The 122,599-nt window shown below is 39.7% G+C and overlaps 4 protein-coding genes across 12 annotated transcripts; 2 read left to right on the top strand and 2 right to left on the bottom strand.

Moving 5' to 3' along the window:
* Positions 1 to 7,969: 7,969 nt before the first annotated feature.
* Positions 7,970 to 10,151, top strand: LOC129722760 (splicing factor YJU2). The gene is made up of 3 exons (XM_055676473.1): positions 7,970 to 8,104; positions 8,166 to 8,734; positions 9,429 to 10,151. Exons 1-3 carry the CDS (start codon positions 8,081 to 8,083, stop codon positions 9,928 to 9,930), a joined length of 1,095 nt encoding a protein of 364 aa, XP_055532448.1. The 5' UTR covers positions 7,970 to 8,080; the 3' UTR covers positions 9,931 to 10,151.
* Positions 10,152 to 38,832: 28,681 nt separating this feature from the next.
* LOC129721563 (spondin-1) lies at positions 38,833 to 100,263 on the bottom strand. 9 transcript variants are annotated; one of them, XM_055674279.1, is made up of 9 exons: positions 100,130 to 100,263; positions 89,907 to 90,250; positions 58,710 to 59,070; positions 41,376 to 41,998; positions 40,447 to 41,316; positions 40,059 to 40,383; positions 39,831 to 39,995; positions 39,618 to 39,769; positions 38,833 to 39,563 (listed from the first exon to the last, which is right to left on the bottom strand). In XM_055674279.1, the coding sequence occupies exons 3-9, from the start codon at positions 58,939 to 58,941 to the stop codon at positions 39,255 to 39,257; spliced, it is 2,676 nt and encodes an 891-aa protein (XP_055530254.1). In that variant the 5' UTR covers positions 58,942 to 59,070; positions 89,907 to 90,250; positions 100,130 to 100,263; the 3' UTR covers positions 38,833 to 39,254. The 9 variants fall into 9 exon arrangements, with proteins under 9 accessions (XP_055530254.1, XP_055530253.1, XP_055530256.1 ...); XM_055674278.1 differs by having other exon boundaries at positions 100,127 to 100,227; XM_055674281.1 differs by having other exon boundaries at positions 89,907 to 90,260; positions 100,127 to 100,225.
* An 812-nt stretch (positions 100,264 to 101,075) lies between these two features.
* On the bottom strand, positions 101,076 to 103,898 carry LOC129720451 (uncharacterized). Its single transcript, XM_055671936.1, has one exon. It carries the CDS (start codon positions 103,896 to 103,898, stop codon positions 101,076 to 101,078), a length of 2,823 nt encoding a protein of 940 aa, XP_055527911.1.
* A 4,211-nt stretch (positions 103,899 to 108,109) lies between these two features.
* On the top strand, positions 108,110 to 109,865 carry LOC129720450 (uncharacterized). The gene is made up of 2 exons (XM_055671935.1): positions 108,110 to 109,792; positions 109,854 to 109,865. The coding sequence occupies exons 1-2, from the start codon at positions 108,110 to 108,112 to the stop codon at positions 109,863 to 109,865; spliced, it is 1,695 nt and encodes a 564-aa protein (XP_055527910.1).
* Positions 109,866 to 122,599: the final 12,734 nt, after the last annotated feature.

The raw sequence follows: 122,599 nt of genomic DNA, 5'->3' as shown, positions 1-122,599 counted from the left end.
CAAAACAACTCCCACATGCAACTGACAAGCAACATATATATACACACTCGGCTTTACCTATACAAATTTGGCTTAATTGTAACCTCGAGGGTTTCAAACAAAACGTGATTTAAAAAATTATTCATATTTTTGTCCTCGGGGTTTTAAATCACGAACTAAAACTGCTCAAAATCTGCTTGCCCAAAATGATCGGCTGTGAGCCACGACATTGGCCAGTATTCCCCCGTCCCGCATAATCATCTCACGGTTCCAGAGTGCCGCATCGGTGATGGTTTGTAGCGTGATTTTTATCGAGAAAAACGTGAAAATCAACTCCTCGTACTACAAGACCGAGGTTCTGGAGAAGGTTGTGCCCCAATACTTCGGGACCTTTACGGGAAAGATCATTACGTCTTTCAACAGGACGGTGCACCGGCCCACACACTTAATTTATCTCGGCAAACTTCCCAACAGCTGAGCGAGCTCGGCGAAGTTTTTAACAAATGACAGCAATATATTTCGACGAACATTCAGCAAATATATCGATCTACCGTGAGCCAGCAAGTATTGACATCTCGTTTGCCGAAGTTCTTGAAAATTCTGCCGGAAACTTGTAGAATATTTTGCTGAATTTATCAGCTGTTGAGTTCTCGGCAACAAAATCTAAGTGTGCACACGACGAATTTCACATATTTTTTCGATAAGACTTTTTGGCCTTCCAGCTCGTCTAACCTTAAGCCCTTGCGCTTTCATGTATGATCGTACATGCTGGCGAACATAAAGATAGGAATATGGGCCAGTTTGAGAAGCTCATTTCCACACACTTACACACTTAATTTATCTCGGCAAACTTCTGAATAGCTGATCGAGCTTGGCGAAGTTTTTAACAAAGGTCAGCAATATATTTCAACGAACATTCAGCAAATATATCGATTTACTGTAAACCAGCGAATTTCGTTTGCCGAAGCTCTTGAAAACTCTGCCGAAAACAGAACATTTCACTGAATTTATCAGCTGTTGGATTCTCGGCAATAAAATATAAATGTGTAAAACTGGATCTCAAGCTCGGCTAAAAAAACTCCGAGTTCACTCGGCAACTTGGGATTCAGACGATATTTTAGCATAAAAACGCCAGTTGCCGTCGAATTGTTTTGTCGGGACTTCGCCAAATGTTTATTTGGCTTGACGAATCTCGTCTCTATTTTTTGCCGAATTTATCGTTAGACACAGATGATGCCGAGGTCAGCAAAAACATTACTGGGATCTCGGCACGAATTTTGTGCAAATTTGTGCGTGTTACGGGCCTATAATTGATCTTTTTAAAGAAAACTACCGAATTCTAAGCGAAATTATTCTCTGCGATTGGACTCCACTGAAAAAACGGCTCTTTACTGTGCCGAGCATTCAGCTTATATAACTGAAAGGTCGTTAGACTGGTTTGCCGCCTCTTGGCTGGATTTGCCGAGAGCACAGTCAAATGCGTACCGTGATTCTCGGCATAAAATGACATCTGTCAAATATTGGATTCCCGAGATTCTCGGCAAAAGAGATTCAGCCGAGATGGTTGCCAAGCACTCGGCTGTCCGAATCTCGGCACAAACAGAGAAATTTTCTAAGTGTGCAAGACCTGGGACGAGATGCCGATGGACCAAATGTGTGCCGCGTGCGATTCTTAAGGCCCAAACACACTGGAAACGTTTACGTTGCATTGACGTTAATTTGACAGAAAATGTATGAAATAACTGTCAAATTGCCGCAAACGCAGCCGCATCGTATCCATTGTGTTTGGGCATTTACGACAGACTTCTCAAACTTGTCATACAGGGCAAAAGATGGGTGCTCCCAGCTAATATGCCGTGAAAGTTCTCGATAAATATTGCCCCAATTAAAATTGACTCAGAAAAGAATATGTTGTACAGTCGAACTTCGCCAATTGGGCTTCGAATACATGGACCGCTCTCTAGTAGGGACTACGCTGGTTGGGTCATTACTCAATTGAAAATCAACAAACCGTCACAGGGTCGCTCGTCTCCACTTTTCTTCCTCTGCCAGCTCGCCGTTGAGTCGACTTCTCAACTGTTTCTCGGGGGACTGTGGGACTGGCCTGGATTTTTGTCAGCCACGCCCATAATTTTCTGTCGGAAACTTCTTATCGGAAGCCATATCGATAACCACTTGACACATTGTGACTAAATTTGGTTCATGTAAACATTACACTCTAAACGAGATTTCAAAAGTTATACGCAAATGATAGTGTTACCTCTCTTCCATAACAATTTTTGTAGGTTTTGATCCATATTTCTATAATTTCTAAATGAAATCTTCGAACACTCTCAATATAATACACAAAGTACGTTTTGACCTCCTGTACTCACTTGGATTTTATTGCCGAGAGCTAAACAGCCAGAAAAAAACGGCTTCCAGCGAAATGTATGGGGATGACGTTCGTGACAGGGATGTGGTCAACTCGCTCTTCATATTTATGGTCACTCTAATCAATGACGTCCCGAAAAAAATAACATTAAAAAAACCTTAAAAGTTGCTGTTATTGTACATAGTTATATCATGATTTAACTATGTTTTTCATTGTAAATACATCAGTTTTACATTAAATATCATTGTCCAGAACAATAAAAAACATCGTTTTTGCCATTTTTACCATGAAAAAGGGGGGTCGTTATGTATCTTAACAGCATTTTATCAGGCATTTTTCCCATACATTTAGAAGTCACTGACAATGTTTTTCATGGTAAAATTATTGTCGGTGGTAGTTCAACAACAAAAAACGTTGATGAAACATGGTAATGACAACAATCGTTTGCAAGCTTACAGTAAAAATACCGTGTTTCACCTTTGTTATACTAAACAAAGGTTATAAAATCGGTCGAAAAACGCAAAATAGATCCAAGGCCCGGAGGGCCGAACCGTATATACCATTCGACTCAGCTCGACGAACTGAGCAATGTCTGTTCGTGTGTATGTGTGTGTGTATGTGTGTGTGTGTGTGTGTGTGTGTGTATGTATGTTGTCTGTATGTATGTGCCGCAAAATACTAACGCACCTTTCTTACAGAACGCAATATCCGATTTTAATGATCTTATACGCAAACGAAAGCCTCTGTGCTCCCCCAGAATGCTACCGAGTGGATTTTTGATTAGTGGCTTAGATTTTAAAATATTGATCAAAGAGTATTTTTTATATAAGAAATTCAACTTTTAAGGCAAAATTAATGGCACGGAGAGCCATGTGTTGTATACTAATTTACTCAGATCGACGAATTGAACAATTTATGTATGTTTGTGTATGTGTGCCTGTACGTATGTATGTGTAAATATGTTGTTTAGATGTGTAGTATATCAAAATCGACCCAAAAAAGAAAATTAACAAAAAAAACTCTCTTTACAGAACGCTCATTCTGATTTTGATGTTCGCATGCTCAAATGAAAGCCCCAGAGATCTTTGAAAATCATACTGAGTGCGATCTTTTGTTGGTTGCTTGAACTGTAGAGTTTTGACTAAAGCATATTTTAGACATGGGATATTTTACTTTCTGGATAATTTTTCTCTCTCACTGCTCTTTCCTCTTCTCTATCTTTCTTTTTTCGTATCGCTATTTATTTCTCAAAGGAAATCAACAATCATGGACAACTTTTCATAATCTTTACACTCTTCGTAGTGCGTCTTAACTACTGTAAATAAATTACCCTCAAGCTTTTTCTTGGAAATCTGAGCCCGTTTTTAGAAGAAACTGCAATGCTTACTTAGCTCCTTTTCTTCCGGAGCTCCCGTCCTCACTTCTTATGAAATATATACTAAATTGTACGTTGAACCTAGATTTGCGAAGAGAAACATTTACAGCTTTCGGGAGCCAAGCATTGTAGCAAAATCTGATCCCACAGTGTGCACATGTAACACAATTAGCGATGCAGATATTTTGAAAAGCTTTACCAAATAGACCTATTTACGTAAAATAGACCTATTTACGTACGAATGTGTTAGTGCCACCCGTTGAGAAAAACACAAATAAATCGCTGTTTTTTTTTTTTTTATTTTTTTTTTAAACTCTAATATTTTTTTAGGCCCAACCGCGAAGCATAACGGGGCCGAATATCTTTTGGAGTAGGGAAAAGCCAGCTTGAGTTGAGCCTGTATCCCGACTGCTCCTCCTCAAACAGGCATAAAAACCCTCTCATCTTTTCTCTTTCAAAAATACAATTTAAAAATACATGTCATTTAAGCCTACGACTAACATTAACATCAAAGTTTTTCTCTTTATAACTAAATACTAATCCTTACTACTATTCGTTGAGGGTGATGGTTCCTTATCTCTTTGAAATCAAAACTTATATCTAAGTTCGGTGGATCATGTCTCTCAAAAAGAAGCGATGATTCATGTTTCTATAAAAAAGATGAACGAAAGAAAGAAGAAAAAAAAAACAGAATTAGTGTGAAACTTTTTAAGATTGTTGTGTTGGGAGAAATTAGGAGAGAAAGCATAGAGATAATCAAATTCGATACTTGATATCTCTTAAAAAGTCGTAAATGGGTATTACAAGCGCGGAGTTGCGGCTAGCAAGCACATCCCGTACTTGCATTGTAAACGTCACTTTCTGTTTCCGGAGAGAATCTATAAGCTTGGCCCTTGCTCTGTGGTACTTAGGGCATACGAAGACTATGTGGTCAATATCTTCGTACCCTCCACATTCGCACAGATTACTATCGACTAAGTTTATTCGATAGAGGTGTGCGTTTGCAACATAGTGATTGGACATTAGGCGCGAAATAACTCGAATGAAATCACGAGTTAAATCTAACCCTTTGAACCAAGCTTTTGTAGACACTTTGGGCGAGATCGAGTGCATCCATCGCCCAAGGTCGTCTTTATCCCACTTTTCCTGCCAGTTTTCCAGAGCCAGTTGTCGGGGCAGATGAAAATACTCGGTATAGGTGATCGGTCTATCAAATATATCTCCTTCTATGGCACCCCTTTTTGCTAATAAATCAGCTTCTTCATTGCCTGGGATTGAGCAATGAGAGGGGACCCACACAAAGCAGATAATGAAAGACCGATCAACCAGCACTTCTAATACCCGTCTAATTTCCGGAAGGAAATAGGACGGGTGCTTGACCGGTTTAATCGATCGGAGAGCTTCGATAGAACTGAGGCTGTCCGAGAAGATGAAGTAATTGTCTGGTGTCTTGAGCTCGATAATTCGCAGCGAATTGTGTATGGCAGCTAATTCAGCTACGTATATGGAGCAGGGCTGTGCCAGTTTGCGAGATATGCGATGATCTGTGTTGAAAACGCCATATCCGGATTGTCCATCCATCACAGATCCGTCCGTGAAAAAGGAATTCTGTTTTGGGAGGTGGCCAAATTTTGCCGAAAATATTGATGGCACAACTGTTGGTTTGAGGTGATCGGGAATTCCATGGATTTCTTGTTTCATCGTCAAATCAAATACAACAGAAAAATTGTTGAGCGATGTTGAAATCTCATGGGATGGAGCAACAACCGAAGGGTTTATCTCCATGGACATGAACCGCTGGTATACTGACATACAGGGTTTCTGAACAACTTCCAAACATTTCTCATAGTTCGCAATAAGCATTGGATTTGCTACTTCCGATCTAATGAGGAAACGAAAAGCCAACTCAAACAGCCTCTCTTTGAGTGGTAGTATTCCAGCTATGACCTCTAGGGACATGGTATGTGTCGACTGCATGCAGCCTAGAGCGATACGCAAACAACGGTATTGTATCCTCTCGAGTTTCAGCATGTGTGAAGCTGCGACACCTCTGAAGCATATGCTGCCGTATTCTATTACGGGCAGAATCGTGGTTTGATATAGTCGTATCAAATCCTCTGGATGGGCTCCCCATGATGTTCCTGTTACCATTCGAAGGAAATTGATCCTTGGTTGGCATCTTTGCTTCAGGTAATTGACATGTTTTTCCCATGTGCACTTAGAGTCATACCATACTCCGAGATATTTGAAGCTAGGTGACTGAGTGATGGGTCTTCCGGACAGAACTAGCTCAAAACGAGGTGGTGGTCGCTTTTTTGAAAAGACTACCATCTCCGTTTTTTCAAGCGAGAACTCGATTCCAAGACAACTGGCCCAAACGGTCAGATTGTCGAGCGTGTTTTGCAGGCTGTTCTTCATGTCTGCGGCTAGAGACGCCGTGACTGAAACTACACAGTCGTCAGCTAACTGGCGCATCGTGCAGCCGTCCGTCAAGCATGTGTCGATGTCACTGATGTAGAAGTTGTACAACAGCGGACTCAGACAAGAGCCTTGGGGAGACCCATGTAGCTTGTTCGTGTTATTGTTGAAGAACCGTGGTTGAAAAGTAAATGCTTTTCAGACAGCAGGTTGATCAAAAAATTTATCAATATAGGGGAGAATCCTCTTTGATGCAGTTTCTCGGAGAGAATTTCGATTGAAACTGAATCAAATGCGCCTGTGATATCCAGGAAAACCGAGGTCATTTGTTGTTTGCTACCAAGAGCCATTTCCGCTTCTGTGGCTAGCAATGCCAGGCAATCGTTAGGGCCCTTGCCCCTACGAAAGCCGAACTGGGTCTCTGATAGTTGGTTAGTTGACTCTGCCCAGTTGTCAAGTCTACGAAGGATCATTTTTTCAAGCAATTTGCGTATGCATGAGAGCATCGCAATCGGCCTATACGAGCGGTGATCTGCGGCAGGTTTATCTGGCTTTATGATTGCGATAATCTTAACCTGTCTCCAAGCTTTCGGGATCATATTGTTCCTGATAAGCTTATTAAACAGTTTAAGAAATCGTATCTTGGCCTAAATCGCTGTTTTGTTTGCAATGCTACGTTTTGAACAGCTGGAAAATTTTTCAGTTGAATACTTATTTTATTTTATGTATTAAATTTGTGACCAGGAATCTAAAGTAGCTGATGAATGTAATCGGCAAAATTAGAAAAAAGTGTTGAAGCAACTCTACACGGCTATACACGTTTACTAGTGTGCGCAGGTGAAAAGTCACTGATCTCTATGAATGATACAATATGCTCATGTAAGATATAAATATTACTTTCTAATTTAAGACTAAGTGCAAACAGAGTATCCATGTTGTTCCACTTCCCGTTATCGCAGCAAGATTTAAAAAGTCTTTATTTCGGATTTTTTCATACAGCCTAGGCCTTCAAAAACAATAATGTTCTCGCCTACACTCTGAAAATCCAAAATTCTCAAAGATCGTGAAGAACCTTCATTTTAAGATAACGCATTGGAGATAGAATTAAATTGACAACTTTCATAAATAGCTATATTTTTTTCCTATATAATTCTAAACTATATTTCGAGAGCAGGTTTGTAGAAGTTCGCTTCAATTCGTAAAAAAAACTTGATGCTGATTCATAAATCCAGGTCCTGCGATTTCTGAAAATAAAGCGAATAAGTAGAATTGTATTAAACTAACATACATGTTTGCTATTCTAGTGTGAAATCAGCATCATTGTTATCTATTACTGTTTCCCCACTTTCGATTATCTCAACAAAAAAAAATCAATTACTTCTAGCCAGCATTTGAAAATTGGTTTGTGATCGAAAAAATAAGACTCATGTGCTCCAGTGATAACATTCATATAATTATTAAAATTGGACTTATGATGGTATACGATTTTTAAGTGACTGGCCAAATATGTATAAGTAATAGTTAGTATAACAAAGGTTTCTGCACCACTAGGTGGATTAATTTAGGTTTTTACGGTTACAATAAAAAACATTGTCCGTTTACTGTTCTCACCGCAAAACACATCGTAATTTTTTTTTCGGGGTTCCGAACAAATGCAAGCAAACTTTTGAGCAACAAATGACCTGTATCGTATTTACTTTGAGACGTGGAGTGAAAACTGACAGCATCAGCAAATGCAGCTGCTGTCAAATAAAGATTTGGACGCAGCCAAATTGTTTGTGTGAACATTTCGTTTAAACTAGTACTTCTTTGAGAAAGTCAAATAAACCAGCTCGTCAAAATAAACATTCGATAGCGGATTTCTGTATATGATTTCAAATTAAAACACGATAACGCAAGTATAAACGTTATTTTTGCGTTTATTTCAATTAATAATGTCGGAACGAAAAGTACTCAACGTAAGTATATAATTGGCCATCAAATAAGCTTGAACAAAACTATTAAATATTCTTATTCCAGAAATACTATCCACCGGATTTCGATCCGTCGAAAATCCCTCGCGTTAAGCTTCCCAAGAATCGACAGTATACGGTTCGGCTGATGGCACCGTTCAACATGCGTTGCGTTACTTGTGGGGAATATATATACAAGGGCAAAAAGTTTAACGCCCGCAAGGAGGATGTAGAGAACGAAGATTATCTAGGCATTCGGATCTATCGCTTCTACATAAAGTGCACCCGCTGTTTGCAGGAAATTTCGTTCAAAACCGACCCTCGGAATACTGACTACGAAATCGAAGCTGGTGCAACGAGAAATTTCATGGCTCTTAAGCTAGCCGAAGAGCAAGCCCGTCGTGAAGAAGAGGAAGCCCGTGAAGAAGAAGCTACAAACCCAATGAAGCTGCTGGAGAACCGAACGCAACAATCGAGAAACGAAATCGAACTACTGGAATCGCTCGAAGAGCTGAGAGACCTGAATCGGCGCCAACAGGAGGTCGACTACGACCAGATGCTGCAGCAGTACGATCCTACGGAATCGATACGAGAACGCGAAGAACGGCTCGAGCGACAGGATGAGGAATATATCAAGTAAGTTATGATTTATTTATGATGATTGGTCAAATATTTTACCAAAAGTAATTATTGTTACAAGTTGCATTACTCCTTTTATTTCATACCAGTTATAGCAATGTTTTGCAACAAGTCCTGATAAAATTGGTCTGTCGGTATAGTAGAGTGTATGCAGAATATTTCTACTAACTGCTCGATTTTACTTTTTACTTTAATGTGAATAGCCTCTAAATTGAATCGGATTGGCAAGGTTTAACAAATTAAAGCATTTAAAAATTCGGAAAGTTACAGAAAATTTCAATCTAATGCTTTATTATTATTATTTTTTTTTTTCATTTCTATAGGATACAAAAATAATAAATGAAGAAGCATTCTTCCAAAAAATTATACAATAATTGACCAGATATATATTTGAAATTTTTCGTGATTGGCATAATACATTCGGTTTAATATTTGTTTAGCCCAACATAATGCTTTTATATTACTTAACTGGTTATATAAAGTAATGAACTAAAGTACCAGATAAATTAAAAGTCGTGCTCGGTAGAGCATTTATACAACCAGTCCTCATATAAAATTATATCATCATCACTCAGCACGTTGAAAAAACATTGCACCTCCAGCATTAACCCGGTCAATATTATCTACATGTTACTTATGGCTTGCATTTTCGCAATAACAAACCATTCCTCTCTCACCCTTCCATTTCTAGATCGATTAAATTCCGTTCTCACACCGCCACAGGCAGTGGCCTTAAGCGTGTTGCTACCGAGGAAATAATCGAAGATATTAAACAAGAGCCATCAGGAGCGGAGACGAACAAGAGTCTGCTAACGGAGTCGGGACCTGTAACCAGTTTTTCTACGCCAACGTTTGCTATTCCTGCCAAAGCGAAAAAACTGGACAACACCAGCATAAGCATTGGTGTGAGAAAAAGTTCGCTGAGTAACTTGGTGGTGAAGAAGAAATCGACAGCAACACCAGTTGTGTCTTCCGCCAACACTTCAATCAGTGCCACGGTGGGTGGAGCTGTTGGGCAAACGTTGCCAGAGACGAGCACCACATGCGGTGATACGAACACAGCAACGAGTGAAGCTTCAACAGTGGTATCCGCAACGACATCGATGACAGACGGTGTCCCGGCAGTCAGCGGTTTAGGCCTCCTGGGAACCTATTCCGACAGTGACAATTCATCGGATGGTAGTAACGAGTGAACAGCTTTGCGTTGTGGCGTAACGGATGATGAAAGAGATAGATTATCTTCGTTTTAATTTGTAATAAACTTTACACTTGATATATCCGATGTTATTTCTCGAAAGCAATGAGCAAAGCAGAATGTAACTTTCTGATGACTCATGCATGTGGAGATGCCAACAAATTACAGAGTCATACGTCCCCTTTATTCTCCACCCAGCCAAGAATAAACCAAAATTAATTACCAAGAGAAAGATAAATAATCATCTAATTAGCTGCCACTAATCAGATCAGTATCGCATGATCCTAGAGCGAATGCAATGGGAAATGGAAACAGTTTATTGCGTACATGATTTAGTATAGTGTATAGATAAGGGATTATTTGGAGCTCATCGTGATGATAGAGCGTGCTTTCCTTCCGGTTCGAGCACAGATACCGACAGGAGGTCTGCATGACTAGCTAAATATTATTTAGCTCTATTTGTTCGTCGACGATGGCTTAGCATGTAGCGGGATTGGGAGCACGGAAAGTTGATTATCTTTGGGTAATTTATTGTAGCGTACGGTAATGCCAGTTATAAAACAATCGGCGATACATTCGGTGCGCTTCGACACGAATAAACCACAGCAAGCCAATAGGATTAGCACTATTAGCTTTTTATCTTGCGAACTAACCACAGTTGGCAGAGCGATTAGAAATTATACGGTAGGGTAATTAAATGTTTTTCGCTGAAAGTTTTGTATTAGACTGTTAAATTTAATTTTTGGGATTTTTGCGGCAAACGATTTTTTTTCTCCTAAACTTGTCCTTTAACTGGGACTTAACTTTAAAATAGGATCGACCAGCCATATAAAAGCCAGAAATAGTTAGATTCAATGAGCAAAACAAACAACCTGGAAGCTTTTCCTTACTTTTTTTATCGTCGCCGTCCCATGTTTTACTGTACAGGAAGATTTACTGCAGTCCTAGCAATCGACAAACATAACGAAACCACTGCGAAATGAAAGTTTCTGCTATGCATTACGATGTTAATAATTGATGCTTCAATCCAGGCCCGGATTTAAGGGGGGGGGGGGGGCAAATGCCCCGGGCCTCCCGATTCTAGGGGCCCCCCTAGTTCTGGGGCGACCTTTTTTTTTGCTCGTCACTTTCCAGAACGTTACCTCTAAATGTTTCAAGAAAAGAGGGCCTCACAAAAAAATTTGCCCCGGGCCCCCACCGTCTAAATCCGGCCCTGCTTCAATCAGCGAAAAAATATGACTTTATTTCGCGACTCAAAAACACAGTTCTGAGAGAAACTCGTGTAAGTTTGCAAGTGCAATTGTTTATTTCACGCTGCTTTTTCATGTGCTGATGCTGCTTCACTTGTGAGTATTTATTTTGTATAATTCAGATACAATCTTTGTGCCTTCATTTTTCCACTGTGCCATGTTGAAAGCTGTTCGACCGCAATAAAAGCAAGTTTTTGCGATTGTAAAATATGGCTCCATCTTTTCACTCCAGAGCCTAAAAAACATCAATCATCAGGAAAGATATGGCATCTGTATTTCGGGATGTACACGGAATATTCTGAGATTATTCATTATGTCGGTCCAATTACAGGTTCGTCAAGAGAATGTCACATTTCAATGAAAGTAACACAAAAATTGCATGGATTAAGATTCAAAAATTCTAGTCGCTAACTAGTGACAGCAATTTGGTGGTAACTACAATGGTTATAAACAAATTAGTCCTACCTCATTCCGATTCAACAACGCTATAATATGTTACCTACGAGATCAAATGGAACCATTTCTCCCTAGCAACATGCCAATTGTTGAGTTTGTACCAAAAACTGCAGCAAACCACGAACCACACCTCGCTCACGAACATTAAAAATGCAATTTTCAGGCAGCGCTGGGCGACTCTAAAAAGCAGCTTGGCCGGCAGATTATAAATGTTGTATATTGTACAATTTATTTCCCAGCCCTTTACAAAGAGTAGGGGTAGAGCAACAGGCAGCTGTGTGCAGCCACCGCATGTACAGTACGTACCAGAACAAGAGCCTCTGTTCCGGTAAGCCGCGAATATTTTTTCGTCAATTAATAATTTTATTTTTCGGCATTGTTTTGGATGGGAACGATTTAGTTTGCTGGAAAATTATAGCCAACGTACGCGATCCTTTGCGTGGTCGTAGGTGCAAAATAGTACAAGCGCGAAATAAATTATTTAATGAAAGCAATGCAGGTAGGAACCTTTCGATTCCATCGGTTGATGAAATGGCATTGTAGCTTCCAACGAATCAACACAGCACACAAGTTTGCTTCATAAAATTCAAATCAATAGTTTAAATCATCTGGGAGATTGTGAGCAGGTTTTGAAATTTCACTAAATACTAACAGACATAGTACAATGCAAATTATGCAATTATTTAGCGCTGGTGCGCGCTCATCTGAGGTTTCAAAGATACACAATTGTTCCTGGCAGCATCTATAATGCAACCACAGACAAACAGACATAACACTTTGAACAAATTTTCAATTAAATCATCATTAAATCAGGTTCCTGTGTTACGTCTGTTAGTCTGTGATGCAACTATGGAGTGTGAAAATAAGCCAATAGAAGCTTTGGCGGATACTGCAGGTTTCTGAATAATATTTGCATTAAAAAAAAATGGGCTTTTTCCGGATGATGATAAAAAAAAACTAAGACAGATAAATGAGTTTGACAAATTTCCCATGAAAGGTCATTACTTTAACTTACTTGCAAAAAAATTCTACGCCCTGGAGAGCGGCCTGTGGCAGTTAGCCGGAAAATCCGCCATTGCGGACGAAAATATGAGTGTAGACATGTTTTTGAGTTCTTTATTCGTTTTATTTATCAATTCCTCCCCAATTTTCGCGACAAAATAGTTGGAACAGATTTCATTAGCCCAGAAATTCTCGATGGGATGCAACTCGCCGACTTGGGTACCACATCGATATTCAGCCGCTCCATCTCCTCCAACGATCGCTTCGAGTAGTGTGCCGACGCCAGATCCGGCCAGAACACTACGTCTTTGCCCTTATGATATTTCTTGATGAACGACGCAACTTCCGGCAGACACTTCATACTATAAATTTCCCCGTTCAAGGCCAGTCCAGAGCGAAAGACATCCCTTTTTCGCTTGTCAGCCACCAGCACCTTCTTGGGGAACTTGGTGGGTAAAATAAACTTTACCTCAGAGCTTACTTCCTTTCTTTAGATGCTTTGATTGTTGTCCAACAGTACCAAGATGTAGATGCCGGAACGAACGTATCCGGCGTCCACAAAGTGCCGCACGATGTCCGTCTTTGAACGCGTACACTTTTAACTACTCCGTTCAAAACTTTACTCTTTTCGTCATCACATTTAGAGTTCGACCGATAGAGCTACCATTTTTTTTTCTGCTGACTCATGGGTTACTATGATCGATGCTGCATGGATAGTTCGCCAGCCGTGAAGGTGAACCCATGGAAAATCGGCAATTTTCGTCCATTCTTGTATTGCAAACGTTAATCCTTTGAACAAGAACATCAATCGGCAGAGTGCCCTAAAAAACTTCAAGCCAAATTTAAAAAAAAGTAGAAGGTTATATCTGACACACAACCGCATTATTGACGTAGGACAACGAGGAGCTGTTATTCATTAACCCACAACACAGTGAGCAAGAGGGTAGAAAACTAATATTACCACGACCTTGACTGTTACTTTCCAAACTCATTGGTTTCAATTTCATCGCCACTTTATTAAAGATTGTATTCGAAAAAAAAGAGACACACAAAAATGATCACCGAAAATCCAGTTTAAATCGAATATTGCTCAAATTTTCAGGAAATTAAAAAATAAATATGACATAATTTATTTATTCAATGTCCTCCTCCAAGCTGAATGCTCGTACTTTCTCTTGACACTGCTCATAAGATCTGGGGCGAGGTTTTCCCATCTTCCTTACACAATTTCTCCCAGTTTTTCTTCAAAGCTTCATCGGTTTTGAATGTTTTCCGCTTTTCTTTAGTTTCTTCTTCATTATCGCCCAAAACTTTTCGATCGGACAAAGTTTTGGTGAATTTGGCGTGAATTTCGCCTCCTTCGGGACCACATTAACCCCCTTTGTTTCGTACCAATCCATTACATGCTTAGCGTAACGGCACGATGCGAGATCCGGCCAGAATAGCGTGGGACCACGGTGAGAGCGGAGAAAGGACAGCAAGCAAGCATTCCTCTCTGTGAATCTGCCCGTTTATGGTACAGCGTAAAAGTCAGGCCAAGCTTGTAAAACCGGAAGAGCTGCACTTATGGTACTTACGAAAATATATCAAGTCAGACTATGGAAATATAGCGATTTCAACATTACAATGTTCAGACAAATTGTAGAGATAGAGTGTCTCTACAAGTGCTTCATATATGACTTGTTCGAATTCTACCTCCTTGACAAAATATAGCCTAATGTGTAATTCAAAGAGCAAAATAGCGAAACCAAGCATGCTTTCGTGCACGCCATTTAGCCACCGTGTATTGCTTGTCAGTTCGGTTTGATGCCTTTCTGACCTTAAAAACACGTTGCCCGCCTTATTGTCTTCTGGACGAACCACTTCAACGAATTGACCTTTTCGGCCATGTCTCGTGTGAAGAGGTTTGAGTTCATTATAAAGTACTGCCTTATCTTCCGCGTCTTTTCTGGGTATTCCGTTTTCGGTTTTCGGCCGCTTCCAGTGCGCCACTCGATGGTCTCGGTCTCCCGGAACATCTTCAAAACGCGGGACACGGTGGAATGGTGGATTCCAAGCCTTTTGTCGATCCATCTATGCGACTGACCAGCATTATCGGTCACCGCGCCCAAGATTTGCTGGCGTAGCTCTTCTTGTTTCTAATGCATCTCGAAAACTACTTAACAGATCGCGATAAAATTTTGCACACTAAACATAACACTCTAAACTAGTATTACCGAAAATTTCTTTAATTTTTGCCCACGCGATAAAAAATTACACCCAAAACAAAGTGTCGCTTACTTTCCGAGTCCAATCTTTATCTTATTCTCATTGTAATAACATATTCAGGACATAGTTTTCCCCTACCCCCTCATGGTGAACGAAAATGTTGGCATCGTTCATGTCTCGTTATGTCATAAATTAAATTTTTATCTAACAGAGTAGAGGACAGACAGTGTGCCAGTGCTACGAGCTATTACCACCACAAAAGAATATTTTTTCAAGCTCGTGGCAATTGTCACTCTGTGTATAACCAAAAGCGAAAATTTACTAACATTTCAATTGTAGATTTGTTTGCCATGAGAAGGACAGTGTTTGTATTGGAACATATGTCCCCAATTATTAAACAAGAAGTAAATCTTGTTTCGGTTAGTAGTCATGAGCTCTTTCGCTGCTGCTTTCACAGCAGCCAGTATCAACTTTGTCTATTCTACAGTCCATCTCCACAGAGCCATAGCTACTCCGTTTTGCGTGGTGGGGCACAGAAATTTCACTGGCGTTTTTGTGTTAAAAAAGTAATTTGAAAGTACTACATTTAGCTTAAATATACAAAAGCTAATCTAGAATATGTGAATAGGTAAAGTGTTCGCTTTATTTATACGAATTAGAAAAATTTCGCTAGGGGCAATGCAAACCATGAGAGGGCTAAGCCCTCCCTAGCCCATATGGTAGCCTGCATTCCCATCTCCATCTCGAATGGATGCCCGTTGAAGACAAAAATACACTTGACGGGAGACTTATATAACCAATCCGAACAGTCCGATGCCCACCGAACTAAAAAGAAAATTCAATTCAACTCTTCGTCATCCAGTTTGCTACTAGGTGAAGTTACTTCTTTCGTATCAGATTGATGAACGACGAGAATGCACTTGGCAGAATGAAGCAAAGCTGGTCGTTTTCATTTCGTTATACAAAAAAAACTGCTAGCTTCGTAAACCTAGATGCATAAATGACGGAACTTGAAAAAGTTGTATGTGCTCAACATGCATCATCTCTCGGACAATATTTAAGAACTACTGCTGATGCTTCTGTTTCAAAAACCAGACTGGAAAATTGTGAACAGTGAATACCTTTTTAATTATATGAATAATATAAATGAGATATTCTAAATCTCAAAAAGGACTTTTGTTTTTTTTTTTAACCTAATATATTTTGCAATATCATTCAATATTGTAACGTATCGAACGTCTTCGGTAGAGTGGTTTTCTTCGGCAGGCTTTTGCAAAAGAATGCTGCAGAAAACCTGGCGAACAGAACCACTGCGTATAGTCCTATTGGAAATTCATCATTCCAGTGATTGTTCCCACCATAGCTTGAAAGTAAAGTATAATCATCCACAAAATTAAACAAGCAGACGTTTTCCAACAAGAAAAAAATAGGAGGGTGGTATCAAAAACTTGACCGCATGACGTAGGACTACGGTATTTTTCTATATTTTTTATCTAAAAGTGTATTTGTATTTGCTAAGACATTAGAGCGCTTTGAACAATAATTAATATAAATAAAATATATTAATGAAACCTTATTTATATTGGTATCTCCACTTCGCAGATATTCGAACTATAAAAACATTTGTTCGTAGCTTGTAATGACAAGACAAACATTTGAATTAGCAAATTCGGTAGATTCTCCCTTTCTCAGTAAACAGCAAATGCGAACCTATTCGGTGTTTGAGACCAAAACGACTCACTGCACGGGCTACTGTCGAAAAATGAACACCAAGAATAATATGCTTATTTGCAAGTCTTTACCCGCTCTCAGCGACGTTTTGTGAAAGAGAAAAATCAACTAGTCACTTCAATTACAACACTTCGAGGCACCAAAAGATGCCAGTGGCCGATGATTCTTGTTCTCTGGTTATTCCGGCCAGAATTCCAGCCATTTTAATACTTTGCAGTAGCCATGTACTACTAACAGCCGCCAGCATTACGGATGAAACCGACACGAGATGACCGGTACTATTTTGTCTTTCCTCCTTTCAACGACTAGCACCTAGCGTTCGTACGTCACTGGTACGGTTTTAGAATGAAAATGATGGGGTGAAATGTTCGAATGTATCTTTATATCAAGGTTTCGTCAGGAGGAGTTAAGAAGAGAAGCGGATGGCAAGGGAAGTGAAAAAGCATTGGAAACAGAAAGTGACAACAACAACAAAAAATCGTTTACAAAGTCAGAATGGTTGTATCCGTTAGTGTCGGCTGTACTTGGGAAGAGAGGTATGATTTAGACAATCGATGATATTTACCAATTTTTCAATAGTGTATCTCAAACAATAGGTTGTTTTTGTTACTTAAGTTTAACCGTAAAAGAATTTCTGATCGATTGATGCCAGAACCTCGATAACCTGATTATAAATATAATGAAATATAAGCGCTCAAAACCTGACCACTTTTCCCTGGTTTTCCCTGGTTGAATTACTAGATTTTCAAATTCAGGTACATAACTTCCAGATAGACGTAGTCCTACGTCAAAACTGCTCACCATTTGATTCGGAAATTCGGTGCAATGGTATCAATAACACGACGCTTCAATTTATGGAACCTGATATCAAAGTTTGACAAGCAAACATAAAAATGTCTCGTAAAGTTGTCGAAAATGTTTTGTACCGAAACGGGAGCTCTACCCTGCAGCCAAAATGCAAAAGTTTTCTGAAAAACTTTAATAGAAATTTATATCTCACGGAGTTCCGGATAGGACCAGTGTGGCCGATTGGTTTGCTCGCGGCGTCTATTGTACTGTGCTAGCATGTGCTAGCTGGCTGTTGTCGATAGTTATTGTACGGAGCTATTTTCTCGAATTGCGTTCAATTCCGCGACAAATTGCTACTCCTTACTCTGTGATGTTACATTTTAGGTCGTTTTGTGTGCATATATTTTTCCTGACACCACCTTCAAGGTGGCCAAGAAGTAGCGAGCGAAAAACAAACGAAAGCTGCTCCGTATCGCAGTTTGTTATCCTGCATCGTATATATCATACTGACATTTGCCTTGAGCTTTGTTTTTAGTTTATAGACATTAGAAACAGGTAAGTGCTTGCTTTTGACTAAAATGCTTTCAAAGTGGGATTTTATTTTATCTAAAACAACAGTTCAATTTGTACCCAACAATCAAAACAGCCTGGTTTGTTACTGGGATACACTGTTTAAAAAACAGAACAAATAATAACGAAATTCTTTTTAATGAATATTGAAAATAATGTTCTGAGCGAACTTGCAATTTATAAGCGATCGGTTTACACTTTACCCAGCTTGCTCTTTGGGGTGCTTTCTCAGGGCTGTGACTCATGCAATCCGCCGACTCACCGTTAACAATGCGGAACTATCAGACGTTTAGGAAAGCGTTACTGGCTGTTGATGAAAAGATAGAAAACACATGCAATTAACTATCTATTACTGGATCATCGATACAACGCTGGACGGCGAACATTGTAGCTCACTGACGGACGATGCACAGAAGCAGAGAAGTGGGACATACCTTGATGAGTATCCCAGCTTAAACAGAACATCTACCGCAGCGTGGAAAATTGTTTCAGAGCCAGGCCCAGGGGCCCAGGGGTTCGACCAGCTTCACGGATGTAAGCGCGGGCAAGTTGCTTCCGGCCAATCAGGGCCTAGTATCGAATTTTACGGGGAAGGGAATGAATTTTCCGTTGGACGCTTTCCAATGATCGTCAATTCTCGTTTCTTCCGACCCCGGGGGATGCGACGTGCCACCTGTCGCACAACCACCAACTTGGGCTCACAAGACTTGGTTCTCGACCTGCCCTTGCTATCATTTTCCCGTTTTTAATTGCTTGGTTGCAAAATTTGTGGGTCAGTACTTGTAAGCATTGTTAACAAAAATACAATTATAACTCAGACGCGAATGCCATGGTAAAGCGTTTTAAATAAATAATAATAATAAAATAACAATAATAATTCATTTGTCAAACAAAAATAAACAAAAAAAGTCAAATATTAATCAAGAAAATTACATTACTTAATCTAACTTACAAACTAGAATTGTACATCCAGCATTTAGAATTTACAAAATGTTCGGTAGCAAATTTCAAGTAAAAACTTCTACTTTTTCCTGTCCAGTGTTGATTTTTCGTCCTCAAAACAGAACACGACAGACAAGCATAGCGCAGTTGCTTTGCTTTTTTACTAGTAGGTATGTGAGTTACAGAAGAATGTTGATTATTTTGAAATATTTGAACTTCTCTGCAATGCTGGCTTCAAAGGTTCCGAGAAGTCAGAGTTAATCAACATCAGTAGCTGATGGTATAACCCAGACCCCACTAGCGAAAGTAAAGTAGAATATGAAATTTTCCACTACATGGAACTTCTGCATTCCAAGTGTTCTGCAATGGTTAACAAATATCATATGACACAAAACTCATGAACCGAGTTGCAACTTGGCATAGAAAATAATTAAAACTAAAAATAAAGAATGTTTCATTCGCCATCCTTTTGAGCATGATTTCAGTAGACGTGTTTTGCGTGAGCACGTCTCTGTTGAATAACTGGCATCTAATGAAAAAGGCACGTGTTTATGCTCCTGTGCTTCTTTTCATGATAATCAACAAGAAGTGATTAGACGTAATAATCTTGTTATGCACACTATACTATGGAATAATAAAAGTAAAATGATCTTCTAGTGAATTATTTTTATAGTGGAGATGCAGTTGTTCTGAAATAGGTGTGAATTTAAGGTATTGAAAGACCAATATTTTGATTTTTACACTAAACAAAGTAAAAAAGATTTTCCCCCAAATTTTTTTTTAAATCCAAGTCTGTTTTATTCTGCTCAAGTAAGGAAGGAAACTCAAACACATTCTTTTGATGAATTGGTAGCAGAAAAGCGTTGCTTTACAGTTGCTTGCCCGCTAAACGAGACACTTTTCGGAAAACTTCAACATCTTTTGTTTATTTTCAAGTCTTCCGGAACATTTTTCCGGACGAACATAAACAGACATAAAATTCTTGTCCAGGAACTTGCCCGAAAACAGCCTCTCACGCAATCACATGTTGTCAGTCAATTCTCGTAAAACTTTCTTGAGAATTTCTTTCGCTCTTGACATTGCTTAGCGTTACGGTCTGATGCAACTTGTGCCTTGAAACTTCTTAAAACAACTTTCTTTCTCCTGCCATTTTCACTGTGTGCGATTCGCGACGCATTCTTTCTATTCATAACTCAATCATTGACTTAGGCAATTTTTCCCCACCAAATACTACACCTACAATTCGTTGATGGCTATGGCGCTATTTTTCAAAATTTATTTACACCGATGAATGTGAAAATTCACAATCTGTTTTCCATAGAAAAAAAATTCATTTGAACAGTTTTTAATGGTACACGCAAAAGTTGGAGTGTGCGTAACCAGATCATTTATGAGCGAAATTAGCGCATTTACTGATTAAAATTGGAACCAATACAACGCATGTGCGTTGGGCATAACGCATTTGATGCTCTAGCGTATTTTGAATGTAATGCGCAGCTCCAAACCACTACACTTATAAAGCATCAGCCGATGTTCAGAAGGTTGGCATCGTTAAAACAGTGCAACCAGCAATCAATACTGATAAGTTGGGTACTGACTCCATTAAAGAAGTTATTGTCTGATCGATTCACTTTCATGAATCAGGTCATTTGAAAACATCATTCAATCATTAACAATAAACAAAAACATGAGATTAGTCTAAAACATTTTGCATTTAATTATGACTCTGGTTTCATTCACATGCATTCGGTTCTGCGTTACTGGCACCAGCGTCCATAACTTCCGCGGCAACAAGGCATTGGCTGTTTCGGTTGCTGACGATTTTTAGGGATGCACGAGCCGTTGATACGCACCGGCTCGCGAAAGTAATGAACGGTTTTTTGAGCGCCTCGAAACTGATCGTTCGCCCGATGCCAAAGTTTACCGAGACAGTACGTTTTGTGTGTATATGATACATATTCTGATTCTGATCTCTGTGAGCAAATTCTGTGCGAATTGAAAGGACACATTGGATGATTTAAGCTTGAACTGTTGCATGTATTAGAACAAAATTTTCTACGACAGGATGCAGCAAATTAACAGATAATTCGAGAATAGTTCAGCTAAAAACTACTAAAAATAATGTTTTTAGCGCCTGTTTCGATTTGGTCACTCTTACACTAAATATGAAAGACGATCCGTTAAAGTATAATGAACATTTCTCAATACTGAGCAAACAAGCAGCACATCTTTACGGCGTCGCCCCTTTTCCCTTGGGATGAAAACCTACTATAAATTGGATATAACCCAACCAAATCAGTACATTGATTTTACTGCCAAAGGATGTGTAACAGTGTGCCGAATTTTCTCTTAACGCCAATCTTTAACGGAGTGGAAAATTGAATTTCACTCACCTCGCTTCAGAGAAAGAGATTGTGACGAAAACCAGTGTCATAATTTTGTCGCGAATTAAAGTTTGAAAAATCATAAATAAAAAAAGTGAATGATTAAGATTGAATTGAGAAATTCGAACATTGATAGTTGTGGATACAAGATATTCCATAAATTAATAACTTCTTGAAAAACAAATTTTTACATGGTTAAACATATATACACACTTCCGATCTCAAGGGATTGAAAATTTGCATCCCGTCGTTTCATTCTAAGTCTACAGGGAATTTTACTGATAACATGTCCTGTACACTTTTGTGACCACAGACCAAAGCAGTAACAACCATCAATCCAATCTACTAGCAATAACGTTTACTTTCTGCTGCGATAGTGCCGACGTTGTGTGTTGCAGCCGTATCTTTCCTTCTATCCTAACGAAAACCAAGCCTAAATTGCCTATGTTGGTTGGCTGCCGGTTCGTTATATCAACTCTCGTTACCTCTGCCGCAGGGGGAGTTCACTGGGTCAGCTCGACGTCGCTGGTCGTTCATCTTTCCTACGGTTCACATGTTGCATTTTCATCTCCCACTGGGCAAAAGGCAGGCAACGGGCGACACTGAAAGCGAAAAACGTTATTAGGTATGAAAATCCACAACCGATGCGGTGTCGGGCACAAGCCCATATTTTGCAATCTGGCAAACCAGTGGTATGATGGCTGGCCAAAATAATAACCACTTTCGATGGATGCAACGACACGATTTGTTATCAGGGTGTAGGAAGATAAAATTGTCGTTCTGTCCGCATTGTAACTGAAATTGATTTCAGAAATTACAGTCGAAGTTAGTCTTCATTTTGTTGAAATAATCTAGTGGGAGCAGTGAGACAGCGCTAAGTTAGGCGAAAGTTCACATGAAAGATCAGCAATAATCAGGCGATAGTTTCTTTCTGCCGGATTTCTACATTTCATCAGTACTCAAGCAGAGTTTCTTTATCTTCGCCTCACAAAATTATTCTCCTCAAAGGGGTTGCCAGTGTTTTTTTTTTCTAGAAAAAAACTTTTTCAATGAACAAAGTTGCCGAGTAGGAAATATTCGACGTCGCAGATTCGTTGGATACTGGAAAATATAATGAACTTTTTGTCAAAAACATAACTAGATTAGAATTAATTTTTTGTTGTGGTTCAGAACGAGAATAAATCAAACTTACAATAAAAAATGCAGTTCGTTACCGTTTCTCAGAGACTTCAAAAAGTCTCCTCGTAAACATAACGTTAAAGCGACGAACTCGGCAAGAAATTTCTATATGACACTCTCACTTTAGTTGGCGCGTATTTGTTATGGCTAGTGGCCCCAAAATTCATAGGATGGTTGAATAGCTATAATCTTGCATATTTTTCCTGTTTAAGCTTTTGGAATGCACTTTTTTTTCATTTTATCGACCAGTTTTATGATTCACCAAACTTTAAAGTTATATATGTCATGGTCGTAGCCAGAATTTCAAATAGGGACGGGGGGGGAGCGAGTTCTTCAAAATTTTAGAAGTAAAAAATGGTATTTTGAAAAATAGAAATAAATATTTACACTAAACCTTTTTTGGAAAGATCACAATAACAATGTCCTCAATAAAAACCATCTTCCTTTCAACCAGATATCTTCCGTTCTCTTGATTTTTGCTCAAATTTCCTTCTCTACCTGCCAAACCCCTTGGAGAACTAGACCTTCTCTCACATAGAGTGAGTCCACATTTAGGCGTAGAGTATTTCAGTCGCAGAGTTCCTTTTCACTCTTAATCATCGCGTGTTAGGGATAAACATTTGTTTGCTCTCTCAGTTTAAGAGGGAGTAGTTTTCGTTAGCTTCTCCTTTACTAAAAGAGAAGTTGGCCAAATATCAAAACATTTAGGTTCACATTGAAGCCACATCCTAACCGTTTTCGAATTTAATATTATAGGAAGATTCACAACTCACCATGGGTGCGTATTCTGCAGAAAGTTCGATTTTATACTGTTTTTGCCGCATCCAAGAGCGATGAGAACGGTAACGCAATGCTCAGTTGATCGCCGAGCAATTTATTTCACTTTTCTTGCGTGCGCGGATGAGCAATTTACAAGAGTTTCACTGGGTTTTTGCTCTGTCAAATTTAGAGCGTTTTTTCGTCAGAGAAACTATTACTCTGCGCTCTTTCTACAGCAGATGGTGTGATGCACATTGAATGTAAGCTCACAGTTGTTAAGAGAGAAGAAAACTGTTTTCTCTTTAAGATGAAGATGAGCAAAACAAAGCCTGCTTTTATCCTCCGCAAATCGCTCCAGCGCTAATTCAGTAAATTTTTCACGATTATTGTTAACCATCTCTGCCGTGGGCTGGCATTTTAACGTGAGCGCCACATTTTCGAATTTCATTTTTTTACGTATTACTATAGTATGGGCTTGTTGCCGTTTTCATATCGAAAATTAGCAGAGAAATATCAAAAATAAGAAGGGACGTTAGCGCCATTTTGCATAGTATAGTGACGTTAAGGTATGCATAGAATAGTGTACCATGCTTGTGGAGTGCGGCGCATGCTTGGTTTCGCTCTTTTGCGCTTTGAATGCTCATTAGACCATATTTTGTCAAGGAGGCAGAATTCGAACAAGCCTAAAAGCCTATAAAGCACTTGTAGAGAAAACCGGAAAAGTTGCTCTGTTGGTACCTACGAAAATAGTACACCTCTGGCTATGGAACTATAGCAATTTTAACATTGCAATGTTCAGACGAATTATAAAGATAGAGCGTCACTACAAGTGCTTCATATATGACTTGTTCGAATTCTGTCTCCTTGACAAAATATAGCCTAATGAGCATTCAAAGAGCGAAACCAAGCATGGTGCTGCGATGCCAACTTCTTGCTGCTGACTACAGATCAGTGCGCATGGCAAACTAGACTATTCAGCATGCTTGTCATTCTCCTCAGTATGTGAAAAGAGCGGAGAAAAAATTCGCACTTCCCTTTCAGTATGTGCCTGCGTGTAGCAATGCTTTTAACACACTGCTTCTTTCTCCATTCCAAAGTGACTTACAGAGAGACAAGCAGACATCCAGCCCACCACACATCTTATAGAAACAAGAGGGGTGAATCACTCTACAGAGAATACACAGAAGTACACAACAGTGTTCACTGGCACCGGAAAGTAAAAAAAAACCTACCGGGCAAAAGTGTAGTCCTCGTGTAGCTACACCGCGGAAACGAATTCGACATAAGTTAACTCGACTGGAACGAGCAACGAAGTCTATTTTTTTCTTCCAATCTCTTTTCCTCTTCTGCCATGCTCAAGAAACAAATTGTAAAAAGCACCGATAACTCTGCTGTGTAATAAACGCGTGCGTAATGTCCATACGTGTGAGAAAGTACACCATAGTTCCTTGTCTCGCAAGAGAGAGATTTCAGATTTCACCGCGGTGCTTTCTGGAAGCTCACCTGATAAAAATCGTCCGTCGTTCTCTCCTAGCATGTGCGTTGATTTGCTCTTTAGTGTGAGAGCAATAGTTTCCGCTGTGCAAGTATGTTCTCCTACACTCTAGTGATTTTCTGAGGAGAAAAGACAAGCATGCTATTCAGGCGTACCAACGTCACTTTTCGCGCAAAACGTTGAAATGGGTTTGCAGAAGAAGTAACGTTGGCGTTAGAACTCAATGCATTTACATAAATAAACGTGTTAAAGCAATGGGATACGTTTTTCAACATATTTACTCAGATTCTATCAGATCAGATTGCGTAATGAAGCGCTTCTGTTCATTTGGGAACGACTTAAAACAAATTGCTTCTGGAGAGGTTTTGTGCTTCTGACGCTTACGTCAAAATCTCAGCCCACGGCAGATCTGCCGTTGAACACTTAGCAAGCAGGGAGCACTCAACCGCGGTTCAACCATTGTTGACCTCAGCCAGGTCATCACCCGAGATAATGTGCTGAACGAGCGTGTAAACGTGCATGTTGTACATGGTAGAGAAAGTGCAATTTTAATTGCTTTCTTAGTCGCAGGGAAGAAAGAACGGGCTTCAGCAAGCAAGTCTATAAGATCCAGCTCTTCCAAGTTCTTGCTGCAACAATGTTGATACCACCTCTCCAACAAAATTGTCAACTTTGTAAAAAATTACGAAAGCTCCGGTTTTGCGCTTGAACTCTTCCAACGACATACGTATTACGTTAGCGGGATGCAGCAAGGACAACGCGTAGCCAGGTGCACTATCTTCACCGAACCGTGTTTTCAGTGAGGTTACAAGAGAATCGAGGTAAGGAATTGTCTCAGCTCGGTTCCAATACTCCAAGCTAGTTGATGCAGGCGGATTTGCCCGGTACTTTTGCCGCTGCAATGTCCTTGGTGGATGAACTGAAAAACCTGTGCAATTCATACGCAACATAGGGCAAGCATTTCAATCAATAATTTTTGATCTGGCTGATACTTTACACAGATGTTACTATGGGCTAAAGATGTCGTTTCGTGCTATTGGAGTTATTGAAAACAAAATTCTACAGCAATGTCAACAACTAGCGGGGGGGACAACGCCCCCATCCCCCTGGCTACGCCCATGATATATGTCACATTAAACAAAAATGTTATGTAACGACTGCCACCAAAAGTAATGGTCACTCACTATAAAAATGCAATTTTGTTTTGGAAATTCATTACTTAGCATACAAAATATTGGAAAGATTTAAGAACGACGCATTTCGAACTCAGATCGCAGTTTTGTTATCCCCTAGACGTTATTAAGAGTGCTGCGTTCTCGGTGTCTACTTCCGGCACAAAAACCACAACACGATTCAACGTTTTATTTTGTAATGTAGCTGAAAGCTCCATCCAGTTTCATTGTGGCAACATTGCTTCGTATATTCGCGTTTCCAACGTATTCCAAATATGTGTGATAACCTTAAAAAGGCCAATTGATGCAATTTCAAAGTTGTGATCAGACTGCACTGACCTGATATCATCCTTTGTCTAGTCTGGTTTTCGATTCATAGGGATTTTTACCATAATATCATCTCACTTCGTGATGTTTATTTCAGATCCATGTTGTAAGTGGCTCCGCCTTTTTTCAAGTTCTGTCATTTGCCAAGTTTCACAAGACGCAAGAAATTTGATTCTCACCATAACTCGATAATACTGTGCATAAACAGCGATATATACAAAAAAATCCGATTTGAATCGGAAGTTCGGCGTGCTCTGCTGAAATCAATGAGTTCGTTTCAGGGAATTTATTACACTTAATTCAGAATGTTGGAACGTCTTTAAGAAAACGGTTGATTTGACTTCTCTGCAGCATTTGAAACTCCATTTACATATCTGCCACTACTCAACGTTAGCACGAAATGGATTTGGTTGACTCTCAACCGCACAGTTGGAATTTACAACACTTGACAGTGTGATAAACTGTTGCGTGGCTGAGAATGTGGCAGCTTTTAATATCCGCTTACATTTGACACAAACCGATTTTTTCTCCAGCCGCACAAGCGCAATAGGCAACACGTAACAGCGTAAAGAACTGTGGCATGGCTGAGAGTGCTGCACCCTAAATATCTGCGTCCATCAAAACACAGGGAGAATTTGATTGTCTTCCTTCCGAACCAAAACACGATACAATGTATTAGATTGAGTCTTAAGTTATTTCGGTTCCAATAATAATTTTATTCAGTAATGTATTTTTGTCGATGACTTTTGCCAATATGATGATCCCATGTTAAAACATGTCTAGATTTTCTCACCAAAAAACTGAAGAAAGTGTTTTTTCACACCTTTGTCGGAATTTACCATTAAGGTGTTATTATTCATCAAACTTTTCAGTTATAAATGTCACATTAAACGATAATGGTATGTAACGAGTGCTTCCAAAAGTGATGGTCCCTCACTATAAAAAATGCTAACTTCTTTTTGAAAAATTCATTACATAGCATACAAAATATTGAAAAGATTCGAGAACGACGCATTTCGAACTCAGAACGAAGTTTTGTTATCCCCTAGCCGTGATTGAGAGTGCTACGCTAACATTTATTTTGTAATGTAGCTGAAAGCTCCATCCAGTTTCATTGTTGGCAACACTGCATTATTGGCAACATTGTTTCGTATATTCGCGTTTCATACGGAATAAAATTTTCTTGCGGCTTGTGAAACTGGGCAAATGACAGAACTTGAAAAAAGGCGGAGCCACTTACAACATGGATCTGAAATAAACATCACGAAGCGAGTTGATATTATGGGGAAATTCCTATGAATCAAAAACCAGACTAGACAAAGGATGATATCAGGTCAGTGCAGTCTGATCACAACACATTTTAGCGATAACCGAATTTGAAATTGCATCAATAGGCCTTTTCAAAGTTATCACACATATTTGGAAAACGTTAGTGGTATATGATTTTTACCAAATTGCAACTATGACCAAAATCCGCTACAGACACAAAGTAGTTTGATTCTCACCATAACTCGATAATACTGTGCATAAACAGCAATATATACAAAACTAATCCGATTTGAATCAGAAGTTCGGCGTGTTCTGCTGAAATAAATGAGTTCGTTTCAGGGAATTTATTACACTTAATTCAGAATGTTGGAACGTCTTTAAGAAAACGGTTAATTTGACTTCCCAGCAGCATTTGAAACTCCATTTACATATCTGCCACTACTCAACGTTAGCACGAAATGGATTTGGTTGACTCTCAACCGCACAATTGGAATTTACAACACTTGACAGCGTAATCTTTTAATATCCGTTTACATTTGACACAAACCGATTTTTTCTCCAACCGCACAAGCGCAATATGCAACATGCAACAGCGTAAAATACTGTGGCACGGCTGAGAGTGCAGCACCCTTAATATCTGCGTCCATCAAAACACAGGGAGAATTTGATTGTCTTCCTTCCAAACCAAAACACGATACAATGTATTAGATTGAATCTTAAGTTATTTTGGTTTTAATAATAGTTTTATTAAGTAATGTGTTTTTGTCGATAACTTTTGCCAATATGATGATCCCATGTTAAAACATATGTAGATTTTATCAGTAAAAAACTGAAGAAAGTGTTTTTCACACCTTCGTCTGAATTTACCATCAAGGAGTTCTATGAATATCCAAACAAATAGTAATCGAAAGGTGTAAAGTGTCGTGAATTTGGTTGATGATCCAATAAATCCCATCCAAGCTCCAGTAATTTTTGGCTGGTCACTAAACTTGTGTGTAGTCTCGCGTTGTCGTGATGAAACACATTAGCCTTATGATTCACCAGTTTTGGCCGCTTCTTTTTGATGGCTCCATTAAAATTGTCTTATTTTTGACAATACATAGCCGTATTAATGGTTTGATATTGCGCTTAAAATACACCACGCCTGTTAGTTCCACCAAATTGAGAACATAACTTTTTTTGGTAAATATTTGCTTTCGAAGTGGTTGTAGTTTGTTCCCCTGGCATGCGTGCACCATGATCGTTTTTGCACGACATCATGGTAAACTATCCATTTTTCATCGCCAACTGGTGACACTCACTGGTGACAATGCGTTTGATCAATTTCATTTTTATCAAGAGCTTGTCATAAACATTTACGCATGTTAAATAAATTTCTTTCTTTCAGTTCATAGGGAACCCAAATATTGAGCTCAGTAACCTGCTTGTGTAAATATATTTCCACGATTGATTGAGAAATGTTAATTATTTTTGCACGTGCGTCGTGAAGTTGACGGTTTGCCTCGATCATTGTCTTTATTTTGTCGTCCTCAGCTAAAACTGGTCTTCTTGAACGGTGTGCATCTTTTACATTAAAATTACCGAAACGAAATTTGGAAAATCAATTCTGGCATTGGCGTGGAAGTGAAAGTAAGGCGTAGTCCTACGTCAAAAAGTTAAAACAAAAATTATCCTTAGCATGGCGAATAAAAACTCACAAAAGACTTAAAACTCAAAAACGCTCAAAACGACTCACAAGCGCTTTTAAAGGTCAAAAATGAAGCGCCCTAATTCCGTGCGGCTCCTAAACGCGTGCACTTCGTACAGCCCCTCTACAATTATGGGTCAGTCTACGTGTTGCCTAAATGTTCAAAAATGAATATAAAATCAGAAAAGTTATCAACTACGCATGTTTTACTGGTGCTTATTACGGGAGTCACTTCACGGTGAAATCAGAGTGAAGTGAATGAAGTCCTATTACGCGACTCACGTAAGTGAGAAAAACGTCGCAAGGTGACATCTGCCATGAAATCTGGGTTATTGTGAGTGTCATATGAGTGAAGTGGAAACGGAAAAAGCGACGTTTCGCGTGGAATTATTTCACGACCATTAGGAACGGTGAAATGATTTCACGAAGATAGGGAAGTTCAAAAATCGATTGATTTGTAATCTAGTGATAATATATATATATGGGATTTACTTTCCAGTAACAAAGCAAATCTTTTTTTTTTCCTTGAAAAAATCGACTTTCTAGGACTTACAATTTTTTGAGCTGCGGCCGGTGGAACATAAGGGAAAAATTTACCTTCGGATTTCGTTCAGTGGTAGGGCTCAACAGTTTTCTCTTGTCGAATAATGTCCTCATACAAAATTTCAGCTCAATCGACTTTCCGGGACTTGAAATTTTTGAGCTAGGAAACTCGCTCATTTCACTTGTCCTATTCTCATTTTCACTTCACTGCCAATCTCACTCCACGGAGGTGATTTTTGTCACCTCACTTGAGGTGGAATCGGGAATAGGTCTCAAAAAGTGAAGTGAGCGTGGAAGTGAAATATATTCCACCGTGAAGTGACTCCCGTAATAAGCACCACTATCTATTTCTGTGTTCTGATGTATACTTTCGATCGACAATTAGTTTCACTGCAGTTGATGTGTGTTAATCGGTTTAGAAGAAAAATAGTACTTGCATAGCAAAAGACACAATTATGGGTCACTTTTGGCCTCCAAGATCATTTATTTTATAAAACCATCAAAATCCATCACAAAAGTTATTTTATTGTTGTAAAAGCTTGATAATTAGTTGTTTTATTAGGTCGTGATGTTTTGCATGTAAAGGTAATAATAATAGCCAAAATATGAACTGACCCACAATTGTGCACCGCAAAACGTAACATTACTACAATTATGGGTCACTTCACTTATTGCATCGTGCAGAATTATTGTTTTGACGTAGGACTACGTCTAACCGCACTATATAGAGATACATTCTGCGGAACTATAACCAAGGTGTAACGTTGGAATGAAAGATTTCAAACGGTACTACTGATGTAACCACATGATGGATTACAATAATCAATATGTCGTTGGATAGATAAAATGATGGACAATTTTGTGATTCCTCAGTTATCGTTATCATTTCATTGTTAAACAGTGAAAACTTCATAAAAGTTTCAAGTTATAATTTTCACGAACAATGTACCAATCACATACCAGCACGCCTGGCACAGACTTCATGAGTAGACACCAACTGCCTGCCCAAGCAGCAAAATATGTTTCGATTATGAACTTTGTGCATCACAGCAACAAATTCTTATGCGAAACTAAGTTGCAGCTACATCTCAGTTTCTTATACAATGACAAAAAAAGCGCAGGAGGTGGAGCCAATTACAACATTTTCGTTGTTTCAAAAGATTGTCTGTATAGCGATTTATCTTTGATCATTCCCAGAAATTTCATGAGGATTCAACTCCAGTTATCAACTTCTATTCAATTTTCTTGTTTTTACAATTTACGTCATTTGCTGTAGAAACATTTGCAAGTTCATGACTCAGTTTCAAATTTTGCTTCCCTTATCATGCCAATGGTCATTATATCAGTTTGTAATTTCGCTTTTTCAATTCATCAGCACCCCAGCGTGGTAATGAAATTTAAAGCAATATATCTCATTTCGTTTTAGAGACCCACACTTTTTGGACGACTTCTAGTCCAAGTACGCAAAAGTTACAACGCAGTAAATAACATCATCTCCAAAACAAATATAAGGCTAACGATCGAGCAAAAGTTGCTGTTACATGGCTTCAGAACATGACAGCAACTTTTAGAAGTATTTTTGTGTGTTTGTTTTGTGTATCTCGCAAGCATCACGTTGGAAACCTACATGCTCCACCCACTAGATCTATTCAGTGAAGGTTGGGTTTTCAAATGCCGTTTACACGTTTCAACAACAAATACAACCACGCGAATGACGTTGTTGGTGTAAAGTTTTTTGAAGCAGCGATGCAACTTTAGTTGTTGCTTGTTTCATTACAATTTCATCGTAGTAACAAAAAATGTTTCTTGAAACCTCGGAATTTCATTAGTGCAACAAATGATCACAATTTATTTTTCTATTATGTTTCAGTTGTTGCTTGGGTGCTGTGATATCCTGTATAGCAGTGGCAAAAAAATTTGACAGAATCTCCCAGTCCCAATAGGTCCACTAATGTTCGCTTTTATGAGCCTAGACTCTTTCGATGTCTTGAAGGTGAAGCTTTTTGGAAAGTTCGTAACCACCTCCACTATCATACAGTTTTACGTTCTGCTGTTAGAATGTTATTAAAACTGATGTCTTGAAGGAAAACATGCTGGCACAGGCAACAGTACTGCACCGAGCAATGTATGATTAGAGCGCTGGTCACTTCTCGTGTATCGTGGTATCGTTTTGCAATCTGGAACACAATCAAATTGGCGTTAAAATTGTCTTCTTCTTCTTCTTGTTTCGTATGGTAGCAAATATCAGAATTCAATATCATTGAACGGGAATTCAATATAATATGAATGGGTGCCGCCAAATACGCTGCGCCACCTGGGACAACAAATTTCTGTGCGTGTCGGTAGAGGCAGATAGCAGGGTATATAAATTAGGTTCATTGTACAGATAAAATGCGTTGTTCATTTTTGAACTCTACACTGTGTTTTTTCTCATGTCCATTGTAAATTTTCTGTGTAAATACATTTTTGTTTAAAAACTGTAATTCTTTATCGTTATTTTTTCCATGTACTTGTAACTGCAGGAAAATTTTATTTTGTGACATCTTCGCCGCTTGGTGATCGGAGAGTGAGCCATCGTTCATAAGACAAATAAATATCGTTCAATTTCTACTAAATCGTACTCAATTTGGGTCTGTATAGAAGCTTGCCTTTTCGCGTATTGAAGAAAATTGACTGTATCAGAATGAATGGTATTCATCAATGTTAAAGAGAATATTTTTTCTTCTAAAATAGAGTGCTACAAATAAATAATCAAAATACAGACCCCGTTCGATTTTGCAAAACACGACACGGCAGAATTTTCCTGTTGCCAAGATTGAACCATGCCAAAAATGAACGGCTCAAGACTTTCTCATAGATAATTCCACCAATGAACTAGTTTTAGTTCCAAGTCATTTGAGGTGTCGCTTTATGAATTAAGGCTGACGAACTAGATACTTGATATTACTACCCGAGTAATTAGAGGCTTAGTACTGCTTAGATCATGATCATTATATTACCGGTACATGTTCCGGTCATATTCCAGAAACCGTTTTACAGATTCCGGTCATCCGCTTTGACAACATAAAGAACCAAATACCCTTCTTTTGGAGGATGTTGAGCTTGAATTGGTTGAAATAATCAATAAAACTAAGAAATGTGATTAGACAGAATCGCTTGTTTTTGGCACATCCCAAGTAACAATCTAAATGCTTCAAAGACTTAGGATTGTTTTGTTTTTGTTTTATATCGACTTGAATTAAAGTCATTAATTATATGTTGGTTTTATTTGATAGCCATGAAATATGATCCCCAAGTATCATTTACAGCCATACTATGCCAACCGTTATATACATGAAGTTGTATGATAGTCCCTCTGATGACAAAATAAAAATAAAAGCCCGCAGACTATAACTGTGGATAAAATATAACTTGATGATCGTAACTTAGGCAAATTAATACCATAATAGGCTTGCTTGGTTTTATATACGCTATATTTTGATCAAATTAAGAGAATGAGTTATGATCAAGAATTTAGAGTGCGTTCGAGGGTTTATTTGAAAACAATATGTCGCCTTGAATGAAATAATGCAAAATTATGAAATTCAATCCTTTATCAGCATGTTATTTTACAATTTCACCGATACCACAAAGCAGTTTTGAAATTAACATGATAAATAAAGTCATATATTTACCAAAATATGACAAATCATGGCATTTATTTACTTATCACCTTAGTTCAGAGGAATTAAATTTTGAATAAATATTTATTTTCTACAAAATTACGGCGGCGCGCAGTAATTTTGATAAAGTTTGTGGCTGGTTTTATCATAAATATTTCACGGCATGTGTTTTCACATGCACGAAAACAATTTGAATGATTTTAATATTTAATCATTATAGAGAGATAACTCACACATTTCTGTTCTCACGACACTGTCGGAATTTAAAGTTGTCATTGAGAAAAGAACCAAGATAAAATTTATTGCTTGACACTAAATCTGGAGAATATATCTTAGTTAAAATTTCGAGGTCATTCTATGGCGAACAAATCGGCCTGTTGAAAACATCTGGTCCTATGGTAGAGCGCATATGAAGTTTTGATAACTTCAATAAAGCTGAGCCAACTAGCCATGACACATGTTTATAGCTGTTGTTAGTGGGTTGTTATAACTGCGTGGTCGGCATTGAAGGTTTTATGTTTTGGTTGTATCTAGCGCTAGAAAACTGAGATATAACCTATTTTGTTACTTGGGATGTGTGCCAAAATCTAACCGTGCCAAAAGTAAAACGAGCTCAAATCAAACAGAGCCTCAAAGGGAAATATAGAACTATTGTACTGCCCCTGTTTACATAGTTGACGTAACAACCAACACCATCATTACGAGAAAAAGGCGTTTTTGTTATTTTAACCCAAATAATTATATTGAGATACAATTACAACAAAATAGTCTGTCAATTTTATAAAGATTGTTGTTTGAATAGAGGCCCCATGGATTATACGAGTCTGCCCATGGTAATTAATCCAGAAAAACCACTACGCCAGTTTATGCGAATAAACATGCATTTTTCTCGCAGATTGTTCGCATAGCTTGGCGTAAAAACTCGACTACTTCCTACAGGCAGACCTCGCAGTTGAATTAGTTTTAACAATCGTGTTTCGGTCAAACGTCAGTTATTGTCCATCGGCAGTTTCAATTAGACAAATACGCACAAACACACATACAAACCCACACACATACACACACAAGCACATGCACAAAAACTTACATTTACGCTAAGGTGGGTAATCGTTACAAGGAAAAATGCAAACTTGACAGCACAGAGCCAGAACAAACAGTTTTTTTTGTTCAATTTAGGCCCCCAGGCAATGGTAAACCTGCCGAATATGGATTACTCGTGCCTCTGATTAGTGCATTACATATGCATGTACATCTACATAAATGAGTATAGAAAAACTTTTTCGCATATTTGTTCTTAGAGAGCTATCGATCAATTCACTTTAGGTAGTGTCAGGATTGTTTGGGGCCCCAGATAGAACCATAAAAACGTTCAGGCAAATCGATAAAATTTACCCACCGTAATATACACACACGTTTTAATCATTTAATCTGATGCAAATATCCACTAGTAGGGGGAAAGGATACGGTGACTTTTGACCTTCCTGAGGCTGAGTGTTTGTAAAAATATTAATATACAATACAAGAATTAGATCCCCTTTTTCCCTTTCCCCCTTTTCATGGAATATTTGTCGAATTAAACGACTTAACTTAGACAAACAGACAGTAGTTAGACAGTCGAGTAAAACGACTTAACATAGACAATTGCATCTTGTATGGAGTGACGCCAGTTTTTGCAACCAATTGGCAGTTACGCCAAAACGTTTTTCCCATATTTCTCAAAAGTTTTAGAACAAAATAGTTTTCTTTTCATTTGTAGTGTATGTATCTTAGGGAAAGGAAGCTGAATCAACGAAAAAGTGCATTTTGGTCATTTTGGCTCTTACGTCAACTATGTGAACAGGGGCAGTGTAGTCCTACGTCAACTATGCGGTCGTGTCTTGGATACCACCCTCTTACTATTTAGTAACATTTTCAACAATGAATCATTTCAATCGTATGAATAGGGTTACAATTGAGTTATAAAAAATGCCACTGACAATGAAAATTGTTCAGTTTTGTGAGAATAAACGTATTTGCGTAAATTTGACCCATAATTGTAGCTGACCCATAATTGTGGAGGCACTGTATCAAAATGTAAAAAAATATCAAATATAAGAAGATTTATCAAAATAGGGGAACTGCTCCATTATTCATCTCAACCCATATATTCATCTCATACAACATGAAAACACAATTGAAACCAGGAAAAAACGCATATTTTTTAACTAAACCAATCTGCTAATCCATGGAATGGATACTTCTTAGTTAAATTTAAATTTCTCATAAAGTAGAATCCTCAAAAACTCACTTAGAAGCTCTAAATTTGATAATATAGTCGGGCACTCGGGCTCGAAAACTCATCTAATTCAATCACCTACCTCAGAAAACAAAATCCTCGCATTGTTCTATATGGCTACAACGGGACTCGTTTAGCAGCCAACCAAAGTTTTTTCATCACTAGCGGACCACTTTTTATTTTAATCACTAAACAAAATCACTAAGTACACTAAGAATACTTTGATCTTTTAAACTTTCACCTCAAATTTCCAAAAACAAGCCTGAATTAGCAGAAATATATGAGATGAATTTCCAAAATTCCTAAATTTCAACTGTATGTATTTTCATCTGTTTTCACTTCGTTGAGGAAAATCAAAAGTTGCCAAATCAGTTTCTGTTAATACGAAAAAATCATACTAAAAATGTTGAATTATTCCGACATAATTGACATAAATGGACAACAATGCAGTGGTTACCAATTTTGCACGTACACAACTAGAGCAAATATCTAGGTAACCTACTACGACGGGCTGCGGCTACGTTTATTCATGATAATATGATTCATTCATGGTTAACAGTGTGATGAATATGAGGGCGTCGTGAGATGATTAATTGAGCAGTGATTTAAGTTTTGAGATGGATATGGAAGCACACATTGAAAAATGGTTTGTTTTGCAAAATTCAGGATAAATCTAACTGAATTTACTAAATATACAATGCTGAACGATTCCATAAGAGCACGTAAGCGTATTTTGTTTATTCGTTCAATGATTTCGTGATAATTTAGTGTTTAATCCGTGCATTCTTCGTGAATATCGGCTAAATGAGATGAATAATGTAACAGTTCTCCTATATGTTTGATGATGATTTTCTGTATAAAGAAATACATCCTAAAACGCTCTTTTTGAAATTTATACATATTATTTTCACATTTTGATACGAAGTGCATGGGATAAAAAGCCGCACGGAATTTGGACACCTCACGGTAAACGAATAAAATAAGTTGGAAAAAGTCAAAAAAGAACATGATCTCAAGTTCGCGAAAATTAAACATTTGTATTATTTTATTTTTTATCTAGTATTGTATATCTCAATTGATCAATTGAAGACATTCATAATTTTTAAGTTTATGTTAAAAATCACAGGAGGGTTGTGTGCAAAGCCACGACCGCAAGGATGAAGTAGAATACTTTCACAAGAAAACCCGGCTGCTTGCGTGTCAGTCATTTTTTAATTTGTTGTTCAATTCAATATCAGATAAGATACCGATCACATCTTGGCGTTATCACTGACAATGCGAATAAAGTATTCCTTGTGATAAAATAAACAGTGAAAAGCTGATTCAACACTCAAAACTAGACGGCTCATGTGTTGTCAAAATGAGTCAACTTTTCATTGAATGCATTTATAGTGCCCGCTATCGCACAAAGACTGCATTTCACTAAAGTGCCTCACTGCATCAGCTGCTATCGATGCTAAACCCGCTGCAACTGCTACGCTATCCGTGGCCATGCTAATGTTTTGTTCCATCTATGCTGAGATCCGCTGCAACTAGTGCACTATCCATTGCCATGCCACAGCTGTGGCCGCTATCCGCCTGGTATCCACTTGTCGCTGTCTAGAAATATTATGAGAGGCTTCGACTGAACAGGCTCTTATATAGGGATGAAAAACCTATCGATAGTAGTAGGAAATCATCGCTAACTATCGATAGCCATTTCAGTCGATAATTCCCATCCTTAGGCCTCTGTCATAGTGAACGCAAACGCGAGCGATGGGGCGAGAAACTTGCCGTAGGTAATTAAACAGCTCTCTTTACGGCTGTTCATTTACCTACGGCAAGTTTCTTGCTCCATCGTTCGCGTTCGCGTTCACTATAACAGAGGCCTTACTCTTACACAGACAAATAGCAAATTTGAAATGGCAAGGTCTATGATTCTGTCGACCGTGCTTGGGAAGCAATCATATTAACGACTAATCAGATCAGTCAAATTTCGCGCTTTAACAAGAATTGACCAATCTTAATAATATAGTTGCTTGTCATGATTTAAACTTGATAATTTTTGAATTTTGATTATGCGAAAAATTAATTTTTTTGCTGATAATGAAAACTTTTCGGATGTTGTGCTCATGACTAAAGGAAAAGATAATTCAGTACGCTCTGAGACACGGAGATGAAACCAAATACATATATATCTGTTCCAAATTTCTTGAAAGTGTAAATTGATTTAAGAGAAAAGATTAACTCTTCAATTAGGTTTTAATTTCATCCTGAAAAGGACAATTTGTTGTTTAATTCAATGTTTGATAAGATGCCGATCACATCTTTGCGTTATCACTGGCAGTGGAATAAAGTATTCCTTGGGGGAAAATAAACACTGAAAAGCTTTCCAGAACGTTCTGTTCATTGGATGCATTTGCTAGTGTGCCTGCTATCGCTCAGAGACAGCATTTCACTAAAATGCCACACTGCATCAGCTGGCCCTGCTTATATTGATGCTGACACCAACGTCAACCGCTGCGCTATCCCCGTTGCCACAGTAGTGGACGCTTCCGTTGCCATTGGTATCCGCTGCCCTGCACCACCTGGTCCTGCTATCGATGCTGAGACGCGCTCCGCTATCCGTTGCCATATCACAGCTGTGGCCGTTGTCCGCTGCACTGCTACTGCTGCTGTATCCACTGTTGCTGCTAAGGGAGGACTGCTGTTGTTGCAGTCTAGAATTATAATGAGCAGCTTCGGGTGAAACAGGCTCTTATATAGGCCAAATAGCACATTTCAAATGGCAAGGTCTATGATTCTGTCGACCGTGCTTGGGAAGCAATCATATAACAACCAATCAGAGGCCAAAGTTTTCGTTTTGACAAGGCTTGACTATTTTCAATAGTACAATAGATTGAAAAATAAAATTACAATTATCTGCATTTGGGAAGAATCTTAGAAGATTTTCCAATCTATTGCTGCAAGAACGAAGGAAGTCCATCGAATACTAACCGATTTATTAGCATTTGAAATTGGACATATTTTTCACTTTTTTCGGTTTTAGATTTTCATTTCACATCCCTATGTAGCCGAAATTCCTGAGAGAAGTATTCTACTTCAAAATATCACCTGTTAGTATTTGTAATCAAACTGATTCCTTTTTTTTTGCTGCAAAAGTCCATCCTTTCCATTACAATGTTTCGAGGCGATTCTTCCGAAATAAGTCTTTAAAACTATACGTTTCGAACGTCTATTTATTTTATTGCAACAGCATTATTTTCACTTATTATTGTTGTTACTATCATTGTTTCACTTATGCTGCTCTCCAACGAATTTCTTGCCGGATAGTTATTACAAAGTTTTTCTCCGGTGTTATCATAACTTTTCATTAAATGGAGTATTCAACCAAACATCGATTATAAAGAGCCATTCTTCGGTTACGATCCGTTACATCACAAACAGTTTCGTTTCAGAACAGCCCATCTTGCTTATGCTTAAAATGACTGAGTTAAAAGTCAACATACTAAACTAAACTGTTGCATTAATAGCATGCAAAACAAATAAAAACCAGAAGTGTAATATAATACAGTCGTTAAACAGTTATAGTGACGATCCAAAGCCAAATAAGAGTGATGATCCATTCACGCAGTTCGGTCCCTCACTTGCCTAGCAAGCAAGGCATTATATCACACTTCCGCTCCTCCAGCCTGTGCGGACAGTGTCGAGCATTCTCCGGATTCAGTACGTAGCGGGTGCGCTGTTGGACGGCAAAATCACCGCAGGTTTTACTACATGGCGACCATGCCGACCAAGCCGAGTACTCGCACTCGATCGGTTCGGGTGAATAGCGCGTGCTGGGACCCCACGACGGATTCGTATCGTGCCGCGAGGAATCACAGTGGACGAAGCAACGTTCCACCTTGCGCAGCTTGCGCGGACAACGTTGACCACCGTTGATGGGTTGAGACTGGAAGAGAGATTGGTAAAGGCTTCAAGTTGTAAGCATGCGAAAGTTACTTACCAAAATAGTCCGCGATTTCAAACGGAATCCCTCGCCACAGGTTGCATTACAAGGACCGTGTCTCCAGTGAGAAGTTTTGCAATCTCGCTTAAAGTCTGAGTCCGAATTGGTACTGATCTGATCCCGAATAGGTATGTTGGTAAACTTGCGGTCTATGACAGGTAGAGAATATATTTAACAAAAAATCCGGTTGGTTAACGCACACAAGAATACCTTTACTGCAGGTATCCAGACAGTCCTCCCGAGACATGAAATTGTTATTATTGCCACCACATCCGGTGAAGAAAAGCATCGAGCAGTCATTCTTTTCATTGTCAAAGTACCAGCGTGGCTGCGAATCCCGACAGTTGCCCGGTTTTGGTTCTAGATAGCACAGTTCTTGGGAAAAGAATGCTGAGATTAATTTCCAATGAATTTTAAAAACAATAACGTAATCTTTACCTGGTACACCGTACAAACTTTCACAAGGTGGAAGATCGTGACCACAGGTAACTTCCTCGACGGTCTCTACCCCGTAGCATGGATCATTCGGGTCGGTTATTTGCATGCTGTTATCAGGGTCATCTTCTTCCTCCTCTTCCTCGTCCTCGTCGTTAGCAACGGGACGTCGTTTCGTTAAATAATAATTTACGAACCGTTTATGATGCAGTCTCGTGTTCAGTGACAGGCTGATCGGCATTCTCGTTCGCATCATTCGACCAAGACCACACGTTACACTGCAGGGTCCCCACTCGGACCATTGTGTCATCCTACATTTGGGGTTGATCTGCAACATGGACAAAAAAAGTCCTCAAATGTAATTTTATGAGAAAAATTATTTATTTCTTACATCGGCACTGATCACCGGTTGAGAGATATCCCCAGCGCACTCTTTGCTACAAGGCATGGTCTGCTGCAGCACCGGGGGACTCGGTAATCGCTCACACTTCTTTCTAGCTCCCTTTTTCTTATACTTGCGCGATCGAGTTTTGTTGCCTTTGCCGCAAGGGGTGCTGCACTCACTCCAAGGGCCCCACTCAGTGACCTCGCATTCTCCCTCGCTCGGATAGTTTTCATCCATCTCCTGGCTGGGAACGAAATCGCAGTCTCGTTCTTGTCCTACACAAGGCCGCCGATCGGTAAGCTTCCTCTTGCAATTGGCATTCGTAGCCTTCAGTGGATGCTTGTAGATCCGACGACGGAACTGCTTGCCCTTGTTACAACGCGAACTACATTCCGTCCATTCGCCCCATGGTTCCGTTTCACAAGCTTGTTTTTCGTTACTGTCTTCTTCGTTATCTACGTCGCAGTTTTTCTCGTATAATCTTTGCCTGGAAAGGTAAATTCTTGCCAAAGGTTTCATCTCAGCTCCAGTGGGATCGTAGAACGGTGACCGGGGATCGTTCGGATGGTTCGCTTTAATTCTGCGAATTACATCCGGAGGATTATTCGGTTGGTCCGGTGAAATATAGGTTGGTCCACCGTCCGTTCCGGCATCCCACGGATAGAGATTCAGAATTTTATTCTCAATCCAGGTACAGTTTGAGAGGCACAATTCTAAGCCCGACACTCCAACAATCCAGTCAGGTGATGGATCAATCATTGATACTATCGAAACCAGATGATGATTGGAATCCACCCGAAACACCGCAAAAGTCTTTCCGGTTACGTTTGGATACGATATACCACGAGCTTTGATGATGGTGCGGATTTTGGCACTCTAATAAAACGTTCAAGTTCATTAAACATCTATAGACCTTGCTATCAAAAAAACCATACCTCATTCTTCAGCTCGCTCTCCAACGTCCTTGTCGATCCGTGTTCCGCAACCTGCTTCAAGCCCTCACTCGCGATCTGACCGTACTCCCAAAAACGGTAGTCGACCGTGTGGGAAGCTCCAATAACATCACTGAACCTCGTTAGCCACCCATTTGAAGGAAAGTCCTTCGGATGTGTATGCCTAGACCAGAGTCCCTCGAAGGTCAGTTCATACTTGGCTTCATCGCACGCACAGCACTCTTTCAGTACTGCCGGCTGCGTATCCACCGAATCAGCTTCATCTTCGCAGAGAATCTTACTTAACGGTCCATCGTCCATGTACCAGACGTCCCGATGTTCGACTACCGTCGCCCGAATCGCTATGCAGCCACTCCTGGCCGGGGGAGCTACCCAGTTGACCTGAATTTCGCTCTTCGGAATCGAACTCGTCTGGGTGACGGCATTCGGACAGCGTTCGCTAAATTTGGTCTGTCCGTCACCGAGCAGATGAAACGTGCCAACCGTGTGCGGATCTCCGTTGAGCGACTGGTCAGGACGAATCAGCGACATTTCTTTCTCGGCTGCCAGGAAAAATCCCGAGAATTTGTGCGGTACCTGCATCGAGCGGATCCCAACGAGGCTTACTAATGGAGGGAATAGAGAACAGAAAATGTGTATTAATTGATAAGGACTAAAATGATACATTGTCAATGTTATTCAAAAAACAACTTTTTAAGAGTTGGGTAAAAAATAGGGTATTTTATTTGTTTTCGGTATGCCAATAGTCAAATTATATCAATTTTCATAATACTTTCCTTCTCGGAATCGCTTTAACTTCATCAGGAACTAAAGAGTTAAATCGAGCTTTTGAACTAAATTGTCAAAAGTTGCATCCAGATGCGTGGTTGTCATTGTAAACTGAAGAGCGCAGCAACGCGGGCTGAATATCGGCTACTATTACTAATCATATCTGAAATACAGTTTTAAGTTTTTCTAGTATATCCATATTTTTTTCCAAAATTGTGGCTCATTGGTTTGTAACAAACTTTTTTTCATTAGGAGAAATGGTCGGTGTTAAGTCAGACCGGACCAAGTGACATTTTGATCATTTCGAGAAAAACGAGTTTGAAGTTTGTTGCTCTGGGAATTTTGAAGTTTTCAATATTTTTGCGCAGTTTTGATGTCATAAGTTGGAGTAACTCTCTAACTGTATCATGCAATGTGACAATTGAAAAAAAAGAGTGCCGTGAGCTCAAAAAGGACAGGTTTGTAACTGATTAAATGTGCTTGATCCACTCTGATTGAATCAAAGAAGAATCATTAATGACTTGGTCCATTATGACTGAACAATTGAACAAATAATTGTAGTCCATTGATCATCGAACAGTCAAAAATCAACATTAATCTACATGGTTAGCTTCTGCGACATCAACAATTATTGAAAATAGTTTGAATAAACTTTAAACTGTGTTTGTTTCAACAAATCAATGGTAGGAGCGAAATGTTTCAATGGAAAAAAATATGGTTATTTCACTCAATTAAGTTATTCGTAATCATCCACTTTCTCTGCAACTTTGGCTAAAATTGCCGTAGAATTGATAATGGACTGGATGGTTTCCTCGTGTTTTGGTTCTGGAATTTCTGTCACGTTTGGATGTAGTGACTCAAGGACAGCTTCATGAAAAGTTGGCACAGGTTCTCCATTATTGATTAGAAAATAATATTGAATAGATATTGACAACATGCTTTACACACTTAAATGTCAATCGAGTCAGCTTTTTCTTGTATTAATATGAAAGGTCTTCTCCAAACAATCGCTTGTGTTGCCTTTAGCTTCGTAATTTCATTACGGGCATAAATCTAATTAGCTTGCATAAAACAGTAACAAACATAAACTTACTACTTATTTCAACCTCCTGAGGATATAATTCATTGGTAAAATCATCAAGTTTTAAGTCAGTATTACTACTGTAACTTGAACTTCTTTCTGAAATTGTGGAATGTTGTGTCACCCACACAAATGATTAACGTTTCTCATTTACGTGTTCAATCAGAGTGGACCATGTACATTTTCCTCATTTACTGGTAAAGTATACTTTTTTGACTAACGGGCAAAGAAGCGTTCCGATAAGTTGTCTGATAGTGTTCAAATTCATTTATGTTGACTTCAAACCGATGCTGTAAATTCCGATAATTTCAACTTTTTTCTGCTTAACACATGGTTCACTTTGTCTGCACACTATAAGGCTGATATCAAGTCATGTTAGTGACAGCAATAAACGGTCCAAAAACACATTCAAAACCACGGCAGTGCGTGAAACTTTATAGATTCCAATGGGGGGTGAGTGAAAGAGTTCTCTGATGCAAAGAAATCCGGAAAACGCTTGAAAATTCTTCCGTTCGTTCGCTTTTATTAATAGCTGACCGAAGGCAGTCTCATTGAAAATAAACACTTGGTCCATTCTGACTAAACACTGTTATCGGTTGTCATTGGTCTTGCAGACAAAAATCATGCTGTTATTTCTGCTGTTTTAGAGATAAATAAAATCTGATTGTTGTGTGATGTAGCTTAAGAAAATCTTTATCCAATACTATCGTTAACTCGTTTTTTCCAATTTTGCGACTTGGTCTGCTCTGACTTAACACCGACCAAATGCATCTTGCTTTCAGGTCACCACAAAACACCACGCGCCTCCATATATTAGAGTTCCGAAGCAAGTGCATGGTATGTCAGTTCTAATTAAGAGTTTTTGCAGCGATATAAAAAAAAAATCAAACCACAACTGTTCTTCACCACAAAGCAGAAGTTAACTTGAATGCGATTTAGTTTCATCATTAACACCAAACCAGCGTACCAGCGTATGCATCAAAACCAACAACTGCACTCAGCTGTCGCTCCCCGCTGGAGGGGATCATCTGTTTCTGTTGTCCTATCCGGGTTTTTTGTGGCCAACATGGACACACGCAGCAGCTTCAACATATGTTTGCTCACTGCATAAATCGGAATTGCAAATATTGGGAGCTTAGATTATGCTTTTGACGTTGACTAACGTCTATATCGAAGTTAGGCCCCTGAATTTAAAAATCTAGTAATTCAACCAGGGAAAACCAGAGAAAAGTGGTCAGGTTTTGAGCGCTTATTTTGCAGTCATCTATAATCAGGTTTTCGAGGTTTTGGCATCAATCGATCAGAAATTCTTTTACGGTTAAATTTATGTAACAAAAACAAACTATTGTTTGAGATACACTATTGAAAAATTGGTAATTAATATCGATTGTCTAAATCATACCGCGCAGCCAATCACTACCTCTCTTCCCAAGCACAGTCGACACTAACGGATACAATCGATCTGACTTTGTTGTTATTGTTGTTGTCACTTTCTGTTTCCGATGTTTATGCTGCTGCTAGCGGAAAAAACCTTGCAAATATGCATCTTTTTGTTGGTGTTAATTTTACGACAGCGGCCGGCACCCCATCATTCTGATTCCAAAACCGCACCAGTGACATGCGGACGCTAGGTGATAGCAGCTGAAAGGAGGAAATACAAAATAGTACCGGTCATCTCGTGCCGGTTTCACCCGTAATGCTGGTGGCTTTAGTAGTAAATGGCTACTGCAAAACACTTAAATGGCTGGAATTCTGGACGGACTAACCAGGAAACTATAATCGGCAACTGGCACCTTTTGGTGCCTCGAAATTTTGGTACAGAAGCGGCTAATTGAATTTTCTGTTTTACCAAATGCTGCTGCTAGCGGAAAAAAACCTTGCAAAAATGCATGTTTGTGTTGGTGTTAATATTACGACAGCGGCCGGCGCAGCTTTCAAGAAACATTTGTCTCTGCCATTTCATCATCTATGTAGCCCATCCCTCTTTCTATTTATCTGACGAAGCCTTGGTATAAAACGTATCGTTCGAACATTTCACCCCATCAGTTTCATTATTAAACCGTACCGGATACATACGGACGCTCGGTGTTAGCAGCTAAAAGGAGGAAAAACAAAATAGTACCGGTCATCTCGTGCCGGTTTGATCCGTGATGCTGGTGGCTACTGCAAAGTACTAAAATGGCTGGAATTCTGGACGGAAACCAGTAAACAAGAAATCGGCAACTGGCACCTTTTGGTGCCTCGCAGTTTTATAATAGAAGCGGTTAGTTGAATTTTATGTTTTACAATTGCTGTTGCTAGCGGAAAAAAAACCTTGCAAAAATGCATGTTCATGTTGATGTTAATTTCACGACAGCGCTAGGTGTTAGCAGCTGAAAGGAGGAAATACAAAATAGTACCGGTCATCTCGTGCCGGTTTCACCCGTTATGCTGGTGGCTTTTAGTAGATTAACCAGAAAACAACAATGTAATCGGCAACTGGCACCTTTTGGTGCCTCTAAATTTTGTTACAGAAGCGGCAAATTGAATTTTCTGTTTTACCAAATGATGCTGCTAGCGGAAAAAACCTTGCAAAAATGCATGTTTGTGTTGGTGTTAATATTATGACAGCGGCCGGCGCAGCTTTCAAGAAACATTTGTCTCTTCCATTTCATAATTTGCGTAGCCCATCCCTCTTTTAATTTATCTGACGAAGCCTTGGTATAAAACGTACCGTTCGAACATTTCACCCCATCAGTTTCATTATTAAACCGTACCGGATACATACGGACGCTCGGAGGAAAAACAAAATAGTACCGGTCATCTCGTGCCGGTTTGATCCGTGATGCTGGTGGCTACTGCAAAGTACTAAAATGGCTGGAATTCTGGACGGAAACCAGTAAACAAGAAATCGGCAACTGGCACCTTTTGGTGCCTCGCAGTTTTATAATAGAAGCAGTTAGTTGAATTTTATGTTTTACAATTGCTGTTGCTAGCGGAAAAAAAACCTTGCAAAAATGCATGTTCATGTTGATGTAAATTTCACGACAGCGCTAGGTGTTAGCAACTGAAAGGAGGAAATACAAAATAGTACCGGTCATCTCGTGCCGGTTTCACCCGTTATGCTGGTGGCTTTTAGTAGATTAACCAGAAAACAACAATGTAATCGGCAACTGGCACCTTTTGGTGCCTCTAAATTTTGTTACAGAAGCGGCAAATTGAATTTTCTGTTTTACCAAATGATGCTGCTAGCGGAAAAAACCTTGCAAAAATGCATGTTTGTGTTGGTGTTAATATTATGACAGCGGCCGGCGCAGCTTTCAAGAAACATTTGTCTCTTCCATTCCATAATTTGCGTAGCCCATCCCTCTTTTAATTTATCTGACGAAGCCTTGGTATAAAACGTACCGTTCGAACATTTCACCCCATCAGTTTCATTACTAAACCGTACCGGCTACATACGGACGCTATCTTGAAAGAATTCTGGACGGACTGACCAAAAGCATGGATATATTCGGCACCTGGCCCCTTTTGGTGCCTCGAAATTTTGTTACAGAAGCGGCTAATTGAATTTTCTGTTTTATTACAAAATGCTGCTGCTAGCGGAAAAAACCTTGCAAATATGCATCTTTTTGTTGGTGTTAATTTTACGACAGCGGCCGGCACCCCATCATTCTGATTCCAAAACCGCACCAGTGACATGCGGACGCTAGGTGATAGCAGCTGAAAGGAGGAAATACAAAATAGTACCGGTCATCTCGTGCCGGTTTCACCCGTAATGCTGGTGGCTTTAGTAGTAAATGGCTACTGCAAAACACTTAAATGGCTGGAATTCTGGACGGACTAACCAGGAAACTATAATCGGCAACTGGCACCTTTTGGTGCCTCGAAATTTTGGTACAGAAGCGGCTAATTGAATTTTCTGTTTTACCAAATGCTGCTGCTAGCGGAAAAAAACCTTGCAAAAATGCATGTTTGTGTTGGTGTTAATATTACGACAGCGGCCGGCGCAGCTTTCAAGAAACATTTGTCTCTGCCATTTCATCATCTATGTAGCCCATCCCTCTTTCTATTTATCTGACGAAGCCTTGGTATAAAACGTATCGTTCGAACATTTCACCCCATCAGTTTCATTATTAAACCGTACCGGATACATACGGACGCTCGGAGGAAAAACAAAATAGTACCGGTCATCTCGTGCCGGTTTGATCCGTGATGCTGGTGGCTACTGCAAAGTACTAAAATGGCTGGAATTCTGGACGGAAACCAGTAAACAAGAAATCGGCAACTGGCACCTTTTGGTGCCTCGCAGTTTTATAATAGAAGCGGTTAGTTGAATTTTATGTTTTACAATTGCTGTTGCTAGCGGAAAAAAAAACCTTGCAAAAATGCATGTTCATGTTGATGTTAATTTCACGACAGCGCTAGGTGTTAGCAGCTGAAAGGAGGAAAGACAAAATAGTACCGGTCATCTCGTGCCGGTTTCACCCGTTATGCTGGTGGCTGTTAGTAATAAATGGCTACTGCAAAATACTCAAATGGCTGGAATTCTGGACGAAAATAATCGGAAACTGGTACCTTTTGGAGCCTCGAAATTTTGTTACAGAAGTTTTGTAAAAGAAGCGTTGCAATTCCCTATACTATTTGCTTCAATGGAATATTTTTTTTTTTTTAAGAATACGGTAGTCAACGTCATGCGGTCGTGTCTTGAATACCACCCTCCTACTTTTTTAAAATATGAGCACAGGATTTCGGGCTCTCGTTTCAACAAAAATGCGTTTCATAAGGGAATGGTGCAACTTTAGCTTGTGGTGATAGTTTTCGAACTGTATTTTTCATGGCGCTTTTTGTATCGTATGTCTGGCAGAAAATACACCGGTGAGAGATTCAATTTGCAACACCATTTATCAACTATATTTTAACTGGCAAACTGGCAGCTGGTACCGTGTACTGGTAGATACTAGCAACTTTTCAATGTCGGAAAAAAAACCTAGCTCAAATTTCAGCATTGTGAAAAATGTTACATCCATTACGGATGCCACTGCACATTTAGCATCATCATGGGGGTTTTAAAATCGCTAACTCAGCAAAAAAACCACATATTCTAGCAATTTGAAAATACCACCGTCAGTGCAATTGGCAACGCAAATCGATAGTGCTTCAGGATGAACGCACAAAATCGCGAACACCTAATAGGTCCCACTGATGGAGCGGATTTGTAACACAAATAAACGTTGTCCTGTGGTCGCTGAAGGCAGTGACCAGAAAAGCTGCAATGATAATGGTTATTGGAAACCGTTCCTTTTTTTTTTGTTCCAGCTACCGTCCATTACCTCGCACTGCATGGTGTGGCAATTGGATTCAATAGATTGGGTAACGTTCAACTGGTGGACTTTTCCTAAATGGAAAATCTCCGCCTGTGTTACTCGTTCATCGGAATCCGTGCTTGGCATAAAATTACATATTTAGAGCCCAGTTGGCTGCAATAATGGGATTAACTTTAATGGAATTTGCTCAGTCGTTAAAACACACGGAATTGTTTGTTCCTGCTTGCTATGAGGTATTAAGTGAGAACAACTTGGTCTACACTAGGCTGTCCCAAAATTGCATGATGTCTGGAAACCTGGGAGCTCACCCTTAAAATGAAAGTTTAGGGTGTCAGAAAAAATCTTTATAAGGGCGAAAACTTTAGGCAATGATGTTTAAGGGGTGCACAAGCGGGATATTTGAAAAAAGTCAGGTTTTTGAACATGTTTTTTTAAAAACAATCTAACACTTCAAATTTTAATAAATCGTTATGTCTTATTATTTCTAATGGATTCTTTAGGGTTCAAACTATAAGCCAGATTTTTGTTCAGAGCTGTTCAGGGTCCCAAGCATGCATTATGTATTTTTAAATTATCGAAAAAGTTGATTTTTTTTTTAAATTCCAGCATTCAATCGTTTGAAGTGGGTACCGTACATTGAGCCATATAAAGTTCAATACCGTCAAAAGATGGTAAATTTAGTGGGGAATAACTTTGCCGAAGACACAATATGGCTATCTTTAACCCCAACAAAGTTATTCGTGATTTACTGCGAAGAAAAAATATACACTTTTTTCTATATTTACAATGTTTATTTATAATAGCCAATAATACGAGTCAAAAAAATTAATCAATTATTATGAATTTAAGTAATCAATTACTGACTTTTTCGATGAATTGTTTTGTTTTTTACGGTTATTTGCAATCATCAGTAGTGTATTCCCCTTCTCTTCGTCGGACTTTGGACCAGAATCATTGTAGTCTCCTGCTGTCCCGAGAGCTCGTTCCGCTGGATCGTTTATCACCGTTAAAGAGCTACATTTCCTCTTCGCTTCAATGTAATCAGTTCGTGAGTTCCAGTTGGTAGGATCTTCATTCAAGAAACCGCTCTCTAGCCCCAAAATTTAAAAAAAGATCATGGATCTTTCGGTTACATAATCGGTCAGACCTTTTTTGGCCGAGTACTTTCTAACTCTGGTTAAAGAGCTTCCATTACTCCGCTTTTTCAAATTTTCTACCATCTTCCGTTTTGTTTCCTCATCTACTCGATCACTAAATAAAGAGAGACTTACATTGAGCTCTGTTAAGTACCAAAGGTGCTTCTCGAACTTTCTGGAAGTGCTTTGGCTTAGCTATTTATCCTCAAAATTTTGCAAGGACTCAAGTCGTTCACTGGTGCATCTGTTGCCACTGGACATTCATACCACCCTTTCACGTAAATTTTCACAACAAACAGCACAAATCTTCAACATATTGCTTTATGAGAGAATTTGAGGTGACATTTTGACGACAACTTATAAACATTTAAGCATCTGATAGGGACAGCTTTTACTACATTTACACAGTTTACCTAACTATAATCGATCCGCTGCATCACGCCATGCCATTCCGATGCGTCTTGAAACAATAATTTTTGGCTGATCGTGCTCGCGAGTAGGGGAGTGCACGCGAATAAGACCGTAAATAGGAGTGTGTGTCCATGGTTTCGGGAGCGAAGAAAACTTGCAAGCGTAAACACTCGGTGGTGTGAAATGAAGGAAGTGTGAAAGAACGAGAGACAGTTCGAATGGTGGAGGTACGTCATTGTGTGTGTGATTTCGGTAGCGGTGAGAACACTACTTGGAGTATCGCATGCTTGTTTAGAGCAAGTTTAGCAACACTGGAGCATACAACCATAAACCATTTGTAGTTGAAAAAAACTTTAAAACAAGTTGTTTTCCTTGTTTTGTGTTGCAAAATAGTTTTTTTTTGTGTATACTTTTATCGGTAAGATAAATCTGTTATCTGCAACTTTTCTGAAGAAGTCACAACGATTAAACAAACCGTTCTGTCTCTAAAAAAATGTTTTTACCATCCATAAGGCAATCCACGGGTAACGTTTCACTGCTTGTACGTTTGTAATTGTTTTTTCAAGTTGCAAAACTAAAACACAACCAAACACAAAATCTTTTAATGCCGGAAAAAGAAATCTGAAGTGATATTTTATAATTGGGTAAAGAATTGTCACTAACCATACTGGAGCAACCGATCGTTTGTTTTTCGTGCTTTTCGATCCGGGTTGCATCCAAGTTGCGACCGAACATACCTAAGGCTGTCAAAAGTTGAACATACCTAAGGCTGTCAAAAGATGAAAACTAACTGAAATCAGCTGACCGCACCTGTCTCGTCAATTGCCTTAGCAACATCCATAAATTACGTAACGCTAAAAACCCAATTTTTGGACCCCCACCCTCCCATATGTAACGAAAAGTAACGCCAAAACCTACCCCCCATAAAATTACGTAACGCTGTAGAAGAATACGCCAAATAAAAATGCTCATATTTGGAAAGTCTCCCCATGAATTTTTTGTTACGTAACGCTGATCTTACCTCCCCCTCCCCTATATAACAAATCGTAATGCCAAAAAATATACCCCCCCCTCCCTCCTATAGGTATTACGTAATTTATGGATGCCGCCAAATTATTCGTGACCAAAAACAAAAAAATAATAATAGCACAAAATGACATCTTCAGCCCATAAGAACATCTATACAAAGTGCAAATGCAATGCTATGCAAATGACATTTAATAAAAATAGATGAGAAACATTTTGTGTTCTCTAATGTCATCGATAAAAATTGACAGTACTTTCTTCAGAAAAAATAAAATCCGTTAGGAAAAACGATCAAAAATGATTGAAATGTTATTGTTATTCGCGTCACGCGGCCTCCCCGGGCGAAGGTACGGGTTAACAAGGCTTTGTCACCGAACGACAGTTAAATACGCGAGCGGAATCGATAATCAAGGCGGACCAAGACTCCTGTTAGCAACGACTACCTGGCCTTTCCCGTTTCCTGCTAGTTGCCTTACTACAGCGAAGGCCTATGCGTCTGGAAGGGGGAAATAGGTTACGTTCTAAAGGATTTTCTGTATACCAGTAAGGATCACTCTGGCCTGATTAAGTCTTCTAGCTAGTGTCCTCGCTAATGTGGAGGTCTATGCTTCTTGAAGAGAAATCAAAGAGTAATCACTTATTAATATAGGAAGGTTCGGTCCGTCCAATGAAACGACCAAATTCAGACTAACCATAAACTTCTATTTTATTCAATCAAAATTTCCTTATATACTAAATTTACGCTTACAATTCAATATTTACAATCAATGTATAATACAGTCTTTAAAGTACGGCAGCGCGAGCCACCTGCCTCAAAACGCTGACCCTACGTAATTACTATTTTGTTGCCAATCGTTCTACCTGTGAGTGCATGGCTACTACATGCTACCTGCGGGAGCATTCGATTGAAATTTGATCTTCTGTTTATTTACGTTTTGAGTTTATTGGCGCTGCTCGCGCGGGTTATGGAATTTAATTTTATCGCGGCAGTAACAGTTATTATAAATTGATTAGGGTATCGAACGTCTTTGGCAGGTTTTTGCATATTACTGCTGCAGAAAAGTTGCCAAAGAAAACTTATTAATTTATGTTTTACTTTGTTTTGCCGTGCAAATCATAAATAATACTGACTGTCGAACTTGTTACTACAAACGCAAATCCTCAAACCCGTAACGGTTTGGCATCTAAGACCGTGAACAAAATCTGATCTTTTACGATTTTTAGTTTTAAGTTGAAAAATTATAATTTCAATAATTCATAATCATGAATCAAATTCAAACTTAGCAGAGTGTTGAATCCAATTCAAAGTTTATGAACTTTATCCTAAGTTTAATGAATTTTTATTGTAGTTTCATGAAATAAATTACTGACTTCATAAACCAAAACACGAATTCAAATATAATGTCTAATTTCATTCGTGGAACGCTAGATCACATGAATGAGAAACGGTTGGTTGCGCTACTCTCACGGGAGTACACACCAACCGGTTCAAGGTCCGCCGCGGAAACGGCACAAGTGGAGGCTACAGGCAACCCTTGGACTACGGTAGAGGGTAGGAGGCGTCGGGAAGGTGCGACGCGCCAAGACGGCGGAGTGGCCAGAGGACCGAAAAAGGTCAAAAAGGCGCGGAGTAGGGGTGATGCCCTCATACTCAAGACGGACGGGTCGAAATACTCAGAAGTCTTGAAGAAGATGAGGGGGGAAACCCAGCTCAAGGATCTGGGGGCGGATGTGCGGAGTATCCGCCGATCTCGCACTGGCGAGATGATACTTGAGCTACGGAAGGACGCCAAGAACAAGGGGGCTACCTATAAAACGGTAGCTGAAAAGGTCCTAGGGAACGAGGTGCAAGTGCGGGCACTCACCTCAGAGGTGACTCTCCAGCTTAAAAACCTGGACGAAATCACCGAGGGGTGCGACATTGCACAAGCCCTCAAAGCGAAGTGCGGGGTGGAGGTGGCTAAGGAGTCAATCCGCATCCGCAAAGGACTACCGTCGGCGGATGCTAACCTGGCCCTGAAAGAAGGCAAGTTGAAGGTCGGCTGGTCTGTATGTCCTCTGGGCATACTACAGCAACCAGACATTTGCTTCCGGTGCTTCGAGGGTGGACATAAGTCCTGGACCTGCAAGGGGCCCGATAGGAGCCAGTTGTGCAGGCGATGTGGAGGTGCAGGCCATAAAGCGAAGGACTGTGGGGAGTCTCCCAAGTGTATGGTATGTTCCGGGAAACGGGACGCCAAACACTTTATGGGAGGCCCCAGGTGCCAAGCCGGTAAGCCGGCTGTGAAACCACGGGCGTAAGGGTGACGCAACTGAACCTGAACCATTGCTTCGCGGCTCAGCAGCTGCTACACCAAGCAGCCACTGAGTCGCTGTCGGACATCGCCATCATATCGGAACCCTACCGCATCCCTCCCGGAAACGGTAACTGGGTTGCGGATGAGTCCAGTATGGCGGCAATATGTACGACGGGCAAGTTCCCGGTTCAGGAGGTTGTCTCAACCTCAGAAGAAGGGTACGTAGTTGCTAAGGTGAACGGAGTGTTCTACTGCAGTTGCTATGCTCCGCCACGTTGGTCAACCGAAAGGTTCACCCTCATGGTCGATCTCCTATCCATGGAGCTAACGGGCCTAACGCCGTTGGTGGTGGCGGGCGACTTCAACGCTTGGGCTGTTGAGTGGGGAAATCGCTTCACGAACCACAGGGGCCAGATCTTGTTGGAGGCTTTGGCAAAGCTCAACCTAGATCTGGCCAACGTTGGGAACAAAAGTACAATTAGCAGAAATGGCGCGGAGTCGATCATCGACGTGACGTTCTCCAGCCCAGGACTGATCAAGAACTGGAGGGTAGACGATGGCTACACTAATAGCGACCACCAGGCGGTCTGTTATAGTGTAGACAGCAACGAGAGGCGGCAAGCGACGAGTAGGGCCAACACTCCGTTCGCCCGCGGGTGGAAGACATCGCATTTTGATGCCGAGGTATTTGAAGAGGCAATTAGACGAGAGCGCGAGGGGGGCAGTCGGCTTCGCCCGACGCCTGACCAACTAGTTGCTATGCTATCTCGGGCGTGCGACGCCACCATGCCTAGGACTCGCCAACCTAGGAATGGGAAGCCACCGGTCTACTGGTGGACTGACGAGATAGCGGACCTTCACAGTGCGTGCCTCCGTGCGAGACGGAGGATGCAGCGAGCGCGAACAGACGAACAGAGGACAGAGCACCACGCAGCATTCAGTTCTGCCAGATCGACGCTGAAGAATGCGATTAAGGCCAGCAAGAGGGCCTGTTTCGATAGGCTATGCGCGAGTGCCAATACGAACCCGTGGGGTGACGCCTACAGGATCGTAATGGCCAAGACCAAAGGCGCGCTGGCGCCTGCAGAGCGATCACCAGCGATGTTGGAGCGAATCATCGAGGGACTCTTTCCGCGCCACGAGCCAAGTCCTTGGCCTCCGGAGGTCGAGTCCCACGTCCGACGTTCCAGTATCTCAGACACAGACCAGGGATGGTCGGCCAACCTGCCGAGCATCCAATCCGTGGGCGACGACAGCCGTGTCGAGGTCCAGGAGGAGGCAAGGGTTACGAATGAGGAACTCATCGTGATCGCCAACTCTCTAAAGGTGAGCAAGGCACCGGGACCGGATGGCATCCCTAACCTGGCAATCAGGCTGGCGATAAAAACGGCCCCCGGGCTGTTTCGAGTAGTCATGCAGAGGTGCCAGGATGACTGCCTCTTTCCGGATAGGTGGAAGCGGCAGAAATTGGTCCTACTGCCGAAGGCTGGGAAACCCCCAGGTGACCCATCGGCATATAGACCTATCTGCCTGCTAGACACGACGGGCAAGGTACTTGAGAGGATTATCCTCAACAGACTGGTGAGGTACACAGAGGGTGTAAACGGTCTGGCAAGCAACCAGTTCGGCTTCCGGAAGGGAAGGTCCACGCTGGATGCCATCGCCTCCGTCACCAAGACGGCGGAGATAGCACTCCAGCGCAAGAGAAGGGGAATACGCTATTGCGCAATCGTCACGCTTGACGTGAAGAACGCGTTCAATAGCGCCAGTTGGGACTCCATAGCGCTCGCGCTCAGAAGCATCCACGTACCGGTGTCGCTGTACAAGATTCTGGAAAACTACTTCCAGAATCGAGTACTGGTTTACAACACAGAGGAGGGTCAGAAGTGCGTCCCAATCACCGCCGGGGTTCCGCAAGGTTCAATCCTGGGTCCGGTGTTGTGGAACGTCATGTATGACGGGGTGTTGAAACTAAAGTTTCCTGTAGGGGTTGTGATCGTCGGCTTTGCAGACGACATAACGCTAGAGGTTTACGGCGAGTCGATCGAAGAGGTCGAGTTGACGGCTGCGCATTGCATAAGGAAGGTCGAGGACTGGATGCGCTTCAGGAAACTGGAGCTCGCGCACCATAAGACGGAGGTCACGGTTGTGAACAACCGTAAATCAGAGCAATAGGCGGTGGTCAGAGTCGGAGACTGCACCATCACCTCAAAGCGATCGTTGAAGCTCTTGGGGGTTATGGTCGACGACAAGCTCACGTTCGGGAGCCACGTCGACTATGCCTGTAAGAGGGCCTCATCGGCTATTGCAGCACTATCTCGTATGATGTCCAATAGCTCAGCGGTCTATGGCAGCAAGCGAAGACTTCTTACCAGCGTGGTTTCGTCCATACTAAGGTATGGTGGGCCAGTATGGTCCAGAGCGCTAGGTACTAACAGTTACCGCGGTAAACTGGAAAGTACCTACAGGCTCATGTGCCTGAGAGTTGTGAGTGCGTATCGTACGGTGTCATACGATGCAATCTGTGTCTTGTCCGGCATGATGCCTATCAGCATCGTCATCAAGGAGGACAGAGAGTGCTTCGACCACCGTGACACAAGGGGTATACGAGGCACCAGAAGGTCATTCTCGATGCTCCGTTGGCAGAGGGAATGGTCTAATTCCACAAAGGGCAGATGGACGCACCGACTTATACCGGAGATATCCGGCTGGGTCGGGAGGCGACATGGCGAGATGAACTTCCACCTGACACAGATCCTGTCAGGCCATGGTTGCTTCAGGCAATATCTGCACAGGTTCGGGCACGCGGGGTCCCCCATGTGTCCCGAGTGCGTGGAAGAGGAGGAGACTGCAGAGCATGTCTTCTTCGTATGCCCCCGTTTCGTAAGAGCGAGGAGCAACATGATGGCTGTGAGCGGGCCTGGCACTACTCCGGACAATCTTGTCCGGAGGATGTGCGACGACCCGGACATCTGGAACGCGGCCTGTGCGGCCGCCTCCCAGATTGTCCTGGAGCTACAACGTGTGTGGCGGGTCAATCACCAACACGCCAGTGGTAGCTAACTACCAGTCTCCAGGTAGTTAGCTAGGAGGTTATAAGAGTAAAGAGGGTGCATCACGCACAAAAGCCACTTCCCGACGTAATACTTAACCGTCGTTCCGGGAAGACCAGGGCCGGAGACTGGAGGGGTCTTAGTGGGTCGGGACAGGGATCAGTAGGGGTCTGGGGGAGGGTAACTACCCCAGCATCTCTCCCCTAGTCTCATCCCCACACCCTGAGTTCTCTTCTCAGGTGTCTGTTTGCAGATTTCCCCGCCACCTTTGAAAAAAAAAAGGCTTGACAATTTTCAATAGTATTTTCCAATCGATTACTGCAAAATTGACGAAAATCGGTTGGAAACTGACTGAGCTAAAAACGGTTGAAAATGGACAATTTTTGTGACGCTATCGATGGTTTTGGTTTTTGAAATTGGATCCCTGTAATGAAACTGGTCCCCTGTATATGTTGCCGTAAGACGTAATTCTACGTCAAAAAATATAGCGGCACCAAAAAACTTCAAAATCTTTTTTCTTATTTTGGCCAGCTTTTTGTTCTAGGTACTCCTCTGTGCGTCGTGAGATGAATAATTGAGCAGTGATTTAAATATGAGATGGATATGGAAGCGTTGTGAAAAATGGTTTGTTTTACGAAATTCAGGATAAATCTAGCTAATTTTACTAAATATACAATGCTTAACGATTCCATAAGAGAACGTAAGCATAATTAGTTTATTTGTTCAATGATTTCGTGAAAATTTGGTGTTTAATCCGTGCATTCTTCGTGAATATCGGCTTCATGAGATGAATAATGGAGCAGTTCTCCTATTTTTGTTCTAAACCTTTTTTTCTGTCTGAAACTGACGGATGATTTCAAAGAAAATAAACAAAGTAATCCAGAAAAATAGAGGTACCGCAAACTGGGGTGACTTTGATTACTCTACCCTTTTTTGAATTTGTTATAAAAAACGCTCGTAGAGCTTTAGATTCGTCGTAATAGTAACTGATTGTGTTTGGATATGTCAATAAGTGTTCCTCATGCTGAAATATGAACTGAAAATAAAGCGGATTTTGAGCGATTTTCATTGCATACAAACAATCGGTTCAAGCAGAGACAAAACAACAAGCTGCGATACGTAAAGTTTGTTTATTTGGTTCCCAGATTAGTTTTCAAGATAAGAAAATATTAATACAACGATTTTTATAATAATTTTTGCAATTTTTTCCTCAAAGACAATGTTGAGTCCCAATAATCTCAACAGTGTATCAAATGTTTTCTTCTTAACGACAACCCAAGACATCATAAATGATCTAAAAATTGTATATGAATCTTGGACGTGCGCTAACAAAAACTGTTTACGTGGAATGTGAATAGCCCTCAAATTGCTTTTCATATTTTCGAACTCATCTAAGTCGTTTAGATTGTTCAAACTTGTTAAAGCAGCAAAGCTTCACGCCAATTTCATCTAAACAAGCAGAATTCTTGCTAAACTTTTCAAGTAGTGACTATATCTTACTCAATGTATTGAGCATATATTGTATTCAGTATATTCTGAAAATATTTAAGATATATTCAAAAAATTGATCAAAGTCACCCCAGTATACAGTACCCAATTGGTGGTAGCACTAACTTCAATTATTTGTTTTTAAACTCTCAAGATTTGACGGTAATTTTCTGTGTGCGGATTTTAACCTGTATGGTCTCTATGTTTAATCAAGATCTTCAACGAAACGTTTCAACTGAACATTCCATTTTGACAGGCTTGAAGAACATTCAATCGAAGTAATAAAGGCGACTTAGTAATGGAATAGCGTATTTTTATACGAGTGCTTTGAAAAGATTTGTGAACACTTTCTAGGGCCGACTTAACGATAACGCTAATAATGTCATTATTTATAAAAAACATATTTTCTCGATGCTTTGTGCATTTTAAAGCCATTTCACACGAATCACAACTTTATGTACTTCTTTATTTTATATCTGCTCAGGGCCAAAAATTCAAGATAATAATTTTATTGGTTTCCTAATGATTGTGTAAAAAAGTCATTCGGCAATGCTGCGCTTCCCAATTGATTCCTTTAAATATTTACCATGATATACCGTATCTAATGTGATATTAATATTTTGATATCTGTTTATAATTTTATATTAATATTTTAATATCGTACTTACAAACGGATGTCATAAAATGTGCTAACTCAGAAAAGTCAAAATTTTTCAAACAGCGAAGCGAACATCCGCTAGCCATACTCACTTGTGTATGATGCCCCGGGGACGTACTTTTCTGGGTTACCGGAGATACGCAACCGGAAGCGACCATCGGCGGGTGATTTGCTAGCTCCTGCGCCCTCCGGTGTCCGGTCACATCTTATAGCATCCGTCACGTGTTGTCCCACCAAGCCAATGAGCAGGATGAGCAGTCCGAAAACCAGCGACGCCCGGAAGGCCCGGAAAACGCTCGCCGTTGCTGTTGTGTGTGAATTCATTGCACGACAAGTGATAGCGGACGCGTGAACTACATTCGCCTAGCAAATGCACAGCGGCTGTGCGATGCTGCTTGTTTGAACCATCTGATCCTACCCGTGCTTCACTCCTAAACCAGCCGAGTAGTTATTCTGCGAAAGAGAGAATGAGAACGGTGACCAATCAATAATGTATTTATCTCAAAAGCGTGAACTAAGTGTGAAAGTATTACAAAGTACTGCCATGATAGTTTGTCATCTTTTTGAACTGCAAAACGATTGAAATTCATAACAATAGCATCGTCAATGTAGTGCATCGCATCGTACAAGGAGCTTCAGCGTTCCGTCTGTGGAAACAAAATGTTTTACAGAATGCCACCACTCATTCGATAATAAAGCAGAAAACAAGAAAGATTTTTATTTATATGGGATATTTTATACCCACTCTTGCCGTTTCGTCGTTCGCCGTATGCCGCTATCAAAAATCTAGAATGAATGGGTATTTTTGGGAACAGAAACTAACAGATATCACTATCAGCATAAGACTAAGTTCTTCTGTTCACAAAAGCATGGGCTGCATAACTTTGTCGTGTTTAAATTTCAAGAAGATAGTCTTTTCTCAGTCTTTCCCAATCGTGGAACATCCCCCACCGAAATATATTATAACGTAACGATGTGTAAAGAAAGACCGAAAAATAATTAAATGTTTATCTAGGTGGAATTTGATTCAAATCCAATTGAAGATTCGTGTGAAACGTTCGCGAGCTGCTTTGTTTCTGATTTTGTCAATTATACTGCCTCCGAACTCCCTACATCGAAATTAAAAGCGGTAAAAATGATGATTTTTTTTTTTGATCCGACTCCCCTTGAGAATATTGAATTCCGAAAGTAAATATAGCAGTACCTCCACTCTCGCCTTTTTTAAAATAGTTGAAATTCGAAGAACAAAAAATATTTCTATTCTCCAATTGTTAATTGAATAATTATTGAAAATATAAAAAAAATAAAAAGCTAATTTATTCCACATTCGAGGCTACGTCTAAAGTATCGACATTCATAGTATTAGCACCGAGAATTTCTACTGTAGCACTGACAGATGCAATTTGCTTCCATCTTTCATCTTATCGATCTCATTCACATACTCATGTTATTAACAACCGTCTATAATCACATGCTATACTCAAAAAGCGGAAGCAATGCCCCAGCATTCTTCCAATAAGGGTATACTTGTCATATCCTTTCATCCACTTCCATTATGAAATGTCGAGAATATTGGTCCTCTTGCAAATCCCTTAGGGGTAAACAGGGTAAGACCGCCCACCGTAGTTTTACTACCAAGTTATAAAATAATTGGAAAAATTATTTAACGTGTCTATTACAGTATAATTACATAACATTTTGCACGTTTTTCTGTTTTGATAGTGCACGTTGTTTTGTTCGTGAATAAACGTTTAATCGCTTGCCTGAATCTATCTTTTTTCGGAAATATCGATAGCCGTGAATAATCTTGTAATTTTGACTACTTTTTCAGTCAAATATGAAAATGTTCCACTGGGGGTAAAGTCGCCCACAATACAAGGGGTAAAACCGCCACGAATCCAACTGCTTGTTGTTTTACTTCAAGACCCAAATGCCTCGACACTACAAAGGGAATATTTACAGGATCAGTAAAGCAACTTCAAGCCACATAAGACATCAATGTTAATCGACCATTTTCGATTTGGTTTAAGCTTTTCTAGTAATATATTTTAATAAGACTTATTTTTGAAAAAAGTAAACCCGTGTGAAAATGGTGTTAATGAACCAAAATAATTTTAGAGCCAGGACGGTGTGTTTGATAGGTATGACGTCTCCGGCAGAATTGAAAATAGTAGTTTTTTAAAAAATTAAAAAAATTAAAGAAAAAATATAGAAATAGAATTAAAAATACATTTTTTTTTCAAATTTTTTTGAAAAAAACATGTTTTTGCCTGTAAAATCTACAAAAGGTAAGCTAAAATTTTATGGTTGTTGGATCATGGAGTAATAGAAATATTAATAGCTCAATTTTTGTGAAGAATTTTTTTTTTTTTTTTGGTGTATAGAGTCGTTGGTAATTTTGTTCTTCAAAAAAAAAACATAGAAAATTGAAAATATAAATAAAAGAAATAATAATTATTAGTATTTTTCTATACATAATAAGTCTTCAAAAGAATCACACAGATAGGTTTAATGAGTTTTAATTTTTAGCTTAAAGATAGGTATATTATAAATTCAATATCTTGAAAAAACCCAATTCTGAAAAATCTATTTATTTTGAAAACCAAAAAAGTTACCTAAACATTGATTTGAACTTGAATAATCAGAAAACAAAATAAGTTAAAGCTTAGAAAAAAAAATTTTGTTCAGATTTTTCACAGTGTTTATTTTATTTAAAAAGAAAAAAAATACCATCTACAACTTTGTCAGAGACACTATACCGATAGAATCAACCGTTTCGGCCCTAAAAATATTGTTTATCCTCAAAAAATGGTGGGCGATCTTACCCCGCTAGTGGGCGGGCTTACCCCGCATGAAAAAGATCTGCACATTTTCAATGAATTTTTAAAATTTAAAAAAAAGCTGGAAAATAAACAAAAATATTTCAGTTCTTATTTTTTAAATGCGGGTATTGAATAGAAGAACCTCTTAGCGAAGAAAAAATGAAATTGCAGCCGCAACTTTTTTTTCTATAAACAGAATTGCTTAAGGGGGCGGTCTTACCCCGCTTACCCCTACCACTGTTAGCTTTCACCGCCTTGCACTGAGTGCTACCGCATCGACGCCGCGTGAATATACACAGACGATATTCCCACGTCAGGCAGCCAACGGCTCAGAAAGTGCCGAACCTTCGAATTAGAGCATGACGACTCGAAATGATGATGATGCCACTGCTGTATGGTTCATATATTCCGTAGCGATGTGCACTTCTTCGCTTGGAGTTCTCATTTTACGACTCACTTCCCATTCGTTAGCTGACGACGTCGGTGGCGTCTTCTCAGAATTCAGAAGCCGTCTAGGCCTTGTCATTAAAACCACTGCAATTCAGTCCAACTTCAGTCGCTCATCCAACACACGGTCGCGAAGAGCTCAAGGTTGCCCAAGTGCGGCGGTCCTTAAGTGGGAAATTTCTCTTTCGAGTCATCCGGACTCCAAAATAGATCCTTCTCTGATAGCGAACAATTTGCGCACAAGAAGCGCACTTGTAGTGCAACCAACCGTTCACATTTTCCTTGCCATTTCGAATTTGCATTCTTGTTCCTTCCGCTTTTTTCCCGACAAACGGATCGCTTCTTTTTTTTTCCTATATCAAGCTGCTACAATCTGCGTTAAAAAGGACTTAGTGCTCCGGGACGACACAGCATCAGTGCCATCACACTTCGAAGGCAAAAATATTCAATTTATTTGCGTGAATACTGTATAATTAAGAACCTTCGGGCAGGGCTTTTTTCTGCGGATTTTGATGAAGAATCTACAGCTTTGTAATGCTAAAACTAATACTGACGGGAATAACACATAAATTTTGCTCTAGAAGACTCGCAAGGTTAACAAACCCGCAATATTCTGTACTGTAGGTGATAATTTTTCTGCCCCAAGCGGTTCGTTTCTTATTCTCCTAGGTAAATGATGCAGCAAAAAATGCGGATGCGTCAGCAGAAACTCTTGAAAATAATGACAGCGGATGTTAAAGCTTTCCCAAGCATTGAGCGTATGGGTTCAGATCGGAAAGAGACTACCATTTTAACTTTGCCTGCTTGGTAGCTACAAACCATTTATCTTTCCACAGAGTAATATGATATTTGAAATCTGCAGAAGTTAGTTTCCTGTGCCGTGTGTAGAGTTACGAAATTTCCGAATTGACATCAAACGCGTATTTCAAAGTTGATGGTAAAATTCGATGTACAATGCACAAAAGCTGAACCTGACTCTAAATTACACTGAAGTTTTCCGTATAGCAGCAGATGAGCTAGTATAATTTGATTCTACTTCAGATACCATTAATCTTCATACACTGTTCCTGGTGGTGAAGTTTGAATGGCACTCTCTTTAAAATAATCTCGAAAGCTCTGTGTTTTATCGATGAAAGTTAACAAGCTGCTTTTTTTCTATTTCGCCGGCGCTTGTCCTTTTCTCAGTACGATGCTGTACCCGATTTAATACGATTATCAGCATTATGTGTATTCATGCAGATTCTGCCTTCGGCGTGGCTCAAATTAAAAAACGGGCCGATGCTCTTTTAGTGGCTTTTGTATCGCAATGACGAACGTTTTAAACCAGAATAATGAATGGAAATGAAATAAAACGTTTGTTAATTTTCAGCATTTAAAGTGAATGGTGTCGAAGTTCTATCATGACAGTAACGTATAAATTTTCGAAGTAATTTTCTGGCCCAAAACGGAGAAATCAAAGCTTATTAGGGGGGAGCCAATGTCCTGAAATGCAGCAATTATAACAGTGTAGCATTTTATGACATTGCGCTCAAAGTCAAATACTACAAGGTATAGGGTAACGACCCCATAATTCGCCCACTTTATTTGAGTACCCAAAATTCGCCCACCTATTTTTTTTTTTCATTGTTCGCAATATAGTGTCAACTCTTAGAACCGTGTTCAAACATAAAAAAGAAACAGCTCAGATTGAAAATAAATTATTATTTGGCATAATTCAATGACAAACCCCGTAAACAATTCGTTGATTAGTGGGTGGGCGAATTATGGGGTCAGGGCGAATTATGGGTCCCTTACCCTACAGCCCTAGGGATTGTATGAAATGGTAACGTAGCACAAATATAAATATAGATTTTAACTCTTATTTAACATATTTCACTACGCCTGTTATACATTGTGTGTGTAACACAGGTATAAGGGCTCCACTTGCTATCGTGTTAAGAACAAGAATGATGTTGAATTTTCTACACGCAGTCTTTTGTATCGAGTTGAGCGTAGATTTTTGCAATGAAGGTGGAGCGACGCAGATTCAAGAAAGACAAACGAAACAAAACAACTTCTATACTACTGAATTATTGTCATGAGCACCAAAAGAAAATTTGTGCTTTACTGATGCGAAACTTACCCTGGCTCTGGATTAACTAATCTGCGTTATCGATATTGGACCGATAACGGTGTTCGTCTAGGTACAAACGAACAGTTGAATCGGAAAATCACCCAATTTGAACGATAAACTGTTCATAGGCAACACTACCTTTTATCTATGGTGCCCTGGTCGTTATTGTAAAAATGACTATTGAGAAATACATGAAAATTTCCCGCTAGTAGTAGTTGCGAAAATTGTCATAACCCTTATCTTCAAGCATTCATAGTTCTGAAAAGAACTGATTCCATAATTTTCAAATAGAAATGTGTGCTACAGAACGCTTATGATCCCACCACCGGTAGCATCTAGTATTTTGCTTGTGTTCCGTGTGACGAACAAGAATGAAGCTGAAAATTCTTCACGCAGTCTTTTGTATCGAGTTGAGGGTGGATTTTTGAGTTGAAGGCGTGGCCACGCAGTCTCGAGAAAGAGAAACGAAACAAAAGCAGTAGAATTTATTCCGTCCATGTTATTGCTCAGGAAGCAAGGCAATAGCGAGGGAACTGTATGGGAAAGCTTGACCTTGGAAATTTTCCCCCTTTTTCACCATTAAGCAGTAAAGCAACAGTGTTAAACATTATATTAAACAATTGTCACACATTTTACCTATCCACCGACATATAAATGACTAAAATGCATTAAGCCTTGGTATAATCGTTTGAAATCTGACGCCAGTTTTTAAGTAGAATACTTCTCTCAGGAAGTTCGGCTAGTTATATGATTGCTTCCCAAGCACGGCCGACAGTATCATATACCTTGCAATTTAAAACATGCTATTTGGCCTAAATAAGAGCCTGTTTCAGCCGAAGCCGCCCATAATAGTTTTAGACAGCGACAACAGCAGTCGTCCTCGCTTGGCAGCAGCACTAGCAGTGCAGTGGATACCAGCGATGGCGGAAAGCGGCCACAGCTGTGGCGTAGCAATGGATAGCGCACTAGTTGCAGCGGATCTCAGCATCGATAGCGGCTGATGCAGTGAGGCACTTTAGTGAAATACAGTCTCTGTGCGATAGTGGGCACTAGTAAATGCATTCAATGAAAAGTTGACTCATTTTGACAACACGTGAGCCGTCTAGTTTTGAGTGTTAAATCAGCCTTCCACTGTTTATTTTATAACAAGGAATACTTTGTTCGCACTGTCAGTGATAACGCAAAGATGTGATCGGCATCTTATCCGATACTAAAATAAACAACAAATTGTCCTTTTCAGAATAAAATAAAAACTTGATTGAAGAGGTATTATTTTCCAATGAGGTAATTCACATTTTTAAACTTGTAAAAGTTATAAATTTTACTTTATCTCCGTGTCTCAGAACGTACTGAATTATCTTTTCGTTCAGTCATGAGTACGACATCCGAAAAAATTTCATCACAAAATTTAAAAATTGTCAAGCCCCAACCATGACAAGCAACTTACTATATTATTGAAAATGTTCAATCCTTGTTGAAGCGCAAAATCCATTGATCTGATTAGTCAACGTTTATTTACTAGAAAAAATGACTGACACGCAAGCAGCCAGGTTATCTTTCTTGTAAAAGTGTTTTACTTCAACCTTGCGGTCGTGGCTTTGCACACAACCCTCCTGTTATTTTTTTCTAGGGGGGAATGTTTGTAATGATTTCTTTATGTACTAATATCTATTCAGAATTGAATTGTGTGTTCTGCCACAAATGGTGACATATCCGACACCGGGAGATTTTCTGAGGCGAAAAATCTCTGGGATCACGCCTTCCATCGCATGAGGAAGTAAAGTCCGTTAATTACCGAGTCGTGAGTTAGGGTCCTGGGTGGAGTCGCCTCCCTGGGCGTCGGTGAACAGTGGCGGAACTAGACCGACGGAAAATAAGCGAGAATAAAAAAAATATATTTATATTATTGAATGTTATTAGCTTTCGCAGTTAAGGCAATGTAATTGTAGGAAAATTATTAAACCAACTTGTCAAGGAAAAAAAGGAATAAAACAAAACTTAAAATAAACTTAAAACTATCTTACTGACTATAAAGTGAGCTAATCGTTGCAATTGAGGATTGCAACGATTTTTGTCGGAATTTGTTGATAATTTGGCTTGACATATTTTCTAATGTTTCTACATTAGTGAGCCTATGTAGCTCGTTCGTGCTAAACCAGGGAGGACGCTTCAGAATCATTTTCAAAAGTTTATTCTGAATCCTTTGAAGTGTCTTCTTCCTGGTTGCACAACAGCTTGTCCAGATGGGAGCCGCATATAACATTGCTGGCCTAAAAATTTGTTTGTAAATTAACAGTTTATTCTTGAGACAAAGTCTAGAATTCCTGTTGATAAGAAGATATAAACATTTGATATACTTATTGCACTTTGATTGGATATTTTCAATGTGCTCCTTGAAAGTAAGATTCTTATCATGAATTAGCCCTAAGTATTTAACTTGATCAGACCAATTTAAGACCACACCGTTCATCTTAATAACGTGGTTATGGGTGTGTTAGAGAAATGAAACTCTTGGTTTATGAGGAAAAATAATTAACTGTGTTTTAGAAGCATTAGGGAAAATCTTCCATTTTTGTAGGTATGAAGAAAATATACCCAAACGTTTTTGAAGCCGACTGCATATAACACGAAGGCTTTTTCCTTTTGCGGGAATGCTTGTATCGTCACCAAACAGAGATTTCTCACAACCTGGTGGTAAATCAGGAAGATCAGAAGTAAAAATGTTATATAAGATTGGGCCCAAGATACTCCCCTGAGGCACACCAGCTCTAACAAGCAATCTATTAGATTTACCATTTAGATAGTTAACCTGAAGAGTGCGGTCAGTTAAATAACTTTGTATCATTTATGTGAGGTAAAGCGGAAAACTGAAATTTGACATTTTAGCTATTAAACCTTTATGCCAAACACTGTCGAATGCCTTTTCTATATCTAGAAGAGCAGCTCCAGTCGAATAGCCTTCAGATTTATAAGTTCGAATCATATTTGTTACTCTAAGTAACTGATGAGTCGTGGAATGCCCATGGGGAAAACCAAACTGCTCATTTGCAAAAATTGAGTTCTCATTAATATGTGTTATCATTCTATTAAGAATTATTCTTTCAAAAAGTTTGCTAATTGAAAGTAAACTAATTGGTCGATAACTTGATGCCTCAGCTGGATTCTTTTCGGGTTTTAAAATTGGAGTGACTTTGGCATTTTTCCATTTCGTAGGAAAATGTGCTAGTGCAAAGCATCTATTAAAAATTTTTACCAAGAAATTTAAAGAGTTTTCGGGAAGTCTTTTGATGAGGATATAGAAAATCCCATCATCTCCTGGTGCTTTCATGTTTTTGAATTTTTTGAGAATAGTTCGCACCTCATTCAAGGTTGTTTCCAATACCTCTTCAGAAAAAAATTCTTGGGTGGTGATCTGATCATACTTTTGGTTTACTTCATTTTCAATAGGACCTACTACGTTCAAATTGGAGTTATGAACACTCTCAAACTGCTGAGCAAGTTTTTGAGATTTTTGTTCATTCGTTAGAAAAATGCAATCACCATCTTTAAGGACTGGAATGGGCTTCGAAGGTTTCTTAAGAACCTTCGAAAGTTTCCAGAAAGGTTTTGAATAAGGTTTTAGTTGTTCAACTTCTCTCATGAAATTCTCATTTCGCAAGAGAGTGAATATATGTTTAATTTCCTTTTGTAATTCTTGAAAACTAATTTTCAAAGCAGGATCACGAGATCTTTGGTATTGACGAAGTTGAAGTTCACTGTCAATAATTGGTGCATTAAATTTCACTCGAGCCTTAGGAACTGATAAATTCCGGGCATTGAGTATTAAGCTGCTAAAATTTTCTAATGCTTTCTTCGATCGTAGAACGATATCTATCCCAATTAGTCTTGTGATAATTTAACACAGATCTAGCGGGATTTAAAATAGTTTCATGGGAAATAGAAAATCTTATGGGAAGATGATCAGAATCAAAGTCAGCATGAGTTAATAAATCACTGCATGAATGACTTTGATTTGTTAGTACCAAATCAATTGTAGATGGATTCCTAATAGAAGAATAACATGTAGGACCATTTGGAAATAAAACTGATTAAAATCCAGCCGAGCAATCATTAAATAATATTTTTCCATTGGAATTGCTTTGAGCATTATTCCAAAATCGATGTTTCGCATTAAAATCACCGATGATTAAAAATTTAGACTTATTTCTCGTGAGTTTTTGCAAATCTCCCTTGAAATAATTTTTTTGCTCACCAGTGCATTGAAAAGGCAAATACACTGCGGCTATAAATAAAATGCCAATACTTGTTTCAATTTCAATTCCCAAACTCTCGATAACTTTGGTTTCAAGATGGGGTAAAACACGATGTTTTATTCGACGGTGGATAACTATTGCAACTCCACCACCGGCAACATAAATTCTATCAAACCTATGAACCATATAATTTGGGTTCTTTTTAGTTTAATTTAGTTTAGTTTAATATTTGGCGTTTCAGTCACAACTGCAATATGCACATCGTGGACTGTTAAAAAGTTGAAAAATTCATCCTCTTTCGCTTTTAAAGAGCGAGCATTCTAATTCAGAAAATTTACAGCATTATTTAAAATCATTGCTGAATTTCAATTACATTTGCCAGTTTCATTTTTTTTTACAAAATGTAATCTAGTATAGAAAACAAAGACGTAGTCATACGTCAAAAATTTAAGAAAAATAAGGTCATAGCGTCGAGGTTAGGAAAACTTAAACTTGAGCTTGACGACCGCACATTGCCTAGTTGCTCCTCCGCAAGGTGGTCGGAAAGGACTGAAATCAGAGTGAAATTATAACTTTTGAGTGATGCCTCCCAGATGAACGATGTCTTCTCGAATGTTGATCCTGAAACTATTGACCATCTTTTGGTAATGGCTGTGTATTTCGAAACGTCTTGCTTAGGTGGCGCTGTCGCTAATTTCTTACGAAAGCAAAATAGAAGGATAATGTCTAAAGGTAGTCTGTAGTATTTTTCTCTTGCTTGGATTCTTAAAACCATTGTATACGGCTACTTATAGTATTTCGAAGCAAAAAAACGCCAAAAATCTCTAATTTCACGAGACAAATATTTAGGTATGCGCAACGGTAATTAAAATTTGAGTAGTTCGAATTTAATTATATGAGTTGTGCTCTAAGCTTACATTGCTTGCTAAAAAATGGCCGCTTGCTCGTCGCACGCTCGTTCTTGTTTTTGATATTGGATAGAAAACTTTTATGCCTCTGTCTCTATGAACACAAGGGAACATTAATAGTCCTTGAAAGAGCGCGGATATCGGCGGAGATACTATTAAAAATTCTACTTAAACAAGTTCTAAACCACTCTAAAAAGGATAAAATAAAGGATAAAAAGTAAGATGTTAGAATGCTAGAGTAAGGCCGAACCATGAATTCTAAACCAGTGTATTACTATTTCTGCTTCCTGTAATAAATCACTTGAGCAAACAACATGAAAAGAGAGTGTACAAAAGAAACCCACTTTTTCAACTAAGTGAATTGTATGACAACATTATTAACACAGCGCAACAAAAAATTTACGTTTTCTTTTGCCTTGGCTTCTATGTATGATTTTTCATGTAGTTTGTTGCAAAAATAAATTTCCCCGAGTTTCATAAAATCATACATAAGAGCCAAGGAAAAAACATTGTTGCACTTTGTAATCTGAACATTATGATGCATTTTCACATAGTTCAAACCTTGCAGAAATGATTCCCGACGAGTGCCTGCTGGATGCATCGCGTTTAAAAATTGACGGAATCTAACAGTGTTGCGCAGGAGGCTCACTGATTTCGGAAACGAACCCCAAGTAGTTGTTTTGTCAAACGATGTAGCTTATATTCAATGTGGATCATACCATCTGCTGTTGAGAAAGTGAAGAATATTAGTTTCTCTGGCGATTTCCTAATTTGACAGAGCATAGGCTCGCAAGATAAGTGAAATGAATTGCTTAGTTACTCACTCTATGAGAGACAAAATCTAGTTCTTCCAGGCGTTTGATAGTTAGAGGAGGAAATGTGAGCAAAAATCTAGAGAATGGATAAAGCCTGATTCTATGCCAACAACGCGCACGAAAGTCATCTACCTTCCGAAGCAAGTCCCCAAAAGTAATTTACACCAAAAAAATTTGGCAATAAGGTTATGCTGTGACAAGCCATTAGCGAATGTGGAACAATGTCCCGTCTAAACATTACCACTGACATTAGGAATGGCAGGATCCACATGAATGAATGTTTGCTAAAAAGGTTTTTTTTTTTTTTTTCTTCACATAACATTTATTTGACACGGCACAAATACAATTTAATGTTTAACGGCGCCAATTATATCTGTTGACTTAAAAACTAAAGCAAATTTTTTATCCTCGCTGCCGACTACGAGCTGAAATTAAGTCTAACTTAAAACTAGCATGGGATTTCCAATCAGTGTTTTGTTGTTCAATGGTCGTCTGATAATCGTCGAATGGCATGTATGGATTCGTTCTGCTGAGCCACGATGTCGTGAGTTGGGACAGAGGCTCGTAGTCCTTGGGTCCTGGTTCTGTTGTGCGGGGTCTGGTTGCTGGTTTTGTGCTTAAGGTTCAAACGTGTTCTTGTCGTTTTGTTGGGTGTAGACGGAGGGGAACGGGACTAGACTGGGGCGTGGATGGATTTCAGGAAAACGTATATAAGGGACATGTAGGATAGGTCACGGCTCGCCAAGACATCACGAACAGGAACAGCCGGCTGTCTACCCTCGGCCTGCAGGGAAGCTATTAATTTAGACCTGGCGTCACGGTGTACAGGGCATGACCAAACCACATGCTCTATGTCGTGATAACCTTCACCACAGGCACAGATACCACTTTCCCCGAGCCCAACACGACGGAGGAGCGCGTCAAATCTATAGTGATTGGACATAAGCCGGGACATCACGCAAATGAAATCCCGACCTACATCCAACCCCTTGAACCACGGGTTCGTCGATACTTTGGGGATTATGGAATGTAACCACCTTCCCAATTCCCCTCTGGTCCAAGCATTTTGCCAACTGATGATCGTATTCTGACGTACAAGTGCGAAAAATTCATTAAAGGCAATTGGTCTTTCATAAATATCACCGTTTGTTGCGCCCACCTTAGCCAAAGAGTCCGCTTTCTCATTACCCGGTATCGAGCAGTGAGAAGGGACCCACGCTAAGGTAATCTGAGTAGATTTTTCGGATAAAGCACTCAGATGTTCCCGTATTTTCCCCAGGAAATACGGAGAGTGCTTAACATCTTTCATCGATCGGAGAGCCTCAATGGAACTGAGACTGTCCGTAAAGATGAAATAATGGTCCGTGGGCATTTTTTCGATAATCCCTAGGGTGTACTGAATTGCAGCTAATTCTGCGACGTAAACAGAAACAGGATTATCGAGCTTATGGGAGACGGTTAAATTGTTATTGAAGATACCGAAGCCAGTGGACCCATCAAGAAGTGATCCGTCAGTGTAGTACATATTGTCGCAGTTGATGTTTCGATATTTATTGGAAAAAATTTTAGGGATCTGCTGCACGCGTAAATGATCCGGGATTCCACGAGTTTCTTCTATCATGGATGTATCGAAAAACACAGTAGAATCAGAAGTATTTGATAAGTCGACACGATTTGGAATATTCGAAGAAGGGTTAATATTTTGGGACATGTGATTGAAATACAATGTCATAAAACGGGTTTGAGAATTAAGTTCGATTAACCTTTCAAAATTTTCAATCACGGGACGGTTCAAGACCTCACATTTGATTAGAATACGAGAAGACAGGCTCCAGAAGCGGTTTTTCAATGGTAGTACTCCAGCTAAAACCTCCAAACTCATCGTATGGGTCGACTGCATGCAACCTAAGGCGATACGCAAACAACGATATTGTATTCGCTCCAGTTTGATCAAATGTGTGTTTGCTGCGGAGCGGAAGCAGAAACACCCGTATTCAATAACAGACAATATCGTTGTTTGGTAAAGCCTTATAAGGTCTCCTGGATGGGCTCCCCACCATTGTCCGGTTATTGTACGAAGAAAATTCACTCTTTGTTGACATTTTTTCATCAGATACCTCACGTGACAACCCCAGGTGCCTTTAGAGTCGAACCAGACACCAAGATATTTGTGTACCAAAACCTGAGAAATCGTTTTACCCATTAATTGTGTTTGAAGCTGAGCAGGTTCATGCTTCCTAGAAAAAACTACTATCTCAGTCTTCTCCGGAGAGAATTCGATACCTAGCTGTGAAGCCCAAGCAGACAAATTGTCCAAGGTATCTTGCAATGGTCCTTGCAAATCGGCAGCTTTGGCTCCTGTAACAGAGATTACACTGTCGTCTGCAAGTTGTCTTATCGTGCATGAATTTGCCAGACATTCGTCGATGTCATTTACATAAAAGTTGTAAAGAAGGGGGCTTAAACATGAGCCCTGGGGAAGACCCATGTAGCTAATGCGAAAAGTTGCCAAATCGCCATGCGTAAAATGCATGTGCTTTTCGGACAACAAATTGTGCAAAAAATTGTTCAAAATTGGAGAAAATCCTTGTCGGTGAAGTTTACCCGAAAGAATGTCAATAGAAACGGAATCAAAAGCCCCCTTAATGTCCAAGAACGCAGACGCCATTTGTTCTTTACGAGCATACGCCAGCTGAATATCTGTTGAAAGCAACGCAAGACAATCATTCGTCCCTTTGGCACGGCGGAAGCCAAATTGAGTTTCTGATAGTAGACCATTTGATTCGACCCAGTGGTCTAAACGACGGAGTATCATTTTTTCCATCAATTTCCGGATACAGGATAGCATTGCAATCGGCCTATAAGAGTTGTGATTAGAAGCTGGTTTCCCTGGTTTTTGGATGGCGATCACCTTCACTTGCCTCCAATCCTGCGGTACAATGTTTTGCTCCAGGAACTTATTGAACAAGTTCAACAAGCGCCTCTTGGCATTGCCGGGTAGATTCTTCAACAAGTTGAATTTGATTCTATCTAATCCAGGCGCGTTATTGTTACAGGACAGGAGGGCAACTGAAAGTTCTGCCATCGTAAAAGGTGATTCTATCGCGTCGTGGCCCGGAGACGCATCGCGAACAATATTTTGCTCAGGAACAGAGTCCGGACATACTTTCCTGGCAAAATCAAATATCCACCTACTTGAAGACTCCTCGCTTTCGTTGACCGTTACGCGATTCCGCATTCTTCGGGCTGTGTTCCAAAGAGTGCTCATCGATGTCTCCCTCGACGTCTCGTTCACGAACCGACGCCAATATCCACGTTTCTTTGCTTTAGCCAAGCTTTTAAGCTTGGTATCAAGCTCCGAATACCGTAAATAGTCGCCAGGTATACCTCCCGTCTGGTAGGCCTTAAACGCGTCGGATCTTTGCGTGTAGACATCGGAGCACTCTTGGTCCCACCACGGAGTGGGAGGCCGTTCTTTGATCGTTACGCCGGGATATTTCTTCGTTTGGGCTTGCAACGCGGCGTCGAGAATCAAGCCCGCGAGGAGGTTGTATTCTTCAAGTGGTGAATGATGTTGAATCGACTCGACCGCTTTTGAAATCATTTCCTCGTATAACTTCCAATCGACATTTCGTGTGAGGTCATACGGAATGTCAATTGGTCGCATGCGAGTTGACCCGTTAGTAATTGAAATAAGAATAGGCAGATGGTCGCTACCGTGAGGATCGAGGATTACCTTCCATGTGCAATCCAACCGTAGCGACGTCGAACATAAGGATAGATCCAAAGCGCTTGGGCGCGCTGGAGGTTTCGGGATACGTGTCATTTCACCGTTGTTTAAAATAGTCATGTCGAAGTCATCGCAAAGGTTATAGATTAAAGAGGAGCGGTTATCATTGTATGGGGAACCCCAAGCCACGCCATGAGAGTTGAAGTCTCCCAAAATCAAACGTGGCGAGGGAAGAAGTTCTATTAAATCAAAGAGCAGCCGTTGCCCAACCTGTGCTCTGGGAGGAATATATATTGAGGCAATACAAAGCTCTTTACCTTGTATTGTCATTTGACATGCGACAACTTCGATGCCTGGAATCGAGGGGAGGTTAATACGATAGAAAGAATAGCACTTTTTAATCCCTAAAAGTACTCCTCCATATGGGGTGTCTCGATCAAGGCGAATAATATTAAAATCATGGAAGTTGAGATCAATATTTGAAGTAAGCCAAGTTTCACAAAGGGAAAATGCATCGCATTTGTTTTTATTTATCAAAACTTTAAACGAATCAATTTTTGGTAAAATACTTCTACAATTCCACTGTAAGACAGAGATAGAATCCTTCATATACGCAGTTGAATTAGGCATCGAAGGATACAATCGCTGCAAGGAGAGGCCATTGGGCAGTCAACTGCTTCAAAAATGATCTAACTGTTGGGAGGAATGCTGTAAGAAAAATTTTAATTGGATCGGGTACATTGAAAGTTTCAAAAATCCAGTCCACAATGTCAGAAAATTTCACTAATCCAGAGTTTGTTTCATCAACTGGGAGTGTAAAAGGAGCAACTGGGGTTTTAGATGTTCCTGGCAGTGCTGGGAACTCCTTCTGGGACTTTAAATTTGCCAGCCCAGGAGGAGTTTGCTTCGGTTTTTCCGCAGCACTGTTTGGTTTGTTTGTATCTTTCATTTCACTTTGAGAAATCTTAGGACCTTTTCTGGGAAGTTTAGGAGAGGAAATATTTTTCCTCTTTCTAGACTCCCCAGGATTGGCGTAAGATGCTCCCGCTGGTGAATCGTCAGAATCGGTTTCTTCAGAGGGCAACAGATCGAAGGGGTTCGAAGTAACGGGAGAAGTGGTAACGGTCTTCTTCAGCATGTCAGCGTAGGAACGCTTTGAACGCTCTTTGAGAGACCGTTTTATTTTATCCCTGCGCTGCATGTACACCGCACATGTCGAGAGCTCATGCAGATTTTCTCCGCAGTGAATACACTTTTCAGCGTTAACACTGCAAGAATCTTCCGCATGAGACTCCCCACACTTGCCACAACGTGCCTTATTGCAGCAGTAGGCGGCTGTATGGCCTAACTGCTTGCAATTCAGGCAGTTCATGACGCGGGGCACGTAGAGCCTCACAGGGAGACGAACCCGGTGGATCGAGACGTGGCTTGGTAGTGCAGACCCGGCGAACGTAACTCGAAACGAGTCTGACGGAGTGTATACTGTTTTGCCACCGATGATCGATGCTGACCGCAATTGCTTGCAGTCGAGCACCTTTACTTCGGGACACGTTTTGTTCTTAAAGCACCCTTTGGCACTTTGCAGTATACACTCGACGGACAGACTCGAATCGGTTATGACACCGTCGATCTCCACGTCTCGTGCGGGTATGTAAACGCGATACTCGCGTGTGAAGAGCTCAGAGCAAGCTATATCGTTGGCCTCTTTCAGGTTACCGACCACGACACGGAGCTTGTTAGGCCGGACCTTGGAAATTTCGGTCACGCCCTTGTACTCCTTCGTCAGGTCTTTGGAAATCTGCAAGAGGTTCAACTGTTTCGATTTCGGTCCCGCCTTTGGCCGAAAATAGACAGTATAGCTGCCCTGGGCTCCGTCTGGGTAAAGCCTGGGGCGAGGGGGGACTGAAGAATGAACAGGGGAGGGGGTAACAGAAGGGTCAGGGTCAGAGGGGTTCGGGGATGGTGGCGCGGGAGGCGAGGGATCTACATCCATCGCGCTATGTTTAGCGCACTAGCGCTGACAAGAACACGTACCTTTTTATTTCTCCCTTCCAGTAAGGTTGGTTGTCCGATCGTTCGAAGTAGCAGCCGTTACAGCCAGCAGCACCAATACAGCAGCACCAAACAGCCACCAGCAGCGAGCCAGGTGTGAGATCACTCCACACAGCGATACGACTCGCTGACACTGATGGCTTCTTCTTTTTCCTCGTTTGTGTCTCGTCCACTGCTGTAGCACAATCCAGCCAGCAGCCAAATCGGCTTACGCACCAGCTGGCAGTCACGATGCGAAACAGTTGCACAAAGGAACGACCTTGAACCCGGATTTATTTCACTCGACCAGGCAAACGATGCCAACACTTGTTCACACGTCTTTTGTTTTATACTCTATCGGACCGATCACCAAACACGTCCAGTACTGATGCGTGTTCGGCACAGAATGACATGAATGTTTGCTAAAAAGGTTGTTAGCCATGAATAAACAGCACAACAACTTATAAAATTAGCGCAAAATGTTGAAAGATTCAAGAAAGATTGCGCATGCGAAACTGGTCGAAAAATGCACCGGGCAGAGGCTTATGAATGGTGTTAAGAAAAAAGTTAGAGAATTCGCATACCCCACCAAAAATAATACAAATTGAATTAAACACGCAAAAGTTGGAGTGTGCGTAACCAGATCATTTATGAGCGAAATTAGAGCATTTACTGATTAAAATTGGAACCAGTACAACGCATGTGCGTTGGGCATAACGCATTTGATGCTCTAGCGTATTTTGAATGTATTGTGCAGCTCCAAACCACTACACTTATAAAGCATCAGCCGATGTACAGAAGGTTGGCATCGTTAAAACAGTGCAACCAGCAACCAATACTGATAAGTTGGGTACTGACTCCATTGAAGAAATTATTGTCTGATCGATTCACTTTCATGAATCAGGTCATTTGAAAACATCATTCAATCATTAACAATAAACAAAAACATGAGGTTAGTCCAAAACATTTTGCATTTAATTCTGACTCTGGTTTCATTCACATGCATTCGGTTCTGCGTTACTGGCACCAGCGTCAATAACTTCCGCGGCAACAAGGCTCGCTATTGGCTGTTTCGGTTGCTGACGATTCTTAGGGATGCACGAGCCGTTGATGCGCACCGGCTCGCGAAAGTAAAGAACGGTTTTTTGAGCGCCTCGAAACTGATCGTTCGCCCGAAGCCGAAGTTTACCGTGACATTACGATTTTTGTGTATATGATACATATTCTGATTTTGATCTCTGTCAATGTATTCCTTGTACAACTTTAGCGTTATGCGTATCACGCATTGGTTGTGCGAAGTCAGAGCAAATTCTGTGCGAATTGAAAGGACACATTGGATGGTTAAAGCTTGAACTTTTGCGTGAAATTGAAGAGAAACAATTGATAGTCGCATACCTCAGAATACAATTATCAAAAGACTCCTGTATATTTTGTATTATGGAAGAATAAAAGTGTATTTATCATTTTCAGAACAGTCTATAACATTCATGCATCCAAAGCCTTAAAACTTTGATATTTCAGCATTGATATCCGAGTTTCAACACGGATTTGTAAAGAACAAGACGTTCACTAGTTTCCTTTTAACTGAAATCGTGACCTAGCTGATTCCATATATTTTGACCAGGCTTTGTTTTGCTCATCTTCATCTTAAAGAGAAAACAGTTTTCTACCCTCTTAACAACTGTGAGCTTACGTTCAATGTGCATCACACCATCCGCTGTAGAGAGAGCGCAGAGTAATAGTTTCTCTGACGAAAAAACGCTCCTAATTTGACAGAGACAAAAACCCAGTGAAACTCTTGTAAATTGCTCATCCGCGCACGCAAGAAAAGTGAAATAAATTGGTCGGCGATCAACTGAGCATTGCGTTGCCATTCGCATAGCTCTGGGGTGCGGCAAAAACAGTATTATAGACCGTTCCGATAATTATAAATACACTTACGATCAACCGTCATTTCAAATAACGTGCAGTATTCAACCAAACGTTGGCTGCGTCCTGTTGTTTACATCCAAAAGAAACAGATGCTGTCATTTTTTCTAACATTTAGTGCGAAATTTTGAAAATGCGTGGCCTTTCTTCCGAGCAAAGAAAGCGAATTGTGCACAAATGGGGCACCGTGAGTGGTCTTTCTATAAGAAAATTAGCCAGAGAAGAAGGTATAAGTGTCGGAGCAGTTCAAACCGCATTGCGGAAGTATTGTGAAGAGTGCACATTTACTGATGCCCCAAGACGTGGTAGAGAACCCGGGCCTGTTGATCCCACAATGGACAAAAAGGTTAAGGAATACTATAGCGGCATTGACACCGAAAAATTCGGCAAGAAGGTAATGGTTTGGCAGGCCATTTGTGAATGTGGGAAAATACCTCGTCCATTCATTACGAATGACACAATGAATGGAAAAATTTACGTGAAATAGTGTTTGCAGAAAAGGTTGTTACCCATGGTTAAGCAGCATAACAATCCACCAATCTTTTGGCCCGATCTTGCTTCCAAAACAAATAATGTCACATGTGTCCCAAAGGAGATGAATCCACCAAACTGCCCTGAAATTCGCCCTATTGAAACTTTTTGGGCTTTGACCAAGGCAAAGCTGAGGAAATATGTCAAACCAGCGGACAATGTTGAAAAATTTTAAAAAGATTGGAATCAAGTGGTAAAAATGGTCGGGGAACACACTGTGAAAAAGCTTATGAGAAGTGTTAAGAGAAAAGTTAGAGAACTCGCGTATCCTACGAAAAATAATCCCAACTTGAATTGAAACTGGAAAGAAAACACTTATTATCTATATTTCAGAATAAAATGACCCGAAAAATCCTGTATTTTTTGTTTTATTCAAGAAAGAAGATGTATTTATAATTTTCGGAACAGTCTATAAACTATGGAGTTGTAGACTTTACGCGACATTTTCAACATTTTTATATTACAAACTTTTTTTACTTAGCAAGTGTAGTATATTGAGTGTGAACAAATGATATCTTCCATAAAATATTAAGTGCGCAACTAAGTTCTCACTGTTTGTCAATAGGTGGGTTTACGAAGCTGAGACATACGGTAAACAAATCGCTTTGACACGTTAATAGTGATTTTATTGTGGCGTCAAATACTTTTAGTTGCATGAAAATATCTGATTTTGTGCCAAATAATCGTCATTTGCGGGAAGTGAGCAAGTGATTTTATTCACAAAAAAAGCGGCTGAAGCGCATTGAGTGTTAAAATAACTTTACTGAAACGCAACTCTGAGTGAAACCCGTGATTCGTTTCGCCGCTTTTAACACAGCAATTCCAATTTTGACAATTGTCCACGTGAGGAGGGCCACTGAATTGGAGGAATCGCTCGATGAGGATCCATTTCAAGCGCAGAAACAGCTTGTTTCGGTATTAGGAGTCCAGCCATTTTCAAGCGATTGTATGCTTTTTATACTTAAGTTGCATTTTTATTTAAGAAAAACAACGAGAGTTAGCTGCACACCCAAAACATATTTGAATAATAATTGGTGACATTTTGATATCTGAATTGAGGTTACTAAATATGCAAATTCAAAGGGCATGGACCGTAGAATTTTAAACATAATCTACATTTCCTCCACAAAAACTTCTCACCCACGGCCATACACTTCCATTTGAAAAATACACTGAAGTCACTTATCACGCGGGAGACGCAAATTCTATAAAAAAAAAACATTTTTATGACACCTGCTGTACAAAAACCGCATAGATTCTGAAATCCGAACAAAAAAAGGAAAAGTCCGAACTATGCGTGAAAAACGCTGCATGAAAAACGCTACGTGAATTGAAAACTCCGCGCAAACAAGCTTCATCTGTGAAAATTGTGATGTGAAAATGATTGTGATCACTAAGGAGCTCAGTTAATTTGCGGCCAACTCTGTTAAAAAAAATAAAATAAAATTCATTCGATTCAAATAAACTGGAGATAACATCTACGGAGCTAAGGAAAGAAACACAACTATCCAACTGATAACCTTAGGGTGCTGATAAGGTATGTCATGGTCAGATCTTTTTTATCCTATTCCGCTAATAACGCGAACACACAGTACAAAAAATGGGACCACATGTTCGCTGAAGACCTAATGTTCTTTTGCAGTTATACCATCTTCTCAGTGTGATAGACACACCACAAGCTATCAACGGACAACTCGCACTTGTGATATGTTCCGTCTGTCTGGAAGCAACGTTATTCAGTCCGTGTCACCTGTGTAAGGATCGACCATCATCATAACACCGCCTCTAGTGACTAACGTGTGTAGCACAACCACCAAAAGATGGGTGGGTGTTGTCAGGCACCAGAAAAAAACGTTGACAAATGGAAAAGGCAAAATATTCACAAATGCCCTTTTTTGCCTTTGTCTTCTGATGGTGACGAAAACAGAAAAGGACTGCGGAAACAAACAAACGGGAGGCTTCTTTTTTAATTAAATATGCGACAGCTGTGAGCATGGTATTAACTAGAAGTGAAAACTATTTACGATAGGATGGTGCAATTCGGAAGGCGCAATGCGGCGTTTTTCTACAAGCTTAGGAGCAAGAGTACTCGAATGGTTAGTAATCCATTGAAGTGATAAAGCAGTAAAAAAATAAATTTTTGAAAATAAGTTCTGATATAATTACTAAAATCTCTCTGTTATTCCCAAGCTTGTTTTGCTGCCTTCAATCCAACGGAGACCAACCTACACCTGCTAGTACGGAAATCCTGGTATCCAACAGCCGCAGGATGAGAACCCGTCATGTAGATATTTTCCTCGTATCCATCTTGACATACATGAGCAAATCCATGCAGAATGATATGAAAATACACGAGAATTACGCAAATATGCACACAAATTTGACATAGCAAACTAAATACTCGTCACATGTTCTAGACTGAAAAGTAAAAGTATGAATGAATAATTCAGAAGTTATGGTATTGTTTTCATTCACGGAGTGTTATGTCCATCACTTCTGATTCTGAAATAATCATCCAATCTTCTTTCTCAGACAGTTTTTCTGTACAACCAAAGGTTTCTTAGCTACAATAATTTGAAAAAAGCTTTAACCAAAATGCTTACGCATTTTAGAATAAAAAGATCTCCAACTGAGAAAAACACTCAGTTTACTAAGCCGAATACTTGTGCAAAGTTTCATTTATATCAAAAATGGTCAAAATTGGATGATACGTCATATGGCGTGGATTTGCTCACATGCATTCCTTTACATCCATCTTCCGCATTTCACCATAATCGCGCTCGCCCCGAAACATATACTTGCATCTCGTTGAAACCCCCAAAAAGACTACTCGGGTAGCAGCAATGGCGGAGGTAGCGTACTGTTTGAAACTGGTAGAAGAGGTTCGCGTAGGTTCAAAATAATGACTTTCAACTTATGAAAATATGTGATAATAAAAACCAAATCAATAAATAAAAACGACTATTTAAAGTTTTAACCAAATAAGTAAAACAAAATTAGTATGTTGAAATTGCACATCCCACGCTGGACCATAGTGTTTACCGAAGGAAAAAATCACAGGAGGGTTGTGTGCAAAGCCACGACCGCAAGGTTGAAGTAGAACACTTTTACACAGCTCTACTTACGCTGTACATTAACCTACGGCCGGGCGAATCGGTTCGCGCCGCTTTTCGCGTTTAGCCTGGCAGAGGCCTTATGCGCACGGCCAACACAATAGAAAGGTGTTTTTCATATTGAAAATTAGACACGGCTTTACTAGAGTAAGCGTTGGCAAATGCATCAACCGCTAATACCGCCGCTATCGTGCGAAAGTCAGCCTGGTAGAGGCCTGAGACGTGGTGACCAACCACAGGGCAAGTGATTTGTTTGTTTTAAAGGCAGCCACAGGCGCAACCCGCTGCTATCCTCTGTTACTGCTGAGTGCTGATATCTGCTGTCAACGTTGTGGACGGTCCATCCAGCTCACCTTCCGACTAATGAATGTAGCTAGTTTTCCCAGAAACACTCTTTTATAGTCGAAGGGTGCTACGAAATAGGCCACGCCTTTCTGTTCAGTTTTACCGTTTTGTAATGTTCTTCAGACGGATTATACCACAATTCGCATTTGATTTTTGTGTCCAGCGAATAAACACCGATGGTGCTCTCACACACGCAACGATTTATCCCTAACCGTATTGCGGCTTGTAACATCAAGCGATTACGTTTGCTCGCTGTTGCGTATTGCATCATGTTGCAACTTGGCAGCTGGGTGACGACGAAATTCTGTTCATGCTGATTGATTGAATCGACTTCATATTAACTCTGAATAGTCGAACTAACTGCTTTTGTGAATGCGTTCTAGCACGGCAGTTTGTTATTCAAAATCGGTTATGCTGATCACAGCCTTTGCGCTGCCCCAACAGTGAGGGGTTAGCTCAATAAAGTAAAAATTTGACAACTACAATCGAATTTGATTGCATCCCGCACAGAATGTCTGCTTGTGTTGATGCCAGAAAATTATTAACCTTCAATTATTTTTCTATTTGCCAGGAAAAAAGCATTTTGCGGTTCAAAATCGGTTGCTAATTACAACCTTTGAGCTGTCCTAACATTGGGGGAATTAAGATACACGGACAACATGCACTGTGGAAGCTATTTCACATTCAGTAAATTAGACGGGTGCGACAGATTTAAATTGCTAGGATGCAACACAGAATGCTTGCTTGCGTTGACAAAAATTATTAACTTTCAATGACTTGTTTATTTGCCTTGAAAAAGGCATTTTGATTTCCAAAATTGGATTTCCTGATGGCAATCTTCATGCTGCCCCAACACGGAGGAATAATGGCTGTCTGGCGACACACGCTGAGAAAAACCGCGCTGCTCCTGAGACGTGGTGACCAACCACAGGGCTAGTGCTGCTGCTAAGGAAGGACGACTGCTGCTGTCGCTGTCTAGAACTATTATGAGCGGCTCCGGCTGAAACAGGCTCTTATATAGGCCAAATAGCCTGTTTTCAATTGCAAGGTATATGATCCTGTCGATCGTGCTTGGGAAGCAAGCATATAACGACCAATCAGAGGTCGAATTTTTCGTTTTGACAAGGCTTGACTATTTTCAATAGTGCAATAGTGTGAATAATAAAATTACAATTATCTTATTTTGGGAAGAATCTTAGAAGATTTTCCAATCTATTGCTGCAAGAACGAAGGAAATCCATCGAATACTAAACGATTTATTAGCATTTGAAATTGGACATATTTTTCACTTTTTTCGGTTTTAGATTTTCATTTCACATCCCTATGTAGCCGAACTTCCTGAGAGAAGTATTCTACTTCAAAAACGAGGAGGAAGGGAAGAAATATCCCAGCTCAGTACCCTTTTGGTTTGTTGTGACTTGACGGTGGTCAGGCGGTGTAATAATCGTCATCACCGTCATCCATCACATCAGTGCGTCTTGAACTGTCCTACAGATCAGACGTTTTTTCGGTTGCTTGTGGACTGGTCTTTGACTGCCTATAACTTCAAAGTTTGTGTTTTGTCAGTGTGTCTTTTAAAGATTACCTGAAAGTTATTTCCCATCAGTCTTTCTCAAGACTACCTACTTTTGAATTTAACATTTGTTTTAACTTTTTTCGTATCACCTGAAATGGCTGGACGGAAAAAGAAACCTCGCATCGCTGCGGGGAGGAAAAGAGAGGCATCTCTTTCTGACACATCGAGTGTCTGTAGTGACAATCCTTTTGATATTTTGCCTGAGCAAGAAGCTGGTGAAATGGAAGTTATTAATAATGAAACTATACAAAATATAAAATCTTTAAAAAAGGAGAAAGTTCCACCTATTGTGGTAACTATTTCTTCTGAATTTAATATATTCAAAAAGGAACTTTCAACGTTTGTTTCTGACGTTAAAGTTACATATCAAATTGGCCGTAGAGGTGAATGCCGCTTATTAGCCGACTCAGTAAAGGGTCGTGATCGTCTTGTTCAGTATTTAACAAAAATCACGAGGCGAAAACAGTCAGAGAACTGGAATTTCCCTTGTTAATTATTTAATTCATTTTAACCGCAATGAGTTTAACAACTTAAAATTTTTTGAAAAAGCACATGCTTTGTATAATGTGCGTGTAAAGTGGGAAATTTATAGGAAGTATGGCGGAGGTGAAAAGCATATCACCCAATGCCGTACTTGCCAACGTTATGGCCATGGTTCCAAATTCTGTAACATGGACCAAAAATGTCTTAATTGTGGAGACTCTTCTCACAAAAAGGACACATGTCCTGTGAAAGAGAGTAAAAATTTTCGCTGTGCGAATTGTAACGGCAACCATATGTCAAATTTTTATCAATGCCCAGTCCGTTTAGCAATTGTTAAGGCAAGGCAAGGTAAACAAAATTCAATTTCTCAATTAAAACCAACTTCAAAACAAAATTCTCCAAGCGTACCAGTGACGCATAGTTTACCTACTCCTTTGCATACCCGTTTAACTTATGCACAGGTTACAGGTAGTTCGAACATTATACCGCCTAGTGTTGGTAGTTCGAAAATGACCGTTAATATGGGTAAGCAATACAGGCTAGAAAATAATTGTACACCTATCACTCCAGCTAATATTGCTGCCGAAAATATTTTTTCTAATGTCAACTGCCTGGGGCCTATTACGGCAGGTAAACTTTTTTTTTTTGCAACAGGCAATGTTCGATCTTATGAACGCCATGTTGCAGGCAAAATCAATGTTTGAAGCCATTCAAATAGGCACAAATTTTACTATTAAAATTGTTTCTAATTTAAAATTTAGCAATGATTTTAAATAAAACAATTAAAATATTAAATTGGAATGCTCGCTCATTGAAGGCCAATGAGAATGAGCTTTTTAACTTTTTAACAGTAAATAATGTGCATATTGCAATTATTACTGAAACATTTTTGAAACCTAACATAAAATTAAAATATGATCCCAATTACGTGGTTCATAGATATGATAGGATTCAGGGTTCCGGCGGTGGAGTTGCAATTGTTATTCATCGCCGAATCAAACATCGTGCTCTTCCCCATCTTGAGACGAAAGTTATTGAAACTTTGGGAATTGAAGTTCAAACTGAACTTGGGATTTTATTTATTGCCGCAGCATATTTACCATTTCAATGCACACGCGAGCTCAAAAATTATTTTAAAGGTGATTTACAAAAACTCACCAGAAATCGTTCGAAATTTTTCATAATCGGCGATTCTAACGCTAAACATCGTTCATGGAATAATTCTCAAAGTAATTCCAATGGCAAAATTTTATTCAACGATTGTTCTTCAGGATACTATTCTATTTTGTCTCCGAATAGTCCTACATGCTTTTCTTCTGTAAGAAACCCTTCAACAATTGATTTGGTGCTTACAAATCAAAGTCATGTATGTAGTGATTTGATCACACATGCTGACTTTGATTCTGATCATCTTCCAATAACTTTTTCTTTATCACATGAATCAGTTTTAAACCCTATGAGCTATGTTTTTAATTATAACAAGGCTAATTGGGAAAGATACAAAATTCATATTGAGAGAAATTTCAATAATGAGCTTGATTTGCAAAACGAAGTGAATATTGATTCCGCTTTGGACGCATTAAAATGTGCAATTGTTGATGCCAGGAATTATTCTGTTCCAAAGGCTCAAGTGAAATTTGATTCACCAATAATTGACGAAAATCTTCAACTTCTAATTCGTTTGAAAAATGTCCGCAGACGTCAATATCAACGTTCTCGTGACCCTGTTTTTAAAACTATTTATAAAGATTTACAAAAAGAGATTAAACATAGATTTACTCTTCTGAGAAATCAAAATTTTGAGACTAAAGTTGAAAAATTGAAACCATATTCAAAACCATTTTGGAAGCTGTCGAAGATTCTTAAGAAACCTTCAAAGCCTATTCCAGTTTTAAAAGATGGTGAACGTTTTCTTGTATCCAATGAACAAAAGGCTCAAAGACTTGCTCAGCAGTTTGAGAGTGTTCATAACTCAAATTTGAATTTTGTGAGTCCAATTGAAAATGAAGTCACACGTCAATTTGATTTAATTTCTTCCCAGAATTTTTTACCTGCAGAAATAATTGAAACTAACTTGAATGAGATTAAATCAATTATTAAAAATTTCAAAAATATGAAAGCACCTGGTGACGATGGAATCTTTAATATACTAATCAAACATCTCCCTGAGAGCACAATGGAATTTTTAGTAAAAATTTTCAATTGCTGCTTCAAAATTGCATATTTTCCCAAATTATGGAAAAATGAAAAAAATACTCCCATTTTAAAGCCGGATAAGAACCCAGCTGAAGTTTCAAGTTATCGACCAATCAGTTTGCTTTCTTCAATAAGTAAACTGTTTGAGAGAATTATTCTTAACAGAATGATGTCACACATCAACGAAAATTCAATTTTTGCAAATGAACAGTTTGGATTTCGCCATGGGCATTCCACAACTCATCAATTGCTCAGAGTTACTAATATGATACGAGCTAACAAATCTGAAGGTTATTCCACTGGAGCTGCTCTTTTAGACATAGAAAAAGCATTCGACAGTGTTTGGCATAAAGGTTTGATTGCGAAATTGCAAACTTTTAATTGTCCAATTTTTCTAATCAAAATTTTAAAAAATTATCTTACTGATCAAACTCTGCAGGTTGTCTATCAGAATTCAAAATCTGATAGATTTCCTGTCAGAGCAGGTGTACCTCAAGGTTCAGTCTTGGGTCCAGTCCTGTACAACATATTCACTTCAGATCTCCCTGATTTGCCTCCAGGATGCACAAAGTCATTGTTCTGCGATGACACAAGCATTTCCGTAAAAGGAAAAAGTCTTCGTGTCATATGCAGTCGATTGCAGAAAAGTTTAGATATTTTTACTTCCTACTTGCAAAAGTGGAAAATCTCTCCCAATGCTTCTAAAACTCAAATGTTAATTTTTCCGCATAAGCCTAGGGCTTCTTTCCTCAAGCCAAACAATAATCACGTTGTCAAGATGAATGGGGTTATTTTAAGTTGGTCTGACAAGGTTAAGTACTTGGGACTAATTTATGATAAAAAACTTATTTTCAAAGAGCACATTGAGAGTATACAAGCCAAGTGCATCAAATATACGAGATGTTTATATCCTCTCATTAACAGAAATTCTAAACTTTGTTTAAAGAACAAACTTTTGATTTACAAACAAATTTTTAGACCAGCAATGCTTTATGCTGTACCGATCTGGTCAAGTTGCTGTTCAACAAGGAAGAAAACGCTTCAAAGGATTCAGAATAAAATTCTGAAAATGATTTTGAAGCGTCCTCCTTGGTTTGGTACACTCGAATTACATAGACTTACTGGTGTTGAACCATTAGAAGCTATGTCAAATAAAATTATTAACAATTTTCGACAAAAATCGTTGCAATCCTCAATTGCTACGATAAGCTCTCTTTATAGCCAATAAGTTAGCAATTAAGTTAGTTGTAAGTTTACTTCCCCTTTTCTGACAAGTAGGTTTAAATCCCTACGAATGATAAGTCCTAATTGCGAAAGCAAACAAATCCTAACAATTAAAATTACAAATTTCTAACAGTGTTGAGAAGTCACCATTTGTGATTGGACACACATACTCATTATTTACTAATATTTATCATAAATACTTAAGCTACTAACAAATCCCCCCTTTAAAAAAAAAAAAAAAAAAAAAAAAACCGTCATCCATCAACTGGTATTACATTGATGGTGCCGGGATTATTATGCGAACCGGCAACGGCGGTTTCCGTTGGCGTTTTATTTAGCTGTTACTATAAACGTCTAATGCAGAAGGTGAATTTTCAACAAAATGATCACTGGAAAAAATGCACTGGCAATATTTGTAATTTCTATTATAAATCAAAATTCTAAATTTTAACAATCAGTTTATAATGCATAATCAGCAGAAACTTTAAACTTAAGTAAAACAACGTGATGTCTGCAGGACCATTCTGAGAAAACCTATGTTGGCGAATATACACAAACGCACAACCAAACATACGGAAGGCACATGAGCATGTCGGTCGACCGGAACCTTGACATTTTGAATCTTCAACATGTTCGGGTGGAACGGTTTTCCCACTGCACTGTTGTTTTTTTCCCCATTTTTTATTCTTTTTCTGTGCTTTCCCACATAACAGACTTCGTTTCGGTTGATTGAGCAGGATGATCGAACAACAAACACCCTTCTGGAAATTAGATTCGAATCGGTGATTTATTGCGCGTCCTGCACAGGGCAGATGTCAGACCTGGTATTGGATGAGTAAAAACGTGATTTCAAAGTGGAATAACATACCGAAACTCCATTCAACCAGAAAACGGTTAGGTTGAAGAGATTTGGTCACGGAATATAATTAGTTCGATTATCAGACCAGTTAGATATTGGTTTTCTCTATTTTCATTTGCCGAGTCGGGAATTCACTCATGAAAGTAGAGAAAACCAATCTCTAAATGGTCTGATATACATTTATCTACATGTGTATGTTATCTTATGTATTGGATAAATATAAATGAAAAAAAAAAAACCAACAAAGCTAGAGCAAACATTTTTAATACATTACCAACTGCGCAATCAACGTTAATCAGGAAAATAATTACTCAATTCCAAGAATTTACAATGTAATTTAACCAAACTCAGTTCAATTTTGTGGCAGAGCAGCAACGTGTGTCGTGCTTACTTCCTCCTCTCCAGACCCACCCATTTACAATCATATGAAACAGGAAAATCCCGCCGCTGCGGTCAAGCGGGGTAGAATATGGTATTTAATTGAAATTAGGGGAGAACCGTACAAGACGCACCAGTTGGGTAAGATGGCCCACGCTATTAATTCCCCAAAATACTTACACATGTGGCTTTTTATGACGAAATTCATCGCTTTTCTCATAAAAACCCAGCTTCTCTACAGTTCTTAATGAAAAAGTGTGCCATAATGACTAAAATACTCGAAAAACTGTGCAATTGGCTGTGGCTCTGTCCAACATGTAACTATTCATGAATTTTATTTAAGCTTTTATGATTAACTGACTAGTAAATAATACAAAAAACTATGGTTCCCCTAGCCTTTACACTTTTGGAGTTTATAATGCTATGAGTATTTCAAATTATTTCACTAACTTTCATCAACTTTTACCTAAAAACAAACAAAATTAAAATTGGGGCAGAATGCACTATGAAGAGCTTGCAGGAGATTGCTTGACAACTGAGAGCATGTTCCATTATTTATGATTTTACTTTCGAGACTTCAAGTGCTTCTCGCTTCGCGTGCTGATATCTGCTAGTGGCATATTAGCCTACTGCTTTGGAGCATACTGACCTTTGTTGTGGTGCGTTTTGGTCACGGGCTTGTTTGGCGGCAGTGGTAATTTTTACCAAAAAAAGACAATGAAATCGAGTATTTTAAAGTAAACTTCGTCATGAACATGCAATAAATAGATCCTACAATCTTCCTACTCGTACAATGTCGCTTTGGAATGATTTGAAGCGCGGTAATTCGCGCAAATGCTTAACTGGTGCGTTTTGTACAATCCTCCCCTACTGTGTCGCGTCCCCCGCCTCACAACTCAACGTATCCTGGTGGAGCCTTCCTCTTGGCCCGAAGGCTAAACGGAAGCCGATTGGTGGTGCGTCGTTGTCGGCGTCGTCTATCGCAAACACGCTCGGTTGGCACTATGAAAATTTATTGCGAAACGGTTTGACCTAGCCATGAGATTCTTCGTTCCGATTTATACCCACATATGCCGCTAGAATCAACAGAGCAAACGGTGGTGGAAACCTCACCGAACGGAAAAGCGATGTGCGACTCGGTAATATGTAAACAAATTGGAATTTTCGCAAGACTTTCTTGTTTACATGCTTTAATGTACATAAATTCCTCACCATCTTTTATGAAGAAAATGTTCGTCTGTTACGAATGTCGCAATGAAGGTGCGCGGTTAGTAGACATGCCTGACTGTAAAATTACCTGAGTAAATTCATTTTCTCCATCCTTGGGAGGCGATAAAACAAATTAAATTGTCTTCTGAAGAACGAGAACAATGTGTACTTAACTCGAGCTTAGGGCGAATCAAGTTCACCTATTCGGTTATCATCGTAACGAGGCGAAGGAAGCATAGAGAACCAAAAGCATCAATCTCTGTTGTGATAAATATTTCAACCCATTCATGGTGAGATAGCACAGAAACAAAAGCATAAACACTGTACCTGGAGTCCGCTCTGCAGGCTATATTTTCCGCCTGATGGGTCCACTGCCAGATCAAGTTGATAATTTCCCGTACGACTTCCGCTCGGTCTCTGTCACTCTCGGCAGTTGATATCCCGCCGAGTAATCCAATCTCTTTCGCTGTTAGAGGGGTTTGTGTAGTAATCCTGGTATAACTGCTTTCACTTCACAACGCCTCCACCTCACGGATGCACGGACGCTTTGCACACTTTTACACGCTTTTGTCACAACGATATCGGAATGTTATTCGAAGCACCTCACTTTTTTCTTCTCGATGCTATGTTATTATTACCGTTTTTTTTTTGTTTATCTCACTTGCTGCGATCTGCGGATAGCTAGCCGTAAAATATTCCAATCTCGGTTTTATTTTTCTACAGTGAAAACATTTTAACCTTATCGTTCCGGCGGTATTGCAGCTTTCAGCTGGAGAAAAATAACGGGGAGCATCACCAGCTGTTTTTATTGAGTTACATTTTTTTTATTTTATGGATCAGCAGATGTTCGATTTTTGCAGTTTTATTTTCTCTTTTGATTTTTATCGAATTTACTCGTTTTTGGTGCGATTAACGAGATTGTATATTTACACAACTGTGTGCAAAAGAAGGATTATGGAAGTTTGGACTCCTTCGAAAGATAAAAGATTCATACTCGAAAAATAATATATCAAAAATTCATATATTCGAAGTGAAATCTGCTTACAATATCAAACAGTTTTCTTGACGGTTCTGCTTGTTAGTTGTTTCAAACTTCTTAATGATTTGAATAATCACACTCGTCAGTCTAAGCACACAAAAGTACCTCCAATTAGTTTAATTTTTCATTATTGTACAAAATAGTAAGGGGCATGACTATTAACTCAAATTGACCTAAAATCAGTTCCAAAAACCAGAGCAGCAAACAGACACTAAGTCCCTAGTTAAGTTGAAAATAGTAACGCTATAAGCAACAGAAAAACGAAAAACAAACAATCCGAAAAACGCTTTCAAAACATAGAAATTTTAAATTCATTCTAAGCTGGTAACAAGTTTGAAGACAATGGAAATAAACCAATTGTAAATTTAACTCAAAATGGTTTCACTGTACGACAGAAAAAACGGACGAAAAAGGAACTAAATTAAGTCGAAAAAATAAAGAGTGTTTACAAAGACCATCAAAGAATGATTTCAAAAGTCTAAGTTCTCGAAAAGACTACTGGGAGAAAAAAAACTTCTAGTTTCATTTAAAAAAGTTGAAGAGATTAATAAAAAAAGGACGAAACATTTCAAGATAAAAAAATCCTTTTAATGCACCGAAAAAAATACGGAATAATGAACTATAAGCATATTTCATATTAATCTGAAATGGCAAAAAATCTTTTCTAAAATATCAAAAATGTGAATAAAAAATTGCAGTGTTCAGCATTTCGTCCCAAATCTTCACCAAACGTTTTTTCAATGTGTCCAAACTCAAATGCCCAACGTCGTCCAAGACTAGTGGGTTCAGAACCTGTGACGATGCAGGTCATTTAGATGAACTGATGAAGCAAGGCAATTTCTGCTAACACCATTTCTGAACGATCAATGCCTTATGCGTCAAGCGACTGAATCCTGTTGAAAGCAAAAACTGTCTTTTCCAAAAATCATTTTAGCGCAAGGATGCAAATGGTCTTTGATAACGTATTGCAAGTAGTTCTCCTTGCTTATTTTTACGCCCCTATCAATGAATAGCTATGATAATTTCCCTTTTTGTCGATATACCTTCCCAAACCATCACAGCTGACGCATTTTGATATCTCTCGACTGCTCTTTCATTGGCTGGTATGTCACAAACACACGCTCCAAAGACACGGTCATTTTGCTTGTTCAAAGTTGCCTCTAGAGTAAACAACTTTCGTCCGAAAAAATAATGTTGTGATCAGCAGCAACCAAGATCTCGCAACCCTGCCGGTAATATTTTTACGAAATAATCCGTGAATTTTCTGCTTCTTAAAAGCTGAATATCCAAGGTCTTTTTTGATAACATTTTGCATGGAAGTATGGAAGTATGGCTCATGTTCATTTCACAAGCCATTTTTCTTTTCGAACAGGCTGGATTTCGCTGGAAACGTTCCTTCCGGTTTCTGAAAAACAGCTGAAAATGACCAAATATGGGTGTTTCTTTAACCAGTATGACGTTCAAAGTCCAGAAATTGTCTCCAAATGCCATTATGAAATCCAAAATGGCGACTTCCGGTTTCGGAAAAACTGCGGAAAACGACCAAATACCACCCAATATGGGTATTTCCATCATCGTAATGATGCACTGAAGCCACAAACCGACTTCAGACAACATATTGAATTATAAGATGACAACTTCCGGTTTCTGGAAAACAGTCTGAAATGGACGATTCCCATTAAATATGAGTATCTCCGGAACCAGAAAGATGCACAGAAGCTGAAAATTGATCATAGATACAACCTTGAATTTTAAGATGGTGACTTCCGGTGTCTAGTAAACAGCCGGAAATGACCAAATACCATTCAATGTGAATGTTTTCGGAACCATAATTACGCCCAGATGACAGAAAGTGACCAAATACCACACAATATGAGTATCTCCGGAGCCAGAATGTTGCAAGAAGCTAAAAATTGACCTCAGACACCACTATGAACTGTGGGATGGCAACTTCTGGTTTCTGGAAAACAGCCAAAAATGGCCGATTTCCGTCTAACATGAGTATCTCCGGTTCTAGAACGATACACAGCAGCTGAAATCGACCACAGACCCCATTTTGGATTCTAGGTTGGCGACTTCCGGTTCCTAACACACAATATGGGTGTTTTTTCAATCAGAATGACGCTCAGAGGCCAGAAATTATCTTAAATACCATTTTGAAATCCAAGATGGCGATTTCCTGTTTGTGAAAAACAGTCTAAAATAACCAAATACCATCCATTATGAGTATCTCTGGAACAAGAATGATGCAATGAGCTGACAATTGACCTCAGGCACCATTTTGAATTGCTAAATGGCAATTTCTAGGAAATAGTCGAAAATGACCGAATAATACTCAATATGGATATTTCCGTAATCGGGATGATGCACAGAAACCAAACTTTGGCCCTGGACACCATTTTGAATTTAAAGACGACCACTTTCAGTTTCTGGAAAACAACTAAAATAACTAAATATCTCCCAATATGCGTATTTCTGGTGTCAGATTGATGCCAGAAAATCCGCTGAAAATGACCGAATATCACCCAATATGAATATATTCAGAATTAGGGCGATGCACAGAAGCCAAAAGTCGAGGATGTTGTCATTTCGGTAAAACCAATCATTTCAAACGATTTGTCTTTTGACTTTAATCATATCCTATGGCCGATTCATCGTCCATTTACAGACTTTAAACACATCGCAAGGAATCAATTAATTTAGAACGTTCAAATAGTACGACACCACATTTAAATTATGTTGAGACCACAAATATCGATCAAAGCAGGTATAGTTTTAAATAGTCTTTGAATTTCTTTTCTTTTTTTTTTTTGAGCCACATATCAAATTGTTATGAAGTTTGTTATTTGTAAGTTTATATGACACTAGTTATGTTCAAATAAGTCGTGTAATCTTTGAGATAATAGACTTTTGTTGTTTTATTAACAATTTAATACATAACGGTTGCTTAAGTTCGATTATAATCAAATGAAATGGGAACGTATAGGGCAGCCAAACTTTGAAACCACGTGTTCAATCATTGTTCATCAGTTAGCGCTTAACTAGCCCGTTCATCAGATACAAATATTGTTCAAATTGGTTGGGTAGTTTCTGAGATAATGAAGTTTCGTGATTTTCACATTTCAGTACATTACAGACGAAGTTACAGTCCGATTACAGTAAAATTCAATAGGGTGTTATGAGGCAGCTAGACTTTTCATTTGACACTAATTTTGTGGAAATCGGGTCAACCATCTCTGAGAAAAGTGAGTAAGTCCAAGGAATATGATCCTTTTTATAGCTGGATTTCACATTTTTAAACATAACAAGCAAAGAAATAGTCCGATTGCAAAACAAATCAATAGGATTTTATGGGGCAACTAGACCTTCCATTGACACTGATTTTATGAAAATCGGTTCATCCATCTCTGAGAATATGAGTGAGATTTAGCAGTCTCCAGAACACGTTTCTTTCCATCATTTTTGAATCACATTTTGAGGTAGCCCGTTGATTTAAAATCAATTTTGTTCAAATCGGTTGCTTAGTTTCTGGGATAATGATGTTTCGTGATTTTTACATCTTGATACATAACATCTAAACTAAAAATCCGATTACAATGAAATTTGATAGGGTCTTATGGGGCAATTAGAACTTTCATTTGCAATTAATTGCATGAAAATCGGCTCTGAGAAAAGTGAGTGAAAATAAAAATCTGCACACACACTCACACACACACATACAGAAAATGCTCAGCTCGTCGAACAGAGTTGAGTGATATATGCCATTCGGTCCTTTGGAGCATTTTTATATCTTCGGTTTTGCAAGTGATTGCTATACCTTTCTAGGAGAAAAGCAAAATGAGAATGATGAGATGTTAGTGGAATAGAATTAAGTGGTCCAACGATGTGAACTTTTGTAATAAATGATTCCAATACCTCCAGTGAAAAAAGTAAAGAGTGTGAATTTTTTCACACCGCGAGAATGGTTCTCTAGGTTTCCTAGAAATGGGCTACTCGTTTATTAACGCTCGGATGCTGTCAGTTTGATCAAAGATGGCGTCGAAAAACAAACACTCCGCGAGTGCGTTGTACGGTTTTTCGAAAGGCGAAGCAGAGCAAAGCCTTGGTGCCACATTCTGATTAGGAATTCGACCTTCTGTTCATTATACACAGACTTCGCAGCCAACTGTTTTTTTTTTCTCTGTGTGGACTCATCACTGCGACCAGAGACATTTTGATCTATGTGATATTGCCCAGGTGTTTTCTGTACTCCGCACTTCATATTATTGGCAGTATCACTATTGAAGTGAATGATACGCTTTTTTTTTATTTATATCCGTGCTTGTGTGTGAGAGTTTACCCTCACATTTCAAGCTTACTGCTCTACTATACCGAGCCTCTTTTCTATCCTACCAATATCGCCAAATTACAATTGCCCGAGCTGAGGCTACACCTAACGTTCCTCTCTGACCAGGTTTATTCTAAGAGGGACTTATTATGTCAAGAGGAACGAGTCTTATCGAAACCTCGTTCCTCCAGCCAAGACCGCGTAATAATTACAATTCCCTGAAGAGAACTATTATACGTTACTCAGAACAGTTTTATTATAAGAGGGACTTTTTTGTTAGGATGAAAGTCAGCAAGGTTACTATAAAGAATTCAGCTTGAAGGAAGGGTATGTAGTAGAGAGCCTGAGAATTAACCCATGTTAAAGTCCTTTGACAACCAAATGACCTGATTCTACTAAGATTCGAACCCACGACCACTCGCTTATCAAAGCGGACTCTGTAACCTTGCGGCTACGAAGCTCTCTTACAGCCAACTGTTAAGTGTTACAGGACAAGTTCGGAGCTAGCGCTACGGTCCTACTGACACCAACAGTCTCTTCCGAGCCGAGAGTCGAACCTACGACGACTGGCTTGTTAGGCCAGTATCGTACCTCGAGACAAGCTGGGCATGAAAATCAAAAAGAAAGTTCACAGTATACCACAATTAGGACGAAAATATGCCCGTGAGCCCTGTTTACCGAATCCTGGCATCCCGGAATGTCGAGCGGAAGACTCGGTAGTGGCCGTTCGGCGAGTATCATGACGAAAAAAAAGAAGGAATCTCTGAGAACTGTGTAGTCATCAACCAGAAGATGTACCAGAAGGAGTGCTTGAAGAAGTTAATATTTGACGGGCCACGGACACCAAGCAGCTGACCATGAGAAACCGGTATTTCATCCAGAAGATGGATATAAATGCCGTCCAGCGCTCTTGTGAGATCGTCTCCACCAAGTTGCGCCGTACAGCTGACCAGGACCCCTTCACGAATGCCACGTCATTTATTGATGTTCCCCAACATGTGCTTAATATGTTAAATAAAATAAAGAATTTTCAAGAATTTCGGCAAACAAAATGTCAATACATGCTGGTTTACGGTAGATCGATATATTTGCTGAATGTTCGTCGAAATATAGCTCAATCAGCTGTTGGGAAGTTTGCCGAGATAAATTAAGTGTGAGTGTCAAAAACTTCAAATGTAAGCACGTGTGAGCATAGTTCCTAATAGTGAACGTTATCGTTATGTGTTACCTAAAAATAAGCATCCCTATCATTCAAGGCAGTGTGAACGATTATTTACCGTCAGTTACTGAAATTCTATCGTTATTTTGTCTATGTTGAAAGAACCGTAACTTGTTGCAAAGATTTTCCTCGCCGATAGACAGATTAGAAAACTTGTTGAAAAGTTTGTTGTGTGTAATAAAAAGTGGATTTGTGCTGTCTTTCACCCCAGCCATTAAATCCTGACAAACCTTTTTTTGCTTTGATACCCACCATCGGTAATAGCTAATCCGTGGTATCACTTTTCCTTTTTAGAAAAGACCGGAAAAGTCAGACTGGAAAAACTTGACGATACAAACTTCCGCTTTCAAATGCAAGTTGCTTCAGGGTGCGCTGGGTGTGATGAAACTTTTTTTTCTGCCAATCAAAGTTCGTGAAGGTTTTTTTTGGTTTATTTCTAACAATCCATGTTTACACAGTTTACGATGACATTAGCCAAAACTGAGGAACTAAATTGATAATGGGGGTACCCATCTGAAAAGCCACTGGTAAAGACGATTTGGAAACCCAACTATAAAAACGCAATTGCTAGAATGCGCAAATAAGTAATTCGAGTGATATGAATGCTTGTTGAAAAATTACGGTCACACCCAATTGTTATCAATATTATTTTTATTAGTCGCCCTAATCACGTTGTTCCGCTTCTTGAAAACAATACTCGCGAGACTTTTATATTTTAAACATCGCATGTTTCCTGCACTCAACGCGAGCCAGACACACACACTTATCATAACGACCAGCGAAGTATCAAATAGTATGATTAACAGTGACATTGAAATACAAATTGGAAGTGCGCGGCCGATTACACTCATGGAGTCTACTTTTCCAAACCAAACGGAAAAAAACGTTAAGCTAAACAACAAATGAACTGATGAGGTCAGCTAGAGCTACGTATGCTAGAGGATCCCGGCTTTGGCGATTAAGCGAAATCGCAGCCGCTGCCGGCTATCTAATTCCTCTACTAAGCTCACATGTCCGCCAGAGGAAAGTCTAGCAAAACATGATGTTCAGGAACTTTCCCATTATCACCCAGCGTGCGGCTGCCAGGTCGTTGAATGATACTGCACATTTTGTGGAGTGAAGTACTTTTTGAAATGTATCAAATTTCACAAACACGAACCATAGTCAAATGGATTGTAATTTGATTTCATTAACGAATAAAAGCCAACGTTATAGAACATTCGAAACTTGGAATAATAGAAAGCTTAGCACTATCTTGTTGTTGCAACAGCCTGCACGCTGATGCGCACTTTTTGTGGTCGATCGTTATATCTGTATTTCGTAAACATCAGCTCCAATTCTAGTGCATAAATACTACTGAAAGTGCAGGAACCGGTCAATGATCAATATCATGGCGGCAGTATTGTTTACATTGTAGCAAATTGAAAATGCACTCTCCACTAAGCTTGCAAATATGCCTGATGTATATCAAATATTTGCTAGGCATAATAAAAATATGAAGTTTAGTCGATTGTAACAAGTAAACAGTTTAATTGAGTTTGCGGTTTGTTTTTACGGTATTTGTTTCCGTATAGAAAATTATTTTGAAGTGGCTTCAATCTTTCATTACACTGTATGTAATCACGTGATTATATTTTTCACAAATTTTTAGATGCTAACAACAGCCAGCATTACATATATCTTTTACTTGCACAACAAATATGTTATTGAAGTAAGTTTGAGGCAAGCTTCAATTGTAACGTTATTGAAAACCAAGTTTAATTTTTGGTAAAAATAATATAAAATTTTTAATTCTGCCATTTACCCTCTTCAGTTGTTTTTTTTTTTTTTGTAATCTCTATACTAATTCTAATATTTAGTCAGTTGATCTAATTTTTAAACTATGTTTAACCTCATAATAGAAGATGTGCTTTTATTTATTACTTTATTTCTCATTCATTTTAGTGCTGGTTGCTCAAAACTCAACTTTCTATATATATTGATCTCATTTTTTTTGTTCTTGCAGAAATTTTCAACCAACCTGAGCTGATTTTGACTATTTCATACCAATTTAAAGAAAGATCAGATTATATACTGCTTGTTTGAAAATAAGTCTCAGGACTTTCGAAAGAGCTGCAACGGCTTTCAGTGGAGATGAGTAAACATAAAAATTTCATCTTTTTGAAACCGCCCAAAAAAGAATAAAGCGAATGACCGAGAAACTTTTCAATGAAGAAAAATTTATAATGATCATCATTTAAACCAGGCTCAAGTCAAACTTTCTGTGCAATAGCAAGAACCCGAATGAAAGAACATACTCAGCTTGAATTAAAGAATTCAAAAATGGGATGATTTAATTTTCTGTTTCTTGCCTTCACGAATTGAACGAAAGTAAAATATCTTTTACTCTAATTAAAATCTCTATCGATGTATTCACTCATTTATCTAGACAACGACTCGTTGCTTCATTCAATTATTGAGCTAACAGGCTGTCGCTTACTCCAGCTTTACACAAAGTTTTCCTGAAGGATGGCATGATTATAGAGAGATGAATGTTTGCCAGGCCAAAAAAGTTTAAGCGTCAACCATAATAAATAAATGGTGATAGCAAAAGTTGGCACTTTTTGTCCACAATCTCGTACTCGTCATCTCGTCAATGTTAATTATAGCTTCCGAGGGAAAGACTTCATAAACGGCTATGATAGAGTGGCGCCCCATATTTGATCTCCGGAACGTGTTCATCAAAACAATTCCCGTTAATAGGATAATGTACGCGTGGGAGCCCTACTGGAAGTTTTCAATTTTAATTTTCTCTGGCTTGTTATGTTTTGTTTGTTATGTTTTTTCCGTCCGAGACTATGTTAAGCAGCTTACAAGATCAGAAAAAATGTTTTCTATTTCGTTCTACAGAAGCGCAAAATGTGACTGCCCTGAATGATAATGTTGAAAACACATCAACTTACAGTGAATTAAAACCTCTAAGCTGTCGTTAGAATGATTAAAAGAGATGTGTAACCTAGTACCAGAGTCCCAACGCGCTTTATTTGTCTCGATTGAAATCTGCGAATAAATTCGAATCACGTGCAGCCGATCCAGTTTCGACAGTTGGGGGCAATGCTGACCAGTTACTCGTACTCAATCAACCAGCCGTTTATTTGCACTATAATAGTCTTGCCCGGCATCTCGCGACTGACCTCGTCAATCACTTCTCGCCAGCAAACGACCTACGCTAAATGGCAGAGCTGCAATCAACTTTGGCTGACAACGAACGGCCGTCTTAGTACAATAGTTATCAGTAATACGTAGTACGGCACAAGATATGAGTCTGACTGACAAACCAGTGAGCTTTTTCTGACCCCTGTTGGGGTGTCCCTTATACCGGATATTTTTTTTTTCGAGCTTAAACTAGTTACACTTCATCGCTGCTGGGATTTACTACATGTTCTATTTTTCTAGTTGATGCTAGGACATATCCATAGATAATAAGTCACAATAGGTCCGACAGATTTAAAAGAATACAATAAATTTGCAACCAGCATTAGTTCACTAATAGTTTCACTTTCATTCGAATCACGAATGGTTAATCATCTATTTCCGTCCGCTCATCAGATTCCCATTTGCTTACAAACCGCGCCAGAAACCACAGGGAAATTAATTTCATTGGTTTTCTCATAACTGGTGCCATTACCGCGGCTTAACCATCGTGCGGCGTAACCAATAAAATAAAATCACGATCATTTTTCTTCTCCTTTTCATCACTAATTCATCAATCGCTCGCGTTGCATTCGATTCACACCAATCACTTTCCAAATCCCCTTTAAGCTCATCCAATTACTGCCGGTTCTTTGCAAACATCGCAAACAAATAAATTATTTCACCATTCAAGTTCAGTTTGCCACCCTTTCTAAAGTATACCCCCACACCGAAAGATCTTCCGACGTAGTTTAAATAAAAGCCCAACTAACGACAAGGACTCCACCAACCACCTAAAATCACCAACTTTTCCGCTGCCTCTAGATTCTGCTGAGTTTCGCGTCCGAACGGCTCGACAGTCAAAAATAAACTGAATAATGCGAACGGCTAGTGGCGAAATAATATTGCGAATCTTGCTACACCAGACAGAATTCCGCGGGTCGCACGATGAAATCTCTCTGTCCAACGATGATGCACGGATGCTGAGCGTGAAACGAGAGAGCAGAGCATTACGACGATAAGGGAGCGAATGCAAACCCGGTCTGTCTCTCTGTTTTGATTACAACCGACCGGTTGGGTGGTGGGGAGTTGATTTTTTGACCAACTACCCAAGTACAAACCGAAAGCGAATGTTTTCCTCCGACAGTGGGCCAAGAAAAAAAGGTGACGCTGTGGTAATTGCGATTGGGTGTCTATATATTTTTCTGGCCTGTTTTTTAATCAATGTAATTGTCACTACCTATTAAACAATTGTTTATTTTACTTAAATTAATCTTTTCGCTGATGCACTCTTTTGAATTTTGTTTCACTTAACGTTTCCAACAATATTTTTACGTTTCTATGTTTTTAATTTTTATCGGGGTTTTTTCTTCGGCTCAGCGGTCTTGTAATTTGAAAACAGCTATTCAATTTTGTCCTACGTTTCGACACCGATTGGTATCTTCCTCGGGGAAACTATATTTAAATAAGTCAACTATTTTAACAATTTTCATTTGTACGTACATTGCCTACTTACAAGTTCTAGTTTTGTTTCGCGTCCTACGGTTTTTTAAAACATATAACTGTGTGTTCTGTATCGTTCGATAGTGACATTGGTGGATTGGCTAAATTCGGAAAATTATTATTTTAAATGTGTCATTTTTAGCTTAGGTTTAAAGTTTCTTACTATTTCGGTGTTTAAATTTAAAAAAAAAAAACTGTGATTGTGGCGTTTGCGTACTCTATGGTGGATTTATGCTACTATGGAATGGTATCTTGGTTATTGAAAGTTTGGCTATTGCTATTCGAGCTAATTTTAGAGGGAGATGGGCTATTGTTTGTTATACCAGTCAAAAGAGAGGCATAGGCTGTATTTAGTCCGGCAATGTCTGTTCTCTTATTGACGGCTTGTTGTGTGGTGTATATATGGCACATCTCAAGGAATGGAAGTGTGTTGGGGGTTCTACTACGGTCAAGGATGGTAGTGTTGTCTAGGTTGAATCTGTGTCCGAAATCAACACAGTGCTGTATGAGAGCTGTTTTCTCTCTCATCTCGTCTATTGTTGTTGTTGTGTGGGTACCAGCGATAATCTCGTCTATGCGTTTGATATTAGATTTGTGACTCAATAGCCTTGTGTTCAGTTTGTTGTTCGTCATGCCAATGTAGCAACTGCTACAGTCACTACAGGGTATTTTGTAAACTACACTATGGTTGTCTGTTTTTCTGAGTGGATCTTTGAGTTTCGAGAGAAATTGGTTGACTGTGTGTGTTTGTCTGCATGCTATGTGGTATTGTGGATAGTCATGTTTGAGCATTTTAGCCAGTCGTTCTGTTAGCAATGGGACGTACGGGACCGAACGGTACAGCTTTACCTGTTGTGTGCAACTGGAATGATCTTGAGGCTGTTGCTGGATATGCTGTTTGGTTGCTGATGGCTGCATGATGTTCTCGCTGGTTTGTTCTTGCCTTGGACTGGATTGCGGGATTCCGTTTTTGGCTGGCTGCGATGTTGGTGTTTCATGTTGGCTGTTGGTTTGTGGATTCTGCTGCACCGGAGGTGGTGATGGTACTATAAGTGGTGGTGGCGAAGGTGAAATGTGTGCTGGCGTGTAGTTGACATTGGATCCCCATCTGCTATTCGTCTTCGAAATTTGTTTCTGGATAAGTCTGTTTATTAATGTTTTCGGGTAGTTGTTGTTATGTAAGTGCTGATGTATCGTTTTTGTTTGATGTTGTATGCTGCTATGCCGTGAGAGCGCCATGACCCGGTAAATGAAGTTCGCCGCAACGTTAACTTTTTGCTGCATTTTGTGGCATGAATGGTAGTTTAGCATTCTTCCTGACGCGATTGGTTTGGTATACCATTCCGTCGTAAGGTGCTGATTTTCTTGTCTAATCACGATCATGTCTAAAAAGGGTAGCTTTCCTTCTTTTTCCACCTCAACCGTGAACTGTAACCTCGGTTCCTGTCTGTTAAACACATCCAACACCTTAGGTACCATGTCTTTTGGCACCGCCAGGAAAAGATCGTCCACATATTTACGGATTATGGGGACGGTGAATGGCAGTTCAGTTAGTGCCCTGTCTATAACCGAATCTAGCGCTATGTCCGCCAATATTGGTGAAAGAGGGCTTCCCATTGTGGTACCGTAAATCTGTTTGAACTGTTGATTTTTGTACTGGAAGTAACTGGATTCCATACAGAAACTAATAGCCTCCAGAAACAAATCTAGGTTGATTTTTGTGTCAACTTCTCTCCACCGCTCAATTATCATCCTGGTGACCAATTCCCTCGGAACATTCGTAAACAGTGATACCACATCCAGAGAAAGTATAATATGGTCCTCTGGCAAGATCACCTTGTTTATCTCGTCACAGAATTCAAACGAGCTGTGGGTGCTGTACGTGCTTTTGATCGAGCCTGCTAAAATGTTCGCAAAGAATTTTGACAGTCTGTAAGTGGGGGCGGTTATGTTGGGGATTACTGGGCGTAGGGGGAGATTTTCTTTATGAGCTTTTGGTTGACCATAGATGCGTGGACATACGGAATTATTAACAGTGAGGTGTTTGGCAGTTGTGTAGTCGATCAGCTTTAAATTTTTTAATCTGTTTACCAGGTTATTGTTCGTTTTTTGAATTCCACTCGTTGGATCCCTGGTTAGTTTTGCGTACGTTCCTTCGTCGCCCACCAATGCTAGCATTTTCTCTTCATACATTTTCTTTTCCATAATAACCGTCCGTTTTCCTTTATCCGACGAAAGAATGCATAAGTCTGGGTGTGACCGAAGGAAATTTTTCGTCTCTCTGATGGAAGAATTGCAAAAGGCCACCGTAGGGTCACGTGTATCGATCTGCGAGTGGAAGCCATGGACATAGTTTTGTATTATGTTGATGGCTCTGCAACGATTCTCGTCTTGAGTTCGTTTGTCGGCGTGTGTTCTAATAATTTCTTCTATATCGGCCAGTACATGAAACATCGGAATTTGGTTGACATTTGTCGGCGTTAATGCAAATTTTGGACCGAGACTCAGCAGGGTTAGAGTCTGCGCTGGGACTTGAACCTTTGTAGCGTTGAAAATCGCTTTATCGTTGGTTGTTAACGCTCCTGGTGCCGTTAGTGTTCGGGCTAGTATATCGCTCAGCTTTTTATGTGCGGTTTTGGTTCGTTTCGTCATTTTAGTTCGGAACGACATAGCTTGCGTTTGCAAAAAGTTTCGACTGATGTTTTCGTTTGTTATGCTCGATAGTGATGGACCCACTTGTTCCATTATCCCTTTTAACTTCTTGATTTTGTTGAAAGCTTGCTTTATCTCAATATTCAGTATCGCTTTCTTGAATTTTTTAACACATCTGTCTAGCTTTGCTAGGCATGTTTCATTTTTTGCGATCATCTCATGCAGGCATTTCAGGGACTGTACTATGTGCTGGGGAAACATACCTCGTCTTCTGCAGTTGATTAGGAACGACTTTCGGCTTTGCATGTTTGCTAGCTTAGAATTCGCAATGGCGTAGCTTTTGAACTTATTGAGCACAGATTCACCATAGCATTCGGTTATGTATTTGTAAAAACTACCATCGGCCATGTTCATTGATATGTATTTGGAGTCGACCGTGTATTGATATCGGGGTTTTTTCTTCGGCTCAGCGGTCTTGTAATTTGAAAACAGCTATTCAATTTTGTCCTACGTTTCGACACCGATTGGTATCTTCCTCGGGGAAACTATATTTAAATAAGTCAACTATTTTAACAATTTTCATTTGTACGTACATTGCCTACTTACAAGTTCTAGTTTTGTTTCGCGTCCTACGGTTTTTTAAAACATATAACTGTGTGTTCTGTATCGTTCGATAGTGACATTGGTGGATTGGCTAAATTCGGAAAATTATTATTTTAAATGTGTCATTTTTAGCTTAGGTTTAAAGTTTCTTACTATTTCGGTGTTTAAATTTAAAAAAAAAAACTGTGATTGTGGCGTTTGCGTACTCTATGGTGGATTTATGCTACTATGGAATGGTATCTTGGTTATTGAAAGTTTGGCTATTGCTATTCGAGCTAATTTTAGAGGGAGATGGGCTATTGTTTGTTATACCAGTCAAAAGAGAGGCATAGGCTGTATTTAGTCCGGCAATGTCTGTTCTCTTATTGACGGCTTGTTGTGTGGTGTATATATGGCACATCTCAAGGAATGGAAGTGTGTTGGGGGTTCTACTACGGTCAAGGATGGTAGTGTTGTCTAGGTTGAATCTGTGTCCGAAATCAACACAGTGCTGTATGAGAGCTGTTTTCTCTCTCATCTCGTCTATTGTTGTTGTTGTGTGGGTACCAGCGATAATCTCGTCTATGCGTTTGATATTAGATTTGTGACTCAATAGCCTTGTGTTCAGTTTGTTGTTCGTCATGCCAATGTAGCAACTGCTACAGTCACTACAGGGTATTTTGTAAACTACACTATGGTTGTCTGTTTTTCTGAGTGGATCTTTGAGTTTCGAGAGAAATTGGTTGACTGTGTGTGTTTGTCTGCATGCTATGTGGTATTGTGGATAGTCATGTTTGAGCATTTTAGCCAGTCGTTCTGTTAGCAATGGGACGTACGGGACCGAACGGTACAGCTTTACCTGTTGTGTGCTACTGGAATGATCTTGAGGCTGTTGCTGGATATGCTGTTTGGTTGCTGATGGCTGCATGATGTTCTCGCTGGTTTGTTCTTGCCTTGGACTGGATTGCGGGATTCCGTTTTTGGCTGGCTGCGATGTTGGTGTTTCATGTTGGCTGTTGGTTTGTGGATTCTGCTGCACCGGAGGTGGTGATGGTACTATAAGTGGTGGTGGCGAAGGTGAAATGTGTGCTGGCGTGTAGTTGACATTGGATCCCCATCTGCTATTCGTCTTCGAAATTTGTTTCTGGATAAGTCTGTTTATTAATGTTTTCGGGTAGTTGTTGTTATGTAAGTGCTGATGTATCGTTTTTGTTTGATGTTGTATGCTGCTATGCCGTGAGAGCGCCATGACCCGGTAAATGAAGTTCGCCGCAACGTTAACTTTTTGCTGCATTTTGTGGCATGAATGGTAGTTTAGCATTCTTCCTGACGCGATTGGTTTGGTATACCATTCCGTCGTAAGGTGCTGATTTTCTTGTCTAATCACGATCATGTCTAAAAAGGGTAGCTTTCCTTCTTTTTCCACCTCAACCGTGAACTGTAACCTCGGTTCCTGTCTGTTAAACACATCCAACACCTTAGGTACCATGTCTTTTGGCACCGCCTTCCACCGGCTTCCACTCGCAGATCGATACACGTGACCCTACGGTGGCCTTTTGCAATTCTTCCATCAGAGAGACGAAAAATTTCCTTCGGTCACACCCAGACTTATGCATTCTTTCGTCGGATAAAGGAAAACGGACGGTTATTATGGAAAAGAAAATGTATGAAGAGAAAATGCTAGCATTGGTGGGCGACGAAGGAACGTACGCAAAACTAACCAGGGATCCAACGAGTGGAATTCAAAAAACGAACAATAACCTGGTAAACAGATTAAAAAATTTAAAGCTGATCGACTACACAACTGCCAAACACCTCACTGTTAATAATTCCGTATGTCCACGCATCTATGGTCAACCAAAAGCTCATAAAGAAAATCTCCCCCTACGCCCAGTAATCCCCAACATAACCGCCCCCACTTACAGACTGTCAAAATTCTTTGCGAACATTTTAGCAGGCTCGATCAAAAGCACGTACAGCACCCACAGCTCGTTTGAATTCTGTGACGAGATAAACAAGGTGATCTTGCCAGAGGACCATATTATACTTTCTCTGGATGTGGTATCACTGTTTACGAATGTTCCGAGGGAATTGGTCACCAGGATGATAATTGAGCGGTGGAGAGAAGTTGACACAAAAATCAACCTAGATTTGTTTCTGGAGGCTATTAGTTTCTGTATGGAATCCAGTTACTTCCAGTACAAAAATCAACAGTTCAAACAGATTTACGGTACCACAATGGGAAGCCCTCTTTCACCAATATTGGCGGACATAGCGCTAGATTCGGTTATAGACAGGGCACTAACTGAACTGCCATTCACCGTCCCCATAATCCGTAAATATGTGGACGATCTTTTCCTGGAGGTGCCAAAAGACATGGTACCTAAGGTGTTGGATGTGTTTAACAGACAGGAACCGAGGTTACAGTTCACGGTTGAGGTGGAAAAAGAAGGAAAGCTACCCTTTTTAGACATGATCGTGATTAGACAAGAAAATCAGCACCTTACGACGGAATGGTATACCAAACCAATCGCGTCAGGAAGAATGCTAAACTACCATTCATGCCACAAAATGCAGCAAAAAGTTAACGTTGCGGCGAACTTCATTTACCGGGTCATGGCGCTCTCACGGCATAGCAGCATACAACATCAAACAAAAACGATACATCAGCACTTACATAACAACAACTACCCGAAAACATTAATAAACAGACTTATCCAGAAACAAATTTCGAAGACGAATAGCAGATGGGGATCCAATGTCAACTACACGCCAGCACACATTTCACCTTCGCCACCACCACTTATAGTACCATCACCACCTCCGGTGCAGCAGAATCCACAAACCAACAGCCAACATGAAACACCAACATCGCAGCCAGCCAAAAACGGAATCCCGCAATCCAGTCCAAGGCAAGAACAAACCAGCGAGAACATCATGCAGCCATCAGCAACCAAACAGCATATCCAGCAACAGCCTCAAGATCATTCCAGTAGCACACAACAGGTAAAGCTGTACCGTTCGGTCCCGTACGTCCCATTGCTAACAGAACGACTGGCTAAAATGCTCAAACATGACTATCCACAATACCACATAGCATGCAGACAAACACACACAGTCAACCAATTTCTCTCGAAACTCAAAGATCCACTCAGAAAAACAGACAACCATAGTGTAGTTTACAAAATACCCTGTAGTGACTGTAGCAGTTGCTACATTGGCATGACGAACAACAAACTGAACACAAGGCTATTGAGTCACAAATCTAATATCAAACGCATAGACGAGATTATCGCTGGTACCCACACAACAACAACAATAGACGAGATGAGAGAGAAAACAGCTCTCATACAGCACTGTGTTGATTTCGGACACAGATTCAACCTAGACAACACTACCATCCTTGACCGTAGTAGAACCCCCAACACACTTCCATTCCTTGAGATGTGCCATATATACACCACACAACAAGCCGTCAATAAGAGAACAGACATTGCCGGACTAAATACAGCCTATGCCTCTCTTTTGACTGGTATAACAAACAATAGCCCATCTCCCTCTAAAATTAGCTCGAATAACAATAGCCAAACTTTCAATAACCAAGATACCATTCCATAGTAGCATAAATCCACCATAGAGTACGCAAACGCCACAATCACAGTTTTTTTTTAAATTTAAACACCGAAATAGTAAGAAACTTTAAACCTAAGCTAAAAATGACACATTTAAAATAATAATTTTCCGAATTTAGCCAATCCACCAATGTCACTATCGAACGATACAGAACACACAGTTATATGTTTTAAAAAACCGTAGGACGCGAAACAAAACTAGAACTTGTAAGTAGGCAATGTACGTACAAATGAAAATTGTTAAAATAGTTGACTTATTTAAATATAGTTTCCCCGAGGAAGATACCAATCGGTGTCGAAACGTAGGACAAAATTGAATAGCTGTTTTCAAATTACAAGACCGCTGAGCCGAAGAAAAAACCCCGATATCAATACACGGTCGACTCCAAATACATATCAATGAACATGGCCGATGGTAGTTTTTACAAATACATAACCGAATGCTATGGTGAATCTGTGCTCAATAAGTTCAAAAGCTACGCCATTGCGAATTCTAAGCTAGCAAACATGCAAAGCCGAAAGTCGTTCCTAATCAACTGCAGAAGACGAGGTATGTTTCCCCAGCACATAGTACAGTCCCTGAAATGCCTGCATGAGATGATCGCAAAAAATGAAACATGCCTAGCAAAGCTAGACAGATGTGTTAAAAAATTCAAGAAAGCGATACTGAATATTGAGATAAAGCAAGTTTTCAACAAAATCAAGAAGTTAAAAGGGATAATGGAACAAGTGGGTCCATCACTATCGAGCATAACAAACGAAAACATCAGTCGAAACTTTTTGCAAACGCAAGCTATGTCGTTCCGAACTAAAATGACGAAACGAACCAAAACCGCACATAAAAAGCTGAGCGATATACTAGCCCGAACACTAACGGCACCAGGAGCGTTAACAACCAACGATAAAGCGATTTTCAACGCTACAAAGGTTCAAGTCCCAGCGCAGACTCTAACCCTGCTGAGTCTCGGTCCAAAATTTGCATTAACGCCGACAAATGTCAACCAAATTCCGATGTTTCATGTACTGGCCGATATAGAAGAAATTATTAGAACACACGCCGACAAACGAACTCAAGACGAGAATCGTTGCAGAGCCATCAACATAATACAAAACTATGTCCATGGCTTCCACTCGCAGATCGATACACGTGACCCTACGGTGGCCTTTTGCAATTCTTCCATCAGAGAGACGAAAAATTTCCTTCGGTCACACCCAGACTTATGCATTCTTTCGTCGGATAAAGGAAAACGGACGGTTATTATGGAAAAGAAAATGTATGAAGAGAAAATGCTAGCATTGGTGGGCGACGAAGGAACGTACGCAAAACTAACCAGGGATCCAACGAGTGGAATTCAAAAAACGAACAATAACCTGGTAAACAGATTAAAAAATTTAAAGCTGATCGACTACACAACTGCCAAACACCTCACTGTTAATAATTCCGTATGTCCACGCATCTATGGTCAACCAAAAGCTCATAAAGAAAATCTCCCCCTACGCCCAGTAATCCCCAACATAACCGCCCCCACTTACAGACTGTCAAAATTCTTTGCGAACATTTTAGCAGGCTCGATCAAAAGCACGTACAGCACCCACAGCTCGTTTGAATTCTGTGACGAGATAAACAAGGTGATCTTGCCAGAGGACCATATTATACTTTCTCTGGATGTGGTATCACTGTTTACGAATGTTCCGAGGGAATTGGTCACCAGGATGATAATTGAGCGGTGGAGAGAAGTTGACACAAAAATCAACCTAGATTTGTTTCTGGGAGCTATTAGTTTCTGTATGGAATCCAGTTACTTCCAGTACAAAAATCAACAGTTCAAACAGATTTACGGTACCACAATGGGAAGCCCTCTTTCACCAATATTGGCGGACATAGCGCTAGATTCGGTTATAGACAGGGCACTAACTGAACTGCCATTCACCGTCTCCATAATCCGTAAATATGTGGACGATCTTTTCCTGGCGGTGCCAAAAGACATGGTACCTAAGGTGTTGGATGTGTTTAACAGACAGGAACCGAGGTTACAGTTCACGGTTGAGGTGGAAAAAGAAGGAAAGCTACCCTTTTTAGACATGATCGTGATTAGACAAGAAAATCAGCACCTTACGACGGAATGGTATACCAAACCAATCGCGTCAGGAAGAATGCTAAACTACCATTCATGCCACAAAATGCAGCAAAAAGTTAACGTTGCGGCGAACTTCATTTACCGGGTCATGGCGCTCTCACGGCATAGCAGCATACAACATCAAACAAAAACGATACATCAGCACTTACATAACAACAACTACCCGAAAACATTAATAAACAGACTTATCCAGAAACAAATTTCGAAGACGAATAGCAGATGGGGATCCAATGTCAACTACACGCCAGCACACATTTCACCTTCGCCACCACCACTTATAGTACCATCACCACCTCCGGTGCAGCAGAATCCACAAACCAACAGCCAACATGAAACACCAACATCGCAGCCAGCCAAAAACGGAATCCCGCAATCCAGTCCGAGGCAAGAACAAACCAGCGAGAACATCATGCAGCCATCAGCAACCAAACAGCATATCCAGCAACAGCCTCAAGATCATTCCAGTAGCACACAACAGGTAAAGCTGTACCGTTCGGTCCCGTACGTCCCATTGCTAACAGAACGACTGGCTAAAATGCTCAAACATGACTATCCACAATACCACATAGCATGCAGACAAACACACACAGTCAACCAATTTCTCTCGAAACTCAAAGATCCACTCAGAAAAACAGACAACCATAGTGTAGTTTACAAAATACCCTGTAGTGACTGTAGCAGTTGCTACATTGGCATGACGAACAACAAACTGAACACAAGGCTATTGAGTCACAAATCTAATATCAAACGCATAGACGAGATTATCGCTGGTACCCACACAACAACAACAATAGACGAGATGAGAGAGAAAACAGCTCTCATACAGCACTGTGTTGATTTCGGACACAGATTCAACCTAGACAACACTACCATCCTTGACCGTAGTAGAACCCCCAACACACTTCCATTCCTTGAGATGTGCCATATATACACCACACAACAAGCCGTCAATAAGAGAACAGACATTGCCGGACTAAATACAGCCTATGCCTCTCTTTTGACTGGTATAACAAACAATAGCCCATCTCCCTCTAAAATTAGCTCGAATAGCAATAGCCAAACTTTCAATAACCAAGATACCATTCCATAGTAGCATAAATCCACCATAGAGTACGCAAACGCCACAATCACAGTTTTTTTTTTTAAATTTAAACACCGAAATAGTAAGAAACTTTAAACCTAAGCTAAAAATGACACATTTAAAATAATAATTTTCCGAATTTAGCCAATCCACCAATGTCACTATCGAACGATACAGAACACACAGTTATATGTTTTAAAAAACCGTAGGACGCGAAACAAAACTAGAACTTGTAAGTAGGCAATGTACGTACAAATGAAAATTGTTAAAATAGTTGACTTATTTAAATATAGTTTCCCCGAGGAAGATACCAATCGGTGTCGAAACGTAGGACAAAATTGAATAGCTGTTTTCAAATTACAAGACCGCTGAGCCGAAGAAAAAACCCCGATATCAATACACGGTCGACTCCAAATACATATTTAATTTTTATGTTTATCATAAACGGTGTTTGTTTGTTGTAAATATCAATACGCGATATCACTTTTTTTACATTACCTCAATTTTGTTTTACGTTTCCACTGTTTCACTCTTCTGTAATTGTTTTTCTCTATTTTGTATTTTCCTTTCAATTTCTTTTACTTATATCTTGTTTTTTTTTTGTGTTACGATTTTAAAATTTTCCTATATTTTTCTCTTTCTTCGCTAAGGGAAAGAAAAATATAGGGTTGAGTTTAATTGCTTTTCCTTTCCATACTTTTCACCTACTTGCCATTTCGCGTCAACTCGACTGTTTGGCTAACAGCACCCTCTTTGAATTCAATGAAGCTTTGTGGTGTGTAGAACTTACCTATATAAGCTAAGCAACTTGGCAAACTTTTTTTTTAAATATCGGGACTAACATTTGAAAGTTCTTATGTTTTCAAACCTATGGTTTTTTGTAAATTGATATATCTGAATAATAACCAGCGTTGCAAAGCGAACGAGAAGCAAAACATTTCTCCTCCTTTCTGCTCGAGAACCAGACATATGCTACGCTTCTCAAGTCTTTTGCTCACACGCTTTCGAAATACTCTTTCTTCTTCATGCATGAGTTGCAGCAAGCGCGCACCGTCACGCAAAAACTCTTTTGTATTGCTACTCAGCAGCTGTAAAAGAGTACGCGAGTTCCTGCTAGCAAGTAGGAGTACTCGCCTAAAATTGCTCGACTAGGAAGAGTGCTTGAAAAACTGTGCTCGAAAACGAAAATGTATACTTCATCTACCCAATTTTGCTTCGTGCACCGACAGCCGAACGTGGGGGAAGAATCTGTAAAGTACCGCATACTGGAACGTGTGGGGTATCGGACTGCTTCGGAAAGTTTTTAATAGCGGTCTAATGCAAAACCAACTGGAGCAAACCACTACCGAAGTAGTCCGTTACCCTATTTGAAATATTTTTTGTCCCTCCGCAACTATCGTTATACAACATATATGAAAAAAAAAACTATCGTTCTGCATCTTGAAACAATTATACTCGGCTGGTTGTGCTCTCGAGAAGGGAACTAAACGCGAGTAAAAGAGTAGGTGTGCGTGTGTGCATATGATCTCGGGAGCCAATGCGAGCAAAGAAGACAGTGAGAAAAATCGAAAAATAGCTTGAATGGAGAATACTCCAGTGTGTGATATCGGCAGCTACGAGAACCTCACTTGAGGTGTTGCATGCTGTTTATAATTGAGACTAACAACACTGGTAATGACAAGTACGAAAATTGAAAAAAAAACTCTGAAAAAAATATTTTTAAACACAAGATGGTTTAAAATGAAACAGTCATCTCCGATTTTTTCCCAAATTAGGTTTTTTAGATAGACAATAAAATGGAAGCTCTTAAGAAAAGAGAGGTATTTCTGAAGAGAAAAAAGAAATAGTTGATGTTCAGTTATTCATACTTTTTGTTTCTGAACTAACATGCATCTTATCGACGTACAATAGTGACAAGAGTTAGAAAAAAGTTTTCAAGAGATTACTTTAAAAAAATGTACGAACTTTTATTTAAACACTATAAAAAAAATAAAGTTCACATACTACACTGAAAAAATATGTTTTAAAAACATATTTTCCATAATTTTCCTTTCCAATTTTAATTTGTTCTTAAGACTTTTAGGCAAGGGGCCATCCACATTTCACGTGGAGAGATTTTTTACGAATACCCCCCCCCCCCTTTCATGGACAACTGCCCATATAAATTGTCAAAATTTTGTATGACCGGGGACATTACACGTGGAATGTGGATGCCCCCCAACTAAATTGTCTATCCAAAAACCAGATTTGCAGAAAATTTGAGATCTGAGCGTCTATTTCGAATCACTTTGTGTTTCTAAAATCGTTTTTTATGTAGCCAAATTTATTTTATTAATATTTCATAACGAAAATTCAAACAATTTACGAGAATTTATGCCTTCACAATTATCGTCTATCTCCGTCTATCTCTTGTCATTGTTCAGATATATCGCCAAATAAAAACTAAAAATGAAAACAAAGAAACAATACTCCTTTTTAAAATGTTAGTCTGGATGAATTTTTGAAAAACTCGGCATGCAGAGTTCCTTAGTTAGATAAAGCCTACACAGCCACACAGCGTCATTGGATTCTGAGAGGGTGCTGCCAACATCTAATCGTGTTGGCGCGAAATTTTTCTCGATTCAATTTTGAGAAACTTTCAAACTAAATTTACTTTTTTGTCTTCTTTGGTTTGTTTAAAACTTTTTAAATTGTGATTTCCTTTCTTTTTAAATGATTTTATTTTTTTTTGTATTACATTACAATATTTTCTACTTTCATTTTGTTGAGCTTTTTTATTATTTTTGTAAAAAAATAGCTTATGAATTCAAGTTTCTGTAAATCATCAGTATTATAGTGATGTGATTGAACTGTCTGCCTGTCTGTCTGTTTGTCTGTCTGTCTGTTTGTCTGTCTGTCTGTCTGTCTGTCTGTCTGTCTGTCTGTCTGTCTGTCTGTCTGTCTGTCTGTCTGTCTGTCTGTCTGTCTGTCTGTCTGTCTGTCTGTCTGTCTGTCTGTCTGTCTGTCTGTCTGTCTGTCTGTCTGTCTGTCTGTCTGTCTGTCTGTCTGTCTGTCTGTCTGTCTGTCTGTCTGTCTGTCTGTCTGTCTGTCTGTCTGTCTGTCTGTCTGTCTGTCTGTCTGTCTGTCTGTCTGTCTGTCTGTCTGTCTGTCTGTCTGTCTGTCTGTCTGTCTGTCTGTCTGTCTGTCTGTCTGTCTGTCTGTCTGTCTGTCTGTCTGTCTGTCTGTCTGTCTGTCTGTCTGTCTGTCTGTCTGTCTGTCTGTCTGTCTGTCTGTCTGTCTGTCTGTCTGTCTGTCTGTCTGTCTGTCTGTCTGTCTGTCTGTCTGTCTGTCTGTCTGTCTGTCTGTCTGTCTGTCTGTCTGTCTGTCTGTCTGTCTGTCTGTCTGTCTGTCTGTCTGTCTGTCTGTCTGTCTGTCTGTCTGTCTGTCTGTCTGTCTGTCTGTCTGTCTGTCTGTCTGTCTGTCTGTCTGTCTGTCTGTCTGTCTGTCTGTCTGTCTGTCTGTCTGTCTGTCTGTCTGTCTGTCTGTCTGTCTGTCTGTCTGTCTGTCTGTCTGTCTGTCTGTCTGTCTGTCTGTCTGTCTGTCTGTCTGTCTGTCTGTCTGTCTGTCTGTCTGTCTGTCTGTCTGTCTGTCTGTCTGTCTGTCTGTCTGTCTGTCTGTCTGTCTGTCTGTCTGTCTGTCTGTCTGTCTGTCTGTCTGTCTGTCTGTCTGTCTGTCTGTCTGTCTGTCTGTCTGTCTGTCTGTCTGTCTGTCTGTCTGTCTGTCTGTCTGTCTGTCTGTCTGTCTGTCTGTCTGTCTGTCTGTCTGTCTGTCTGTCTGTCTGTCTGTCTGTCTGTCTGTCTGTCTGTCTGTCTGTCTGTCTGTCTGTCTGTCTGTCTGTCTGTCTGTCTGTCTGTCTGTCTGTCTGTCTGTCTGTCTGTCTGTCTGTCTGTCTGTCTGTCTGTCTGTCTGTCTGTCTGTCTGTCTGTCTGTCTGTCTGTCTGTCTGTCTGTCTGTCTGTCTGTCTGTCTGTCTGTCTGTCTGTCTGTCTGTCTGTCTGTCTGTCTGTCTGTCTGTCTGTCTGTCTGTCTGTCTGTCTGTCTGTCTGTCTGTCTGTCTGTCTGTCTGTCTGTCTGTCTGTCTGTCTGTCTGTCTGTCTGTCTGTCTGTCTGTCTGTCTGTCTGTCTGTCTGTCTGTCTGTCTGTCTGTCTGTCTGTCTGTCTGTCTGTCTGTCTGTCTGTCTGTCTGTCTGTCTGTCTGTCTGTCTGTCTGTCTGTCTGTCTGTCTGTCTGTCTGTCTGTCTGTCTGTCTGTCTGTCTGTCTGTCTGTCTGTCTGTCTGTCTGTCTGTCTGTCTGTCTGTCTGTCTGTCTGTCTGTCTGTCTGTCTGTCTGTCTGTCTGTCTGTCTGTCTGTCTGTCTGTCTGTCTGTCTGTCTGTCTGTCTGTCTGTCTGTCTGTCTGTCTGTCTGTCTGTCTGTCTGTCTGTCTGTCTGTCTGTCTGTCTGTCTGTCTGTCTGTCTGTCTGTCTGTCTGTCTGTCTGTCTGTCTGTCTGTCTGTCTGTCTGTCTGTCTGTCTGTCTGTCTGTCTGTCTGTCTGTCTGTCTGTCTGTCTGTCTGTCTGTCTGTCTGTCTGTCTGTCTGTCTGTCTGTCTGTCTGTCTGTCTGTCTGTCTGTCTGTCTGTCTGTCTGTCTGTCTGTCTGTCTGTCTGTCTGTCTGTCTGTCTGTCTGTCTGTCTGTCTGTCTGTCTGTCTGTCTGTCTGTCTGTCTGTCTGTCTGTCTGTCTGTCTGTCTGTCTGTCTGTCTGTCTGTCTGTCTGTCTGTCTGTCTGTCTGTCTGTCTGTCTGTCTGTCTGTCTGTCTGTCTGTCTGTCTGTCTGTCTGTCTGTCTGTCTGTCTGTCTGTCTGTCTGTCTGTCTGTCTGTCTGTCTGTCTGTCTGTCTGTCTGTCTGTCTGTCTGTCTGTCTGTCTGTCTGTCTGTCTGTCTGTCTGTCTGTCTGTCTGTCTGTCTGTCTGTCTGTCTGTCTGTCTGTCTGTCTGTCTGTCTGTCTGTCTGTCTGTCTGTCTGTCTGTCTGTCTGTCTGTCTGTCTGTCTGTCTGTCTGTCTGTCTGTCTGTCTGTCTGTCTGTCTGTCTGTCTGTCTGTCTGTCTGTCTGTCTGTCTGTCTGTCTGTCTGTCTGTCTGTCTGTCTGTCTGTCTGTCTGTCTGTCTGTCTGTCTGTCTGTCTGTCTGTCTGTCTGTCTGTCTGTCTGTCTGTCTGTCTGTCTGTCTGTCTGTCTGTCTGTCTGTCTGTCTGTCTGTCTGTCTGTCTGTCTGTCTGTCTGTCTGTCTGTCTGTCTGTCTGTCTGTCTGTCTGTCTGTCTGTCTGTCTGTCTGTCTGTCTGTCTGGCTGTGTAATCCATATAGACTTGAAAACAACTGAACCGGTCAACGTGAAAATTTGTATGTAGGGGTTTTTGGGGCCGGAAAAGGTTTTTATGATGGTTTAATACCCCTCCCTCCTCTAGAAGCGAGGGGTCTCATACGAATGAAAAAAAATTCTGCCTAACTCAACTAATCAAGCGAATGGAACCAAATTTGGAATGTGGAGGTTTTCGGGAGCAGGGAATGCGTTTATGCAGGCCCGGATTTGAGTGGGGGCAAAGGGGGAAAATGCCCCGGGCCTCCCGATTCAAGAGGCCCCCCTAACCCTGGGGCGACCTTTTTTTTTTGCTCGTCACCTTCCAGAACGTTACCTCTAAATATTTTAAGAAAAGAGGGCCTCACAGACAAATTTGCCCCGGGCCTCCCAGCGTCTAAATCCGGCCCTGCGTTTATGATAGTTTGACACACCTCCATAGTTTGTAAAGGGAAGAAAGAGAGGAGGGGGTAAAAATGCATTTTCACTTATTGGAAGGCAGTGAACCGATAATCAAACCCCTAAAACGATTTTTCTTTGATCGGTAAATGCGTTGGGTGAGTTGGGTTAAATAATCGAGAAATATAGTGCTAATGGAAAAGATGTCAATTTCAATGTTTTCAACACCTTCACGTAGTTTTTAATTGACATTGCCAAGGTTAGTTGTAAAAATAATTTAATTTGATAAACTGTGTTGAATCGGGGGCTGTATAGGAATGAATCGGCTAAGAGTGTGGATTCCATTTACGCTACCAAACTTGTATTCTGAACCGTGCGTCCTTAAAGATTTTGACTAATTATTTTCAATTTCTCGACTTTTTATATTCATTTACTTGAATGATTTGCATTTTCTTAACTAATATTATCTTATATTAACGATACCAAAAGGATCACCGTAAGTTGAAATTCAATCATACATATTCCAAATTTTAAGTCACGCACACTGGATGTTCCTACTGCCGATGCAATTTCCCGCTTTCACGAAAACATGAATTCACTCGAGAACCACTTTGTTGAGCATTCGCTGCGGTTTGTGAAACGATGAAATGTCGTTTCCAAATTCCCTGATCGAGTTCCGATGCTACAACAGTACCTACTCTGTACCTAAATATAACAGACCCATAGCCACAATTTTGAAGCAGACGTGCTTCCATACTTTTACCATGCACGAGTAACACCATTTGCCATCATTACAGGATGCTGTGCATAAACAAAGAAAATAGGGTCATATTGCAAACTAGCGCCCGACTGCTGCCGTGAGCAAGTGGTGTAAATTCCGCCGGTTGAACAAAACTTGCTTTGCGAAGTATTATTTTCTTACTAAGAACCTAAGTAAGATGTTACATAGTACTACCCTATGTATGTTAGAAGTACCACTTGGCATTCCAGAGATACAGTGCGATTGAAGATTATTTCCTACCAACCATTGACTCTCTCTCTTCAGCTCTCTGTTGTGCTTTGTCGTGTGTAGGAAGAATCCCTCTTTAAAGATTTACTTACTTGCTGCTGCTGTTGCTGCTTCAGCAGCAGCAATAGAACAAGAATGTACGTACCAATGCATCGTCAAACCACGCATTAGCATAAATCTCGGCTCCAGCTCTCAAAGCGATGCACTCGTATGATTACAGTTTAGAATCAAACCGCAACCACAAAGTCCTTCAAAGTGCAAGTTAATGCAGTGAGAATATATGGGTTCTTCACATTTTGTTATTGTCTTAGAGCTTCTTAGTATAAAAATTACCAAAATTGTCTTCGAAGATCAAGGAACATTATAGTGAACCTGGTAAATGCTCTTCAAAAATTCATAGGTAACTTTGTTTGCTAAGAGTTATCAAAACGAAACCAAAATTTGAAGTTGTTTTTCCGAGTCGTGAAATCGAAAGCTTATTTACAATTTTTCATTAGTGACCTGAAATTAGCAAACAATTTCGTTCATGCAAGTGACACTTACCTATATGAGCCACAGCGAAGATATTTTTAAGCATCAAGAATTGTATTTTCGAGAAGCAGTGAAAACAGTTTATTTGAAATTAAGGACATGACCGTATAGCGTAATTTTTTAGCAAAGCAAAATAAATCGATTTTCTTTTTTTTAACAGTCGTATTTTTTCTAACGTTGCGGAGGCCAGCAACAAAGACTCTTGTTGTATCTCTTGCGCGTTCCCCAGCTGCTTTGTTAAGCTTTTAATTACACTCATATATTACCGGAAAAGTGCATTTTTCCGTTTGCTTTAGCAAACCACATGTGCTGAATGCAAAAAAGCACACATGGGAGCTTAATTGGTAACTAATTGCACTAACTTGCAGCTTCCGCCTCCGGAGCGCGCGTTGATAAAGGTAAAAAGTCGAGCGCCCAAAAAAAGGGACTCCTATGCTGTTCACATGGCTGCGTCAAAAGAATTCATATTCCAGCACCAGGCAATGACAATGTGCGACAACTGGCTGCCTGATATGTCAACGCAAAGCTCAAGGAAAAACAGCAAAAACGGTTTACCACTATTGGAAGAGAACTGTTCTTTCTTTTCCCGTTTGCCATGGTGAAAATTCACGCCAGCTCAGGTCGGCTTGGGAGCAAGACGAAAGAACCGTGACGCGCTACGATAGATCGTTAGAAAAGGTGAAAGGAAGTCAGTTTGGCTGGAATTTTCTTTCACATTTTTCAACGTGAACCGAACATTGGAAGTGGAAAATTGACAACATCATGCGGCAGACGCGGTCGAGGACTTTTTATTCTGCCAAAATCTTTTATCAAGTGAAAACTGATAGATGAGTGACAATCAGCTCCGCTGCGTTAGCGGAACTTCATGCGTTCACAACACGGTCCAATACAACTCGCAATGCAATGTCCTCTGCTCTGCTTACTGGTTTTACGTTAGAGCTCGGACTTCATTGCTCAAGTATGCATGGAATTTTTGCATACTCTTGAAACAGGTGGAAAAGTTCTTTATTCATGTTGACGGGGTTGGGTAAGTAAACTAACAATAACCGGAAGTGGGAAACACTTCCGTCACATTATAGTTTATAAAGAGGATAAGATATTTCGACATAAAAAAAAGAATTTTTATAGCACCTAAAAAGAATGAAAAGTTCTCAAACTTGAACTTAAAGTGTGAATGTTCCTAAAAATCATTAGTCGAAAATTCAATGAATCAATCAGGAGTTTGAGAGATGTCAATAAAATTCTGAAAAATCAAGAGGTGTGCGAAATCCAGAGAATAATTAATGTATTTAAAAGATTAATTTAAATCAATTTTGTTTATTACAATATACTTACTAAAATTTTTATTTTTTTTTTTTTTTTTGTTTTATAAGTAGACATATTTTTTGATGCAAATTCTCAGAATATTATTTACGTCAGCACGTCAGCAGCGGAGCTCAAAGATTCCATCCTCATGCTCAGCCACAATTTGAATAATGATTGAAAATTAAAAGTTTTTTTTTCTTGCTTATATACATTCACCAACTGCAAACACCACCACCGGTTGTTGCTCCTTTCGTGCGAACATACCGGCACTAATTAAGTGAGACATACCACGTTGTGGCACGGGCGCGAGGTTATCATGATATGAATAACAAAATTTTCTGCTCCATGCGGGCTACGTACGGAAGAGCTACGTGAATAAATCGGTGACGCGTTGGTGGGAAAACTTTCCACACTTCTCGAAAACCGCAAATTAATTTCCACGAACATTTCGGTGTCATTTGCATGCGAAAACTTAAAATTCTTCCTCTTGTGCGGCAGGATAGGGAAACAAGATTTTTCAGCTTAAATCATATGAAAATTCCACAGACAGAGCTCAAAAAGTGCTTGCTGTGGTGAAGCAATTCATTTAAATAGGATTAGGTATAACGGACGATTGAGTTGTTCTGAACATTATGTATGTCCAAATTATTAGAATTCCTTTCTGCAAAATTTATTTCGACAAGCTCGTAGTGGTACGGACGATAGTCTATTCAATTCGAACAATATAACTCTTCTCCACACTCCCAGCTGCGTATGTTAACATTCTTTATGCCAAAGTCAAATACCATTAATCAATGTAACTTCCTGGCTACCATCACTATTGCTACCAATGAATTATTCCCTGTACTTTCACTTCAGTAACTAGCGTTTCAAAGCACTCCCGATTAAATTTGGGTGAAGTGCAATATAAATAGCTTAGGTTTGATCATTGAAACCGCATTTGCACTGGAGAAAGCAACAGAAGGCATTGTCACGTTCCTTCATCCGAAAGTACGATTTATAGCAGTGACAGTCAGCAGTCGATGTGAGCTATCAATTTGAACAGCTTTTAGCATAGTCTCGCATTTCTCATCCACAACCTTCGGGTGGCATGAAGACGATTAACGAAAATGCGTGTGAGTGCTTAATTACTGGCACAAGGACAGATTGGACAACGACGGATGTCGCTGGAGAGAAGCGAATTGACACTCATATTAATGTGCTCGACCCCGATATACATTTCTAGTCATCCGATTATTGACACTTGACATTAAAAATAATAGATTGCCCTATAAAAAACTGGAATAAGCCATTATATATTACTCTCATTTTTTGAGTCATTTTTTTCATGGCATAAATTTGAGAACACTGTACGGTGAAACTAGAAAATAACCGTGCGTCCCCTTTTACGTAAAGTCAATGGAAACGCCGTATTTTAAAATTCAAAAAATTTACACTTTTTTCACTTCGAGGTCTAGTACAAAACCCTTGTTAACTAGTAATATCTGTTTAACTATTAATGTTTTTTTTTATTGTTTCAACAATTGAAACAAATATTTTTGAAGCGATTTACAAAAAAGTTACTTTTATAATCTTTTTATTCATTCTGTTTGCTCAATGCCCTGCCATCTCATTTATAGTTGGTAATCCGATGAATTTTATTAATAATGGTCTTCTCTCACACTCTGCTTGGTCAATTATGCTCACTGCGCAGTGTCAAAAAATAGTAATGCCGTATAAAATGATATAATTTCATTAACTCCCATTGAAGTAATTTGACAAAAACTGTTTAATTATACCAACACAATAATGTAAAGTTCTCTGCCATCTCTGTGCTATGTACATATTTTTTTATTTTATTTTTTAACTTTGGCAATTTTGGTAATCCACTGAAAATCGTTGAATTTAACTACTGATGACACGACCTTGAAGGGTCCAATCGAATCTTCTCGGAATGTTCGATTTAGATAATTTACGACTCTGATAACATTTGCTGGCTTATTTGCAACGACTCAATTCATATACAATTTGTAAAAGCACTTTGAACTTCCACCTAATAAGACGTAACGGGTAATTAGTACCTTTTCATGGCACCTCTTCGACTTCCAGCAGTCTCTGCCCTCACTCCCATTTACGCATTCACGCAAGGAAATAACATTTCACAGCTTGACGCAAGTGGCACTGCCAATGAAGTCCAATAAATTACGTTTAATTAGCATATAATTTCACCTCCGTAAAGAGCCCATTGTGAGTCACGGAAATGATATTTCCGCTAACTAACGGCGACTTAGCCGATGCGAACGAGTGCTTCGCTGAGATTAACATTCATCGTCGGGTTGCTTGTTCACGCGTTCCTACTGCCAACTGCGGGCCTGTACTGCAGATACGAATTGATGTTTTAATTTTAAATGAGCTGCTGCTGCTACTGCTGGAAACGATATTTTCCTTCTACTTTCCGGTCGTCTTCTAGTGCAAGGATGTGGGCTTACCACCGGATAAACGGATGTGGCACTGCGGCTTGAAACATCTTCTGTTTGTCTGTCGGTCTACACCACTGCATTCTGCCGAGCCCCACTCTCACTCGCTCGATAGTGAATTGATTGTTTGCTTTCCAGAAAACGGGGCCCCTTTTGTTTTGCCCAGGGTATTGGAATAAACTTTGTATGTTATGTTGACATCGTGACTCGTGAGTTTTATTCATTCCTAGGAAAAACCTTACACAGAAAAGACACCTCATCGATGGCGACTCATCTTATCTCTATCTATGTATGTCACTGAAACATCTGATATTCACAAGTCACTTTTATACGTTGAAACCCTTTGTAACCCAACTTTACGACAGGTAAAGGCATTAAAGCCGTGAATAAACTGTTTTTATAATAGGTTTCTTAACCACGTGACTATTAAAAGGAAACGGCGAGATTTATCAACAGACGACGAAACACCTCGTAGGGTTGGGATAGAGTATAAAAGCGACCCACGTGGTCATGTTTTATAACTTTAACATTTTTTTATTTCTTCAAACTTCAACAAGTAAAGAATCTTTATGTTTATTGCTGAAGAATAATGCAAACATATTCATT

The sequence above is a fragment of the Wyeomyia smithii genome, chromosome 2, assembly GCF_029784165.1.
Source record: "Wyeomyia smithii strain HCP4-BCI-WySm-NY-G18 chromosome 2, ASM2978416v1, whole genome shotgun sequence".
In the NCBI taxonomy this organism is placed as follows: Eukaryota; Metazoa; Arthropoda; class Insecta; order Diptera; family Culicidae; genus Wyeomyia; species Wyeomyia smithii.
Note: the sequence above shows the minus strand (reverse complement) of the source record. Positions and strands in the feature narration are given on the sequence as shown.

Coding starts and splice junctions, on each gene's coding strand:
- LOC129721563 (XM_055674279.1), bottom strand. CDS start 58,941: ATGAATTCACACACAACAGCAACGGCGAGCGTTTTCCGGGCCTTCCGG. Junction 41,999..58,709: donor CCCCGGGGCATCATACACAA/GTGAGTATGGCT, acceptor TCCCTCCATTAG/TAAGCCTCGTTGGGATCCGC. Junction 39,564..39,617: donor TGAAATCGCGGACTATTTTG/GTAAGTAACTTT, acceptor TCTCTCTTCCAG/TCTCAACCCATCAACGGTGG.
- LOC129720450 (XM_055671935.1), top strand. CDS start 108,110: ATGGCCGATGGTAGTTTTTACAAATACATAACCGAATGCTATGGTGAA.
- LOC129722760 (XM_055676473.1), top strand. CDS start 8,081: ATGTCGGAACGAAAAGTACTCAAC. Junction 8,105..8,165: donor CGGAACGAAAAGTACTCAAC/GTAAGTATATAA, acceptor TTCTTATTCCAG/AAATACTATCCACCGGATTT. Junction 8,735..9,428: donor CAGGATGAGGAATATATCAA/GTAAGTTATGAT, acceptor TTCCATTTCTAG/ATCGATTAAATTCCGTTCTC.
- LOC129720451 (XM_055671936.1), bottom strand. CDS start 103,898: ATGGCCGATGGTAGTTTTTACAAATACATAACCGAATGCTATGGTGAA.